The 144,179-nt window shown below is 39.1% G+C and overlaps 2 protein-coding genes, 1 long non-coding RNA gene and 1 pseudogene across 5 annotated transcripts; 2 read left to right on the top strand and 2 right to left on the bottom strand.

Annotated features, from left to right (window-relative positions):
• Positions 1-52,649: 52,649 nt before the first annotated feature.
• On the bottom strand, positions 52,650-54,766 carry LOC118705950 (annotated as a pseudogene).
• Positions 54,767-79,179: 24,413 nt separating this feature from the next.
• Positions 79,180-99,910, top strand: IFNGR1 (interferon gamma receptor 1). 3 transcript variants are annotated; one of them, XM_045572736.1, is made up of 7 exons: positions 79,180-79,396; positions 88,405-88,519; positions 89,927-90,090; positions 92,939-93,105; positions 95,301-95,499; positions 97,292-97,419; positions 98,837-99,910. In XM_045572736.1, the coding sequence occupies exons 1-7, from the start codon at positions 79,306-79,308 to the stop codon at positions 99,383-99,385; spliced, it is 1,413 nt and encodes a 470-aa protein (XP_045428692.1). In that variant the 5' UTR covers positions 79,180-79,305; the 3' UTR covers positions 99,386-99,910. The 3 variants fall into 3 exon arrangements, with proteins under 3 accessions (XP_045428692.1, XP_036270981.1, XP_036270982.1); XM_036415088.2 differs by having other exon boundaries at positions 79,181-79,396; positions 97,292-97,422; positions 98,840-99,910; XM_036415089.2 differs by lacking the exon at positions 79,180-79,396 and adding an exon at positions 87,756-87,966 and having other exon boundaries at positions 97,292-97,422; positions 98,840-99,910.
• LOC123651336 lies at positions 97,915-137,863 on the bottom strand. Its single transcript, XR_006739974.1, has 2 exons — positions 137,749-137,863; positions 97,915-98,246 (listed from the first exon to the last, which is right to left on the bottom strand). It is a non-coding gene; the product is annotated as an uncharacterized LOC123651336 (long non-coding RNA).
• IL22RA2 (interleukin 22 receptor subunit alpha 2) lies at positions 110,246-123,746 on the top strand. Its single transcript, XM_036415092.2, has 5 exons — positions 110,246-110,848; positions 113,968-114,118; positions 116,529-116,707; positions 122,300-122,469; positions 123,474-123,746. Exons 1-5 carry the CDS (start codon positions 110,788-110,790, stop codon positions 123,615-123,617), a joined length of 705 nt encoding a protein of 234 aa, XP_036270985.1. The 5' UTR covers positions 110,246-110,787; the 3' UTR covers positions 123,618-123,746.
• Positions 137,864-144,179: the final 6,316 nt, after the last annotated feature.

Here is a 144,179-nt window from a genome sequence, read left to right as displayed (position 1 = left end):
CTTGAAAAATAAAAACATGGTTTCCTGTGTTTATCAAATGGGTGTAGCCGCAGAAATACATGCCAAGAAAGGTCAATTATAATCCACTGTTAGCCATTGAATTTCCTCTTGCATTAGGAATTTAGAATGGGTCCAGATTCACTGCAAAGCTAGAAGGCCAGAGACAGTAGATGGTATGCATGCATTCGCAGGAGGTCCATGTTGAGTCGGGAATATTTTAAAGTTTTATCACCAAGTTTTTCTTGCCATATCCTCCCGGAAATGCAATCTGAGCTGTTTCTTATGAATGATATTTTAAAATTTTAACTAGAAGCAAATGAATCAAGTGGTGTGAGTGTTTTTCAATGTGACCAATTAAGTAATGTCCACATTACTGACATTATAGTAAACTTCAGTAGATTCTGATCAGAAAAATCTACATAGTCTTTAGCAGTGATGTCAGTTGTAGATCTTGCTTCCTAAGTGAAATAAGCAAATGATATCAGCAAGAATCCCTCTAGCAATGCCACAGGCGATTGTGCCTAGGTCCCACACAGATCCAGATACATAGATCCTGAACTTAAATGTCCACATGGAGACAACTCCAGGCCACTATTTCCCAATCCAGAAAAATTTGTTGTCAGGGCCTTGATTTCGAATGAAAGGAATGTTGTTTGTTTCAGAACCAAAGATTTCCGACAAGATGGAGCATGAGCTTTCTGAAAGGAGAGATCTTTTGTGTGTGTGTGTTTTTTCTCACAAACATGCTCAGACATAGCTTTCCTTTCAGCTAATTAAGCTGTTTTAAAGCAAACTGGTCAAACAGTGACATCCTAGTGGGGAGCCTTGGAGTCAATTGCATGATGTCGGAGGCAGGACACTTAAAGGGTGACTTCCGCTATTGTTTTCTCTGACTGAATATTTTCTACTTGGTCAATGCTGCCAGAGTGACCACATACAATTGGGAGAATTCAAAGCTACTGGCCTCAAGAGATGCCATTAAGAAGGCACCACAGAATAAGATTTCATGGTCAGAAGCCAAACTTACTCTCTCCTACCAAGTCCTGATGCTTACAATATTTTATATGTATGTTTTTTCCTGTCATTAGCATACTGTTAAAACAGCTAAATGGAATGAGAACACAGCCATGGAGGATTGTTATAAATAATTATTCTCATGTTAATGTAAAGTTCACAGGCTTTTTCATAAGAAAAAACAGCTGAGAAAAAAGTAATGTCTAGATTAATGATGGGTGTATGAAATACCTATAACAAAATTTCTCTTAGCCAAATACTCAGTAAGGGTGATGGACTATTTTCCCTGTCAGATATTTTTTAAACAATATATGACACTACTGTCAAAATGGACATAAATTTGGTCAAGATGGCACATGTTTTCACATGCTGAAGGAAAAAGGAAAACAAATTTTCTTTAAATAATTGCAAGGTGGTTGAAAATGGTTATAATTTGAATTTCACATATTAAATCCCAGCACATAAAATCCATTGGTAGTCTGAAAATTGGTCTTTTAAAATTCTGACAGTGCTAGAGGAGTTTTATACTTATTACTAGCAAATGATTTATTATTTCTTGTCAAGAATCATGATGTTGTTTTTTTTTAAACAACATGATTCTGAGCCTAATTACAGTAGCTTCCTATAGAAGTCAGGTGCCACCTGTTTAAATAGGAGACCTGGAACAAAATGACTTGAAGAAAATAGTTAAAAATAGAAGGAGAAATGATGACAGTAACTTTTCAACTTTTTCGGGAGAGATGTCATACTTAAGTCAATAACTGAATACTAACTATACATGAAAACGGAATTTCTTAATAATAAGAAAAGGGGAAATTAGAGGAAGATAAGTATCATATGATCACACTCATGTGGAATCTAATGAACAACATAAACTGATGAATAAAAAATAGACTCAGAGACATAGAAACATCCAACAGACTCTCAATCCTCAGAGGGAAGGCCAGGGAGGGGTGGAGAGGGAGAAAAAGATCAACCAATGAACTCATATGCATATATGTATAACCCATAGTCATAGACAATAGGGTGGTAAAGGCTTGGGGTGGGGGAGGGAGAGGGCTCTGGGGGATAAAGAGGGGACATAAGCAATACTTTCTACAATAAAGATTTATTTTAAAAAGGATGGGGGGAGATGACTACCAACACTTTATCCTATATAATAAAAGGCTAATATGCAAATCAACTGAATGGCAGAATGACCGGTCACTATGATGCACACTGACCACCAGGTGGCAGAAGCTCAACACAGGAGCTGCCCCCGGGGGTCAGTGTGCTCCCACAGAGGGAGTACCACTCAGCCAGAATCCAGACTCACAGCTGGTGAGCCGTGAATTCAGTGGCTTTTAACTAACTACTGACACAGGGAGCAGACTTACGCCTGCAGTCGGACATCCCCCAAGGGCTCCTAGACTGCAAGAGGGTGCAGGCAGTGCTGAGGGACCACCCCCTGCCCCGAGTGCATGAATTTTGTGCCCTGGGCCTCATATATATATATATATATATATATATATATATATATATACACATACATACACCATATTGTATAACATCCACTATTTGTGTACAATACAAACATCTTTTATGTGTAAAAAATGACTTGGTCCTATTTATACATCCATGCTGTGGAAAGATGTAAAGCAATGATGAGGCTGCTATGAAACCATCCTGAGGTACAGGAAAATGAAGGCTCTCAGTGGACATTATTTCCAGAGCCATGCACAGAGTTGAGGAAGCAACAATGGATGGTGAGGTATCCAACAACAAGCAATCTAGTCTTCCTCTCCCTGGGGCTAAAGGGACCAACAAGGATAAACCAGAGCCCATGAGAGCTGGGACTGTGCCAATGTGAATCATGAGGCACAGAGCACGAAGGAAAAGGGAGGAAACTCCCCCACTTTTCACCTTCCAAACCCCCATCTCCTGCTGGTGTCTCCCATTAACCAACCCAACAGAAGCCAACTAGCAGAAAAGCCTGGGAGAGAGTCTGCAGGGGCCAATCTTTCAGGACACACAGGAGCTCAGATAAAGGCAGAGGTGGAGGCCAAGGGGAGGGAGGACAAGCAGGGAATAACCTGACGCCTCCTTCCATTCCAACATGAGGGCATGGAAGCCCCTCTTCCTTAAATACGCAGATGCCATTTTGGAGAGGAGCATTTTTGGAAGGTCCTGAAATAGTATATATTTACTTCAAGAGACTAACCCACTTAAAGGAAGTGTTTAAATTCATGAAACACACTGAGTGTGAAAATATTGTTTATTTTTCTCTTTACCTATCAGGCCATTGAGATGAAAATTAGATAATAGGGTTTTTTTGTTTTGTTTTTTACTGAAGCTACATTTTCATTGCACAATATCCTAAAGTGTGAGGAGATCTGTGTGTCTTCTCTACTTTGTACCCTCTGCTGCCAAAAGGAACTGAGGCCCTTAAAGACAACACAGGGCAGAAATGTCCTGACAGAGACAGAAGAGAATACTTCAGACTCTGTGAGCAAGTGGATCTTAGTAATTGAGCGCTAAATTATTTGACATCTAAAATGGCAAGGGTACATTCTGTCCCACCCTTGATTTTTTGAAATAAAAATACAAATTTGTTTAAATAAATGAAATATTTTCTGAAACTAGATATGAATTTTCACAAGGGATCTTTTATAAAAGTGATATGCAGAAAAAATCTTCCAGCATATTTTCTGGAATAATAAAATGATGGGCAAGCATGTTATAAATTCTAGATGACTTCACAAATCCTAGCCTTTTGCTTCTGTCTCCTCTGAAATTTTTCACCTTTTATCCTTGCTCATGGCACATGCCAGTTTCTCGGTTTCTTCTGGACAAAATGATTATTTTTAGCAATGACCTCCAAGCCTTTTCTAGAGCATTCAGACCAGCTTGTCAGAATGTCCTGCTTCATGCACAGACGTGGCATCAGTTCTCACTGGCTTCTCCTTGGATATCTCAAACATCCAAAAGCAAGTTTATAGTTCTTTGTCTAACCCTTCCTCTCCAATATTGAATTATGCTGGTACAAAATTCTTTCACAAATATCATACCAAACTATTTGCAACCTGTCATGATCTTTAACCAAACTCCTTCATCATTTTACATGTATATTTTTTCTGTATATATCTGTTATATTTGTCAATGTCTCTTCTCCCCATGATATTGTAAATAAAAATATCTGTAAATAGAGTCTGCATTAATTTTCGTTCTATATTTCCCAGACAACAAAAGCTAGGCATTCAGGAGATGAACAAAACCATTATTAAAATGGAGAAGAATACAATACTAACAAATATATTTGGAGGAGAATATGTATCGATAGTTTCTTATTAAACAATATTTTTGAAATTCTAAGAAAAATGCCCAAATTTTAGCAATTTGCTTAAAGCATGATCTTGCTTGATGCTTTTCTCTCTTTTTTTTTAACCTAGCTTCCCAAATCTTAGTTACATATTGTGATGGCAATACCTTCCTCTTCCCCCACCACACACACACACACACACACACACACACACACACTCTCAAACCAACAGCTTTTCTGGAAAAGTCATCCTAAGCTAGTGGAATTGGGAACCTGACTTAAGTGAGCCGTTAGTGGCAAGCTTCATTATTTGGAGACTTCATGTTTAATGACATTTTGGTTTGTGGCAAGAACTTTGAAGGGGGACTCCCAGTAGCATTTCCTGGCCACTTGCTACTTTTCCTGTGTAGTTGCATGTTAAACATGATGACCTGCTGTATAGAAGCCATGTGTTGTCATAATGTAACATCATTAAACAAAGTGTTTAGAGCAGTTTCAGCTGAGCCAGAACATGAACAACAAAACCCGCCAATTACAGTGTCATTTTGTGTAGTTGTTAGGGTTTCAAATGTCTCCAACTTTTTCTGGTAGGCCATATTGAGCATGTCACAGAGAACATCTGAGATAACGATTTGCTAGGCAATGTGCAATTCTCGCTCCTTTTTTTAATATCGGAGAAGAAAGAGTTCTTTATAATAATTTGGCTCAAATGTCTACACACATTGCTCCAGCGTCTGTAGCAGCATGTGTTTCTAGGATTGTTCTGGAAGAGAAAATGCAGAAACAGCAGGGAGCAGAAGATAAACAGGCAATCCGTGACTCATTAAAACAAGCGTTGGTAGCCAACATTGTGGAGTGTGTGAAGACCCCAGATCCAACTCGCCTATAAACTTTTTGTACCAGCTGGACTTAGCATCTGTCAGAGTTTGGAAGGGGAGATAATCTGGTACAAATGATTTCAGTGTGTCGCATTTATTAACCTGCCACCTTACATAACTCTGCTGATTGGGAACTCGGGGAAATGTTTGAGCAATGACACAGCTTATTGGTGCAACTTGACAACCTCGGTAATAAAGATGCAAGTTGCTGCTTTAAAAAAAAATGCAAAGACTGCAGAGCAATTGGAAAATGATAATGAAGCAAAGTTAAAAAGCATCACAGTCTTGAGAAATGTACGTGCCAGAAGAATAATTGAAATTCAGTTTGGAGTTTGATCGTGTTCAATTCTTTACATCAATTAGGCAGGAAAAGTCTTTTATTTTTTAATAGTTGTCACATTAGCATTGTTAAGCGGCTCTGGTGTAAACAAATGCCAAATTGGGAGCATTATCGTGTCTTTTCCAGCTACTTACTGTTATAAATAAATGATTTAGCTCCTGTTGTTAAATCCCTGGCAATTGCTAAAAAAAAAAAAAAAAAAAAAAAAAGGCATTTTCTGTTTCTTTAGCATTTTCACAGTAGAACTGAAGGAAAAGTAGAGGGGTCGTTATATAAAGACCACATTTATTTTTGTCTTCAACAGCTTTGTTTTGGCTCACAGTTCACTGTGAGGACAAAGGATACTAACCAAGAGGTCAAACCATGTGAGGTAATATACACCCGTTTCATTTCTGAGCTTTAATTTGCTTCCCCTTTGCCTTAAAGTTTTCTTGGGATTATTTGGTCAAGGGGAGAAAACATCACAAAGCAATTTTCTTTTTCTTATCCAGCTCACATGCCAGTAATTTCAAATTAATGAGGATGTTTACTCTCTGGTCCAAAATTTGCACATATTAGCTTATAAAATATGGATAAGCCAGTTTCCTGTAACAAAATATAGCCCTGCCATTTAAAAATTACAAATTACAGAGACTCTGGAAAGAAACCAGCCGAAGGAATGCTTCACATTTTGCAATGGTTAGCCTATTATTTGTAGTTTTGAAACTTTATTGGTCCCCAAACTAATCTTTTCCTAGTATAAAAACATTAACATATGGTTTAACACAGCCCAGGGCTGGAAAGTCCATATCCCAAAAGCGCATTGTATGCAGGGTGACATTCACACTAAATATCATCCCTCAGGGTCTGTACTCCATTTTACCTGGGATTGGAGAGCCATGAAATCCCTGGAAAAGTTGTTCATGAGTCTGAACCAAATGGTGCACAGTGTACTGAGATGCTAACAGTGTATGCTTCTGCCAAAGGTTGAGGCTCAAATGTCTCTCTAAGTAACATTAAAAATCTGCTGCTTCATGCCTATGAATTTCAATATTTATAGCATTCAATAAAACGGTCCACTGTCAGAGAGAGATGTGCCACTGTGCACTCTCTGAGCAGATGGGCGGCAATATGGCACATTTACAGGGACCAGCTGTGAAGCACAGCAATGGATGCTGGTCAGAGGCAGGGTACAGGCCCCACATCTGGAATTCTAACCAACTGGCTTCTGTACCCGTTGTAAAGTTTCCTTCTGCAGGATACGCTCTGATTTAGAGCTGCTCACCAGTGTGCCTTAAACTGCATCAAGAGTCCTCATTAACACAAGAGACTGGAGGAAGGCTAGGGCCTGGAACTCCTCTGCTGGGCATCTGTTAAAGCCTGTGGATGGTACTCTCTAGCCCGTTATGGATGCACCCAGGGGAAGACTCTCTCCTGCCTGATGCAATGTTCTCTACGTAACTGGTTTTATACCAAAAAGAGGAGGTTTTATTATAAACAGGGCTACTTTCGACACACTCCCTTTTCTAAACAGTTCAGAAAAGACTCTTAGAGGAAGGACAATCCCTAAGATTTTAAAAATTTGGAAGAAATATACAATTTTTTTTTCAAGTCTAAAATGGAACATGGTCTTATTTTAGATAGCATGGGCTGAGTTCAAATGCATGGTTAGATATTTCTAAAATATATCAACCTCTTAGACTAGATATCTTTCTTGTGGCATCACTATTCAGATAATTAAAACAGTATAATTTTTGCAGAGTTTAAATCATCCAGCTGATTTGATAGAAAAGTAAATTACTTTATGTATTTCAAATATAAACAGGAAACAGTTTGTTATGTAAAAATACTCTTAAAAGAGTAACATTCTAGTTTTATTTTTAGTAAATATTTTCCTCTAGAGAAAATTCTACTCTGTCTTTCATTTTGTAAAATTCTTTTCCCCATATTTTCTAATTATTCACTTTAAAATTTATTTGTTCTAAAATGACCCCCATCTCTTGCAAATTTATTTGTTTATAGTTTCATACTACTGATGACTCATTTTCTGTAACAACCTTCCAACATCTATTTCTACTCCTTTCACCTCCAAGAGAAACATATTTTAAGCAAGTGAGTCAATACAACTAGTTACCAACTGGGTTAACTAACTTAGTCATGCAATTTAGAGATATTCAATAATCATCTATTTTAAAATTAAAAAAAAATGTAATTAGGCTATTTAGCCTCAATCTTTAAAAAGAAAAAAATTGGTTAGAACCGTCAAAGAAATTCTAAGGAATAGCTGATTTCCACTTAATTGCAAGCTAACAGGTTAAAAATACTTTGATTGATTGATTAATATTGATATTGATTGCATTGTATTGAGTGGATTAGTAACTAATGCATGACCGCAGACATATTAGCTAAAGCAATAATTGTTTACTTAAGAAAGTATCCATTCTGAATATACCCAGGTGGCATATACCCTAGAGGCTCAATAATCTATGAAGAGGGTGAATTGGTGCCCTGGCAGGTGTGGCTCAGTTGGTTGGGCATTGTCCTGTGCACCAAAAGGTTGCAGGTTAAATTTCTGGTCAGGGCACATACCTAGGTTTTGGGCTCAAACCCCAGTGTGGGGTGTGTAGGAGGCAGCCCATCCAAGCTATGTTCTCACATCGATGTTTCCCCCCCCCCCCTCTCCCTCTTCTTTCTTCTCTCTCTAAAACATCTTGGAAAAAGGGTGAGTGTGGGCTAGAGGGGGTCAATGGGAAAAATACAAAACAAAACAAAACACCAAAGGGGATAACTGTAAAAAATTCAGCAATAAAGATTTAAAAGATCTTTTTAAAAAGAGGGTGAAATGATGATAAGGAAATGAATCACACTGGGCACTTAGAATGTCAGTGATAAGAGATATGAAATTATTAAAAGATAAAGAGTGTTTTGGTAACAAAGAGTGAACCCAAGCTGGCAATCCAATAAAATATGTATGATCATATCAGTCTTAAAGAAATCAATGAGAGTGATTTTTTTTTCTTTTACTTTTCAACCATGTTTAAAATTTTCATGGCAGTTTAATATCTCAAAGGTATCGTGTACTTAATAGGTCATCCCAGCCGCTCTTTGTAACTAACTGTATGGTTTGTAAATATATTGTGAACAAAATGTGTAATACCTCTGAATAGAATTATAATCTTCCAACCAGGGAAATGCTGAAAATAAAGTGCATTAGAAAGCAAAGTGCAATTAACATGATACAAGCATTCCCAAGTGGCAATCTCTATCACAGCAGCCTCCACCCTGCCATTGTGACTGATACAAACTTTCCCAACACAAATAATCCCATCTCTGGGTGTCCACCAGGCGGGCAGAGTTCCAGCACCGTGTTGTCTGGCTCAACATGTGCTCGTCACGGATTGCTTCACGCACAACTTTTCCCATCTTGTGGAAGGGCTTCCGCTCCACTGCTCCTGACAAGAAACAAGTCTATTTATGTATCTCACTCTGGTTTTAAAATGCCAGAAAGGTCACTTTTCCTATAATATTTTTTAACAGTTACTCTAGGAAGGCAATTAAATAGGTGTAAAGAATGGCATAGATCCATAAGCTTGTATAAAAGCAATATTTAAATGTCTGGTGGAATGCTCTTTTCTCAGCTTAAAAAATGCATGACTATGACTGTGCAAATGCATGTGTGTGTGTGTGTGTGTGTGTGTGTGTGTAGAAACAATATAATAAAACTACAAAAATAGATGTATCTTGTTTAATAATTTTTAATTTATTTTTTACTCTGGCAAGCAATAAACGTTTAGAAAATCTCAAGAGGATTTTCTTTGTTAATGTCTGATTTAAGTGCCTAATCTCCACAAATATTGAAGGGGAAAAATTTAGAATAAACCTTTCAGGTTTAGGATTGGCATTAGTATAAATTCATGGTTTCAAAATATACTTTATGTGTATATTTATTTCTCCCCATAGAGACAGAAATAAATATGCACCGAAAGTATGTGTGTGCACATATTTGCATATTTACATGGTCCCTGACATCATCCACTGAGAGTGCCTCGGAGCCACTTGACAGCTCAATAGCAAGGTGCCTACTTAGCACCCTGAGCTTAGCTGTAATACCGTTCCCAAGAGCCTGGCTCCTTGCAGAGATCACTGATCCCAGGGAGGGGGCAAGGAAAATACCAGACAAGCCTGGAACATCGTCCTGTGTCAGAAAGTATGAAGCACTCAAAGAATTATAAGGGCATGTGAAAAGGGCACAGAGCCAACTTGATGGAACGTCCACTGGCCAAACTGGGGATGATGTAAGCATAAAAATGAATAACAATAGTAATGTATTGCATCTCATTGAATAAAATAGAACATCGTGACAACATATAGACATAAATAAATGAATACATTTGAAGCTTGACAAGGTACAAGATAATTATATTTTTTCAAAGTACCTCCCCACAAAATACTTATTCATAACAAAGGAGAAAAAGATTAATATTATAGTTTAGAAGACTGCCTAACATCACCCTAATCAAGCCATCATGAATCTCATCAGTGATGGAGCAAATTAACAGGAAGAACCATTGATTCTGATATTCTTATAAAATAGGTAAACTCAAATCTAATCTCGAGGAAATTTCAGACAAACCCAAGTGGGAGGACATTCTACAGATAAATGGCCTGTAATCTTCAAAAGTGACAAAGTCATGAAAAATGGAGGAAATACTGAGGAAATGTTCTGGTGTAATGGAGATTAGAGAGACATGATAATTACATACAAGATGTGATTCTAATCAGGTCTAGTTTACAAAGACATTTTTGAGGCAATAGTTGAAACTTGAAGGGGAACTTGAATGTATCATATTAACCATCTGATTTTCACAATTACTTTGCCTTTGTGTTGGGGGATGTTCTTGTTTGCAGAAAATTCATATTAAAATATTCAGAAGTGCCCTAATTGGTTTGGCTCAGTGGATAGAGTGTAGGCCTGCGGACTCAAGTGTCCCAGGTTCGATTCCAGTCAAGGGCATATACTTTGGTTTCTGGCACATTCCCAGTAGGGGGTGTGCAGGAGGCAGCTGATTGATGTTTCTTTCTCATCATGTTTCTAACTGTCTCTCCCTCTCCCTTCCTCTTTGTAAAAAATCAATGAAATATATATTTTAAAATAAAGTATTCAGAAGTGATGGGTCATTAGGTGTGTAATTTAAATGATTCGGGGTTAAAAAGTTATTTATTCTGGCCGAAACCGGTTTGTCACAGTGAATAGAGCATCGGCCTGTGGACTGAAAGGTCCCAGGTTCAATTCTGGTCAAGGGCATGTACCTTGGTTGCGGGCACATCCCCAGTAGGGGGTGTGCAGGAGGCAGCTGATGTTTCTCTCTCATCCCTGTTTCTAACTCTCTGTCCCTCTCCCTTGCTCTCTGTAAAAACTCAATAAAATATATTGAATATATTTTTTTAAAAGTTATTTATTCTGTATTTCCAACTTTTCTGTAAGTTATAGTTTTTGGATTGATTTGAGGTGAGACCCAGGCATCTCCATTTTTAAAAAAGCTCCCCAGGCCGAAACCGGTTTGTCACAGTGAATAGAGCATCGGTCTGTGGACTGAAAGATCCCAGGTTCAATTCTGGTCAAGGGCATGTACCTTGGTTGTGGGCACATCCCCCAGTAAGGGATGTGCAAGAGGCAGCTGATTGATGATTCTCTCTCATTGATGTTTCTAAGTCTCTATCCCTCTCTCTTACTCTCTGTAAAAAAATCAATAAAATATATTTAAAAAAATAAAAATAAATAAAAATAAAAAAGCTCCCCAGGTGTTTCTGATGTGCAACCAGAGTAGAGATCATTGGTCAGACTCTAGATTCTAGACAAACCCTCTCATTTTACAAAAAAAAAAAGTGAATAGAATTCAGCTGTCAAACTGAAGGTTGTGCAGCTGACAGGACAGGCTCCAGTGATCAGCTCTTCAGAGTCCTAGTTGGTTCATACATTCATTTATTGACATTATAGTCAAAGCACTTTACTGTTTTTTTGTTTTGTTTTTTTTGGGGGGGAGACCAGTAAAACATATGTGCTTATAATAATAATACCTTCTCTTGTATAACATTTTATTGCTTGTAAAATGTTGTAACATTTCTTTGGGTTGTCAAAGCAATTCACTTGAGTATTATTACCTTAGTTTTACAGACAAGGAAACCAAGGTTACAATGAGCAAGTAGGATCCTGTGTCAGGTCCGGGACTCAGGTCTGCTGACACCTAGGCCAAAACTTTTCTGTCACACTTTACTAGTTTAATAGAAGACACCAAATGTTAAATGTCAAATGAGTAATAAAGAGCCATAGACATTCTGGGAGCATACGAGAACTTGAGATCTCTCCAAGTACTAGGGGAGAATTCCATTAAGGAAGCAAGATATGAACTGCAAATTTTTTTTTTTTTTACTGCATGATTTTATTGATAAGAAATGTCTAGAAAAGGCAAACTCACAAACAGAAACCAGTTAAAACTTTGCCAAGTTCTGGAAGCAGGCGGGATGGTGAGTTACAGCTGGTGAGTACAGGATTTCATTTGGGGGAGAGAAAAATGTTCTGTGATTAGGTAGTGGTGAGAGCTGCACAATTTTGTGAACAGGCTAGACACCATCCACTCACCCACTTTTATTTCTTTTTTATTTATTTATTTTTTACAGTATTCTTTCATTTTATTTTATTTTATTTTTATTAAATTATTATCTGTGTACATATTTTACCATTGCCCCCCTCTCCAGAGTTTTGTGTCCATTGGTTGTACTTATATGCATGTATACAAGTCCTTTGGTTGATCTCTTATCTCCCCCAGATCTCCCTCCCCTCCCCGCTATAATTTGACAGTCTGCTTGTTGCTTTACTGTCTCTATATCTATCTTTTGGTTCATCAGTTTATAATGTTCTTTATTATCCATAAATGAGTGAGGTCATGTGGTGTTTCTCTTTCATTGACTGGCTTATTTCACTTTTAGGAGAAAAAGGAACCCTCGTGCACTGCTGGTGGGAATGCAGACTGGTGCAACCACTGTGGAGAACAGTGTGGAGTTTCCTCAAAAAACTGAAAATGGAACTCCCATTTGACCCAGTAATCCCACTCCTAGGATTATATTCCAAGAAACTAGAAACACCAATCAGAAAGGATATATGCACCCCTATGTTCATAGCAGCACAATCTACAATAGCTAGGATTTGGAAACAGCCTAGGTGCCCATCGGCAGATGATTGGATCAAAAAAACTATGGTATATCTACACAATGGAATACTATACTGCCATAAAAAAGAAGGAATTCTCATCATTTGCAGCAACCTAGATGGAATTGATGAGCTGCAAATTGAAGGTAGTTCGATAAGATCATTTAAGCAAAGAGAGAATGAAAGTCATTCTAGACAAGCAGGGTATATGAACAAGGGCAAGAAGGAAATAAAGGTTATTGTCTTGTGGAGATATTGAGTAAAGCAGTTTGGATGGAGGAAAGGGTTCACATCAGGGAAACATTTCTATCAGAGAGATTATGTGAGGATAGACTCAAGTACTTCAAGTAATCTGCAGCCTCTGAAGGGCAACCATAGCTGGCTGCATGTGGTGGGTTAGAAATTTTGATTAAAGTCCAAAGAAATAAATATTTTCTCTACTTAAAGTGCAACTAAGGGTCCCAGGTTTGATTCTGGTCAAGGGCATGTACCTTGGTTGTGGATACATCCGCAGTAGGAGATGTGCAGGAGGCAGCTGGTCAATGTTTCTCTGATTGATGTTTTTAACTCTCTATCTGTCTCCCTTCCTCTCTGTAAAAAAAAATCAATAAAATATATTAGAAAACTAAAAATAAATATAAAAATTAATTCACTGAAAAAATTGAATTCATGATGAAGTTATTGAATAAAAAGAATAGAAATGGAAAATGCAGCCATCAGAATGAATATTAGATAGGAGGGAAACAATCTGATCTATATGCCCCCAAATAGAAGCTTTTTCTTTTCTTTGCTGTCCTTTTATGTAAATAACTTCTTTATTTAATTTTCCTCTGAGTACAGTGACAGACTGGGATGTAACTTAAATCAATCAGCTGGTCAAAAAAGTCGTCTCCCAGGCCAAATCCTTTGAAAATGTACCATATGCGTTAATTCTCCAGAGCTCAGTTCAGAACCTACTGGTTAAAAATTATGTTAGACAGTATATTGGTTCTCTGCTCTCCCAAGTCTGTCAGAACCCATCCCTTGCTCTTATAAATTTGAGCTGGTGTCTGGTTTTGTTTGGAAAGAGAAATCAATAATATAACAAAACACACACACAGGGGAGATCCAACAAGGCCGTCATTAATGTGCTAAATTATTTCTAATATCTATCTCCCTCCTAACTCTATGACTGCACATGTTTTGTGTGGCAGTAAAGCTGTCTTTATCTGCTGAGCTGAAACAGGGTGGTGGGGGAGAGGGGACTCGAACATTTACATTTGACTTCTGCTAATAAAAATGAAACATTAAAATGCTATTTGGCAAGTTAGCAAAAGCCCAGAAGAGCAAAGCCTTATTCTTTTTTAGATGTAATTCTTTACAGAGCCTCCTTAAGAGTGCTCAGTAGGGTGTGACCATATTGCTCCCCGTGGTCATCATATGGTTTGCCCACGCAGACGCCGAATTGTTTTGTGGATGTGAAATATTGTATGTTACCCCGAGAGCGGTGGAGCCAGTGGAGCCAGGAACTGTTGTTGAGACTGACAGTTACATTGTGTTCCTGAATAGTGAAATGGCAGAATCAGAAACACAAATGGACCCAGACAGAATGTCCTGACCTTTAAGAAAAAGCCTGATTGGATATGGTGTAAGCTCGCCTTCATCTCTTTCCACAATCCATTACACCTTTCTCAGCCCACTTTCTCAGGGTAGGCGGCTCACAGAAGAGCTTCTCTTAGATTCTTTATGTGAAATTATTTATGGGCGGAAAAAAAAATCCAGGAGCACTGCAGTAAGTAGCCACGGTCCCCCCTATAACTTATTTTTGATTGTCATTTTATAGTAACATGGTTATTATAAAAACCAATATTAATAAAAAATAATGTTAGTTTCATTAATCCAATCATATTGGCATTTGTGACTGCACTTAATTAAAAAAAATGCAGACAGATGCCCAGATAAAGGAATAAATGTGTAATTAATGTTTCTGAACAAATGTCATGTAAATGTATTTAAATTCATAAATTACTGTTTGTAATCGCTGTTCACCATATTGCCAACTTCAAGTGATCTAAATATAAAGTAGAAAATGCACAAAAGAGTAGAAGTCATTAATTCCTCATTTCTCTCTAGAGATTTTTCTATTGACCAAGATTATAAAAATAATGGTTTTCTATATGAAAAAAAAATTCATTAATGCTCAACAAGTGTATGATATAATTATCTAAATAAAATATTGTACATATTTTAAGTTTATATTTCAAACTTAATTGTTTTCACTTTATGGATGAGACTATTAATTGTCACTCTTTAAAAAGACCATGCTGTTCAGGGTAAAGATAATATGTGATATTTATGAAATGCAATGACCTACACTTTCTGGTAAAACTCTATATGGTAAGTTAGGATGAGAATTTTAGAGGACAACTGAGATAATTAATATAACAAGGTAATAGTTTCAACTACATGTTTATTTCTGCATCTAGAGGTGGGTAATAAATGAAATTTTGACTGCTAGGAAAAGTTGAATTTTAATACCCAATAAAATAGTCTATATTCATGTTTACAGTAAAAAAAAAATAGCTGCTCTTTATTCTTGTTAAAGAATAGATTTATCCTTTACATTTTTTTTCTAATAATTTTCCCCTTAGAACAATCCTGTGGACATACAGCAGCTTTTTGAGCTGTCTCTTCCTCTCTCTTGTTCTTGTCCTGATTTCTAGGCTGCCCTTCTGCAAACAAAAATCTCCTCCATACACTAATATATTTGATTTCAAATGTTTCATATACATATACAGTACCACCAGATTTGTAACACAAGATTTAAAATATTTATAAGATTATATTACATTTAGTTGTATATTTAATCTACTTCAACAGATATGAATACTTAGCTTCTCATCATATTTATAACTCTGAACTTTGGCTCTAAAAGTCTGAAGATTGCACTGGTATTTCTTACATCTCTGTTATCCAAGAGGAAAACATCTTCTAACTCAATTAGCATGCTAAAGAATGGGTTTGGTTTTGTGCTCCATTAAAGTCAACTAAATAGATGCGCTGCATGTCTTTATTTCAAAAATAAAGCTGAACAATTAAATCCCATGTCTCTTTGCTCAGCTTTTGATTCCACACAAAGCTTTCCCACTTGCTGCCTTTGGATGTAATGTTAACAAAGTCAGTTAGCATCAAGAACTGCAGTAACAGGCATGGCAGAAGTCCTTGTTTTTGCTCAATCAGTCTGTGTTCAAACTATCAGTTTGATTTATTTGTCCGCATTGACCCTTATTCACCACTTAATTATCCTCGTATAATGTTTCAAGAGGCTCCTGACACACAGAGAAAGACAATTGCCGATGTCCTGTGAAACAACTGTTGACCTGATGGGCCCAAATGAAGACCATGGGTCGAAGGTTGTTTGCTTTTGGAAGAACCCACTTCTCATGCCGGAGAGCTGTGGCCAGAGCCACTCACTATGGGCACCAAAGGCTGTCGGGTCAAGCTGTTCACCAGGTTCTCAGAGTGTGTGCTGACCATCAGCACGGGATGTTCACCGCATTTTGCTCTCTCAGTCTCTCCAAATTCCCTGATAGGTTTGGGATAAGCGCGCGCGTGCACACACACACACACACACACACACACACACACACACATTACAAACACACCCTAAACTTCAATTTCAGCAATGTCCTTATAAGTATATGGTTACTGTTGTCATTGAAAATATATTTCTCACTTTATGTACGAGCAGGAGGGACTTCAGAATCACAGGTATTAAAATGAGAAATTGTATTCTGAACATTAAACTGTTTCATATTGGATTAGTCTCTAAGCTCCTGCTAACACATCAGATGAATTACTATTTTATTGGAAATCAAATGGGTATCTATCTTTTTCTTCTTGCCAGAAATCTCAAATTGAGTAATAAATTTAACTTGAAATTAAGAAAATTTATTCAGAGCTTTTGAAATCATAGCCACTACAATTTAAATATAAGTAAAATAAATGGTAGTGAAAACAGACAAGTATTAAAATGTATAGTAAAAAAAATAAAAAATATAATTTTATATTATGAAGAGATTTTCTATAAAATCTGAAACTCTAACAAGTTGAGCCCATATTTCATTTAGTTCCATCAGACTACTAGTACACATAAGTGGTCTCTACAACAGAATACCAACCTCAGTTTGCCATTTTAACTTTTCACACATTTTCCCCCTTTGTTTGGTTTGTTCTCCATCTTATTAAATTTTTGTCTCCACAGTTACCAATGTAAACTGACAGCATAACTCTTTTTCATAAATTAAAAATGTTCCTAAATGCTGTCTGAAGCTGATATTAGAAAATCGCAAGGATTCACAATCTGAGATGCCCTCCATTTGTTAGCAATTTTTATTCTTTCATAGTCTTGGCCTTTCTTTCTCTGTTATGGGTCTATGATAACAAATGCTACCACCAACATAGAAACAATATCATAAGAATTGGATAAATTACAGGCAGCGCCGAAACCGGTTTGGCTCAATGGATAGAGCGTTGGCTTGGGGACTGAAGGGATCCAAGTTCAATTTCGGTCAAGGGCATGTACCTTGGCATATCCCGAGTAGGGGGTGTGCAAGAGGCAGCTGGTCCATGACTTTCTCTCATCGATGTTTCTAGCTCTCTATCTCTCTCCCTTCCTCTCTGTACAAAATCAATAAAATATATTAAATTACAGGCAGCATTTTGAAAATCAAAAGCACCACATTGGTTAATGGGATTGTATGGATTTCAGGTGTACAAAAAAGAAAAAAGAAAAACACCAAATATTTCTAAAAGCTACTTGGTGAGACATGCTATGACTTTAACTAGTTCCCTGGGAGGCATTTTTAGAAGCCCCTGTAACCAATATGAAAACCACCAGAATGTAGCCTTGCACATCCTACAATCCTGACCCCTCGCTCCCTTAGCCCGAGGAAGTCTGAAATCCCAGCAGAGGAGGTCTGGTGGCTAGTGACCTTCTACCTGATTCAATACAGAGATGGTGCAGGTCAGGAGCCCCCGTGTGTCCAAGAGGTATGCATCTGCGTGGATGTACATTGGCAAAGACACATCAGCAACCTGCCACCCTGCACATCCACCCAGCTTTGACTATATGGATCCACTTTTTTTTAGTTCTTTTTTACATAAAAAGATTCTATGGAGTTTAAAGAGTTGTTTTTCTTTTACACCTCTGGATGTAGAAGCCTTCCAGCTATGGGATGACATACACCTGAGAATAAAATTATCATTAAAAAAAAAAAATATATATATATATATATATATATATATATATATATATATATTTTATTGAGTTTTTACAGAGAGGAAGGGAAAAGGACAGAGAGCTAGAAACATCGATGAGAGAGAAACATCGATCAGCTGCCTCCTATACACCTCCCACTAGGGATGTGCCCACAATCAAGTACATGCTTTTGACCAGAATCAAACCTGGGACCCCTCAGTCCACAGGCTGATGCTCTATCCACTGAGCCAAACCAGCCAGGGAAATTGTCATTTTTAAAGCGGAAAGAATGCAGAGACAAGGCGGGATGGGCAGAAAGAAAACCTCAGGTGGAAAACTTGGCCTCCATCTCATCCTTTGGACCATTCCCCACCCTTCCATGGGAACTGCCATTTGTGCTGAAAACACCATTCCACCTCTTCCTCTGGCCACAGACACAAGGGGCAGAGATCTCCTGAGGGTTCCTACCCAGGAAGAAGGCCAGTGGGAAGGAGAAGACACACACAGCAGAGGATTGCTCCAACATGGAATTCTGCTCACAGAAAGGCCACAGAGCTTTTCTCTCTGCTCTGGGCTTGGCCTCTAATGCCAAGAAAATTTTGTATTGTTTTCACTAAGAATCCTATATAATAAAGAGATAATATGCAAATTGACCCACCACTCCAACATACAATATGTCCACCCCCATGTGGACAAAAGATGGCAATTGTGGGCGATCAGGCCAGCAGGAGATGACAGTTAGAGGTGACTGGGCTGGCAGAGGAGGGCAGTTGGGGATGATCAGGCCTGCAGGGGAGGACAGTTAACTACCCACCCCAACCTGCAGGGGAGGGTAGTTAATGGGGACCAGGCCTGCAGGGGAGGATAGTTAGGGGTGACCAGGCCTGCAGGGGAGAACAGTTAGGGGGGACCCAGGCCAGCAGGGGAGGGCATTAGGGACAAAAGTAGGACATGAATATAAAAGTAACCAATGGGAGAAAGCATACCCAGGAACCACAGAAATAGGCACATGTTTTACCAAATATACTTAACTCCCATCAGCATAAACTTCCCAACTAATGGGATTAATGCTAATATGAACCTTACCAAGAAGATAAGAAATGAGATTCTGACAATAATTCTAAATTTATCAGCATATTGTGGGTTATTATAAATAGGATTAATACTTGATTAGATTTGTCTTTTGATGGAGTATAACTTCAACAAACTATGCATTGGCCCTCCTCAAGACAGTGGATAAATAACATTTGCATATATATATGTAATTTCTCTAATACTGGAATAAATACAGCACTGAAATAATGGGTGTTTGAATTACTTATGAGCTTTAAATTGTAAAATGTTACATTAAAATAAAATAGTAAAATTTTCTCATGTTGTTTTTCTTTTGGTTAAGAGTCTGAATCCCTTGCATTAAATTATTTGAATTCTGGGAATTTGTAATAAACTCAGCAACCAAAAAAGACCATGTATCACAGAAAATGATGCAGGAAAGATAAAGACATGGGGTTAAAATCATTCTAAATCTGTGTTGCTTAAAGTTTCTATATTTTGTTCAAATTTGTCCTTCCCCGTAAAACACAGATACTGAATCTGAGAAGATTGCACAAATAATATTCTACAAAGAACAAAGAATAAATTTAATGTATGGCTTAATGGTGTATCAAATAGCATATGAGCATTAGAAGTACATTTGTTAACGAACTGCACAATACAAGCACTGTGATTTTGCTCATTGAAAATAAACTACTTGTGGAGGAAAAACATAAAAACCCTTAATTTTCTTATTTTACACAAGTCTAATACAAAAACAGCATTTTGAGACCAAGTATTCAGTGGAGTCTCTAACGTTGACCCCAAAGTTCAAGGTGGCATTGTTCTGTCTGATTCTCTGTGTGATGGCAGAGGGGCTTATGTTTCCCAGAATCTTGAAAGAAAAATCAAGTTGTGATTTTTTCGTGGTAATCTCTGTAAGCAAAATTTCAAATATACTTTTAATAAAAATATATGAACATGTCCTATTTTCTGATTAGTATAGATAGATGAAAAACGATTGCTGTTGTTTTTATTTGGAAAATTTATGACTGCAAAGTCAGTATATATCAAAGAGTTTGGCCAAGACACACCAATAAAGCATTCACCTACTGGGGTATGTTAAAACAGGGCAAGATAAAAAGTAAAGTTATAATAGTTCATTTCTTCCCATCACAACAAAAAGGTTGATAAAGAACATACTTGATATCCAACAGAGCTCCCTGCTGGCTTCAGTTACCTGGGAGTTTGGAGCCTGTGGTTTGAATAATGTTTCCCCTACAATAGGAATGACAGCAGAAGTGTGGAGAGACTGATGGGGCTTCCTGCAGCCTCAGCTTTTAGAGTTCAAACTCATTCTTTATTCTCAAGTAGAATCTATAACAAATGTGTAAATAAGTAGTCACTGATCTTCTGATGTTTCTTTTTTGGTACTGGGAATGACATAACAGTTCACCCAGCAGAGATAAGCTAACTGCTTCAGATGACATTCCAGAATTATGTAAGTTTTCAAAAGAATTAGCAAAGAATAGTTTTTCATAATTTCACTTTAAAATATGTGCCTTTAAATAAGATTCATGGAGAAATAGGGTTTAGGCAGTTGGGCAAACTAAAGATGATAAAAATAACAAAATTTAGAATATTAATAGACTTAATATATATACATGAACTCTCATTTTAATGAGTATGTCTCCTCAATTCTAGAAAACATTTTGCAAAAAATAATAAATTTTTAATAAAAGAATTCAAATTTTAGTATGAAGTATAATTCCTAAACTAGCGTTCATATTATTAAAAGGAATCTAAATCAGTAACAAAGAGATATCTACTTGGTTCTCAGGTACTTGGCTATTAGTTATCTGTTTTTTAAATATGTATATCAATGAAAGACTTAGACAATACATTTTGTAATTGCATATATTATCGTCTAATTGTTTCTAAGCATTAAAATAAAAATTACAATATTTAATAATCATGCCAATTTTTGAAATCTACATATGTTTTTGTGATTTAGCAGCTACGTTTCAAGCAATTCCCAGAGGGAAATACTTTAACTTCTGATAAATTAAAGTTTAAGTTTCAGGGAGATGGAGACAAAGAAAATTCTGGCCTGAGTTAGAATGATGAGCTATAGAGCAGTTCTGAGTGACCACCAGAGGGCAGCATCCTCAAGTGGTTGAGGGTGGGGGAGAGGAAAGAGGAGCCTAAAACAGGTGTTTAGCTGCATTCTTTAGAACAGTGTTTTTCAACCTTTTTTGGGCAAAGGCACACTTGTTTCATGAAAAAAATCACGAGGCACACCACCATTAGAAAATGTTAAAAAAATTAACTCTGTGCCTATATTGACTATATATAAAGTAATTCTCTTGAATAGGAATAAAATAAACACAAAGAAAGTATTTTATAATTACTTTATTATGAAATATTAAGTATACAAAATAGTGAAAAATTATAAAATTCTTGTCTTGTCTGCACCTACGGCACACCAGGCAACATCTCGAGGCACATTAGTGTGCCGCGGAACAGCGGTTGAAAAACGCTGCTTTAGAACTTGAAAGCTTCATACTGTTTTTTAATTTTCCCAATTAAAACCCAGAAGTTTGAGAACAAGAATTTTTGTTCTCCAACTTTTAAAAAAGTGGAAGAAATTCCAAAGCAGAAATAACAATTTATAACACTTAACCATGTGCCCAATACCATTTTAAGTGCTTTACATATATTAACTTATTTCGTCTTCATAACAACCCTGTGATGTGCACACTGTTATTACTCCCAATCTTACAAGTAAGGAAACGGAGGCACAGGGAGCCTCAGTCACTTGCCCAAACCAAGTGGTGGAGCTGAAATTCAGATTAAATCTGCTGGTTCCAGGGTCCAGACATATGTTCTCTACTAGAACTGAGACCTCTCAATACACACTCTTCCACTAAATCATTAGGCCTGTCTGATAGGCTGAAAGTCAAATAGTAATTTATTTTTCAACCCATCTTCTTGAATGATACAATTACATTTCCCTCTTATTTTCCATAATAATAACAACTCATCTGTACTTTTAAAAAATGCATTATTTCCTTGAAATTCACACTATTACAGACAAATCTATCATATTAAGACTTGTCAGAGAAACCGGGTAGATGGAAGAAACTTGGGGAGGGAGAGGAAGGGAAATACCTGTGATATTCTCAATAATAAAGATTAAAAAAAAAAGACTTGTCAGAGAGAATAATGTCATTTTAAGTTTTGAATTTTCAGAAGGCAGAAACCTAGTCGTGCACAAAAATAAAGTCTAGAGTCTCAGCTAGCATTGGGCTAAAAATTGGTAAAAACCAATAGTTAAAATAAGGAGAAAATAAAGACTATCTTATAGAAAAGAGAAGTTGAAAATTAATATAAAATAAATCTGAACTGCCAAGTAAACCACTCATTTGACAATTTTAGAGAAGAAGGGGCAGAATTAATGACCCCTTCACAGAGTAGAGTCTTGAGATATAAGTAGGATGTTCCTCAAAGACAAAGCGATATAGAAGAACAGGATGTGCTGAGGCTTATGTCTGTGGAGGAAGGTGTAAGGGGAAGAGCAGCAAACATAAGGGACCAAGGTGTGTGAAGGGCCTGATATGAAAAAATCTTAGTAATGGACTCGACCTTTTGTTTGTAAGAAATGGAGAAAGTATAGGTTAAGCTCTAAAGCTGGATAAAAGTGTATAACCAGGGTGCAAGGTAAAGATCAACCTCTGACATGGTATTAAGCATTTGTATGAAAGACTGAATAATGAGTTCCTTTAGGGTCACAGATGCTGCCAGGTCAGGAAAGCAGGCTAACATTTACATACCTTGATGAATTGAAGAAGCAATATTTAAGAAGATGAAAGAGAAGACAAATGAAGAGAGAAAATGAGTAAGGACACTTAAAGAAGAGCTAACAGAAGTAGTGTCTCGGACCATGCATGCCATGGAATTTAAATAATGACAATCTGTTTGCCGGTCACTGTCCAGCAGTCTCAGACCAGCAGCATGATTTTAAGATGGCCCAGTTACCTCAAACTTTTTTGAACATAGGAATGTTCCCCTCAAGTAATTTGAATGCTACTGCCTTCTAGGAACCATGTGAGGTACTGGGTAATCAAAGATGTAAAACAGATGATTTCTACCATCAAGAAGTTCACAGTTGGCCCTGGCCTGGTGGCTCAGTTGGTTAGAACATCATCCCATACTCCAAAAGGCTGAGGGCTTGATTCCCAGTGAGGGTATATACCTAGGTTATGGATTCCATCCCAGTCATGGCATGTATGGGAGGCAACCAGTCAATTATTCTCTCTCACATCAATGTTTCACTCTCTCATTCAAATCATTAACACACACACACACACACACACACACACACACACACACACATATTCTCAGATTTTTAAAAAGTTCACACTTGTACTGGGACAGATTAAAGATAACAATACAACAAATCATTGCACTATGACTGAGACAATCTAATGAAGAGCTGTCTATGTAGTTATATGATTTAGAGAAATAAACTAGTCAATCAGAAGGATGTTATTATTATTATTCTCTGGAACTCTCAGTTCAAGGATGTTCTTTATTTCCTCTCCTCTTAATTCTATTTATCTCTCAAGACTCATTTCTCTGAAGAAGTCACTAATTCTTCCCTCATCCCAGCTCTTAAAAATCCTGAAGCTACTGGGTATTGTGTGATCCTGTTTGTGAGGTGGATAGTGTGGACAGTGAATTGGAGAGGAACATAGCTGTAGGCAGGTTACTCAGTGTTGGTAACTGTTTGCACTCTCTCTAGCTTTGCCAAATTCATCAATGGGCATAGTATACTTCCTTGCTCCAATGACTTTGAGCTTAGATAAGGGACTCACTTTGGCCAAAATAATCTTGAAGGTCATGATATACGCCACCTCCAAGCAGGAGCTTTAAATGAGAATGATATGGCTCTATCACCCTTGAGCTTGTACGACTAGTAAATCTCAAATGGGGGCTGCTCTTTCATTTGGTGCCACATCGGGAAGACACACGGAGCCCAACCAAAAAAACCAGCAAAAAAACTTAGCAAAACCCAGCCAACCTCAAGATCAAATTAAAGTCCTCATATAATGAGAGCAATAATTTTGGATTGCTTGTTGTTACAGTATTGTTGACTAATGAATCAGGTAAAAAGTTGTAATAATTCAGATAAGAAGTGACTGTGTCATAAATTATGGTGGTGATATTGAGGATGGGGGAAGTCAAGGGCTATATAGGAAGTAAAACCCAGAGGACCCTACTAATTAAATGGAGGTGAAAGTGAAAAAATAGAGGAGTGAATCATGATATACAAATATTTGGCTTAGCTACTGGGGAAGGGGAGCAAAGACATATGTTCAAAAACTAAAGGTGTTGGATTCTTTAATACATGCAAAGAAAATAATGGAGAATAAGTTAACATTAAAAAGTATTTTAATACATGTGCAGGATTGTAATTACTAAAGTGCCTATCATCCATCTCTATTAAGCATCTAACAAGTAGAAATAAGCTTAATTTGCATGAAAAGGGATTATTACAGTCAAGAATGACATTCTTGAGTGTAATAATCACAAAGATTGTTAAATATTAGAATTCATTATCCATGATATTCAAAGAATTTTCTTTTACAGAATATATTTAGTTCCAGATTAGACATGGAATTTTCAAATTAATTATGAGGGAAGGTATTTTCTAGGAGTGTGATTTTACACTATTCTTTCCTCTTCTTCAATGACTGACTGGGTTAATTTTATCTCCCTGGGCCTTCCCTTCATCATTTATAAAACAAGGAAATGGAACTAGATGGCTTTCAATACACCTCAAACCTTGGAAATAATAAAACAGACCCTGCCAGTCCCCACAGGGCATAAGGATAAATCCATAGCTTGGGTTATAAATGGTGTTATGGGAAAGATGCTTATATATCATGCCCTTTAATATTCTGACATTGCTATAGCGAGAATATATTCTTTTTAAAACACAGATATACTCCTTATAAAAACAGAAAAGAAAAATGAGCTAAGCCCTAGCTGCTTTTGCTCAATGGATAGAGTGTTAGCCTTCAAAAGGAAGGGTCATGAGTTCAATTCCAGTCAAGGGCAAGAACCTAGGTTGCAGGCTGGATTCCCGACCCTGGTCAGGGTGCATGTGGGAGGCAACCAATCGATGTGTCTCTCTCACATTGATGTTTCTCTCTGTCTGTCTCCCTACTCCCTTCCACTCTCTAAAAAAAAAAAAAAAAAAAAAAAAATTAATTAAAACATTAAAAAAAACTAGCTAAAATTATTTTTGACATAAAGTGTGCAAAAAAATGGTTGAAATGTAATTTCCTGTGACTTTTTTATATAAATATAAATTCCAAATATTTAACACCTGAATCTTTGCTCCATGTACCAAAATAATTAAACTTTACAGCTTGGCCTGAGTTGCTACACTTTGCTTTGGAGGAAATATTTGGCTAAGTAATATCTGCATGAGACTTTCAACCTAACTGAGCATAACACATAATATGTAATACCCATAATTCTTGGGTTTGGCAACTGAGTTGCTTTTACAGCTATTTGATTCTTAATAACTGGGTACATTTGATATCATTTAACTTTGTTAAATGAGATTTTGCTTACAAAAACTCCTGACATACATTAATTTATTTATATTTATTTATTTGTTTGTTTGTTTGTTTTAAAGGGTCCTTAGCATTTTTATGTCAGGGATGGTGTGGCGGTGCTATCCAGGTAGTTCTAAGTTTGATCCAATATAACTGGTATCAAAGATTACCAATCACTTTACAACATTTATTGGGTAGCAAGTCCTGCAAAGTCTGGTACTATATGATGCAGAAGGGAAGGAAATGGGTGTTAGAAAATAGCTTATGTCACAACAGACCCAAAGAGGAAGTTCAGGTTGCAAAATGAAAATAAAAAGGTCTCTGATCACAATGTTCTTCAAATTCTAAAAATGAATAAGAACATGCTGACTCTTAATCTACCAGCTAAAGATAAAGCAATGGGTAGTCTTAAAATGTAAAGGGGAGCTGGGTTAAAAAAACTTGCAATAGTGAATCCTGAAACAATTACTTACACTATCAACCTAGCATTTTTTATGCCCTCTTGGCTAATAAAAAGTTTTACAGAGGATTTCTCCTGGACTCAGAGTTAGTAGGAAACAATCTTTTTGAGCTAAAAATGTCCAGTATGCAATTGTTCATATAGGAACTTAATAAAAATGTATTCAATAATAAATTATTAGGTTAAAACCCCTCAAGTCTGCAAAGGAAAACTATTATAATTTTACCTATTGGTTCAACCTATCCAGTATGAAGTAATTACAGTAATGACTGATGTGTGTGTGTGCTAGGAATTCCACACTAGTATTTATTTGCAAGCAAAGTAACAATTTTTTAGTTAGAGGAGGGAAAAACATGTAATGGTTATTTCAATTCTTATTCTCTGGATTCTGATATGAATTACTGGTCTTAATGTATGCACTAATCATATAAATGCATAATAGCCCTAGCCAGTTTTTCTCAGCAGTTATAGCATCAGTCCATGGACTGTCACTTGTTCAATTCTGGTCAAGGGCACATACCTCAACTGCCAGTTCAATTCTGGTCAAGGACGCGTATCTCAGTTGCAGTCAGGGCATGTGAAGGAGGCAACCAATTGATGTGCTGTCTCTCCCCGTCCCTTCCACTCTCTCTGAAAATCAGTGGCGGGGGGGGGGGGGGGGGGGGGGAATCCTTTCCAAAAATCGGGACTTTTTTAAAACGCCACGGGACATGGGACAATTTATTAAAAATTGGGACTGTTCCACCAAAAGCAGGAAATCTGGTCACCTTAAGCTAGACCCACGTGACTAAATCTATTTGTGTGCATCACACTGGTATAGCCAGGGTCAATTTGCAGAAACTGAGTGATAATTTTGAAATTATAACTTTAAAAAGGCTGATGCTTGTCCAATACGCATGTTTCCTAGAGGAATTAGATCCACAGGCACCTTTGGCTGTATTACAGACAGACAGGAGCAAGGAGAGACTAACATTTGAGCATTTGTGTATCAGGACTTGATGCGTTAGCTGACTTAATCTTCATAACACTTTGAGAGAGAGGTTTTTATTACTTCTGTTTTTCACATGTGGAAACTGGTACACAGAGCATTTAGTAACATTTCAAATAACAATGAAATGCCATAGCTAAAATTTGAGCCCAGGTGTGCCTCATGCCAAAACCTATGGTCCTGACAGGTCCTACCCTCTCCCCTCTGTCTCCTGACAGCACAAATGTATGATGCTCAGCCACCAACATGAGGTGAGCTTGATCTAAATACAGCACCACAGAATCTTTTAATATTCCTCGCAATTATAGATTGTAATGTGGGACAAGAAAAGATATTCTTAGTGGAAATGGGCTTGGGCTGAGAGGTAATAGGTAGAGGAAAGAGAAGTGACAAGAGAGACTGGTGTTGTTGGACAGTCCATATGCGTCATACTCATGTGGAAGGAAGAGTGCAGTCTGAAGGACTGATGACATCATCATTCAGCTGAGAATCACAACCATCCTAGTTCAGTCAATTCTACTGAAGACTAGTTATCTAAAGTCTCTGAGCCACACTTGTGTGGTTGTAAAGTGGAGATAGTACTGACACTTACCATATTACAAAATATATTCCTTATCTGTTGCTGTTGAAGTGTAACAGAATATGCCACCTTCAAGTATTTCACTTTAGCATAAGGATTATTTTGAGCAGAAGGCAATTAAGAAACAAATGCAATAAAAGCTCTCTGTCTTCTTCCTATTTGCCTAAAAGCAGGATGTACATTTATAAAGATGACACCCATCTCTTCTCCTCTCTCTACAGGAAGAGCAGAATGAATCACTGGAGACAACTCTAGACCTTTCCTAGGCACCAGAGGAATCTAGGTAGCAAACCTAACTAACCTGTGTTTACCGTTATTTGCATATCCACAATTTCCTAGCAGTAAGGGAGAAAAAAATAAATTTCCCTCTAAATTCTTCTGGCTAATCTAATAATCAAATTGACATAGAGTAACAGGAGGAAAGTACCAAATTTATTATTTATGTACACATAAGGACTTGTATACATGCATATAAGTACAACCAATGGACATAAAACTCTAGGAAAGGAGGGTATGTATGGGAGGGAGGGAGGGGGGCAAAAAAAAGAAAATCAATAAAATATATTAAAAAAAAAAAAAGCAAACCAAAGACACATTTGGCAATTAGGGGATTATATTTCATTCTAGACTAAGCAGAGGTAGGTGTCTGGGGCCTCAAAAGGAAAGTAGGCAATTCATAAGTAGATAAGAAGGAGCAAAATTTGATAGACAAATTCTTGTCAGGCCACCCAAAAAGAATGGGACACAGAGGGAAGTCTAACAGACAGAAGTTGCTAGATTGTACCATATGCCACATTCAGTTCATATTATGTTAAAGTGATAGCTCCCTTCTTTTAAGCATGTCTTCCCCATCTAAATTCATTTAGGCAGGTGTGGGGAGAGTCAAAAGTTCTTTCTGAATCTTTTGTTTCTTTAAATAACCAGCTTAAAAGCAATATTCTAAAAAGCATATTTAAAGGTGGCAAAACTTTGTTCTCCCTCAGTGACGTTCTACATTCCATTACTTCTGCCTTATTTTGTTGGTAAGAGGCAAGTCAATAGATCCAGCCCACAGTGAAGAGGAGAGGATTCATAAAATGTGAATACCAGGAAGCAAGGATCATTGAGGGTCATCTTGGAAGTCTGCCTAGGCATCTGAGTGAGAAACTGATTAGGGTGATATGTTTAAAGGCACTTAGGAGTCCGGTAAGGTTAGGGCTGCCATTCAAATATGACATTTCCCCTACAGCTTAACTTTTCATAATGAGAATTAGATATAATTTCATTAATTAATTGCATTAATTTCATCCTATGCCTGTTGGTTAGAATGTAGTTTGATCAGGTTGTTGGCAGGGTGTCCCTGAGAAACTAGCTGTCTCCGATCACAGAGCTTCTTTGTTTGAGTGGCTAAAAGCTGGTTGGGGTAAGGGAACAACACTACAGTTTGCTTTAATCTTGTTTTTGTAAAAAAAAAAAAAAAAAAAAAGAAAAAAAAAGTTATGTCAGTTTGGAATTTTACCCCCAAAATGAGAGTAAATAATAATGATATAGAAATTCATTGATTTTTGTTCTGGTTTTAAGGTGCTATTCCTATCATTGCCTGTAACATTAGATTATTGTTTTCTAATTTTGATTAACCACTTTATTTTAGTTTGTTATAGTTAAATATGCATCAATAAAACTCTTAAAATTGAATTTTCTGCAGGAGAAATAAATGGACTTCTGAAGTTTTTTAGTTCCTAGCCTCCTTTTGCCCAACCACCCAATTGAAATCAATATTTTATCAAACATTTGTGAATACACAAAGCTTCTTTAACAACCAAGGACCACATTATAGCAGGAAATGGTTTTGATTTACACAATATGATTTGATGCTAATGGGTTAGCTCTTTTTTGGGATTCTCTCCCTCTGTAAGTCTTGACTTTCTTCAAGGTCCACCTCAAGACTTATCTCCTCTCATGACATCTCCCATTGCTCAAGCCAACACCAAGTTTTTCTGTATATGTAAAATTCTACTACACTTAGTGTTACTATCTTATAACAAGACTATTTTATATGATTTCTGTTTCATGAAGTCTTTTTCTTCCCCCTGTCTAAAAGATGCTTATAGCCCTAGCTGGTTTGGCTCAGTGGATAGAGTGTCAGTCTGCAGACTAAAGGGTCCTGGGTTCCTTTCTAGTCCAGGGCACATGCCTGGGTTGTGGGCTCAATCCCCAGAAGGAGGTGTGCAGGAGGCAGCGGATCAATGATAGTGTCTTGTCATCGATGTTCTCTCTCTCCCTCTCCCTTCCTCTCTGAAATCAATAAAAATGTATTTAAAAATAATCAAAACTAATAAAAGATGCTTATAAACTCCTTAAAGGCAGAAACTTTATCATTTGTGGGTTTGTCACATCTGCTTCTGGGAGCCCATTATTGACTGATGGAGCAAAAATGAAGAGAAAAGAATTTCAGACTAAATGTAAGAAGTTAGATATTTCCTAAATTCTACATTCAGCCCACACAAAAAAATCACTTCCCTTTCTAGTGTCAACATGTCAATATTTGCCCAGACCATATCCAACTTTGAGGACAAGGACTACTTTTTTCTCCACTTAGTTTTCTCTCCCCTTTACTTTGTGCCAACCTCTCCTCACTGTATCATTAAAAAGTCTATCAAAGTGGTTTGCAATAACCTGAGCTGTTCAAGAGTTTATGCCAAAGAGCCATTTACTAAAAGTGGTAGATCTAACATCAAGAGCACATTCTGGCTTGGCTGTCTGGAGCCTCTGCTTGAGAACTTCCTTTCTTTGCTAAGCAAAGAAGACCATCCATGATGCCTGGTGGTAGATCAACTTCCTACCATTGTCCCTGACTTCCCCTCCCAACAAAAACAAAACAAAAAACCAAAAAAAAAAAAAAAAACACCCCAAACATAAATATAAGAACAGAAAAAAAGAAGTGTGTTTCCTTTCTTTCAAGACAGGAAAACTGGAATTCTACCAGTTGGGGTCCATCTTCTGTAAACTGGGTAGATTAAGACAGTACTAAATACAGTTCAAGAAAATCCTGTCTCAGACTCTCTGGTCAAATGGTTCTATCCTACATGAGGAGCCTACAAGCCTCTACCCCTGCCTGGGCCAGGAGTGAGAGGCCTATGACTAACTGTGAAGGTAAATTAACTTTGTTTACTGGGCAGAATCAATCAATTCTAACACATTTTTATGTTATTTGGTGTTTTGCCAATATTAATTCCATCTGTAATACATCCTTTTCAAGACTCAAACAATCGTCTGTTTTATCTCATTTTCTTCTACAATTTGTGGGTTTTCATCTCTATTAGCTGAGTTTCCTGGGAATTGAGGAAGCTGAGAAATTGCATAAGCCAGAACAGTTGGCATAATGGGTCAGGGGACAGAGAGTGCAATCAAACAAACATGTATTGGTATTTTACTGTATGCAATGTTCTGTGTTAAGTTTTAGAAAGGTAAGTAAGATACAAGTTCGTCCCTCAAAGAACCCAGTCTGTGGGAATTACATGCATGCACACACAGTCAAAGTATGCCAGTCAGAGTATGCCAACTGATTCACTAGAGAGAGAAAGTAAGTGCTGAGAAAAAAGAAAAATTCATGCTGACTGAGAATATTAGAAACTTCCTGGGTAAATTAATATTGCAGATAGAATCTACAAGTTTTGATAGGCAAAAAGATGTAGTTGTTACATGGAAGAAAATTTGATCATTGGTAGATTGGTTTAAGATTAAAACATTATTTTGACTTTTCACACCATGAAGTTTCAGTATTGATAATAAATGTATCGCTGGGGTATTTCAACTTATATTTGTATGTATAGAACTATCAGGCATTCTGTTATATATAAGAGTTTCCATGACTTTTCTGTTCCTTCTATTAGTAACCTTTATGTAAATATTTGAGTTTGGATCAACATATGTGTTCACAAACCTTTATTCCTGATTCTACCGTAGTGAGTCTCACAGCCATAGATAGTTTAAACTGAAAGACTAGCAATTATGTAAGCTAAGGTCATCTGACATGCAAGTGAATGGTTAATTAGCAATAGAATTTATACTAGAATCCAAGTCTTCTAATATTTCTCTCAGGTGCCTTCCACAACTGCCCTGAGACTCAGCCCTGTGAAGGCTCTTGGGAGAAAGGGGCCTCTTGCTCCTCTTCTATTTTTGTTTTACATTTTGTTGGAGAGAAGAAGGAAGAGACAATGATGGGAAATTATAATTATCCCCTGGCCTCACAAACAGGCTCTTTTTCTTAGTAAGGAAGGTCACTCTTCCCAGGTAGCCAGGCAATTTAAGCTCACCTGGCAGGTCTTCCTAGGACACCACACTTCCATCTCCCCTTTGCTTCCCTCTGGTCCCACAACTGAACTTTCCTCTTTCCTTCTCCCACTCTTCCCTCACAGTTCTGGGGATAATTGGGCAGTGGAAGGGAGCCCACTAGCATGGAAAGTGCCTGAGGGCAGGATTTTGTCTATTTAGTTTGTTTCTGAGTAATGCTTGCACATAGTAGGTCCAGGCAAGAAAAAAAAAAAAAAGTGTGTGTGTTCAAGGGGGTGGGGGGGAGGTGGGACGGGGGAGAATTAAAATGAGATAGGAAGGATTCCAAATGGACTTGAGGGAGACTTTCTGCAATATAAAGACAAAATCAGAAAAAGTATGTGATTATGTTATTTTTAAAAGAGAAGATTGGCCTATATTCTTCCTAAAGTTGTAGTTCATATATTGGTTCATGATGAGTTGGAATTAATGAATCAAGCCAGTACACAGTCTGTATTTCACCAAGGAGAAAAGAATTGGGGCCAAACCCACCTTGGGTCACCCCCACCCAACTCCTGACACAGGCTCTAAAAACACAATAGCCATGTCTGACTCCCAGCAGCACCTCCAAGTATTGGGCCACTGGATGCAGAGGACACAAGGATTCATTGCAAATTCAAGTTTGTGTGCACCTCTGAGTAACAGACTTACTGAACAGGATTTTCTTTTTTACAGTGAGAAGAGAGCTTCAGTGTCATGACTTTCTTATATTCAACCTGAGTTTAGCCTCTTAAATGACCAACCCTTCAGTTTCTGAAAACATTTCATCAGTAGTAATATATCGATAATTTAAAGTTTGGCCTGCACTTGATGAGTATTCAAACGTGGCAAAGCTGGTGAAAATTTGTTTATCACGCCAGTTGCCTATGCCTCTGGTGGATAGATTGTACAGGACAAAAATGATGTTTTTTCTTTCCAGACACCTATATGGCAGCAATACTTTTACTGTGGAAGGAGGATGACAGCCTCCAATTTGAGTGAGCTTGGTGCCACGTTTCACTCAGAATCCCAGCTTGTTTGAAACAGGTCCAAATCCTTTCTTCTCTGTGTAAAGAAAGAAAACCAAACAACACTGTCTTAGCTGCTGTGTTTCAGGATGTTGAAGATTGAATAGAGTTGTAAGATGAGTAGGGAGAAAACCCAAAGACCATACTCACGTGTGTGCGTTTTATGAGAGGTGGTGTTTACCCGGGAGCAGTATTTATAACTCTGCATAATTTATAGCTTTTAAATCTAATGTTATAATGCAGATAAAGTTTTTTCTTCCAGAGTGATGAGCTCATGAATAAGCCTGAAAAGGATGTTAGGCTGGAGACAGTTGGGAAGAGGAGGCTGAGAATGAATTAGTGTTGCCTCGCTTTCTCCGGCAACTGTCACTGCAACCATGGGGTCAGTTCCCCGCTCAGCGTGAGGGCACAGCCATGTGTGACATGGCGCCGAACAATTCCCATCCGAGGCAACAGACCAGGAATGCTGCTGAGCCCACCACGCAACAAAAATGTATGAAATTGCATTAGCAGAAAAACAAGATTTCTGGGTCTTATCACAGAAAGGTACCCCCCCCCCCAGATGAATGCTCATCTCTTACTGAGCAACTGTCACCCTCTTTATTTCTACCTGAATGTGGCTTTTACAACTCATAATGAAGGGCAGGATCTTTATAATCCCATCAGGATGGAAGGTCTTTTTGGCGCCTGAATGCAGTTCACTTACAGGATGCGTAGGGCTGTTGTTTTCAGGAGTTAATTGGACTATGGTCCATTTGCATGTCCTGAACATGCATTTTCAGTCTACACAAGAACTCCATTTCATGGCTTTTCTAAAACACATTCTGGAAGGCTGGTGTCAATGAACCTTGTGAAACAAATACTACTTGAGTCACGATTTGAACTTGAAAGACACTTCACAGCAGAGGAAATAGCCAAAACCCAATCAGACATTCTCCAGATTAACATAAAATACTGTTTCCAAGAAAGAAATTACACAGTATAATAAATTGCAGAAGTCTATGCCTCTTCATTAAAACAAAAATGATCTAAAAGTTCTTCAGGAGTTCAAATTTAGAGTTTTTCACGGGAACCGTGTTTCACAGAAGCACTGGTGGACAATACGCTTTAGCTGTCACCATGGAGTTTTGGGAGAGTGGGGAGACTTAAGGGCTAATTTGTTTAAAATTCATGGCTGATTTTATGGGGAAACATTACCTATTTTATTCACAAGCTGTAAAGTTTCAAAGACTATAGATAGAAACATTAATGGATCCAAATCCTAGCTCTTCAGCATACTAAAAGAAGCCTAACCAGGAAAGTTATCAAATGATATGAAGTTGTATACAAACACATCTATCAATCTAAACAGATATTGGAGTTTTGTAGGCCCTACTCTTTCGATTGCTACCCACTTATACCAACAGGCTCAAGTCAGTCTTCCAGGTGGAATTAGCCTTATTTTCCCCACAAAGATTCTATAAGTTTTCAGTTGATCATTGTTCATATGAACACTAACTAGGCAAGTTAATGAGGCAAACCTAACCCTTCTCCCTCCCTTTCCTTCTCAGTAACTCTCAAACACCTGAAAACTATCCAATCCATGGATAATTTCACACAAAAAAGCAAACAAACAAAATCTTATAAGATGCATTAAAATGGAATATATAAAAATAAAATTTTAAAAATTTATTTTAAAATTATTGAGCCTTAATTAGATTAAAAGCATGTTGCTTTAAAAATAATTTACTTGTGTTCTTAATTTATTCACAACTCATTATGAATGTAATTAGTTATAAAAGCTTATAATTTAAACCTCTTGAAAATAAATCTTAAATATAGTGGCATGCATTTAAGTCCATAGTACAAATTTAAATTTCATAGTGTGAATTTAAAATCCATGGGAAGATTTTAAATATGGTTGATGGAGTTTTATTTTTGATCTTACCCATTGAATTTATTTTAATTAAAATTAGAATCCTATTTACTTACATCATATAGTTAGAGTATTTCTTTATCTAGTTATTTATATTTTAAAATAAATTTTATCTCACCACATCTCAATATGTTACTATTATTATGTGTATTATGTTGTATATAAAATATATGTTAATATATACTTGTAAACACTATCCAAAAGGAAAAGCACATAAAATTACCTATTAAATCTGATAATTATTAAAACTGTTTAGTGTAAAATGTAGCACCATTATGATTTATCTCTGAGATTAACAGTTCTGTGAAGTATCTCCAAATTAAACTTAAATTAATTGGCTCTGTGTCTTTGTGCAAATAATCACACGGTTTTGAACTATTGAAAAGATGACAAGTGCAGTGTGTGTGTATTTAAATTTTATTTTTAACACTAGTAAATTAACACAGATCTCAGTGTCCAAAACCCCAGTAACCAAAAGACTAAAAGTCCTTTCAGATAGTTTATCAGATATGTAAAAACTATATTTTACATCACAGAATATGCAGATATAGAAATATTTACATATTTTGAGTAAACAACAATAAATTTTCCTGACACTGTTTAAGATATAAAATATAATGAAAATGTGCATGAAAACATTTTTACTACAAGAAATTTAAGGATTAAATAATCAGAAGGATAAGAATCAAACTGTCATTTTTACATTGTTGAAGCATGCAGAAATCTGAATTCTGAAATTACATTCATGAATCATTCAAATTATTTTCATATAAATGCATCTAAAAGTAGTTTTATTTGTCATTTTATTAGACAACTCAATCTTACAAAGTTCAAGAAATAATTTACTAATATTTATGAATTATTATTTATGAATATCTGAATATAGTTCATTCCATTTTCTTCAAGTGCTCAGCAAATTTATTCTTCACTAACCCATAATCCGCCTCAGGAAAATATTAAGATAAGTATTTAACTTAAACCATACTAATGAATTTATTAAAGATTTTAGTGTAAACAATGAAACTAATATATTAGATGAAAAGAGATGTGTCTTTAAACTGATATGAGCCGAAACCAGTTTGGCTCAGTGGTAGAGCATCCGTCTGCGGACTGAAAGGTCCCAGGTTCGATTCCAGTCAGGGGCATGTACATTGGTTGCGGGCACGTCCCCAGTAGGGGGTGTGTAGGAGGCAGCTGGTCGATGTTTCTCTCTCATTGATGTTTCTAGCTCTCTATCCCTCTTCCTTCCTCTCTGTGAAAAATCAATAATATATATATATATATATATATATATATATATATAGTCATCTTTAAACTGATATGAAGGTACAAGAAGATTTTCTAAGATAAATGCAATAAAAAGAGTAAAGGAAAATGTTAAAATAATATTAAAACTTCTATGCATAAAAAAACAATAAACAAAATAAAAATTTTAATTGGGTAATAAATTTTAATAAATAATAATAAGACTAAAAATCACTAATACTCTAATAAAAAAACATGAATAGACAATCTCTGGTTGGAAAAACACTTATTGCAATGAATTTTTTTTAAATTACTGACCTCATTGCTAGAGAAACACAATAAAGCTATATCAAGATTCTATTTATGATCTTCACAATTGACAAAATATACTTTAAATGTTAATTCCCAATGTTCACTGTAACAGGTACTCACAATATATTATTTGTAAAATTGTAAGTTGATATTAATTTTAGGAAAGCAAACTGACAAGTATATCAAAAATATTCATAGTCCGTAAATCAGTAATTCTTCTTCTAAAGAAATAGTCATAGATAGGTTTACAAATGTATATGTATAGATGTTTGTTGTAGTGTTATTTATAACTACAAGCCAGCACACAAAATTATGCAGCCCTGCCTACCCACATGCACCTCGCCGTGCTGGCAACCCCCTGGTGACCAGTCTTTGGTCGTTATGGTGTCACAACCACTGGGTTTTTATTATATAGATAGTGAAACATTAACAGTAATCAAAAAGTCCAACAGTAGGTAAAATAGCAAAATAAATTCTAATTTATGAATCTGACAGAATATAATGCAGCCATTATAATGATGCTTCCACAGCATATTTAAAACCTTGTAAATTATTCATGATAAAGTGTTAAATTGAAATTTAATCCAAAACTTATATTTGTATTATTAAAATATATAAACATTTTAAAATGGAAATAAACCAAAATACTGGTAAGCTTAAGTATAACTTTTATTTTCTAAATGGCCTACAATAAAATATACTCCTTTTATAATTATAAAATTCCTTTAAAACTTTAAAAACATATAACAACTTTACACATTGATTTTATTGGGGTAACAGTCAAGGTAATATAGCTAGATCGATATAACAGATATAGATATAGCTATAAATATGCTATATAAATATAGACATAGCTATAAATATACACAAACACATCTATACTAATAAAAGAGTAAAATGCAAATTGACCATATCTTCAGGACACCCACCAGCCAATTAGGAGTGACTATGCAAATTAACCCAACAGAAATGGTGGGTTAATTTGCATATGCAGGCACCAAGCATTCCACCCCGCCTCAGCCGCTCCTGGCTTCTGGGCAGCTTGGAAAGGCGGAAAGGTGACTCTGGCCAGAGTGAAGGCAATGCCGGCAGCCAGGGGAAGAAAGGCCCATTCTTGCATGTATTTTCATGCGTTAGGCCTCTAGTATATCATAATATCACCATTAAAGTTACATTAAATATGTTTAAATAGCATTCACTCATGTGTTTACATTAATTTTCTGTTATAAGGACATTGCTTCCTCCCCTTGTATTACATGAGTTTTCATAAAACTTAACCTTAGTTTAATTCCCTACTAACTTCCTCACTACTGTTGATCTTTTTTGATTTTTAAAAATTAAGATGTAATTGACATGTGTATGTGTGTGTGTTTCCTTGAAATTCAAACATTTTGAACATATTATTCATAACTGAAGGCCTTGTGCATGAATTTGTGCATGGGAGGCGTCTTTCCACCTGGCTGGTGATCGGGGCCAATCAGGACCATCTTGCCCAGTGCCTGCGGGAGGTTGGCCAGCTTGGGAGGGACTGCAGAAGGGCTCAGGGTGTGTCCAGCCCCATCTCACCCAGTCCCGATCAGCCGGACCTCTAGCAGCAAGCTAACCTACTGGTTGGAGCATCTGCCCCCTGGTGGTCAGTGTGCATCATTCAGTTGACTGCTCGTTCAGATGCTTAGCATTTAGGCTTTTATATATATAGACAGATGGTTCACAAGCAAAACGTAGAATTTTAAGAACTAAACAACTTTAACACCAGCAGTTTTCTCACCCTACTACACTTGAAGTTTTAATGAAAAATAAAATAAACCAATCTTTTTCTAACATTCCGATTTAAACATGATGTCAAGCTATATTTAACATTACTTTTATCATCCCTTTTTTCAAAGAGAAAAAGGTGTTTCTTTTTATCTGCAGAATAAATATTAATCATAAGGAGTTAAATCTGAATGAAGCAGATTATTAAATCAAAAAGTTAATAAATAGTTTAACCTTCATATATAGTTTACCTCAATATAATATTCTTTGTAAAACATTATGTAAAACATAATGTAAAACATTCTTTGGAGAAGCCATTACCACTGAACATTTTGAATATTTTCTCCTCAGTAGCTCAAATTTTTAAATATTATTGAGTGACTGAATAATTTAGTGACTTTCAAATTTTGGTACCATTACTTATCTGATAGGAAATAGTCTCCCAGTGTTGATTTCAGAAGAGAAACTGAGTTTTAAACTTAAGCCATGAGAATTTGATACCTTTGCAAAAATATTAACTCTAGTAGAGTTATGCGTATTGTCTTTGAAGTAGAATAGGCTTGCTTATTGACTTTTTTGACAAGTATATTTTACATTTATCTTTTAACAAAAATAAATAACAGATATAAAACTTACTATTATTTTCCTGTTTTTAAGTCTGGGATCTAAGAGACTTAAATGACCAAAAAATAGGTTGCTAGGTTGCATTGACATCTGGTGGATTAAAACAGTTATTACAGGTTGGAGGTAACTCAATTTTTAGTTAGAACAATGTTAACTTTGAAAACATTTAAAGATCATCTCTAGTCTAATCCAGAAATTTTTCAGCTATGAAAACTGAGGCAAAGAGAAAGAAAATTGGCCAAATACTTCAAAACCTGTGAAAACACATGAAATAAATACAGTATTGGCCATAGTAAATACATATTCAATTTAAGAGGCAGAAAACAAATACTATAGAATATATATAGTTAAAAAATATATGATATTTCCCTGTTTTTGACAGGAATATGGGGTTTCAATACACTGCTCTGTGTATGTTTTGGGGGAAATGTTATATTATAAAAGGAAATGTAAAATTTATATTAAGTTTAAGTATATAAATATTGTATATTGCTGCTCCTATGATGAAGAACTTTGGTTTTCCAATTTACCTGAGTGTGAAGAGAGATGAGAAAGGAAGACAAATGAAGACTAACATTGTTTTTCCTCTAGTACACATATTCAAGCAGTTCTCTGAGACGAAGTAAGTTCTCTCTTACCTCTTAAGGAGGAAATAGCACTGAGTCAAAGGCTTTTCTTTCTCAAGCTCAGATACTTTGCTTCTCCAAATGAGTTCCTTCTTCAAAGACACTTGAACACAGCATTGCAGAAGAGAACAATCTTGCATGGGGTTTTGCAGACATTGGATCGCCCTTTCTGGATTACTGTTTCTTCTCCCTGGAATGCACATCCCAGATGCCTGTGCTGCACAGCCCCACTCTTACCCCAACCTGATTCATTGTTGGAAGGTCCTCCAAAGAGCCTTCCCTGCCTATGGCTGACCGACCTGTGTCCTCAGTTTCCTTGCACCAACATGGAAACTTCAATGTGTTTGTTTCTTTCCCTAGAATGTAAGCTACTTCCAGGCAGGTATCTAGCCTGTAACCATTTCTTTCTAGTGCCTATTAACTTCTGGCAAATAGGAGGAGCTCAATTAGTGCCTGACAAATACCTGAGTGCTCTGGTACTATCTCCCACAGGCCTTGCTTCCATGACCAAAAAAAATCCCTGTTATTAATTTCCTCTATTAACATTACATTTTGAAAGATTTTAATTGAAAGCCTGTATTTTTGAAGTAAATTAATTCCTTTGACCAATTTTGTTGATCAAAAGTGAATGCAGACTCTCTAAGGCTCCCAGCTTAGGAGTCCCATCTGGAATGTGTCCAGGAAATTCTTAGTGAAGCGCAGAGTTATTATCATGTGGCCTAAGGATCAGAACCAGCAAGTCATAGGTAAATTAATTAATAGGATTCTGGAAAGTGAAATAACTTGCATAATTTGCATTATTGTCATTTTTGTTTAAGTTTTTTAAATATCTTCATTGATATATGTCACATACCATAAATCTCAAAAGCATTTTTTTAATTTATCTATATACAGTAGATCCTCTGGTTACGTCGAAGATCTGTTCCTACAGCATGACAAAACGCAATCTTCACTGTAAGTCAGAACCCACCTACATAAGCACCTATGTCTCTCACATGGAGCACATACACAGCAGTAATGAAGTGAAACAGTAAAAAAAAAAAAAAAAATTAAATGAAAGATAACAATTTCCGACCTTTACTTGTGGTAAATAAATAATAAAAAACATAAAGCACATATGTACATACATTGAAATATGGAACTTTTTAAAAAAAAATAAATAAGCAAAATGTGTGCACTGGGCGGGGTATCCCCTCAGCCCAGCCTGTGCCCTCTCCCAGTCTGGAAGCTCTTGGGGGATGTCCATCTGACAGCGGGCAGTAGGACATCCTTAGTGCGTGGAGGCGGGCGACGCTTGCCAGCCTTGAGCCCGGCTCAGGCCTTTTGGCTGAGAGGTGCTCCCCTGTGGGAGTGCACTGACTACCAAGGGACAGCTTCTGCATTGAACGTCTGCCCCCTGATGGTCAGTGAGCATCACAGAGATTGGTCGTATGTCTGTTCGGTCAATTGCATATAGGTCAAGTCAGATGTAACCCGAGGACTTTGACCAGAACTACCAGTCGACCAGTCGCTATGACTGACCACCAGGGAGCAGACCAGCCCGGAAGCAGCCACTCACTCCCTCAGTAGTCCTGCAGGTCCAATCTCCAGAGATCAGGCCAGGCACTGATGGACCAGCACCGCCAGCAGGATCCCCACAGCACCACTGGCTTTTTAGAAGTCAGCCTTGGGCACTGTGGCCACTTCCCCTCCCTAGATACTCGGAAAGGAAGAAACATATAAAAGTCACCACCACGTAGCTCCTGACAACTGGCGCAAATGTCAGTAGGATGGATCCAGATTCCGAGCTGGCAAGGGCGTCCCACCACCACCACCACCTGGAGGGCTGATTGTATCCCCACACCTACACCCCCACCTCAGGGCCCTATCCATACATAAAGTAATTACATAATGTGTATGGTTCAATATTTTTAAATAAATTCATAGATTTGTGCAACCACCTTTACAATCTAACTTTAGAATATTTTCATCACCTAAAAAAGACAAACCCTAGAGTTATTAACACTCACTCTCCATTCTTCTCCACCTTGGCCCTAAGCACCCACTAATCTATTTTCTGTCTCTATAAATTTGCCTATTCTGGACATTTTATTTAAATGAAATCATACAATAAGTGCTCTTTTGTGACCAGCTTCTTTAATTTAGCATAATGTTTTCAAGGTGTACACAAGTTGTAGCATATTTAAGAAATCATTCATCAGAGAAAGACAAATTAAAACCACAATGAGATATCACCTTGTACCTGTCAGAATGGCTATCATCAATATCCACAAACAATAAACTTTGGGAAGGATGTGGAGAAAAGAGAACCCTAGTGCACTGTTGGTGGGAATGCAGATTGGTGCAGCCACTGTGGAAAGTACAATAGTATGGAGTTATCTCAAGAAATTAAAGATAGAACTGCCTTATGACCCAGCAACTCTACTTCTGGGAATTTATCTGAAGAATCCTGAAACACTAACTATAAAGAATATATGCACCGCCCTAGCAGGTTTTGCTCAGTGGATAGAGCATCAGCCTGTGGACTGAAGTGTCCCGGGTTCAATTCCAGTCGAGGGCACAGACCTGGGTTGTGGGCTTGGTCCCCAGTTTGTGTGTGTGTGTGTGTGTGTGTGTGTGTGTGTGTGTATATAAGGGGGCTATGTAGGAGGCAACTGATCAATGATTCTCTCTCATCATTAATGTTTCTGTCTCTCTCTTCCTCTCCTCTGATGTTTCTGTTTCTCTCTTCCTCTCCCTCTCTGAAATCAATAAAAAATACTTTTTTAAAAAGAATATATGCACCACTTCTGCTGGGAGGAAACTGCTCTCTAACTCTTGTCCTGATTCCAGAAAAGTTAGTCCCTCCCTGAATATCTCAGGTTTCTTTCAAGCTGCAGCCCCAGGGTTGAAGATTGAGAGATTAAGTCTAGTAAGTGTGTATGCCAGCCCTTTAACGGGAACTGCCTGGAACTCCAGCAGCCTCTGTGTCACTGAGCCCCAAACCCGCTGGCTTTTACAGCCAGAAGTGGGGACCTCCTTTCCCAGCACCAGAACCCTGGGCTGGGAGCCCTGGTGTGGGCCTGGGACCCCTTGTTCCTCAAGGAAACCTTCACAGCCAAGATATCTCTCCTGATTTTAAACCACCACACATGGGTGTGGGACCAGCCAATTCCCCAGTTCCACCTTGCATCTCTGTCCTTCCTTCCGGTCTCCAGGTGCTTCTTCTTTAATTCCCAAATTAGACTTCCGTAAAGCTGGATTTCAGGTGGTTCTGAATGATGGTTGTTCTATATTTTAGTTGTAAAATTCGATGTGGTGGTGGGAGTGTTTAAGTACATTTACCTATGTCATCATCTTGACCAGAAGCCTGCCCTTGCATTTTTATATGAATTTTTTGTTGTTGTTAACCCTTACCAGAGGTTATTTTTTCCACTGATTTTCAGAGTGGAAAGGAGGAGGAGAACTAGAAAGAAACATCTATGTGAGACAGTCACATCAATTGGCTGCTTCACACACACAAACCCCCAACTAGGGCCGGGGATCAAGCCTGCAACTAAGTAAGGTATGTGCCCTCACAAAATAGAACCTTCAGTCACGGGCCGTCATTCTAACCATTGAGCAAACTGGCTAGGGCTTATATGAACTTTAAAACCCAGGTATTTTGTTCTTCTGGAAACTTGTTACTTATATGTTATTTTTAGTTGTATCTTACAAGTTTTTAATTGTTTCCAGTCATGATTTTCTTTACATACATGTGTATATCCTAATACATATGAAGAGTTGGGTGGCGTCACGACCGAGCAGGCGACTGGTCACCATGAAGTGCATGGACCACCTCTTGGTCCCCCTCTTTCCGCACCCCCAAGTCGCTCACCAGGAGGGGGTGCAGGGGGCAGGCAGGACTGGGACTGTTGAGCGGTGGTAGTGGGCTGCTTCGCGGGGTGGCTGTGAGCCTAGCAGAGCAGTCACCCGGGCGTGCGCAGTGAGTTTCTCAAAGCAGTCACAGGGCTGGAGAGTTTCGCAGAGCGGTTGCAGGGTTGGGGGAGCCTCGAGGAGCAGTGGCGGGGTTGGGGGAGTTTTGAGGAACATCCAGAGGCGAGCTTCGTGGGGTGGCAGCAAGCTTCATGGAGCAGTCAAAGGGCGGGGGGAGCCTTGTGGAGCAGTCGAGGGGCCATGAGCATTGCAGAGTGTTCCAGGGCAGGGAGCTTCACATAGCATCTCAGGGTGGCAGAGACCATGTGACGGAGGCCGGCCAGGCCTAGGGACCCTAACTGTGCATGATTTTGTGCACGCTGAGCCTCTAGCATATCTATAATAATATAAGTTTAATATGCTAATTAGACCGGATGTCCTTTGGGATGCCCTTCCTTCCTCACAAAGCCACAGCAGGTGGGGGGCCAGAGCAAAGGCCCCTGGCAGCAGCAACAGCGGGCAGGGACTGGGGCCAAGGCCCTTGCACAAATTTCTTGCATCGTGCCTCTAGTATATATTGTATATATATTTTCCCCTCTATCTCTTTTTCTCTAAGATTAAAAAAGAAAAAAAGATCTCTCATGTAACTAATTAGGGTCTCAACAGTAACCATCTTATCATTTAAATTTTTAGTTTAAAACCTGTTAGTTCTAGATAGAAAGTTTTTTTTAGGGGGGAAGGGGAGGTCTCTGTGTGTGTGTCTTTTGCTACTGACTCTTCTTGTGTTCTCTTACTACTGTTTTATTTAATAACACCTTTACAGAGATATAATTTACATAACAGAAAATTTGTCCTGTTAAACTGTAAAATGGTTTTAAGTAAATTCACAGAATTATGCAACCATCTAATTTCAAGTGTCTAACTTCAGAATATTTTCATAACCACCAAAAGGAAGTTTGTGCCCATTAGTTCTTGACAATTTCTTGTTAAGTCTCTTTCTTACATCTTCTCTTTTCATTTTAGCATAACAGTCACTTTGCCTTGAACTATTTGTTTATTCCAAACTGAAGAGTATTTAGGTTACTTGCTATGATTCACCTTGTCTCTAGAGAAATCTTAAAACTTTTTCAGGGAAGTGGTCAATTATTTATGCAAAACGCTTTGCTGTTCATCATTTAAAACACAAGTCTTTCCTGTCTTTTAAGGTTGCAAAACTATACAGTAGCATTTAAATTTTATAAAGTGTTTGTGAGGAGGGTGAGGGCGGGAACAAAATATGCTTTGACTTCCTGGACCTGTAATCTTTCTGCCTCTTTTCTTTTTACATAAGAATTGCATTAATAAATGATTTGCAAAAGTACTGTGAGAAAAATTAGAAAAGAATTTAAGCAAAGTGTGTCTGTACTCAGTTCTGTATCAATTATGAATAAACTTCTTGCTCACCGCATTTAAAAACTAGGCCCTAGAAGTTTCCTGAGTTACGTCAATGGAAGCCTTGCCAAAACAATGAGTTCAATCTTGGAGACTAGCCCACTCTTTAATATGTTCAAAACCTTTAACTTTGAAACTCTTTATCATGTGGAAGCACAGAAGCAAAGCCTCACTTTCTGAAGGTAGGCAGGCCTGGGTTAGAATTCCACCTAGCAGCTGTGTTGTCTTAGACAACATGAGAAAACAGAACTGTAAAGACCTCAGCTTCCTCATCTCCATTTGTAACCTGACTTCTTCCAGACCTCACCCACTGGACAGGCAGGTCAGATCACATTAAAAAGGATGACACATACTTTCTTGGTAACTGTGGCCCGCAGCTTACGCAGGATTTAGACTTTCCTGTAAAGTTCATGTGCCCAGGTGTGTCTCACAGGTGCTTACTTGCAAACAAAAGAGCTCCACTCACACCAGGGAGGGCACTGCCCCTCCTCCACACTGCGCTGAGGCTCACATCAGCTCTTGGGCTCCCTGGGACTCAGAAAGGACCCTGCTGCTGCTTCTCCATTGAATACAGACAGAAGTTGAAGGTCGCAAGGCACTTGATATTATTCTGGGGCTTGATTCTCAACATCTCTACCCTAATCTGAGTTTCTATCTGGCACTAAGGGCAGGAAGTCTATGCAAACCATCTCTAGAGATGTGGGTTTCCAGCCCCAGGGTGCATGAATATCACTTGGTGAGTTGTTGAAAATGCAGCTCCTGACCCCTCCCCACTTCCCTCTCCCCCTCCCCCCTTTCAGGTCTCTGTGTGAACGTGTAGTGTTGAAGGTCCACAGGCCACCTGGAAAGCACCTGTCTGGGGTGTTGCTGGTTCAGATAGTGTCAGGCTGTGTGGTGCATCCACACGTTCTCCAAGTCATTTCTGCACCTCCCTTCTTACAGCAAGGTACTATCCACAATCCAGGTTAGCCTGGAAGGGTCAGTCTATAATCAGTAGCCCATGTGGCTCCAGCTCTCAGTTTATTCGCCACAATAAAAATGCATTCAAGTAGTGAGTAGTCTGAGGTGTAAGTGGACAGGGCCCTACATTATCATCTTAGTTCTCTTCACTTTTTCTCCTCCTTTATTCCCTAGACATTTCTATTCACTCTACTCATTTCTACTTAAATTCCCCATTAAATCTGCCCCTCCTTTCCATTCAGACAGCATTACCATTTGCCCAGACTATTAAAACCAACACTAGATTCTTCTCTCTGCCTCCAGTCCCTTCTTCACATTTGAAACCCTACCTCAAGACAGAGTGATCTCTCAGAAATGCAAATCTGACATCCCATTTCTCACCATTCGTTCTCCCCTCCCACCCCAACCCCCCATAGTACTGTATAAAAAACCCTAATATATTAAAATGATAAAACAGGAGCTACTCAGCTAAAGAAGAATCACGAGATGAGTTGGTGAGAAAAAGAGGAACATACCTCCATGCACCCACTTAGCCTTCCTGGATCTCCCCAACCTCTACCACCAGCTCTTGCTGCAACTCTGTGTAACCATGGAACCACTGGTCTCCATGGAACACAATTTGAAAACCACATCTCTAAAAGATAAATTCATAATTACCTACATGGCAAGAGAGGTCTTCAGTAACCTAACCCCCACTCACCTCTACAGCTTCATCTCCTCCCATTAACCCCTGAGAGATACCATACTCTATAACTAGGCTGACACTATGGTAGACACTAGTTACATGTAACTCTTTAAACTTCAATTACTTGAATTAGATCAAATTAAAAATGTGGCTGGTTGACAAATTAAGAATGTGGCTGGTTGACAGCAAGACTACATTTTTAATTTGATTTAATTCAAGTAATTTAAGTTTAAAGAGTTGCATTAGTCTTGCTGTCAACCAGCCACATCTAAAGTGCTCAAGAGCCACTGTGGCAGTGGCAGCCATGATGGGCATCCCAGATAGAGAACGTTTCCATCACAGCAGAAAGTCCTAAAGATACTAAACTAACAGCAGTTCCCCACACCCCACCATTTTCTCACAGCCCAGAGCCTGTGTACACGCTGTTCTCTCTCTCTGGCATCTTCACCTTTCTGTTTGGTAAGTTCCACACATTCCTCAAGATTCTGTCCAAAGAAGCCTCCCCTTAGAGGTCTTCCTTGCACTTTCCAAGTTTCTGTCTGATTTGGGAAAAACTGGAGCACCATTTCCTCTTGGATCCTTGGCACTCATTCTTTTACTATTGTACTTTCCACAGGGTTTTATAATTATTCGCTTGGTTGTACGTATTTTATATTAGACTGATATTTTAACTCATCTTTATAACAAAAGCAATACATTACCTATTAAGTTCATAAAGTAATTGATAAAGAATGGGAAATAATCAGACTGTTATATACATTTGGATGAAAAATAACAAAGGTCATGGGAATGGTGGATGTGGTGAGCAGCACGATGCCCACACCCAAAGATGTCCAATCCTAATGGTCAGAACCTATACCTTACATGGCAAAAGGGATGTGGCAGAGGTTGATAAAGTTAAGAACTTTAAAATAGGGAGATTATGGGTTATTTATGGGTTATTTAGGTGGGCCAGTGTAATCCTTAAAAGTGGAAGAGGGAGGCAGAAGAGAAGATTCTAATGTGAAAAGGATTCAACCTGTCTTTGAATAGGAGGAAGAAGGTCATGAGCCAAGGAATGTGAGTGGCCTCAAAAGTTGGAAAAGCATAAACAGAGTCTCCCCTAAAACCTCCCAGAAGGAACACAACCTGCTTTCCCCTTTCTTTAACTCACTGAGATCCATTTCAGACTGCTGACCTCCAGAACTGTACAACAATATTTTTGTGTTGTTAGGAGCTGCTGTGTTTGTAGTAATTGGTTAGAACACCAAAAGGAAACTAACACAGTAGAGTTAGGAAGGGAAGGGTGTTAGTTCAGAAGGAAAATATGCTCAGCTATGGGACTTCTAAGTGCTGGGCCCCTAGGATCCAGTGAAGGGTGAAGACCCAGTGCAGCAGAGCAGAGACATCATCATAGACCCCCAAGGTGGAGAGGATGTGTCTTAGGCTTAAACATGGTCCCCAAGGGCTGGTGAGCTGAGTACAGGCAGGAAGACAGATTCTCTTGGCCGGCCCACTGGTGCCAACTCCTAGTCTAGACTTCATCCTCTTTCAGAGAACAGAAAAGGACCAAATGCTTTTTTAAAGCCCACAAGTGTCTAGCACATTGCATGAATTAAACAAATATTTACAGTGTGACATGTGAAAGACACTGGATAGCTTCACCATCAGAGTGGACATTTTTTTGTGTAGCACAAAGTTGTATTATTATGATATCTACACATACAAATGGAGATCATCCTGTTCAGAGAAGCTGTAAATATAGACCACCTGTTTCCTAGTAAGAGTTTTAGTATGAATTGAACGTTTTCAGTGGTTTGATTTTTTTTTAGAGCATTCATCTAACAACTGCCTTTTTCCCCAAAACCATTCCTTTGGATGCAAAAATGGAAAACCTAGTCACAGTCTAGCAATGAGGCCAGAGCTGTAAAGGGTTAGGGGTGTCCTGACAGAAGTGAGGGCATGATAGTCACCATAGTCCCCTCTACCCTGGGAGAAAATTTCCAAAGAGAAGTTGATGATTAAACCATGCCTTAAAGGATAAGTAGGAGTCTTCTAGGTGAAGAAGGTGAGGCAGGGTTGTCTCTGGGAGTATGAAGGATATTCCCCAGTTACATTGTAGGTGTGGCTGATTCAGGAACCTGCAGCCATCCCACTCTGTACGGTAAGAATGCAAGTGAAGGGAGAGAGGTGGAGAGAGTGCTCGGGAAGGAAAGCCAGGAGAAGTCTGGGAGGGACCCTGCATTCCATCCTGCAATCAAGACCCCCTGAAGGGTTTCAAGAAAAGAAGCAACTGATTAAATTTGCAACTTAGAAAAGACACAGTGACAGTGATGCACCCAAGAGAAGGCTGGGTGGTAAGATGAGGCAATTCTGCCAGTGATACTGAAATTCACTGTAGGTGAGGAGAAGCCACATGCAAGGTGCAGCTAGATGGGGAAAAGCCTCAGAATCTGGTTATCAGGGAGAGCAAGGGAAAGGTTTCTGTCTGAATGACCGGAGAGTCAGGGTACCACTGAGACAGGAAAAGCTTGATTGTGGACATGTTGAGCCACAGGGTGCCACTGTGCCCTGGCAGAACCTCCAATTGACAGTCAGATAGCCTTGGATTAGAACTGCTGACTGGGGAGGCACTGATGAATAGGCATCACTGAAGCTATGCTCAGCATAATGACAGTCACCAGTCATTGCTTCTTCAATGCTAGGAATGGTGAGCCCTTCATACCCATTACTGAATTTAATCTTTACCACAGTCTGGTGGTGCAAATTACTATCACATTTTACAGCGGGAAACCTAAAGCTTAGACAAGGTAAGTAACTTAATTTACCCAAATCACAATGCTTACAAATGGTAGAGGTGGAACTCAAATATTTTTGAGTGATTACTTATATGTTGTGCAATTAAATCATAATGAAAAGATATAAGTACCTTGGAAATTCACAAAGTAAAATAAAATAAAGTTAAGTCCTGGAAATATAATGAACAGCATGGTAACTAAGAATTAATAATATCGATACTGTAGAGTATATTTGCAAGTTAGTTAGATCTTAAAAGTTCTCATCACAAGAAAAACAATTGTAACTATGTGTGATGACAGTTGTTAACTGGACTTATTGTGGTGATCATTTCACAACATATACCATTATTAAATCACTATGTTGTACACATGAAACTAATTTAATGTTATATATCAATTACATCTCAATTTCTAAAAACCTGACCTTGCACCTAATACAAATACCATTTTAGCTAATGGAGAGTAGAGTTTCAAAGGCAGACTTTGAAATATATCTTTCATGTCCAGCACAAAATCTTCTTTACTCCCCATAATTATGTGTAACCTCTAACCAGGCATTGTATTTCTTTTTCTCCCCCACCACACAGTATAGTACTTAAGTCAGAGGACCCTTCTCATGGGCCCTTATAGGTAGTCATAGTGCCAATCACAGAGCACCAACTAGGTACCAAATAAATATTTGTTCAGTATCTTCATTCATTCTTCAATAAATTGATATTAAATTGCCTCTATGCAGGGCACTGTGTGAGTCAGCAGGGGTACAACAACAGGCCAAATATGCAGGAACCCTTCCCTCGTGGAACATGCAGGTTACTACCGGCAGTTAGACATTAATCAAAATTTTACAGAAACAGAATAATTACATTTGTGATTTGTCCAAAGGCAAGGTGTGTGGAGCTATGAAAACCTAATAAGGGCATGTATCCAACCTGGGAGATCCAAGAAGATGTCAGTGAGAAAGTGATACTTTGAGCTGAGATCTGAAGAAGAATGGTGCTTAACCAAATGAGGCACCTGGGAAACCATACCAGGCAGCAGGGACAGCATATGCAAAGGTGCTGAGCCAGAATGGAAAAGGAAAGAAGGAATGATTGATGTCCTGTCCTAGAGCAGGTCGGCCTCTAGGGAAACTCAAGGCCTTGTTCTTTTTCACCTTCCATCACCACATCCCCACTCCTCCACATCATAATCAATATTAGTTGGTTACATTACTAATATAAATCCTTACATTAAACAGCATCCAAAGTTTTTTTCTTTTTATTGATTAAAGTGTTTTATATGTGTCCTTAGCCCCCATGGCTAATTAGACCGGACATCCTTCCAGAGGGAGCCTGGCGGAGGGAAGCTGCCCAGGTCCTGGGTGCCTGCCAGCCGCCGGAGAGAAGTGAGGGTCCTGGGTGCAGAGGCAAAGCCGGTGCCAGCAGCCATGGGAAGGAAGGCCTACTCTTGCATTAATTTTCATGCATCAAGCCTCTCATAGAGAATAAAACCATCCTCCTTCAGGATTTTTTAAAAATACATTTCATTGATTTTTTACAGAGAGGAAGGGAGAAAGATAGAGAATTAGAAACATTGATGAGAGAGAAACATCGACCAGCTGCCTCCTGCACACCCCCTACTGGGGATGTGCCCGCAACCAAGATACATGCCTTTGATTGGAATTGAACCTGGGACTCTTCAGTCCGCAGGCTGACGCTCTAACTACTGAGCCAAACCGGTTTCGGCAATCCTCCAGTTTTTCATAAATGAGCATCCAGTGTAAGAATTAGAGGTAAAGAGGACAAGAAATGTGTGTGTTCTGGTCTCTACAATAAGAAAGAATCACCAATCTAACAGCACTTCTCATTCTATTGTAAACAGAAGGAACAGCTGACAACAATGCAGAAACATGCTAGTTATTCTCAATACCCAGAAATTCCCATTTTAAAGCCATGATTTAGGTTATTCAACTCCTTGTAACAACAGAGAAATTTCTCAAATAGTCAGCACAAATACAGAACATTGTGCAACTTCCCTTCAACCAAACCACAGACAGTCTCAGCATAAACAGTCATGACATTAAAATGGAGCAAGTTAAAAGAATAGATTGAAAGTTGGGACTATGGAAAAAAAGGACAATTTTTTTTTTTAATGTAGCTTTATGTATTTTCTGGTAGAGTACTTCTTCCCATAAGTTACATAAATAATGAACAGTAGTTAATTAATGTTTATTGTGCACAAAACACTATACTACTTTATGTATTATCTCATATATTCTTCCAAAAATTCTATGGAAAAGAAATTATTATTATTATTATTATTATTATTATCACCTTATTATTATTATTACCCTCTTTTCGCAGGCAAGAAAAATAAGGCTTGAAGGATAGGTTGCATAGTTAATAAATGAACTGACCAAAAATAAAAATCAGATTTGTCTGATTCCAGAATCAGTGCTTCTCTTTATTTTCTCTTTTAGCAAATTCTCTTTCCCCTAATTATAGTTATTTTCAAAGAACAGGTCCAAAGCCCTTGCTCTTTCCACTATATATATTCTTTCATTTACTTTAACTGTTGCCTTTAAAAACATTCCTCTAAATTAGTACTTTAGAATCAGGACACTTCTTATCTGTAAAACTTAGCAGATTGGTGTGGTCTGACTTATCGCATACCATTCCTCTGTTTCCTTAAATTCTAGCTGAGGTGTCTATTCTAAATGTTTCACTCTCAACTCAACAGGAAATTGTGTAAATATAGACAAGCGTTTTTATTTTTAAATCTTTATTATTGAAAGTATTACATATGTCCTCTTTTCCCCCCCATAGGCAACTTCTAGCCCACCCCACCCCCAGACTCAGGCTTTCACTACACTATTGTCTATGTCTTTGGGTTATGCATATACTAGTATGCAAATAAGTTCTCTGGTTGATCTCATCCCACCCACCCCTACCTTCCCTCTGAGATTCAACAGTCTGTTCCATGTTTCCATGCCTCTGGATCTATTTTGTTCCTCAACTTATTTTGGTCATTAGATTCCACATATCACTTTACAATAGCTAAGATCTTGAAACAGCTAAGTCCCCAGTGGTAGATGAGTGGGTAAAAAAAGCTGTGGTACATTTAAACCAGGGGATATTATGCAGCAGTAAAAACAGAAGAATCTCTTACCCTTAGAGACAGCATGGAAGGGACCTGGAAAATATTATGCTAAGTGAAATAAGCCAGTCAGAGATGACAAGCATTTAATTTTTATTTTATGTTTTGGTCCTCAATTGTTTTTGTTTGTTTGTTTGTTTGTTTGTTTTTTTCTAGCATCAATTTATTTTCCCTAGAATTCGGATACCATAACTGCAGCAAGACAGTACTCAATACTATTCAAACCTCACTTAAGGTTCTTAAACTACCTCAACATTTGTAAATGTGAATTCACATTCCAGTAAAACTGGAAAACTAAAATTTGACATACCTACAAATTTACTCAATATTGATGTAACTACAAAATTTTATGTTAACACATGGCCTTTACAGAATTTGGCCTTTAGAAACTAGCTTACAAACGCAAGGTTACTCTTTGCTTACCTGTCCTAACCTATTTAGTGTTACATCAACAGACTCCCCCTTTCCCATAGCTTTTATCATGAAGAGACAGGTGATTCAGTGGAGGGAGGAAATTCCACAAAAAACCCTGACGTTCCCACCCAGGAAAAAAAAATGTTAACAGAGCTATCCAATTGTTAAGTTTTATCAGCAGATATAACACTGGAACTAGGTCATGGGCAATTCTGAAGCCTTTTACCTAAGTAGTACAACAGAAAGTTACAGTGTTGACCAAAAGAACACACAAGTTTCTCATTAAACTTTGTTATTTTAATGGGTCTCAAAATTCTGTGACAGTTTTTTGGTCATATTGTTTCCATTAAAAAGTTCTGATTTTAAAAACTAATAACTTAAAAACTGCCACACACACAAAAGAACCAAACGGCCCACAAAACATTCTCCTTTCCTTTTGAAGGTTTTACGATGCATTGTAATCATTAACCAGTCTTTTACTTAAATGGCCAATTGAGACAAACAGTTCTGAGACCATTCTTCCACCACTGATTAAGACTGGGGTGACAGCTGTTGGGAATATTATTCATTTAGCCTTCTGAGCTTTCTGGGAAGACTTGGTGACTTTGCCAGCTCCAGCTGCCTTCTTGTTCACTGCTTTGATGACACCCACAGCAACTGTCTGTCTCACGTCACGAACAGTGAAACAGCCCAGAGGCAGGTAGTCAGAGAAGCTCTCAACACACATGGGCTTGCCAGGAATCATATCAACGATGGCAGCATCACAAGATTTCAAAACCTTGGGGGCATCTTCCAGTTTTTTCCCCAGAATGGTGATCAATCTTCTTCTTCAGCTCAGCAAATCTGCAAGCAATGTGAGCTGTGTGACAATCCAGCACAGGTGCATATCCAGCATTGATCTGGCAAGGATGGCTCAGGATAATCACCTGAGCTGTGAAGCCAGCTGCTTCCATCGGTGGATCATTTTTGCTGTCACCAGCCACATTACCACGGCGAACACCTTTGACAGACACGTTCTTGACATTGAAGCCCACACTGTCCCCAGGAAGAGCTTCACTCAAAGCTTCATGGTGCATTTCAACAGACTTTACTTCAGTTGTAACATTGACTGGAGCAAAGGTGACCACCATGCCGGGCTTGAGAACACCAGTCTCCACTCTGCCCACAGGGATAGTACCAATACCACCAATTTTGTAGACATCCTGGAGGGGCAGACGCAGGGGCTTATCAGTTGGATGAGTTGGTGGCAGGATGCAATCCAGAGCTTCAAGCAGTGTGGTTCCACTGGCATTGCCATCTTTATGGGTGACCTTCTATTCCTTGAACCAAGGCATATTAGCACTTGGCTCTAGCATGTTGTCACCATTCCAACCAAAAATTGGCACAAATGCTACTGTGTCAGGGTTGTAGCCAATTTTCTTAATGTAGGTGCTGACTTATTTAACAATTTCCTGGTATCTTTTCCAGGGTGGCTCAGTGGAATCCATTTTGTTAACATCAACAATCAGCTGTTTCACACCCAGTGTGTAGACCAGAAGGCCATGCTCACGGGTCTGTCCATTCTTAGAGATGCCTGCTTCAAATTCACCAACACCAGTAGCAACAATCAGGACAGCACAGTTGGCCTGAGATGTGCCTGTAATCATTTTTTTTATGAAGTCTCTGTGCCCTGGGGCATCAATGATGATCACATAATACTTGCTGGTCTCGAATTTCCACAGGGAGATATCAATGGTGGTACCTTGCTCCCGTTCAGCTTTCAGTTTATCCAAGACCCAGGCATACTTGAAGGAGCTCTTCCCCATCTCAGCATCCTCCTTCTCAAATTTCTCGATGGTTCTTTTGTTGATCCCACCACATTTGTAGATGAGATGGCCGGTAGTGGTGGACTTGCCGGAATCTACGTGTACAATGACGACGATGTTGATGTGAGTCTTTTCCTTTCCCATCTTGGGTTTGAGTTAATGGTGGTTTTCATGACACCTGTGTTCTGGCAGCAAACCCATTGCAAAAAAAGCTGGTTGTTCTTTTAATCCTAGAAAAAAAACTACATTTAAATGATCCCTAACATCTAAAATGTATGGTTATGTGACTCTATATATAGGACTAAAAATCATCACATTATTCCCCAAACTTCTACTTCAGAATTTGCCTATGTCTCTGAATGGACAGTTGAGCAGAGGCATAAAGGAGCCATTTAGATTTCTAGGATGGAGTGAGTCAAGCAGAACAAACAGAATGTGAGGTTCAGCCTGACTGGCATGTTGAAGAAATTCTCAGAAGCCATTGTAGCTGGAGCCAAGTAAACAAGAGCAAGAGAAGATGAGGTCAGAGAAGGGCCGCTCATGGACGAGGGTCTGTGCTTAGAGTGGCCATGCACTTTGTTGACTGTTCTGAGGTGGGCACCTCGGAATTATTATGAGTTTTAACAAGGAGCTCTGCATTTCCATTTTGTACCAGGCCTTGCAAATCATATTTCTGGTCCTGGGTCAGAGCAGTAGCAAGACTTGATTTCTGTGGTGTGTTGTAGCCAATGAGCCTTGTAAGGAGTCTCTGAATGAGAAGCCACTGAAGGATTCTAAATGGAAGAATGACAAGTCTGACTGTTTTTCTTTTAAATCGCTGCTTTTAAGACAGATCTAAGAGGTCTAGGACAAAAACTGGGAGACCCAAAACAATCTAGTTTAGAGATTATAGTGATTCGGCCATGCTGATAGCAGTAAAGGCACGGAGAAATGGTCAGAATCTAGGCACATTTTGAAGGTAAAGCCAAAAGCATATGGTGATGGATACAATAAAAATGTCAGAGAAAGAGATAATTTTAGGGTTTGGGGTCTGAGCATTGGGAAGAAGAGAGGCAGATTAAAGGAGACTCCAGCCTGGGGTTGTGGAGACCAGGATTTTGGTTGTGCATACATTGAGCCTGAGATGTTTATTTATTTACTTTGTTTTAATAGGTGTGTGAGATTATATTTTATTGGAAAGCCTTAGTCTTTGGCCCAATTTAATCAGTGTTGGTATTTTTCAGTCTTTCTTCTTAAATTAAGAGACTTTGAATTAGTTCAGCAAATCAGATATGAGTAGCTAGGTAGATGTGCAAGTATGAGATTCAGATAAAAGGTTCAAGCTAGAGATATAAGTTTTCAGGGGTGGAGATAAGGAGAAACCAACAAAGGAGAATAAAGAGCAGGCAACGTTAAGAAGGAGACTCAAGAAGGTGTATCCTCAGGTTGAGAGAAAAAGAAGGGAGTGTCTAGTGCACATGTGTCAAACACAAGGCCCGCGGGCCAAATCCGTCCCGCCAGGCCTTGCAATGTGGCCCGAACCCCGCTGTCATCACTGCACTCTGCTGCGTTTCCATCACAATGACAGTTTATGACTGTTCAGTAAACCATTCGGCCCGCGATTTAGGCTGGATTTTAGATTTTGGCCCCTTCTCTGATTGAGTTTGACACCCCTAGTCTAGTGTGTCAAGAAACTTATGTCAACATTCCTGATAAGTCAAGTAAGATGTGCTGGAAAAGTAATCTACTGGCCAATGGAGTTTGCAAGAGGGAGATTTTGTAAAATGCTGTTTCACTTTACTATTGAGATCCTCTCCTATCATTTAAATGTAAGACTTCAAGCATATCAACTCCTTACTTACTCTCACATCAATACTTAGATTCCCCTTTTATTATATCTACTAAAGGCCTGGTTGCACAATATTTGTGCAATAGGCCCCTTGCTTCACTCCCAGCCGCCTGGGAGCTGGCAAGTCCCCTCTCCCAGGCCACCTGGAGCCAGCAAGCCTCACTTCTGTCTGGAGCACCACTGCAGTAGCTCCCTCTGCAGCCTTCCTTCCCCTCCTACCAGGCTTCACACCGCTCTGCGTGTGCATATGCAAATTAACCTCCATCTTTGTTGGGTTAATTTGCATACTCACTCTTATTGGCTGTGGGCATAGCGGAGTGATGGTTAATTTGCACATTTCTCTTTTATTAGGTAAGATCATTTCATTTTAAAAAATCATATCCAGGCTTTACCAATAGCACAACCTAATTTAGGCCACTGTTACTTCAGGACTGGATTGCTGGGTGCTCTGCTAAACTGTCCAATGGTTTCTAGTCTCCTCCTTAACAATCCATCCTGATTAGTCATCCTGGGGGAAAAATTGTTTTTCAGGGATTTCCCAGGCCCTGTGGCTTTCAGCAGAACATACCAATAAGAGGCTTCTCTCACCCACTTCCCCAGACCAGTGCACAAACATGCCCTCCTGATACCCATCTGAACCACAAAGGTCTGCCTGAACTCCACAGAAAAGAACAGTAATTAGAGCCAGCAGTTAGAATGATTAGGCCCCTCTATTTCTGGTGATTTGATGAACTAATTTTGTCTCTCTTAATTTAAGAATCATGGGAGATTGAAAAATACCAACACTGATTAAACTGGGCCAAGGACTGATGCTTTCTAATAAAATATAACCTCACACACCTATTAAAATAGTTAAAGTAAATAAATAAAAAACTATTCTTAAAAAACCTAAACCATCAAATACTGCACTGTCAAGGACAAGTTGCAGCTGGAACTTTCATTTACTGCTGGTGGGAACGCACTCTGAGAATTAGCTTGACAGTTTCTTCAAAATTTAAATATTTAGCATATGACTCAGGAGTCCCACTCCTAGTTACTTTCTCAAAAGACACTAAAACATATGTCCACACACCAAAACAAAACAAAACAAACAACAACTGTAAGCAAATAGTTATACAGTTTTCTTCATAACCACCCCGAACTGAAAATAACCCAAATGGCCATCAAACAGTGAACAGATAAATTGTTGTACATCCATAAGACTGAATCCAACAAAGGAATAAAAAGAATGAAGTCTTATGCATGCAGCAACCTGGATGAATTTCAAGTGCATATTGCTAAGTGAAAAAAGCCAGACAAATAGTACCAGGTAGGTGCTAAAAATACAGGGGGGAAACTTTGTAAAGCATGTGATTGTCTAACTACTATGCTGTATACCTGAAACCAATACAAAATAAAGTTATTGGCAGTAAAACAGCATGGGGTATTAGAGCAGTAAAGTCAGATGAGGCCGTGGTTCAGCAACCTAGGTACATTGGTTCTGGCTAAGAAAGAATTCAGAGTCAAGACTCAAACTATAGGGAAATTTATTTAGAAAGTCACAGAGGTAAAATGTTACTGTCATTAGGAAGTTATTGATGGGAGAGGAAGCACATGGGGAGACACTGTTGAACATGGTCAGCTGGGAAGCAAAAGCCTGTTTGCATCACCAGAAAGCTACAACTTCACACTGCCCCAGGGAACCACTGGTCCATTCCCAGCAGACCACTGGGGGTAAAGGAAAGAGCAAAGGTGGAGGTAATTGCATATGCAATAAAGTCAAAATGGTGCAGGGGAGGTGCTGGACCACAGATACTTGTCATTTTAACCTGGGAAAAAGATCTTTTGCTAGTGGGATAGATCCCAATGCAAGTGAAAATATTGGGAAGTTAATTGGCTATTTTGAAAATGCTCCTGGTTAAAACCAGAGGAGACAAAGCCCTCTATCTCTCTCTTGCTCGATGACCCTCACCCACCAGTGCCATCATGCATTCTCTCCTGCTGGTGGGCAGGTGGGTCTAGTGGGCTCTGGGGCTTGCAGACCACTGAGTCATATGAAGTGGAAACTCTGGACACTGGTTTTATTTTGGCCCTGCTGCAGACATGGTTGGATTTTTTTCCATGGCAGAATGGAGGGAGGTAGGACATTAGAAGCCCAGGGGCAGGGGCGGCCATCACCCATAAACCACCTTGTCACGTGGATTATTGAAATGCCTTTTTCTAGAGCCTGTTTCCCACTGACAACAGAAGAAGTGAACTGTAGAAGAATGGCCTCAGGAAACAAGTTACAGAGGCAAGAGAAGGGCCTTTGTAGCTTAGGATAAAGAGAGAGGCAAGGAAAGGAGCCTGGGGGAGGCGGGTAGGGAAAGGCACAAGTGTGCTCTATAGAGAGAGCCGAACACACTGGGTCTTCCCTCTTGAGGGTATTGCTCTGGAGGTCTCAGGGGGAGGATATAATATTCATCAGCTTTCCAGGAGTGTCCTTTTGAGATAAGCCAGAAAGCCAGGACAAGCAGAGTGGGGAAACAGACCAGACAGCTGTACAGCAGTTTGCAGCCATGTAGGTAATCACTGTGCCAAGCAGTTGCAGCCATCTAGTAAATCTTATCTTCCCTAAACCAGGGACACATAAGAGTAAATGGTTAGCACTTCTTCTCCCCAATCAGAGGGTAAATAGCTTAAATCACCCTATTCAAGGAAATTGACAACAGATATCCAATTGTTGCCATTTGCAGACCATACCCAAGGACAGATGAAATGAAGAGACTAAATCTCATTTTGGAACATCAGCATAAAGCTGATGAACAGTCTATTGAAATACTCTCCTAAAATCTCCCCTAAACACCCAGCTTTTAAAATTCTTCAAAACAAAAGTTCCAGCAAGTAGTCTCTGAGAGGGGAGGGTGGGGCGAGGATGAGCTCCCAACTCCACTGCGGAGCAGGGCAGAGTTATCCCTAGCCCTCACCCAACCAATCAGGGTTAGCCGAGGCAGTGACATCACCATCGACCGTAGTAAAACCCCTGGACTGGGCAAAATTCACTCTCTCTTCCGCCATGCTGCCTGCATGAGTGGGACAGAGCCCATGCCAGCATGGAAAAGGCTCTTTTGTTTATTGTAGGGGTGTCGAACTCAATCAGAGAAGGGGCCAAAATCTAAAATCCAGCCTAAATCGCGGGCCGAATGGTTTACTGAACAGTCATAAACTGTCATTGTGATGGAAACGCAGCAGAGTGCAGTGATGACAGCGGGGTGCGGGCCACATTGCAAGGCCTGGCGGGACGGATTTGGCCCGCGGGCCTTGTGTTTGACACATGTGGTTTATTGCATCGGACTCGGCTCCCTGGTGGTCCTTGGGGATCACGAAGTCTGGGCGTAACAGTCTCCTTCCCAGGAGCACACCCACGCAGCTCCCCTTTCGTTCCCCACAGGCATGCATCTCCTGAACTCTAAGGGACCCCACAAAGCTTCAACCAGGGTGGCAATGGGCAATGGCAGTTCATTCCAGGCAAACACCCGGAGCCTATCTCCAAAGCTCCCTTTTCTCTGACTTCTTTGTGAGCAGACCAGCTTGGGATCATTTCCCCAGTTCTTCTTGTTTCACTGTTCCTAGCTTTAATAAACGTCCTCTAAAATTCACCTCGACTCGTGTAGTGAAATTTTTCCTGCACAAAGTCAAGCACGCACACACTGCCAGCTGGCCCTGGGCAGACCCTTCAAGGGCCAAGTTCCCTTTCTGGTAATACTTTCAGAGTAGTGGTCTCTACTGATTGGTGGGCACCAGGACAGGTAGACATTAGCCAATGCAGCTGATCCTGAAGTCAGCTATGGAATTGTTTGCCTGGCTCTGCTGCTTTTCTGGGCCTGGATTTTAAACACAACTGAGGCCTAGATGTATCTGATGCAGTTAGAACCTCATTGCACTGAAGCTTAATGCTTAAGGGCTATTCTCTGTACCCCCTCCCCCGCTTGCAAAAGAGGAGAGGAAAATTCAGGGCAGATTCTGAACCATAGGACCAGAAATAGAAAAAGGTCAGGAGTCTCAACTGTCTGACCAGCCATATGCTAGTGGAGGAAAGGTTAGCCTGGAGGCAAGGTGCTTGTTTTCCCAGTTTTGTCCATTGTCTTACCCTGGTGACTTTCTGTACCTGGCCCATTGTCCTTGCTCTGCTCAGGTCTGTCTAAATGCTTAACACAAACTATAACTGAAAAACAACAGCAAAAGAAAACATTGTCCTGTGAATTTATTTCCTCAGTAGAGAATTTAATTCATTCCACTACAACAAGCAATATAGTTAAAAAGAAAAGTTTATACCTTAATACTAACTAGCCCTCCAGACTTTCACATATAATATTAAATAAACCCAAAAGCAGCTAAAGGCTGGCAAGAAAATGTTTGAGGATCAGACATATACTGATAAGAGTTATGCTATGAATGTGACTCATCTATGTGTGTCTATCTGGGGAAAAAGTCATGGCTTTTTCCTTCCTGGCAAGGAAGTAAGGATGCCTTTCATAACCCTTTTTGCAAATGGGTAAAATGCTGGAGGAGGAGGACAGCCAAACAAAAAAAGAAAGAAAAGAGACAAGTAAGGTCACATCTGAGTGTTAGAAAAGGTTTCTTGAAAAACTACTTATACAGAGTATTTAGTTAAGAATGTGGGGCTAAAAGAAAATTAATACTTTTCCTCCCACCTTCTAAGTTCTTCTGTCTGGGCTAATAACCAAATTAATACAGATTAATAGGAGAAAATCCAATTTTTAATACATGCTCATGAGGAATTCACATAAGCATGAAAATTCTAAGCAGTGAAGCGACATTGGGTACATATGACATTTTTGGACAAAGGAGAAAGGGGGGCAAGGTATTTGATTTCAGAAGTGAGAATGAGCAGTTTACAGGTAGTTGAGGAAGAGTAGAACATACATGGCAGGAAAATTCTTACTGGGCAACTTAGAAGCACTGGACATGGGGTAGCAAGCTTAGAGTCTTGCTAGGATGAATGTTCTTAAGGTGATTAAACCAAGGCTCCCTTTCTAAAACAGGTTTCTCTGTTTGAATCTCTTGGGTAGCAAAGGGGGGAGGGTCAAAGTTTCTTTCTAAGTCTCTGTTTCTTAATAAAAAATAGTAACATAAAAGGCAGATTCAAGGTGACAAAACTTTTAGTCCTTTAGAACATGGGATAGAATGTAAACTACAGTGTTTGGAAATAAAAATAAATTTTAACAAACAGTTGTTAAATTAGTAAGAAGTATGACCAGTGGGAAATATACTAGGAAGTATGTGCATCAAAAGGAAGAAGGAAAAATAAAAACTTGGGATCTACTTTCCTTTTTTCTTCTGCGTACTTGTTTTTACCATCAGGAAATGTTCATCATTCTCCTCCAAAGTCCCAGGATAAAGTCTTGGCTTCCTCAATCTTGAAACAATGACTAATCTACTTATCACAGCTCACCACTTTCCTCTTCCCACAGCCTTTTATAAAAAGTAGACCAATTTATTTGGCAACTTTTAAAGGTATGCTTTCTTTCAGAGGTCAGGGCTAAGGGGACTTTCCTAGAAAAAGACAGTAGTAGGAAGTTTGCAAAAGTGGAAAGTCCTGGATGCTTTTGGTCAAGAGCCCAGCCTTCAGGATAAAGCCAATTGAGTTGGGACTTTGGTAAGATTAGGTAATTCATCTACACCTGTTACCATTGAAAGGAACCAAAGTTTTGCCACCCTGAAGCTGCCTTTTATGGATATGGATTTTTAAGCTGTTTATTAAGAAACAAAAGACTCAAAGAACTTTTGATGCTTTCCCTTGGTACCTCAGAGATTCAGATGGAAAAGCCTACTCTAAGGAGATCTTAGAATATTTGTTACTGGTGAAGTGGGATATTCCTTTTCCCACTGAGTGCTGGGGGTGGTGTCCTTACAATATCTAGAAGAAAAGAATTTTCTGATACTCACACAGGAGGGTGAGTGATTTTTATTGTGGAATTACATCTCTGTGTTTCCAAATCCCATGTCCCTTAACCCAGTCCTGGAAGAAGTGTAGCTAGGGATTAAGTAGAGTTAGAAGCAAAGCCAGTGTCCAGAGTTTCTGTTCCACATTGCAGAGGGGTCCAGTTCAGTATCAGGTTAGTCCATTAGTCCATTGTGTGGGAGGTCCATATAGCTCTGAGCCATGCGGGTGAATGCAGGAACTAGAGCCAAGGAAGCCAGGAGTCAATCAGAGTGCAACAGGCCAAGAGCCCAGAGAGCCAAGAGAGGAAATTCCTTTGTTCAGGCAAAGATTCCAAATCTTCCCATGCTTACAGTGGCCACACCCATTCTGGCCAATGACCTCTGTTTCCAGGTGCGACTGACAGCAAGCACCTTTGCTAGGCTCTCCAACTTTACTAAGCATGCATCTATCTCCCCTCTGTTCAGTCCCTTCTCCCCAAGATCTGCAGGGAATGAATGGACTGGTGGCTCCCTGGGAAGTGTTAAGTTGTAGCTTCATGGTAAAGCTGCCCAAATGACAGGCCTATAATATTTAGCCTTCCCTTTGTTCCTTTATTGTTATTAACTAGGTTAATTACTATGGCATCAGGTTCACTAGCCTAATTTCACTTAAGTATGATAAATAGTGTGGCTTTAGGCAAAGGCCTGTTGATTAGATACTTTCTGGGTTCCATTGTTTCTGAGCTACCTAGCAAGAATTACCTGCTATGTTATCTTCTGCTCTTCCTCAGCTACCTGTAAGTCATTCTCACTTCTAAAATCTAACATCCCATTCACCCCCTTTTCTCCTTTGCCCAAAATGTCATATATACCCAATGTTGCACCCACTGTCTTTAGAATTTTCATGTCTTTGTGAATTCCCCATGTGCATGTATTAAAATTTAATTTCTCTTGCAATCTCGGTAATTTGATTGTTAGTCCAGCTAGAAGAACTTAGAAGGTGGGAGGAAAAGTATTAATTGTTTTAGTCCCCACACTACTTATATAAAATGATAATAACCAATAATGGTTCTATCTACAGTTTAGAACTGTGGGATTCCAATAATATCATGGCTATTTAAAAGTGCTTCCTGCTCTAACTGGTTTGGCTCGGTGGATAGAGCATCGGCCTTCCGACTCAAGGGTCCCAGGTTCGATTCCGGTCAAGGGCATGTACCTGGGTTACGGGCACATACCCAGTAGGGAGTGTGCAAGAGACAGCTGATCAATACTTTTCTCACATCAATGTTTCTAGCTCTCTATCCCTCTCCCTCCCTTTCTGTATAAAATCAATAAAATATATTTTAAAAAATAAAAAATTAAAAAATAAATAAAAGTGCTTCCTAAGCTGTAAAGCAAACAATATGTTTCTGTTTCTATTATTATATTAGTCAGTTAGTATTTAGGGATGGTGTATATGCTCAAGTCAACTGTAATGTGAAAGATTAAAGAAATATTAAATAGTTACTAGACCATGGACCCAGGTAAACATCTCCACTTTAGAATCAGGCTGTAAGAGATGTGGTTCTCTGCCTATAGTTGGAGCAGACTCATGGGTAAAAATCAGAAGCCATTCAGTGGTCTCCATAAGGAAGTAAAGTTGTTTGTCACCCCAAAATAGTCCTTCTGTGATACTGATTGTTTTTAAGCTGTTCATTTTAAGGAAAGAAACAACTCAGAATTTAAAAAATAATAATAAAAATTAAACACACCTTTGAACCTCCCTCCTTACTTGTCTAAAGAAATTCAGATAGAAAACCAGTTAGGGAGGCTAAAGGAAGGAAACTATCACCTTAAAATGAATTAAGTGTGGCAGACAGGGAAGAATCCAGCAGTCTGTTTGCTAGACTCCCTTCTGTGTCCTATTGTCTCTGAGTGGCCTACAAATAAATCATTCACCAAATGTTTGCTCCTTCTCACCTACCTGTGAATTGCTCCTTTCCCTTTGAAGTCTGTGCCCCCTGACTCTTCTGCTTAGCCCAGAATGGTATATGTATGTGCCTCAATTGCCAGATTTGTTTACAGGTCTTATATTTTTAGAGAATCCCTTTATGTACATATATAATAAATTTGGTTATTTTCTCAGAGTAATCTTTCTTGTCAATTTGATTAGACCAGCCAGAAGAACTTAGAAGGATAGAAGAAAAATTATTGTTCTGTTGTATTGTATCCCGAATCCCACAAAGGATACCTAAGAAGTCGAATTATGGAGTCATATGAAGGGCAATAGGGTCCAGATCTCGCAGCACTGAAAAGCTTGCCACATCTGGCTTATATTGGCAGAATATCACAAAGGTATCGATTATCTGGGGCCACCGAGGCAATTTAGAATAATTGTGCTGTCCAGATTCTGGGACCACTGAGTCAACCGGAATGCATTATCTGTAGCTACTGAGACAATTTAGGGTAATTGTGCTTCCATACCAGTGAGATCACAATCAATGGGTATTCAAACCACCATCAATGGAGTATTCAATTGATTGGGATAGCATACATAAGTTCAGAAAATCAAGATAACTTTACTATTGTTTTAGCAAGCAAATAATTACAGAAGCCAAACAGCAGGGTTAAAGTTAAGGTTAAAAACTGCAGTTTCTACCTGAGATGATTGCTACCATACTTCAGTTCCTCCTCTATAATGGATCCAGGTGGGAATGAATGTGGTGGCAAATGGCAAGCTGTTGCAGTACCAAAAAGAGCCTGAGACCAACACAATGACCACAGATATGTAGAGAAGATGGCAGAAATGAAGGACATCATTTTCTACTCCAGTAGATTTGAATGAGTTACGTGTGTCATTTGACTTTCTCTTAGCCACATTAAGTATAAAAAGGTAGCCCTGACCAGTTTGGCTCAGTGGATAGAGTGTTGGCCTGCAGACTCAAGGGCATGTGTGCAGGAGGCAGCTGATGAATGTTTCTCTTTCATCGATGTTTCTAATCTCTATCTCTCTCCCTTCCTCTCTGTAAAAAAATAATAAAACATATTTTTTAAAGTATAAAAAAGAATAAAGAAACAAGTTGTGGATGAAAGGGGCCACATGCTAACCTGACAAGCTCAGGGGAGGCCTGCTTGACGGTCTTGCAAACTCAGAGACCTAAAGTAATCATAGAGGATGGTCTGAAATTAAACTTTAACTAAACACAGTTACGGTGGGCAGTTACATCCTAGGCCAGTATCTTCACTGACAAGGTCAACATTTACCTTAACTGAGCCTTTTTGCATCTATGATAGCATACCCTTAAAATGTCTGGGTCACTTGTAACTACCCTTTTTCTGGAGCCCCTGTGACACAACCAAATGTGGTGGGCACCAGGACAAATGCCACAAATTCCTTCATTATCTTGTTAATTGTTCCTGCACCAACCTTAGTATGTGTCCATCATTTTATTTTTTATCCAATCCCAGGGGTTTCCTCTGCTTTGCTTTATCCCATTTTCTTACTCTATCACCAAAGAATTTCATGTAACCCACCTATATCCCTCCTTTGATTGCAATGTAAAAATACAAATGTAACCCGCCATTCTCCGAAGCATTATCTCAATTCATTGAGGTTCTGCTTCCTGGCATATGTCGAGAGTTTAACTCAAATAAACCCACAAAAATTATTTTCAGGTTTCAATGGTTGTTTGTTTTTTACGTTAACAAAGTGAAATTTAGATAGTGCATTTCACTTAACTCATTATTTTCAAAATATAATCATTCAGTATGTAAACAATATAAAAAAACAAATATTAGTGATGTGTTTTACTTTTTTTAAAACTAAGTCTTCCAGATTCAATGTGTATTTTGCACTCACAGCATATCTCTGGACAAGCCACATTAAAAATGTTTCATAGCCATATGTACCTAGTGGCATATAAAAACTTCCTTAGATGTTTTACTCTTTCTCATTTCCTAACCTCCAAATTGGACTGGGTTCACAGGTTTTTACATCCAAATTTTCATCTTTTAAGAAATAGATTGTATGCTCAGTCCGTTTTTTATTTTAACAAAGAAGAGTCTGTTCACATAAATTTGGACTAAAGCATTGTTTACAGTGAGTGTTCCAGCTAAAAACTATTATTAGACTTCAACCAACTCCCCAGCTCCTCTTCACTGCTGACACTTTCACACACATATTTTAAGCTCAGAAGTTGAAAAAGCAAATCTTTTGAAGTGATAATGAAGTAATGATTAGAATTTAACACCTTCTAAAAATGAAACTCATCACTATAGTTATGTAAACTTCTAGGCTCTAATTCAAAATCTCTCTCATTCCCCCCACCCCCCCAACCCCCCAGAAAATTAGCACAATTTTTGCCATCAGAATATTATTTCTGTTTTTGTGTCCATTTTCCTATATAGATAACTTATTTTTTTTTAAGACTCTTTATTTTCTTAGAGAGAGAGGAAGGGAGAACAAGAGAGAGAAACATCGATGTGAAACATCAATCAGTTGCCTCCCTACCAGGATTGAGCCCCAAACCCAGGCACATGCCCTGACCCAGAATCAGACAGACAACATTTCACTACATGGGATGATGCCCAACTAACTGAACCACACCAGCTATAGCTAGATAACTTAAGTTTAATACAATCACATTCAATAACCATTTTTATAATGAAATTCTGACTTGTTGAAAATTTTAAGGCAATAAACTCAGACTCTGTTCCCCATGAGGTTGAGCACAGCCAACAGTGGTTTAAGGATTGGGGGTGGGTGTGTTCTTCATCCTCACCCAGTCAGAAATGGGGCCCAAATCCTGCAAGGCAAGATCAGGACACTATTCACCTCCCTGGTTTCTCCTGTCTCAGATTTCAGTTTTTCTGTGGTATCACACCCAGAATATGTGTGAAAACAGACCTACACACAATTGTCTTCTTCCTGAAGCAAATGATATCAATATGCTTTTTGCTGAATATTTGCTTCTAGAGGTCATTGGGGCCAAGTTCAACTGATACCAGTTATAGAAATCTGGTTATTCATTAACAGGAAAAGAGTAAAGGGGAGACTATATTATATAGACATGTCATTCACACACTTTGCCGAGAAGTTACAGTTGACATTCTCCAAGTCTGTTCCTCACAGATCAGATTGCTGGGGAAGGAACTGGATGATAGATGCTTGCCCAGGAAGGTTAGGGTGACTTGGGAAGATGCTTACTTGTCAGTCACACCTGAGAACAAGTCAGAGGCCAGAACAGGCATGGCCACTCAAGCACGGGAAGATTTGATATTTAAGCTCCTGAACAAAGGGAATTTTCTCTCCTGCTCTTTGGGACTCCTGTTGCAGGGGACAAGCTCCCCTGCATTTGCCCACATGGTTCACCACCATGTGGGACCCACACTATGGACTGATGGAGTGAATATAGCCTAATGCCACTTTGGACTCAGCTCCATCATGGAATGGAAACTCTGGACACTGGTCCTGCTTTTAACTCTACTAAACTCCCAGCTATACCTTTTTTCAGGACTGGATTAAGGGACATTTGAAACCTGAGAAATATAATTCCACACCAATAAAAGCTACTCTTTATTCCATTTGAGTTTTATAATTTTTTTTCTAAATATATTGCAAACACCCCACTCCCACTAGTTAGGGAGGAATCTCAGTAACCCAATTGTTCGACAACACAACTTTCAGGTCTTTTCTTACTTTCAGGCTTTTCCTTACTATACCGGGCCTGCTTTTGGAACTTGGTTCTGTCTCAGGCCCTACCTTTCTTCAGCCTTCTCAGAGACAAGTACTCCCGAACTAAATAGGAAGACTCATGTCAAGAACGAACACCTGAGTAAGTGGGAAAATTTTATGAGCCCATGGATTGTATTATCCTGAGAAAGTGCTCAAAATCTATATATCTAGTATCCATCTTGACCAAAAAAAGAGAGCATCTTTTGCACTTTTGCAGAACAAATAGGATAGTTGTGATGGCTAACGTGATGATCAATTTGGTTGGGTCATGGTGCTCAGTTAGTCAAACATTTCTGTGAAGATGTATTTTGATGAGATTTACATTTAAATTGTCAGACTTTGAGAAAAGCAAATTGACCTGCATAATGTAGATGGGCCTAGAGTAAGGAGTCCTGTCCACTCTACCAAAACCCGCAACTGCTATGCAGCAGAGGAGGGCTGGAGTAGACATTACAAAAGACAACCATATGTTCAAAGCAGATCCTCACACTTTCCTAGGTTTGGTCAGAAAGAGCTAGCATCATAGTCTATTAATTGTGAAACACTAAACATGATAGTATAAGTAAGTATTCACCATGTAACAGAACCAGTAGAGTGGGGATGAGGGGGAGTAGGGCAGAGAAGTAGGGGGGGAGAGAGAGAGAGAGAGAGAGAGAGATTGGTTTTAAGAAATTGGCTCATGTGATTATAGATTCTGGCAAGTCTAAAATCTGTGGACAGCTGGCAGCCTGGAGACCCAAGGAAGAGTCCAAGTCCAAAGGCTCTTTGCTGATAGAAATCTATCTTGTAGTGGAAGTCAGTGATTGTTCTATAAAGATTCTCAGCTGATTGAATGACGCACCACTAATGGCCTGGCCCTGCTACCCATCATAGGTTCTTATCAGTCCCTTCGGGTGCAAGGACTCTATCAGCTGACACCTGATCTCCAACAGGCCTCACTCTGCTACTTATATGTGTCTTTGGCACCTGTTTAAGGAGCCTGAACATTTCATGACAGTCAGAAAGTCCCCAATATCCTGTGACCATCTAACAGTTGTTTCATCACTCTGAAAAGTTATAGTAAGTGGTTTTACTTTAACACCACCCTCCAGAAGCTCCACGTCAGCCCCACCAAATAATGAAAGTTAATGGCAGGAATGTCAAAATTGAGTGGTCAACGGTACAGAGTGTGTTGGGACTGAGGGTCAGAGGAAAGAGAATAAAACTGTAATCAAACGATGCTGAGAAAAGAGAAATTCTGGCTATGACTTCTTAAGCACTTTCTCTGTGCTAGGCACTGCATTATACATATTCACTGAATTCTCACATCTGTCCTATGAGATGAGTCTGACCATTATCCACATTTCACAGATGAGAAAAGTGAGGCACACAGAGGTATAATAATTTTTCAAAGTCCTAGAGCTATTAAATGATAGGGCTACCCACTTTTTAAAAATAAATATATATTTTATTTATTTATTTATTTACAGAGAGGAAGAGAGAGGGATAGAGAGCTAGAAACATTGATGAGAGAAAGAGACATCGATAAGCTGCCTCCTGCACACCTCCCACTGGGGATGTGCCTGCAACCAAGGCACATGCCCTTGACTGGAATTGAACCTGGGACCCCTCAATCCTCAGGCTGATGCCCTATCCACTGAGGCAAACCAGTTTCAGCAGGGCTATCCACTTTTTAAATGAACCCCTGTATTCTCTGGCAAAGAAACTAGGTATGTGCATAATTTGGAAAGGACATCCTTCCTAGAATTCCTCTGGAGACACATTGAGCAATTCTGCATCCCTGAACTCCAGGTGTTTTGTTGTTGTTGTTGTTGTTGTTGTTTTTGTTTTGTTTTTTCTGTGTTTCCATCATAGCCATTCTGTTTCTTTTGATCAATTTTTTAAAAAGATGATAATGTATTCACTTAGGTCATGATGAATTCGGTCCTCCCTCTTTTGGCCTAAGGGGTAGTGTTGGCTTCATTATATTTTTATCTTAATAAGCAAGTTTCTTTATAGATACAGGAAATAGATAAGTGAGGAGTAGGCAAATGGGTAAAAGAGTCATAGGTATAAACTTTTAGTTATAAGATGTACAACATGGTGGGGTATAATGTACAGCATGGTGGCTATCTATACTAATAAAAGGGTAAGCTGAAATCTGTTTGGCTCAGTGGATAGAGCATCAGCCTGTGGACTCAAGAGTCCCAGGTTTGATTCCAGTCAAGGGCATGTATCTTGGTTGCAGGCACATCCCCAGTAGGGGGTGTGCAGGAGGCAGCTGGTGGATGTTTCTCTCTCATCGGTGTTTCTAGCTCTCTATTCCTCTCTCTTTCTCTCTGTGGAAAATCAATAAAATATATTTTTTAAAATAAAAATAAGTAAATAAAAGGGTAATATGCTAATTAGATTGGATAGATCAGATGTCCTTCCAGACAAAACCATGGTGGTGGGGACTGAGGCAGAGGCAGTTAGGGGTGATCAGGGAGGCAGGCAGAGTGGTTAGGGGTGGTCAGGTCAACAGAGGAGAGCAGCTAGGAGCAATCTGGCTGGCAGAGGAGAGCAGGTAGGGGTGATCAGACCTGCAGGGGAACAGTTAGGGGCATCAGGCAGGCAGAAAGGCAGAGGTGATTAGAGATGATCAGGCAGGCAGGCAGAGGGGTTAGGGGTGACCAGGCAGGCAGGCAGGTGAGCAGTTAAAAGCTGGCAGCCCCACATTATGAGAGGGATGTCAGACTGCCAGCAGTAAGACATCCCCCAAGGGGTCCTGGATTGGAGAGGATGCAGTCCAGGCTGAGGGATCCCCCTTACCCCCCCCCCCCCATGCGTGAATTTCATGCATCGGGTCTCTAATCCTATATAATAAAAGGCTAATATGCAAATAGACCAAACAGTAGAATGACTGGTCACTATGATGCACACTGATCATCAGGGGGCAGATTCTCAATGCAGGAGCACTACTCATCCAGAAGCTTGGCTTGCAAGCACAGCAGCAGTGGTAGGAACCTCTCTTGTCTCTGTGGCAGCACTAAAAAGCAGTGAACCGAGCGGTAAGAAGCAAGGGGTCCTGGACTGCAAGAGGGCACAGGCTGAGCTGAGGGACCTCTCCCCCAAAGTGCATGAATTTCACGCACTGGGCCTCTAATAGTTAATAATTGTCTATTGCATATTTGAAAATTGCTAAGAGAGTAGTCCTTAAAAGTTCTATCAAAAGAAAAAAAAATTGCAACTCTGTATAGGAATGGATGCTAACTAAATTTATTGTGATGATCATTTCACAATATGTATAAATATTGAGTCATTATATATTCTAACCTGAAATTAATATAACCTTGTATGCGGTCTACTGCCAGAAGCTAACATGAATGACTGAGGAATGGGTGAGGTGGAGGTTCACAGTTTGTGAGTCTCTAAGTGCAAAAGCTATAAAAGGCAAAAATGGGGGAAATGCAAGCTGATGATGCTGACAGATTTGTTACTTGCAATCACTGAAATCTAAGGTGGTAAGCATTTTTTGTCAAATGTATAGTCATTTCATATTCGTCTATAGAAAAAGACATGCTGTTAACTTTTTTTTTTTTCTTCACCGCTATTTGGTGGTTGCTAGGAGAACAAAGTGATAATACAAACTGGTTTCAAGAATTTGTTCAAAGGTCTTCCCTCTCCTTTTGTAAATAATTTCCCGATTACTCTCCACCCTTTCAAACAGAACTGACCACTCCCTGCTCTCTTCTTACCAAAGCTGGCTCAACTTCTGTTACAAGACAAAGGTATATTGCTATTTTTAGTCAATTTCATAAATTTCTTCATAGAGGAAATGACAGCTTATTTTCTTTACATTGCTGTGATAAGGGTGATCTAGCAAATAATAATACACAGCTAATGTTTATATACTAACCTATCAGGGGATGGGGTTAAGCACTGCTCATAATGATCTCATTTAACCTTCACAATGACCCCATGTGGTATACATTATTCTATCTCCACTTTATAGGTAATGAAAGACAGGAACAGAGAAGTTAAGTAAATGCCCAAGACTATAATCAGCAGCGAAGGACACATTGAACCCAGTTTCAGAGTATTACAATAATACTGTCTCATAAAATGTCTGATGATGCACTTACTGAGTACAACAAAGACTGTCTTGCTCACTCCTAACCACTAGCTAGGATTCTGTGACAAGATTAAGACACAAATCCATATTATACATTTCCATGCAGGCAAGAATTTTCTCCACATAATTGGGAATAGAAAATTTCTGTACTTAGTCTGTTCAGGTTGAATACCACAGAATACCATAGAATACCATAGAATGGGTGGCTTATAAACAACAGAAATTTATTTCTCACAGTCTGGAGGTGGGGAAGTCCAAGATCAAGGCGCCAGCAGATTTGCTGTCTGGCGAGGGCCCACTTCCTGATTCACAGACAGCTGTTTTCTTCTTCTTCTTTTTTTGAGCATGAAAGGGAGGGAGAAACATTGATATGAGAGAGACGCATCAATTGGTTGCCTCTTGCACATACCCCAACTGGGACTGGAGATCTAGCATGCAACTGAGGTATGTGCCCTTGACCAGAATTGAACCCAAGACCCTTCAGTCTGCAGGCTGACACTCTATCCACTAAGCCAGACCAGCTAGGGCCAGCTGTCTTCTTCTCACATGGTGAAGGGACAAGGGGGCTCTCTAGGATCTCTTTTATAAGGGTTTTAATTCCATTCATGAGGGCTCCCACCTCTCAAAGGCTCCATCACCAAATACCATAACACTGACAGTTAGCATTTAACATATGAATTTTGGGAGACACAGACATTCAATCTATAGCAAGTAGTAAGAAATTATCATTTCATTTTGGTTTGATTTCTAGTCCGAAAAAAAATCCATCTTATTAATTCTTTATTCACACAAACTTAATATATTTCAACTCTTTTTAGAGGTCTGGATGGTAGCACATATACATTCCTCAACCAAAGTATTGATTATGATAGCTTGGTGGCTATCTAAAGGTTAACTTGTTTTTTAAAGCCACACTCTCACTCATTTATTTGTTCATTCGGTATATTTATTAAGTAGCAATTATGTGCTGGTCATTAGAGAGATTGCTCCCTCATGGAGAATCTGTTCAGATATGAGAGGCAGACTTTAAACAATGTGTAGAATGCCATCTGCGGTGTTCCAGAGAAGGTTAAAGCTAGCACAGGGCAAAGGGCAAAGGGCATGCCAGGTGTAGGGGAGCAAGAAGGGATGTCCTCACCTATGACATGTGACAGGAAGGTTAACTTTACTTACAGGATGATATGAGGTAGTTGTCCCAAACTCAAATGCCTACAGAACCAAGAATCAATTAAACAGTGTGTGTGGTGATCAAGACATTGTGCCAATGGTTCAACCTGGGAACTTTGGGCTATAGAAAAAAAACACTTTTATTTCTGTACAGTTAAATTTTCTGAGAAAATTTTACTGACACTTGGGATCTAAACAAAAAGACAACCATGGAAGTGAATTTATACATGATTATCTAATAATACAGAGAGATTTATCTCCCCAGAGCTTTGTGTTTTATTTTACAATAATATATTTTTATTGATTTCAGAGAGGAAAGGAGAGGGAGAGAAAGAGAGAAACATCAATGATGAGAGTGAATCATTGATCATCTGCCTTTTGCACCCTGCCATACTGGGGACTGAACCTGAAACCTGGGCATGTGCCCTGACCAGAAATTGAACTGTGACCTCCTGGTTCCTAGGTCAACACTCAACCACTGAGCCACTCAGGCCAGATTGTGTACGTTGTTGTTTTTATGTTAAGGAGCAATGACCCATACCCCCAACCCACCCCAGAACAATGAAGATATTTCCTGAAATGTCAAGCTGGATACTCTAGTCTTGTCTACCCTGTGGAGAAATTTATTTACAACCCAAAGGGCAAGAAACCGGGATCCTTTTCCTCTCCAATCTGTCTGCAGATTAAAGAACTGGGTACCGAAATGTTGACCAAAGATCAAGATGGAATGAATCCTTAAGCTGAAGCCTTGTGAACCAGAGCAGTTTCAGGTTCTCAAAGGAGGCCTGTGTGTATCTAAAAACCAGCAAGACGGCACTGGGCATCAGTGCAGTGAAGGAAAACACTTAGAGGAAGAGGAAGAAGCCCTGAAAGAGGAAGTGTGAGGTACTGAGGATAAATTGACTACTTCTTTACGTTGCTAGTTCTTTTTTTAGCAAGTTTATCTAGACCAGTGTCTTATGATGTTGAGAAGTGTTTTCTAAAAGAACAAGGTAGCTGTCCTCTATGGGACTGACCACACAGGGCCTGAGATTATTAGGTGTGCTCTTTTAGTTGCAAGGGACAAAGACACTCAGATTACCTTTGTGACAAGTGATTCTGATGAAGATGTGTGTGACAGTCAAAGAGGAAAGAGTCCCCAGTGAGCTGGTCCTCAGGGGGCCACAGGGAGGGAACATTGTTCCCGGTATACAAAGTGCTACCAAACCTCTGCCTACAGCTGCAGCTCCAAGACCTGGGCCTCTTGTTCTCTCCTCATCAGGGATCTTTGCTTATTATTCTAGTGTTCTACTTTCTGTCCCTGAGCTGGTTGTTTCTTCTTCTTTTTTTTATTTTGTTCCCCTTCCCCCCAGCTATCTTCCCTTCCATTATGGTTTATTTTCACTCTCTGAAAGAGTCTTTATTTAGGTTGTCCTGGCATTGATTGAGAAAAAAAATTTAAAATATATATCTTATTGATTTCAAAAAGGGAGAGGGAGAAAGAGAAAGAAACATCAATGATGAGAGAGAATAATTTATCAGCTGCCTCCTACATGCCTCCCACCGGGGTTCAAGCCTGCAATCTGGGCATGTGCCCTGACTAGAAATTGAACCATGACCTCCAGGTTTATAGTCACTGCTCAATTACTGAGCCAAACCAGCTGGGCAGAGTGAGAAAACTTTCAGCTCAATTAACAGAAAACCAAATTGGCTTTGACTAATAGGACTTTATTTTTTGTCCTATATAAGAGTCTAGAACAGTAGTCGGTAAACTCATTAGTCAACAGAGCCAAATATCAACAGTACGATTGAAATTTCTATTGAGAGCCAAAATTTTTAAACTTAAACTACATAAATAGGTACATTGTTATTCACTTAATTAGAATACCCCTAAGCTTGCCTTTGCTAAAAACTCAAGGGGCCCAAGAGCCGCATGTGGCTCTCGAGCCGCAGTTTGCCGACCATTGTGCTAGAGGTAGGTTGTTGCAGATATTGGTTCAACTGCTCAATGCTAATATTAGCACCTTGGTTGCAAGATGGCTGCTGCAGATCCAGGCAGCATGTGCCTACATTTAGGGCAGCAAGATTAGAAAAGGGGCAAGGCCAACACCCTCTCCTGTTGCATCTGTAGCATGAGTATGCACGCACACAGGAAGACGCCTGCTTCGGCTCATTGACGGGAACTGTGTCATATGACTATGCTTAACTGCTGTGATTATTGGGCAAGTGAGTATTGAGCTTTTAGAGTCTCTATAGTAGGAAGGTAGCAAGATAGAAGGACATTGAGAAAGGTTATTAGCAGTCAGCTAATGAAAAATGTCTGTCACTGTCACTAACTTGCATGTGGCATCTATCTTAGGTAGTGCTTATATATAAGCCATCTACTAGGAGATGTTTTGTAAAATATTAAGTATTTACTCAATATTAATGGAATGATAGGCACTTGTCTAGGTGCAGTTGTTCTCTTTGGTAATGCTTACCAATAATTTTAGTAGTTATATATTTGTGAATAATAAGTGCTATGGCAAAAACATAGCTAAGAAAGGGACAGTGTGGAGACATGGATAGTGTGAGAGGGCAGGAGAGAATTGGCTGTAAGTTACAGAATGTTAGAATTTAGTACTAAATGCCACAAACTTGCCTTGCTTTAAAGGCAAACTGGCAGACATTTCTGTTCTAGAGAAGAGGGGAAGGAATTGCTCAGCACCAGGAGACAAGTGTCCAGTTTTCACTGCACAACCAGTCTCTATTCTCTTTCAAATAGTTGGCCTATAAACTTCCTTTCTCTAGGCTGTGCTTAATGTAAACTTCAAACTTCTGAGCACCACTTCAGTTTGCACTTGGCCTTGGTATCATCCATCCCATATTGGTTCTCTTAGTTTTTAAAAACTCACCAGAGGATATAGTAGGACTAACATATACTTGGATATTCTTAGGCATTAGGCATTAGATTTTTACCAAGGAAAGGCACTGCCCATTTTACTTCTGTGTGGCTATATAAGATCTATACGTTGAATTTTTAAGTTTATTTTACTGATCATCCTCCTACCTGTCTTACTAACTTGTGACCCCGCTCCCCCAACCTGGCTTTATCTAGGCTAATTCTCCTTTATCTTTCACCTTATAATAAATTATAGCTGCCTTAAGAAACAATTTTCTTAAAACTTAGACTAGCTAAGTCTCTGTTTATGCTCCTGTAAATCCATTGCTCTCTTTGATAATGATTGCCATAATTTCAGTACTTATTTGTGTAATAGTTTGATTAATGCTTAGGTTTTTTGTTAGTTTTTTAAAAATTGATTTCAGAGAAGAAGGGAGAGGGACAGAGGGATAGAAACATCCATGATGAGAGAGAATCATGGATTGGCTGCTCGCAACCCAGGCATGTGCCCTTTACTGGAATCAAACCCAGGACTTCAGTCCATAGGCCAATGCTTTGTCCACTGAGCTAAGCCAGCTAAGGATGATTAATGCTGGCTTAATCCTGTAGTAGACTATAAGTGCTATGAGGGCAGGGGCCATATCTGCCTTGCTCAAGTCTATACCTCACTGTGCAGCAGTGCTGGACATACGCAGTGGCATTCAATAATATTAGTGAGCTAATCAATATATTCAGTCTACAAGTGACTAGCACAGTGCCTCAAAAGGCTAGTCCTCTATGGTAGACACTGATTGTGAAGCTCGGCCCAATCCCCCTTCAGGAATAGAAGACTTAGCCCCATCTGCTCCCTAGTCCTGGCAGAAACCCTCAATTCTCAGCATTCTTTGAAGAAGCCTCAGTTAAAGAAATGGACAGTCATTGGTTTGCATCCAGTTGAAGGCCCAGCCATTCATCTCAACTCAAGATACCTTTAAAAGGCCATCCCAGACCCAAGCCGTCTCTGAAGACTTTGTTGTTGCAATGGCTTTTCAGATCAGCTTCTCCCTCTGCTCACTTCCCTTTCACAGGGATTGATTCTAAGACCATACAAGAGCATGTCTTGCATGCTAATCTCCCTGTCAGATTCTACTTCCTGGGTAATGCAACCAGTGATGGCTATCACAGAATTGTTTACTGAACTGAACATTATGTTCTGTTCTATTCCATAGACTCCTAAACAGCAAAGATCAGTTCTTATTTATCTGTACATCTTTACGGTGACTAGAAGGTCCCTGTCCTATAGTGAGTGCTATGTCCACCCAAAATTTACATGTTGAAATTCTCACTCTTGAAGGTATGATATAAGGAGGTTGGGCCTTTGAGAGGTGCTTACGTCACAAGGGTAGATCCCTCATGAATGGGATTAGTGCCCTTATACAACAGGTTTCGGAGAGATCCCTACTTCTTCCACCATGTGAGGTTGCAAGAAGTCTGTTACCCAGAAGAGAGCCCTCAGTGGTCCACAATGGCACCCTCGCCTCAGACTTCCCATTTTCAGAACTGAGGGGGGGGAATAAGCCATGCCATAGTATTATAGCAGCCTGAATGTACTAAGGTAGTGTCATCATAAACACATCAAACAAAATACTCCCCAAAATGCAGACTAGATGGAGCTAAAGCACATGTGTCAAACACAAGGCCCGCGGGCCAAATCCGTCCCGCCAGGCCTTGCAATGTGGCCCGCACTGCGCTGTCATCACTGCACTCCGCGGCGTTTCCATCACAATGACAGTTTATGACTGTTCAGCAAACCATTCGGCCTGCGATTTAGGCTGGATTTTAGATTTTGGCCCCTTCTCTGATTGAGTTCGACACCCCTAAGCTAAAGCCATCCTATTCAAAGTGTGGCCTGAGAGCCAGTGGCATTGGCATTCCCTGAGTATCTCATTAGAAATATAACATCTCAAGCTCCAACCTGAACCAGACCTACTGAACTTGAATCTGCATTATAACAAGCCCCCCCCTCACCCTAGGTGATTCACCTGTACTTTGAAGTTGGAGACATACTGAGCGAAGGGATTTTATTCGTATAAATAATATGATCTAGCTAGTAATTCCTCTCAAGTTTGTACACTATTTTCATATGGTTTTCCTCTAAAACTTAGCTTAACTGTAGTGTAATCATGTATTCTTCCGGTCAACAAATACTTATTGAGTGCCAAAGGTTTCAGCCCTATGGGGTTTGAGAAAATAAACAACAATATGCATATTGCAGAATGTGGGATGAAAGTGCTAAGTGCCATGAAAATATAGGTCAAGATAAAAAGAAGGGAAGGTGGGCTGAAATTTCAAATTTTTGCATGATAAGCAGAGACTTGAAATAGGTAAGGTAATTAGCTTTATGGATACCCCATGTGGCTGTAGTGAGATGGGACAAGCAGATGTGAAAGCAGGTAGATCTCATGATGAGAGGCTATTTAATAAATTGATATTTGATACTTAATTGCTGAAAAAAGTAATACAAGCTATTTTCCCCTCAAGCACAGTGTATTTTCTTAGCCAATCCAAATCGATTGGGCTGTGGAAGTTTCCATAAAACATTTCACCAGCGACGCTTCAGATTCCTCAAATACAAATGTAGGGATTAGCGAGAGGGCACTTAAGGGCTGTTTTTGTTCTACACTCTTAAGTTACCAGATGCCTTGAGGGCCAGTCGAACAGGGGCAGTTGACAGTGACGTGTCTGGGTGGCGGCCTAACGAGGGCAAAGCTTTCAACCCCAGGATACTGAGAAAATAGGAAGTGGGCTCATGGGAGGTGGTGCCAAGCATAAAAAGAAACACAACAACCAACAGTAACCATTGCACCCAAGTTCCTCAGAAACCCCTGCACCCAGGTTGCGACTCCAGACTGTCCTGACCCTAACGCCTTGACACCTCGACATCATCATCGGCCTCTCCTTGCCTATTCGTCCCAATTCGGCTTCCCAGCCCTGGATCCAACCAGCCTCTCAGCTCACGGCCTGGCCCCGCCCAGCTCCCTAGCCACGCCCCTGACACGCCCCCAGGCCTGGCCCCGCCTCCCGATCTAATCTCGCACTGTCCACTCGCCGCCTCCCAGAGCTCCCGGCCGCGGGGGCGGAAGTGAGGCGAGGCCCGGGCAGCGGGGCCGGCGGGAGACACCGCAGCCGCTCGGGGCCGCTCCCCGTCCGCCCGCAGCAGCATGGCCCTCCTCCTCCTCCTCCTCGTCGCCCTCACCACGCAGGCCGCGAGCTGGGCGGAGAGCAGCGCTGCGGAGCCGGAGCCGTCCTCGGGTACTGCGGGTCGCGGCCGGGTGGCTGGCGGGTGGAGGCGGGAGGAGGGGAGGGAGGAGGCCGCGGCGGCCGGGAAGCCCCGCCGGGAGGGGCCTCGCCGCAGCCGCCCGGGGCGGCCGGTTCTCGGACGCTCTGGGCGTCGGGCCGCTGCGGGGGTGGGGGCGGCGGTGGGGAAGGCGACTCGGGTTTCTGCGGTTTGCACACCTCGGTTGGTTCCCTTTCTCTCACCACCTCCGCTGTTACCAAATAACAAAGCCCGCCTCCCTCTCACGTCCTGAGTTCTTCTCATTCATTTTTGACATGAAGTGAAGTTTCCCTGGCCTGCATTTGTAAACCGGCCACAGGTCCTGACTGTCTAACAGGGCACCCCCCCCTTGGTGCGGACCCCAAAGCCTCCGGAAGGGAGCGGAGTTGTTCTTTGCCTGGGAGGGGCGCCGGGTGGGCCCTGCTGCCAGATTGGCTCCCGGGAGGTCTCTACGCCGGGAGCCTTTGACTTCCGCCTGCTCCTTGGCATTTCCCGGGAAACGCGCCTGAGGAACGCCTTTTCCAGGGCTGGGTGTCATGGCCACTCGGAACGCGGATGCGATCGATCAAGCAGGCTTATCCTTCGTCTGCAAGGGGGATAACCTTCAATGATCGGGAACCCGTTAGTCTTGAGGGTCTCCTTCCTGTCCACAGCCAGCGCCGGCCTGGGAGGGGTCAGGGAAGCCCAGCCTCCCTCCCTCATCAGCCTTGGCAAAACTCGTGGTCTGGAAGCGTTTGTTCTGTGACTTCCTCCTCGAGCTCCCGTTAGGCTTGTGCTGCGTTCCTATCAGCTCTCCTCCTTAGGCTTGTTCTTTAAAAGTCAAGCAAACAAATACGTCATATTCGTTGGGACCGACCTTGTTGGGAATACAAAAAACAAAGGGGGAGGGGGGAGTTAGTTTCTGTTTTTTTCAAGGATCATGATTTTTGTAGCTAACAGGTATTAAGCGCTAGGCACTGTTGTCAAATTCTCATCACATTTTGATTTCACAGCAACCCCATAAAGCCGGCGCTCTAGGTATCTCCATTTATGGGTGAGAAATTGAGGCACAGAGCGGTCTGCCCAGTTTGTAGAGAGGCTGCTGAAACTCAGTGGGGAACCTGGCCATTGGGCTCCAGACTCCCAAGTTTTTTGTGTGTTTTTTTTTAATTAGTAATTTATTGGGCTGACAAAGGTTAATAAAGTTATATAGGTTTCAGATGTACAATTCTACAAAACATTATCTGTACTAGAGGCCCGTTGCACGAAGATTTGTGCAATAGCCCTTCCTTACCCTGGCTGCCAGCACCAGTTTCGCTGTGGCTGGAGCGGAGAAGCCAAGCCTCTTCATGCAAATTAACCCACCACCTTTGTTGGGTTAATTTGCATACCAACTCTTGATTGGCTGGTGGGTGCCATGGAGGTATGGTCATTTTTGCATATTTCTCTTTTATTAGTGTAGATTGTGTGTTCATTCCCACCAAGTTATGTGTCCTTCCATCACCATTTATCCTCCTCTATCTTCTCCCTCCCCCGTTTCCCTTTGGCGATCATCATATTGTCAAAGTATGTGGTATGTTTGTTGCTACTGCTGCTTTTGCTTAATCCCTTCACCTTCTTCACTCAACCCCCCCTCCCCAACCTCCTTCCTCTCTTGACAGCTTTGTTAGTTTATTTTGTTCATTAGATTCCATATATATTCTGCAAACTATCATTACTAGAGCAAGTTAGTCATACACAGAGGAAGCTGTAATACATTACAAGAAGAGCTTGAACTTACTGCTCTGGCTGCCGGAAAGCAACATGTGGTTACCTGGCTCTGACCAGGGAGTTAGGAAAGATGAGAAGATGACTCCAGAATTGGAACTGGAGATGCAGAGACAGTTGTGTGTGCAGAGTAAGACGCATGAAACAGCATGTTGAATTAGTGGACTATTAAGCATTTTATTTTAAAATATGTGTGTGAGGATACAAGAAGAGATAGGATGAGTGGAGAAGTAGGAACTAATTAATAAAGTGCTTTGGGATGGTTGTGTGTAACAGCAAAGGATAGACACACAGTTTTGCCCGACTTGGGCAAAAAGAGGAATTGATCATTTCCAAGCATCTAAGCTAGAGTTAAATAGAAAGGTGGGCCTCAGAAAGCTGGGCCAGAAAGTCAAACTGCCAAGACTCTCCATTTCTTAATTCTCAGTGTTGACCACTTTCCCTAGTTAGCAGGAATCATAGATGTCGACAGCTTTTCGGTTTTGACAGTTTGCAGCTTCCTCTAACCCCATGGTCAGCAACTGTGGCTCGAGAGCCACATGCGTCTCTTTGGCCCCTTGATTGTGGCTCTTCCACAAAATACCATGGCCTGGGTGAATCTATTGTATTTTGAAGAAGTGGCATTAGAAGAAGTTTAAGTTTAAAAATTTGGCTCTCAAAAGAAATTTCAATCGTTGTACTGTTGATATTTGGCTCTGTTGACTGAGTTTGCCGACCACTGCTCTAACCTAACTAAATCCCAAGGAAAGGCTTTGATTTACCCAGCTTGGGTCAGGTGCCAGCTCACATGGTAATTACATCATTTCAGGGGAGGGCAGTAGGGAAGTTCCCAGAAGAGAAGTACAGGTGCTGAACTAAGAAAATAATCTGCTCACTATATCTTGCTCAAGTCAGTGGGCAACCATTGATTTTTAAAAAAAATATATATGCTTTTATTGATTTTAGAGAGACAGGAAGGGAGAGAGAAAGAGAAACATTGATGAGAGAGAAACATCAACACTGATCAGCTGCCTCCTGCACGCCCCATACTGAGGATTGAGCCCAAAAACTGGGCTTGTGCCCTGACCAGGAATTGAACTGGTGACCAATGGTTCATGGGTCAACACTCAACCACTGAGCCACACCAGCCTGACAACAAGTATATTTAAAAATATTAAAATTTTTAGTTATATATGAGAAATTGTGTTGCCTTAAAAAAATAAAATAAAACTCATGCAGAATAGAAGAAACTTCAAATAGGCTCAAGCAGCTAACTTGCTCTTTTATCTTTTTTCCTTCTGTAGACTGAAATGTCCTTTTTTTATTTTTCAGTTCCTAAGTTATTTCTGAACAAAGAATGACTTAGTCAGAAGGGAATGAATCTTGAGAAATGGCTACAGTCAGTGACTAGGTGGGTCTCTTCTAGTTGGAATTCGTTGGCATGCCAAGCAAACCTAATTTCATCTAATTGATGAAATTGGGTAAATGGGCAAGAATAAAATCCAATTCAGAAAAGTGGATGGGCCCTCACGAGGTGGTGGTTTGAGTGAAAGATCTGGGGGATTTTAGTTAACTACAGGTTTAGTATATGCCACTATTCCATATGTCCATCTCTTTAAAAAAGAGAAGAAAATATTTCATTCATATCTGTTACATCACTTCTGGGCTCCGTGTTTTAAGACAGTGGTCGGCAAACTCATTAGTCAGCAGAGCCAAATATCAACAGTACAACGATTAAAATTTCTTTTGAGAGCCAAATTTTTTAAACTTAAACTATATAGGTAGGTACACTGTTATTAACTTAATTAGGGTACTCCTAAGCTGGCCTTTGCTAAAAAATCAAGGGGCAAAAAGCTGCAGTTTGCCAACCACTGTTTTAAAACACAGAGTGAGTGATAATACCAGAATAGGTCCCAAAGACAGACAGGAATAAAAGAGAAGACTGCAGGGATACTAGGGGTCTTGACCCAGCTGAGGAACTATTATTATTACATAAAAGGTAAAATAGACTTTACATATTTTAGGTGTCCTCATTCGAACCCTTAGTTCTGAAACTTCTGCAGATATAAGAAAATAATATAGAGATGTAATATACAACATGATTACTGTAGCTAACACTGCTAAATGGTATCCTACATAATAAAAGAGTAATATGCAAATTAACCATCACTCCGCTACACAAGCTAAGCCCACCAGCCACACCCCCAGCCCATCAGAAAAGTATGCAAATAAACCCAACCAAGATGGCTACAGCCACAGAGAGCAGGAGGGAGGCTTGGGTTTCCCGGGCAGCAGAGGAAGCCAAGCTTTCCTTCTGCCCTTGCAGCCTAAGCCTCCACTCAAAGTTACAAAGTTTCAATTATAGAAGGTAAACAAATCCAAACAAATGGTTGCCACCACAGAGCCAGCAGAAGGCTCAGTTGTAGAAGGTAAATAAATTCCAGATACCAGGGCCTCTGCTTGGGTGGTCAGGGGGCGTGGCTGGCCTGCAAACCACCACAGGCTCCTCGCTCAGGCTGATGTTTCTCTCTCTCCTATTCCTTCCTCTCTGAAATCAATTAAAAAACATGTTGTTGTTTAAATTGTGTTAGAGAATAGATCTCAAAAGTTCTCATCACAAGAATGATGAATGTTAATTAAACTTATTGTGGTTATCAGTTTGCAGCATAAGTCACGTTCTGCAGTATACTTTAAACTTGTGTGTCAGTTATATCCCAGTAAAACACAAGAAAAAAATAAAAAGAGAAAATGTTGGAAAACATTAAGAATAATCGCCATTTTATCAACATCAAAAAACCATTTAGGAGGAAAATTGTGGAGAAAATATATTCTAAAAAAGTGCAAAAGTCTTGATTTAATATTTTTCACTTGATTTGATATTTTTCAAAAAAGACCATCATATTTCTCATCATTTCTCAGTTTGCAGTGTAAGAAGAAATGCTTGTGAAAATAGCCATGGCCCTGCATCTTCAGTTGGAGAGGGTGTTCGATCTTTTATCTGAGAGTCGCTCATTCAGGAAAGGGTCTGGAGGCTTTAACATGGAGCATTTGTTTTTGAGTGGTGGTGTCAGGTGACTTCAAATCCACAAAAACAACTTACTGACTCCTGTATTCTCACTTTTTTTTTTCTGCTCAGTTTGTCCTTCCCATAGAGAGGTAGGTAAGCAGATTGTGGGATGGTGTCTACAGAGTATGGAGCTCTGTTCTGCCACAGATGTACACGTCTTCTAGACCAGTGGTCGCCAACTTTTCGGACCTCACGAACCACCGGTTGGCGACCACTGTTGTTAAAATTAGTGCAGAACTCCTGTGGCTGTCCCTCTTTGAGTAGAGGCAACAGGTGCTTTGGGCAGTTATGGGATGCAGCACTGGTAATAGCTAGCCCATACTTCTGTCACCATTCGTACAGCATGAATCAGATATCTGTGGCTGTCCACTTACCCCTCCACCCTACCTTCCCAGAAATGAACAGTCCCCAGAACTGTACTGGCTGCTGTATTTTGGTCTTTGGTGACAACCTCATTGTCCCATCTAGTGGCACTACTTCATTACTTGTTGACTTGTTGATGTGGTCTTCATTAGTATTTTCCATCCCCTCCCTTGCTCTTTTTTCATATTTGACTCTGTTAGTTTATGACAAGGAAACACTTGACTCTAAACAGAACTCTCCCCTCCACCCCCTACCCCTGTTGTAATTGAGTGTTATGAAAATCTGATTCTTCTCTCCTGTGTTTGGTTTGGTTAAATCTTCAGCTGCTAGTTTCTAGAGAAATTCTGGAAAGAACTCCTCTAAAATATCTAGATTACCCCAAAACCGGTTTGGCTCAGTGGTAGAGCGTCGGTCTGCGGACTGAAAGATCCCAGGTTCGATTCTGGTCAGGGGCATGTACGTTGGTTGCGGGCACATCCCCGGTAGGGGGTGTGCAAGAGGCAGCTGATCGTTGTTTCTCTCTCATCGACGTTTCTGGCTCTCTATCTTTCTCCCTTCCTCTGTAAAAAAATCAATAAAATATTTAAAATATAAATAAATAAAAAACATAAAATATCTAGATTACTCTGGGTAGTGTGCACATATGCACCAAATAACTCTGAATCCATATCCGAAAATAACATCAGTTATAGAAATTGTCTATCTGGGCATTTTGAAGAGATGGGGAAATCTGTAAGACTATCTTATTTCATGTGATCTGGTAGGATCTTTCCTTAACCTCTATGAATAATACTCTCTTGCTATATATACATGTTGTTTTATTTACATAAGATAAATTTATTATGAATTGAAGTTTGTTGTAAGCCTTAATTATTTCAATCAGAATATATAAAAATTTTAACTTTAGGCTACAAAATTCTGAGTTTTAATGAGAAAATTTATGTCTACTATGTGATTTTAGCAGAGGACAAAGGCAGGTTTCTAATAACCACATGGTATCTCTTCTCGTATCATTAAAACCACAAGTTATATCCTTTTGTGTAAATATTTAACAGTTTCTCCTTTATTAGTAATTTCTGTCTGCTATAATCCATTGAAACCTCTTCCTCCTGCCACCTGTTTTGATTACTTTGAAAGCTATGATTTTAAGACCTTGTCCTACTCTAACCATGTCCAGGTTTTACTTAAATTATGAGAATCACAGTTTGATTCAGATTAAAAACTAACATTTCAAAAATAATGTTGTTTGTATTTTTTTTAATTATTTTTATTTTTAAATATATTTTATTGATTTTTTACAGAGAGGAAGAGAGAGGGATAGACAGAAACATCGATGAGAGAGAAACATCGATCAGCTGCCTCTTGCACACCCCCTACTGGGAATATGCCTACAACCAAGGTACATGCCCTTGCTGGAATCGAACCTGGGACCTTTCAGTCCTCAGGCTGATGCTCTATCCACTGAGCCAAACCGGTTTCGGCAGTTTTATTTTTATTTTTAATGTTTTCATTGATATTTAGAGAAAGAAAGAGGGAGAGAGAGATAGAAACATCAATATGAGAGGAACATTGATCAGCTGCCTCCTGCAGGCCTCATACTGGGGATAGAACCCACAACCCGAGTATGTACCCTGACTGGAAATTGATCCAGCAACCTTGACAATGTTCAAACAACTAAGCCACACCAGCTAGACTTTTTGTGATTTTATATGATTCAGTAACCTCTTTAATATATTGTAAATAGAGTTTATTTGATATTCTAGTATATAGATTGATTTCTATATGTCTTTTCTTTTCAAACCAAGAAATTTCAGATTGAGTATATACAGTTAAAAAGTCCTTCTCATTGGGAGTAGTATTTTAGCAGGGGCTTGAAAGGAAGGGAAAAACCTGATACCTGCCATTATTGGAAACTGCAGGAAGGTAGATCCTTGTTATGTAGTGGCAGAAAGCTTAAAGCTTGGCTACACTATGAAAGTGATCCACATGACCTAACTAAGGAGGTTTCTAAGCAAAGTATTGAAGGTGCGGTGTAGTTTCTTTTAGTAAATGCAAAACTAGAGAGAGTAATCAAGAGGAAAAGACTGCTAAACAAAAAGAAACAAGAACCTGGTGGTTTGAAAATTTTATGCCTCTGGAGACGCAAAAGATGCTAAAATTAAGAATGGCTATTGAAGGAAGTTCAGATTCATTATGAGTTTTCTTAGCACCAGGTATCTCTCTGATATGGTTGCAAAATTATGTTCATATGTGTGATTGTTATTTGATGTTCACATCGAATTGAACCCAGAGTTGTACCTTTTATTTCTGCCTCAATCCTAGATTGTAAACTATTTAAAACGAGTCTATTTCAGAAAGTCGAAGAATCCTATTAAGGGAGCCTCAGTCTACCCTGCTCTATGCTATAGAGTAGGTGTCTCCTTCAACGGAAAGTAAATATAGTGTGTGAAAATAACACCTCACTTGACAAATGAGGAAATCTGAAATAACTAGGTAGTAGTACAGCAGGAAAGAACCCAGATTTCTTTTTTCTTTTTTTTTCTTTTTATTGTTTATATTGCTTTCAGAGAGGAAGGGAGAGGGAAAGAGAGACAAAAACATTAATGGTGAAAGAGAACCACTGATTGGCTGTCTCTTGCACACCCTCTTCTAAAGATTGAGCCTGCAACCCATGACCAGGAATTTAACTGTGCCCTCCTGGTTCATAGGTCCACGCTCAACCACTGAGCCTGCCAGACGGGCGAACCCAAATTTCTTAATGTCCAACCCAAGGAATTTTTTTTTAGAGTGGTCTGCTTGTATAAACCTGAGTGATCATCATTATCATCTAAGGTGCTTTAAAAAGTATAATTGTAGCTCTGAGAATTTTTGAAGAGGGCTATGTTAAGTTATGTTAGGAAGCCACTGAACCTTGGCCACATTACCATTCATTTGTTTTTTAATTGTATGAGTAAATCATGTTTAATAGACTTTTCCAATTGGGATTATATTGCTAATTATTTTTAATACCTTCATCATTATTCATAAAGAAGAGAAAAAAGGGAGGGGAAACAAGAGGGCGAGAGAGGGGAGAGAATGGAGGGTGTATGTATGTGTGTTGTGTGTTTAATTTTCCAAGGGATGGTGGATGACAGCCTTTTATACTGACCAGGGGAAAAATGACTACTTTTAATAACTAGATCGCAGTTTTGGTTATGTCTGATGAGAAGATGTAAAAGTGACGTCATGTGGCTCATATCTTATCAACAGAAGTTTTATGAAATGATTTAAAAGAGCAAAGGCAAGAAGAAATATTGGGTTTGTTTTGTAAAAAACCTTACACACTACAGAGAGCAAACTGTTGATGAAATTGGACTGATCAATGGCATCTGTTCTTGTGCTATAGAAAAGGTACTAAAGATGTGCAATAGTGCTGGGTGTAGAGTTGAGACCTGGTGTGGTGGTATTTTAGAGTGAAATTCACCATCTCTGGTGTAGCCAGTTCTTTTCTAGATATAGAATACAATCTGTAGTATATATAGAAAATTCCATTAAATGAATTGAGGATTATTATTTCAACAGGCAGTGTATTTATTTTAAAAACCCCTGAAACATAGGAATTTATTGCTTCTATTATATCTACATTTCCCTTATATCACAATGTTGCTTCAATAATTTAAAATGAATCAGATCTCTTCTATACATTTTACAATGAAATTATTTTTAGAAATCTAATTTAAATAATTTTATTATTCTGATGAATATTTGGTTAACATGGCTTCTTATAAGATTTTATAATGTTAATTAATTTCTTACTTTTGTCCATATTACTTTTTCAATGTCTTACAGTGCCTATACCAACCAATCTTACAATAGAGGCCTATAACTTCAATCCTATCCTATATTGGAATTACCCAATCATGGCACAGAAGCCTGTTTTTATTGTACAGGTAAAAATCTATGGGTGAGTGTTACTCTTTTATCCTTTTTACTCTTGTTTTGTCTATGTCCTTGCATATTTCATAACTGTGTTCCCTCCCATTATCCTTCCTTCTGTTGTGGCAAAACTTCCTGAACTGCTTGTAGAATTCCAGAGTGCTAACGTTCAAATTAATTCTTATCAGAAAACTTCCTGCCTCTTAGTTCTTCTGTCAGAATTGAAGTAGACAAGTATCACTAAGTTCCCAGATTTCTTTTTACCTTTTCAAAAATTTTTCATTTATGTTATTTTTCTTAAATGTATTTTTATTAATTTTAGAGAGGAAAGGAGAGGGAAAGAGAAATAGAAACATCAAAGATGAGAGAGAATAATTGATTGGCTTCCTCAGTGGGGGTTGAATCCCAACCCGGCATGCACCCTGACTGGGAATCAAACCATGATCTCCTGGTTCATAGGCTGACACCCAACCACTGAGCAACACCAGCCAAGCTTAATTTATTTTTTAAATCCTCACCTGAGAACATGCTTAGAGAGAGGAAGGGGCTGTTGGGGGTGGGGGGAGTAGAGAAACATTAATGTGAGAGAGAAACATTGATCAGATGCCTTCTGCATGTGCCCTGACTAGGGATCGAACCTGCAACCCAGGTTATGTGCCCTGATTTCAAATCGAACAGGTAACCTTTTGGTATATAGGACAAAACTTAACTAACTGAGCCACTCCAGCCAGGCTGACTTCACAGATTTAAGGCACGATAATAAATAAAGCTTTCCATTCTCTATTAAAAATAATAACATCTTACTTTCTATAGTGTACATGTATTATTCAGTAAAAGAAAAATTTCAGAAAACTTTTTACAGGTGTTAGTCTTTGTAATGGTTTGATTCTGTAAGTGAGTAATGGTCATATTAATGGAAACAAGTTGTATAAAGACCAGATTTTTAAAAATTGCATATGGAATATGATTTGTACAGAGCTTGTAATTTGAATTGAGCCTCTTTATTATAAAGGAAATTATAGAACTTTTGACTAAAGAGTAAGGGCTTTCTTCCTACTTTGTCTAGCTTCTTCATCCTATTATTTTTTTCTTTTTTTAAAAAGAATAGTTTGATTTTTTTTAGAGAGAGGAAGGGAGAAGAGAGAAACATCGATGTGACAGCATAACATCAGTTGGCTGCCTCCTGCACGCTCCCTATTGGGAATCGAGCCTGCAATCCTGGCATGTGCCCTGACTGGGAATTGAACCAGCAACCTCTTGGTGCACAGAACAATGCCCAACCAACTGAGCCACATCGTCCAGGGCCATCGTATTCTTATTTAGCTCTTTCTACCAGCTCCATGTTGTGAATGAAATCAAAGCAAAGCCATAGATGGTTCAGGTTTATATACTAATAAAAGTTACCTTTGTGTTTTTTTATTCCTCTTTATTTTAGGGAGGATGAATGGTTTGATGCCTGCAATACGTCTCATCATCACTGTAACATCATTTTCTTGATTAAGAATCCAGAATATTCTCTCTGGACCAGAGTTAAAGCTAGGCTTGGTCAAGAAGAATCAGCCTATGCAGTGTCAGGAGAATTTATTTTGTGCCGTCAAGGTGAGCAGAACAATTTTAAATTTGAGAGTATTTATATGTATCATTTGAGATTTTAAATTTGAGTGTATTTAAATATGTATTTGCTTTTATTAGCAGTTGTTAAAAGTTATTACAGTGCCCAAAAAACATTTAGAGCAATTTAGGGAATTCGTGTCTTCCTCTTCTCCCAAGTCTCATAAAATAGGGCAAAGGTGCCCATCTCTTTGCCCCTACTAAACTATTATATTTCCATTCTATTTCAATATGTGGATTAGTGCTGTCCAATTAGAATCTGCACTGCCCTGCCCCTTCCTGTCTTGGTCATCCCTTTATAAGTTACATTCACTGAGGACTTTGGCAGCTTCTTTATCTTACTTGTCTACCTTAAGTCCTCAAGGTTGTGGGAATTTTAATACCAACTTCATACTTTAAAAAAAAATACCAGCTGAAACCGGTTTGGCTCAATGGATAGAGCGTCGGCTTGGGAACTGAAGGGTCCCGGGTTCGATTCCGGTCAAGGGCATATACCTTGGTTGTGGGCATATCCCCAGTAGGGGGTGTGCAAAAGGCAGCTGATCGATGACTCTCTCTCATCGATGTTTCTAACTCTCTCTATCTCTCTCTCCCTTCCTCTATGTACAAAATCAATAAAATATATTTAAAAAAAAACAAAACAAAAAAAACCAGAATTCTGGAATCTCTTTAACCCCAGTTATTTTCAGCTCTTCATGCTTCCAGCATCCTGTTGCCATAGTTTACCCAATCTTTACTATCACTTTCAGCTCCAGAATCTTCAGTGCCAGTTCCTTTTTTGACTAAAGTCCTCCCTTATACCTTCACTTCTGGTTAAACAAAGTCTTTAGTCACCTGACTGCTCCCTATGCTTCCAGTCCGTCAGTGCCTTGCCTTCCAACTTTACTTCCTTACTGTTCAGCTTCATGCTTCATTACCTCAACCACCGCCTCCTTCTGCTCCTACTTTCTGGATTGTGCCTACTTGTTCTCTTCCACAACCCATTCTCTACTTGCCCTTAAAATAGTTTTATTCCCCAGAGATCATGATTTTTTTTTTTCCATCCACAACTATACCCTCTGTATGTCAGATTTTTCCCAGAAGACTTATCAAAGGCATACTTTATGCCAGAAAATATGGTAGGCCCAGAGAATACATGGGTGAGTAACAATAGATCTGCCTGGCACACAGTAGGAATACAATAAATATGTGAAAAATAGTTAAATGGTTCACCAATGAAGTCCCCAACATCGAAGACACATCATAAAAATTTCTGGAATGAATGAATATCTAGTTCTGACTTTCACAATTAAAATTGAATATATTCAGCAGATTTTTATAGAGCTTTCATGCAAGATATCCATAGTGTGTAGATAAAAAGTTACTGCAAAGGTTTAAAGATAACTAACATGCCTCTTTTAAATCATGTTTTTAGAAAACCATTTTTAAAAATATGTCTGTTGATTTTAGAGAGAAGAAGGGACAGGGGGAGAGAGATAGAAACATCATTGATGAGAGAGAATCATTGATTGGCTGCCTCTTGTACTCTCCCCGAATGGGCATTGAGCCTGAAACCTGAGCATGTGCCCTGACCAGGAATTGAACAGTGACCTCCAGGTTCATAGGTCAACTCTCAACCACTGAGTCACACTGGCCAGGTGAAAACAGTTGGGGTTTTTTTTGTTTTGTTTTTAATCTACAGAACCAAAGGTAAAGAAAAAATAACTTCTATTATATCAAGGTTTGTTTGTTTGTTTGTTTTTTTAACCAGGATTCATGACCACCTATTTTTCTTTAGGACTTGAAATGAATTTAAATTGTTAAAGAGGAGTTTAGATAAGAATACTTCTTGACTGAGAAGATATAAACATTTCTTTATTAAGTACACTTAGAATCTTCTAGATCAGCGGTTCTCAACCTGTGGGTCGCAACCCCTTTGGGGGTCGAACAACCCTTTCACAGGGATTGCCTAAGACCATCGGAAAACCCAGATATTTACATTATGATTCATTAACAGTAACAAAATTACAGTTATGAAGTAGCAACAAAAATAATTTTATGGTTGGGGGTCACCACAATATGAGGAACTGTATTAAAGGGTCGCAGCGTTAGCAAGGTTGAGAACCACTGTTCTATATTTTTTTGGAATGGTTTAAATGTGGCTCTGCTTTAGAATAGCAAAAAGAGTAGGTGGTTTGATTTTGGTAATTTTATACAGTCCTATATAATAAAAGGGTAATATGCAAATAGATTAAACAGCAGAATCAAACAACCATCAAAGCTTAGTATGCTAATGATATGCTAAGGCTGCTCAACCGCTGCTATGACATGCGTTGACCACCAGGGAGAAGATGCTCTGACTGGTAGGTTAGCTTGCTGCTGGAGTCCAGCCGATTGGACTGAGCGAGATGGGCCAGACATGCTCTGGAACCCTTCCATGGTCCCTCCCTGGACTGATCATGCACCGGTGGGGTCCCTCAGCCATGCTTGTGCCCTCTTGCAATCCAGAACTCCTCAGGGGATGTCATAGAGCCTTTTCAGCTTGATCCTGCAGGCTACTCCCTTGGGAGGGCTCCAAAAAGCAGGACTCATAGCTGGCAAATGCTGCTATGGCAGCACAAGCCTCTCCTGATCGGGACTGATTGGGCACAAGCCCTCAGCAGGCACAGTGGGGCTGGGATGATTGGGAGCAGCAGGTAGGAGTTGCAGGTGGCATTGTACTGTGGGTTTTGGCCCAATCCCAGCAGGCCACCCAGAAGGACCCCACCCTGCACAAATTCATGCACTGCGCCTCTAGTGTACTATAAAGTTCCAGGGCCAACTAATTGTACTTCTTTTTTACCTTCCCCCCACCCAGGGAAAGTTGGACCACCTAAACTTAATATCAGTCACAAGGAAGACCAACTCATTATTAAAATATTTCATCCTTTAATTGTTGTAAATGGAAAAGAGCTAGGAGTCATTTTTGGAGAAGATACTTGTTATACCAACTACCAAGTGTATGAGAGAATAAATGAAGGACTGGTATGTCTTTCTTGTTCATCTTTTTCAAATTGGAGAATTTCTGTCACTAACAAGTTTTTTCCTATGCTGTGTAAGAAAGTAGAATGCTTACCCTAGCCGGTTTGGCTCAGAGGTTAGAATGTCAGCCCATGGACTAAATGGTCTCAGGCTTGATTCTGGTCAAGGGCATGTATCTGGTTTGCAGCCTAGGTCTTGGCCCCAGTTGGGGTGGGTGTGGGGGGCAACTAATTGATGTGTCTCTCTCACATCAATGTTTCTCTCTCTGTGTGTCTCCCCCTCCCTTCCACTCTTTCTCTAAAATCATGAATATTCAGCCAAGACTTACCGATCTTAGGTAACAGAATAGCCCTAATATAAGATATTAACCTGTATATTTTCATTCCTTCACTGGTAACATGAGAATAAATTTAATCTTTTCTTCCTCATTGGTAGTAATGTAAAATTACACAAAACTATATTGGAGTCATTGTTTATAAGAGAAAAAGCTAACAGTAGTACTGTGTGGATATAATTACATTCTAGGTCTGGTTTGCAGATCACGAATTATTCTATTCCATCCAGTTGTCACAGAGCACTGTGACATTCCTTTGTTTAACAATATTTGTCAAGCATGTGCTCTGTGCCTTCTAGGCACCAGGAGAAAGCAGTGAACAGTACAAAGAAAACTCAAATGATCAGTACCATAGAGAAAAAAGCAGGGAAGAGGGTTGGGTGGGGTATGGGTGCTAGTGACTTTCAGTAGGGTGGTTTGAGCAGACCTCACCTGCTGGACCAGCTGTTACTACAACCAGGGCTGGAGGAAATGAGGAGTGAGCTCCATGGATCATGATGGGGAGAATGTTTCAGCCAGAGTGTGGCCAAAGGCCACCGGGCATATGAAGGGAGCAGCAAGACTGCAGAGTATGGAAGCAGATGAGGTTAGAGAGGTCCCTGGGTCACATTTCTTGCAGTGTTTCCCAAAGTGTGGTACGCGTACCCCCAGGTGTATGGGAAGAGTTTGGTGAGGGTACACGTTGCACCGGAGTTTGGTGGGGATATGCACTGCACCATGCTTAGCTGCGCCTAATTCTACGTTCTCATAAGTACGAAGGGTACTCAGCGTTATGAAAATTTTAGAAGGGGTACACATATGTCAAAAGTTTGGGAAACAGGAATTTTTTTTGTTTTGTTTTTCTAAGTGAGATATTACACATCTGGAAAAGTTTAAACAGAAGAGTAACATCTGATTTAGATTTTAAAACATTTTGGTTGCTAGCAGAGTTGTTTCTAGAACAGTATTACTTCACTGCTTAAAACTCTTTAACAAATCCCCATCAGCTACAGAATAATGCCTAAATTCTCTTTCCTGGCATGGCCTACAAGGTCTTCATGAATTGGCCTCTTACATTTTTTCCAGCACCCCATCTCCCCATTCCTTCCAACCTTATTTTCATTCATGCTTTGGTGAACCGCTTGCTGTTCTCAATTCCTATAAATAATATGCTCTTTCATAGAATTTTCTTCATCTTTCTCCTTTGGCAAATTTTTACTCATTCTTCAGTATTCAACTGGCATATCATATCCCCTTTGAATTATTTTCTGATACAGTAGACGCTTTCCTCTTCTGTGGTCTAGTTACTCCTATTTCCTTATATTGAATAGATGTCCTCTTGCAGTACTCGTTACATTTCTTACATTTCATTCTTATCTCTTGTCTATACCCTACAGTAAGTTATTTGAGGTCAGCACCACTCTATGGCCCTTGAGTTTTCAGGCCCTAGCACAGGTGATCCACGCACTTTGACTGGTGGAGTGAATTATAAACTCCCAGAGATTGCTTCAGTCCCTTCTACATATTACTACCAAGAGATCCTGCAGCTTTTGCATAAAATCTCTATTATTCTTCCTATAAAATGCTTTTATCTCTCACCAGCTAAGTTTCTAGCATTACAGAAATAGGACTAATAAACCATTCCTATTTGTGTTTTTAAATTTCTAACCCCTATAAAGAACATTTTGATGGCTACATTATGCTCTGTTGAAGTAACAAACTGACTTATTATCTGATATGAACACTCTTTTTAGTCATGTACAACATTCATCACATATATGCTTTCTCCAGGTGTTTTGCCAGTGTAAATATGATGATTGAGGTTTTTTTTTTGGCAGATTAAAAAGAGCCATGAATTTTCACTGTGTTTTGTTTTCTCATATAGATTATAGAGAGAATTTTAAAAGAGAATGAAGATGATTGTGACGAGACTCAGTGCAATTTTAGTATTCCAGTGTCCTCACAGAATTTTAAGTACTGTATTTCAGCAGAAGGAATCTCACCTTTAATGTCCCTAAAAACTGAAATGTCCGAAGAACATTGTATTACCATTTCTGATAGTAAGAATAGTAAGAGCATAAAAGGTAAGTTCTTGTCATTTTTTCTTAAATATAAAGAGTGATAACATAGGGTAATATAAAAAAGGAGAATTTTCAATTTCAATAATCTCTGCTCTTTTAAAAATAGTTCTATGCCTCAGAGAAGTTCAAAATTACATATAAGGCCACTCCTCAGGTCTTAAAAGATATGAAACAATCAGGTTGGAAAGCCATGTGAAAACCTTTTCATACAAAAAAAATAAATAAAAACACATAAAACTGTGTACAAATGTCTGCATTTCAGGATTATGTATAATAATATAAATCAGTTTATTACTTCAATACAGCAAGATTATATTCAAGATATGTATTCATGTATGTATGTTCATATATGTTCATCTGAGGACAGAAAGTTTAAAAACTGAATAGGAAGAATATTAATTGATTAAAGTTTTGTGACATGTGAACTGTACAAGCACTGGAAATTAATATTAAAAAATAAGTATAGATTGACTTAAATGGATTAACATTTTAAAATAATTATTTTTATTTTATCATCTTTTCCTGACCAATGAGGAAAGTAAAAAGAGGAAAAGCTCAAAAGAAACAGAGGGGGGGGGGGGGATGAGAGAGAGAGAGAGAGAGAGAGAGAGAGAGAGAGAGAGAGAAAAGAATCCGAATAACCTAGATTTACTAAAAAAAAAAAAAAAAAAAAAAAAACAAAAAAAGATGCCTAATTATAAACTGTGGCTCATAGCATCTTCCCTGCTTGCCTGTCCAATGCTTCTGAGCCCAGTGCTGGTTTTGTTATGTACTAGTAGCTCATTTTACCTTTTACTATTGTAATAATTTAATTGTTTTCATATCCTGTAACAGGTGTGACACAAGCATTCATTTAGTAGTAACTTCCAGAATTACTATTCCAAAGAAGTAACTTTAGAATAGAAATTAAAGGTAATGAAATGCCCTTGAAAGAAGCCAAATTCCACAATGATATGTAAAGTACTGTTAATTAGGAACAGAGGACTGTGGGAAAAAGTACTGAAGATTGCACTGTGAAAATAAAAAGCAGCATTAGAGAAAAATCACACCAGTGACGATATATGTATGTGTTCTGAAACAAAAGTCAAGGAGACTTTATTCCTTTGCAACTTTCCCGTATCTGTGTGCGCGCACATGCACGTGCGTGGTTGTGCATCTTTATAAGTATTTGCAATCTTGAAATATAAAATGTAACAAAATTCTATGGAATAGGATTGTATTATTTAAATAATATTCTTTAAGTTCTTCTTTTGCCTCTTTAACTGAGAGAAAAGCGTAGCTCTATAAACTTCCTATAATTTGGGGTTGTAAGGAAATTGTTAGGAAAAAGCTATTTTAGCCACATTATGTCATAACAAGATAGTTGTAAAAAGTTAAGAATTGTAAGCTGGGAAGAATATGTTGCTATCTAGGAAGAACATAATTTTTTACTCACCTCTCCTGACTTTGGTATCAGGTAACACTCTGATCGTATTACCTGATGTAATCTATATAAATAATAATTCAGCCCTGGCCAGTATAGCTCAGTTATTTGAGTATCATCCCATGCACTTAGAGGTTGCTGGTTCAATTCATGGTCGGCCCCATGCCTGGAGTTATAGACTCAATCCCCAGGAGGGAGCTTGCAAAAGGCAACCAATCTATGCTTTTTCACATAGATGTTACTCTCACTCTTCATCTCTCTCTCAAAGCAATAAAAACATTTTTAAAAAAGAATAGTTCAAAGACATTATAACTATTTGATTATAGCAGTGTTCCATCTTAATTCTAATTTGTGGTTTTTCTTTTCTTTCAGATTCTATTTGGATTCCAGTTGGTGCTGCTCTTTTACTCTTTGTAATACTTATCCTGGTAGTTGTATGTTGGAACTTGAAGAAGATAAATCCTTTTAAGAATGAAAGAATCCCATTACCCAAGTCCTTGGTAACATATTTAAATATACTCCTTTAATTATATACACTAAAATGTTGATTTGAACCTTTTTGATACTTTCTAAAACTTTAAAAAGTAGAATGATGTTCAGCAGCAAGTCACCTACCATAAATCACTCAGACCTACCACATATCCAAAACCACATATTTTTCACTACACACTAGGTGCCTTTTTTATGCATGAGGCAAAAGTACAGTTAGACAAGTCTGTTAAGGAGCTTAAAGTCTAACGGGAGAAAAAGACAAGTATTCAGTGGGTGTACTGTGTGACAGGTTTAAAAGTAGAGGTTTATATACGTGTCAAAGAGGACTTAGTTTAGAGGCAGTGAAGCCTGCGCAGTCATGAGGGACAGATCGGAGTTTATCCAGTACTAAGGGACCATATGTGCTAAAGTCCAGCATCAAGAAACTATGGCTTTTGAAAATACAGGAACCCTTCACTGTGGTTGGAATGCAGAAGGAAAGATGTCCAAGAGTGAGACTAAACTAGAAGTTTGACATTATAATATCTAACATTTAAAATTCTTTGTATGATGAAAACATTTAAAGGCTAATAATTACAATTTTTGAATCACGTATGATAGGAATAACATCTGTGATATGCCAAGGGCACATTTAAATTCATTATGAATACATTACATTTAAGTAAAATGGATAAGAACTATGAACATGTAGTAGACAATTCACATATTATAGTCCTCATTCGTTCTATTAATTAAGCACAAAACAATTTCACAGTATGCCATTTTATACCCACTAGAGAAGAAAAAATAAACTTGAATATCCAGGAGTAGCACTAGTAAAACTGGTCATATAGCCCTAGTGGGAAGCTAAGCATACAATGAGTACAAAGTGTCATAGTTCCATAAACGTGCCCCACCCTTGAACTTAGTCATTCCATCTTTTTATTTCTAAAGTAACACATGTAACATTATTTATTTCAACATGTTCTATCAATAGTAAAAATTGTTAACACTGCTAACATCTACTATTAGAGAAATTTATTTAATCATTGGTATGAAGAACTTATATGAGCCAATGAAAATTATAATTATGAAGGAAAATGGTAAAATTATTTTATAAAGTAGCTGTACTCCCATTACAAATTTAACATTCATATGTATTAAAAGTAATGCCCCCAAAACAGCTATTTTATATATGCGTGTATATTATATATATATATAATAAAATATATTGGTAAGATATTAACTTAAAAATTTGTTTCTAATCTTGACATAGTATGTTTTCATTAAAAATAAAGAAAGTGCAACCACTAGATTTTATTATACTATTCTAAATATGCCATTTAGTGGTATATTTAATTGTCCATTAGCCTTAGACCATTTTTTGAGGAAGCTTCTTAAGTTTAATAATTAGTTGTTTTTAATCATTGATTTCTCTACCCTTAGATGTCTGTGGTAAAAAATGCGTCTTTAGAGGCAAAATCTGAATCGAAATATGTATCACCCATCATCTATGAGCCAATTGTCCCTGAAAATGAGAAAGTGATCTGGGAAGAGCAGTTGTCTCCAGCAACAATTTCAAGTATGCAGACTGAGGATGATCCAGGAATAGCAAAGCACGGAGATCTTCCTAAGGAAACACACGTGGGGACCACTGAAGAAAACACTCCTGATGTGGACCCTGGTAGCCCTTCGACCCTAGTAAGGAGCAGGGATTCTGTCCATTCAGGCAGTAACCGGTCTGAACCCTGCATCGTTGCTTTAAATGCTTATCACACCAGAAATGGTTCTGATAGTGACCTTGTGGAATCCAACAGCTGCTTATCTGACTCCGAATCTCCTCCAAGTAGCAAAACTGAAATGATGACCGGAGAACCAGAGCCCATAATGCCGAGAAACACTACTACCTCCTTTGGTTACGATAAGCCCCATGTGCTAGTGGATGTGCCTATGGATGAAGGTGGTAAAGAGTCCCTGATTGGTTACAGAGATTGACAAAGAGTACCTGATTGGTTATAGCAGATTCCAAAGAGTTTCCATAATGTGCCAACTTGGAAGGATCTGCTTATCCTGAGCAGTTTTTCTGCCTTGATTTCATGAAAAGATCATGATTTCAGAAATGATGTCTTTTTTTATATTAACCAAATGGAATGCCTTGGTTTAGGTAACGGTGTAAAGAGCCTGGCACTGTCACATTTGGTCTGAAAACTGCAAAGACTGAAAAAACAAACTGTGTCTCCCTTCTTAGGGGACACAGTTACTGCACATGAACTTCTCCATTTACATGGGCTCTGAATACTCTCCATTAATCCTGCTTCCTGTGAAGTAAGTGATTCCCAGGGTCCTTTTTTTTTTTATATATATATATAAGTTTCTGTAAAAGATATTTTTAAATGTTTACTTCCAAAAGCTTTTCAAAATTGCATTTAAAATTGAATTTATACCAATAGAATTAATAAAGAGTATGTATTTTATAGAATGCTGCATTTAGAGATTTTTAAATAAAGAATTTTTAATTCATTTTTGTATTCATTTATTCAAGCACTTTGGCAGTTAACTAGAATATTTTTATTCACTTGCTTATTTTTATGAATTAATGCTATAGAATTATTTTTAAATTATTTATAACTAATCTTTAAAATAGTTCTAAAACTAGTCTTATTCTTAAAAAAACAAACAAACAAAAAAAAAAAACAGTCCTTTTATGCCTATATTTCAGTATTTATTACCCAGTGTGCAGAACACTGTTCCAAGCTTTTTGGGGATGGGGTGGGGCAGAAGCAGAAAGATTTCTAGAGCATGTGGACTGGTGAACCATAAAGATGGTGGTCAAAGTCATGGGAATGGGTAAGGGAGCCCTCAGAAGCATCAGGTGTGAAGAGAATTCCCAGTGAGAGGCAAACCAAGAATTAGTTAATAGCTATATATATTACACAAGGAATTTGTGGGAATATTAAGGGTAGAAATTTTATATATATTTTTAAATATAATTTACATGAATAGATTAACAGATTATGGAAAACTTTTTCTTCTCACTTAAAAGTGTAAATTAAAATGAGGTGCTATTTTTGTCTTCCTTGACAGCAGCTGCATCATTCCAATCTCTCTTGTCACAAGGCATTCTTCCCTGTGTGTCTCTGTGTCCAAATCTCTCTCTCTCTCTGTAAAGATACCAATCAGATTAGGTCACACTAACCCTGAATGATCTAATCTTAATTTGATTAGATCTGCAAAAACTTGATTTTCAATTAAGATTACATTCATTGGTACTAGTTGCTCTAATAGTATTAAATCATCCCACTTTTCTGTGCTGATTTCAAATGTCACATCATATGCCAAATTCTCAGTACTATATCACACTCTTTTAATTATTATAGTTTTATACTGGGATATACTTTAACTTTTGAGGCTCTCCATTTCAAGCAATATACCTAATAAATAAATTTGTCAAAAGATGGTGACAGTGGGTAAATCACTTAGCCTCATAAGAGTTGCATTAAACTTCCTCTATCTTTTGGCTCTAGGAGAAAGTTATCCCTAACAAAGGGATCCTCTTCCTGACAATCCTGTTTATTAAATATTTTCCCTAAATTATTACTGGTTACCAAATATTGGAGTTATTGCACCATCATTCCATGCCAAGGTAAATTGTCTAAGATTACTGGCTGTGACACACTTAAGATACTGTTTTTTAATGAATGAATTAGATAATAAACTCCAACTTTGTAGGGTGATTAGTTAGCCTCATCTATGAGGTGCCATACTTGCTGTATAAACTTTCCCTTTCTGTGCCACTATGTTCTGGATCTTTGACTCTTGGCCACTTTCTATGGGAACTACCAATCGGGAATGAATGAACAAATATATATTAAACTTTAAAAAAATACTCCATCTCATTTCATCTTTACAACTTATGAAGAGGAATTATTCCCATTTAGACGAGGAAACCATGAGTCAGCAAGTTAAGTGACTTGCTCAATGACTAGTGGAATGAAGATTTTGCCTCATCATTTTTTTTCCAGTAAATCTCGGCTGCCTGCTGGTGGTAATTTGCATCTTTGCTGGTAAAGAGATCTTAGAGAATGTACTGAGGTAAAAGATATAGAAGTAGAAATATTTTAGAGATAGTTAAAAAACAAAGGAGATGGGGTGGGAAGTAATCAGATAGAGCACATGTGTCAAACACAAGGCCCGCGGGCCAAATCCGTCCCACCAGGCCTTGCAATGTGGCCCGCACCGCGCTGTCATCACTGCACTCCGCTGCGTTTCCATCACAATGACAGTTTATGACTGTTCAGTAAACCATTCGGCCCGTGATTTAGGCTGGATTTTAGATTTTGGCCCCTTCTCTGATTGAGTTCGACACCCCTAAGATAGAGGAATATAAAGCCAGTGATAGCAATCTGATGTTATCCCTGCCCACAGGAGATAGAAGAATTGCTGGACTGCACTGAGTTCCCATTGTAGATTAATGCTTAGGTTTGGGAGATCCTTTGATATCGGAGTTCTTGTCCCAGCATTACAAGGGGTTTTCAGCAATCTGGAGAAAGGAGCTGCGTGTAGATTCAAGAAGGAGTCCAAAGACAAAAGATAGTTTTGAAAGGCATTAGGGGTCAAAGGAGTTTCAGCCAAAGGAGGTAAAGACTTCCCCTTGGCTCAGGACCCAGTGCTTTTTATTAACACAAACTGTCCTAAGGCAAGGTGGAAATAATACACTTCAAAGGGTAGGGTACAGAAGCATTGTCAGATTGGGGAATAGCATATAGCTGTTCAGTTGTTTGGCCAACAGGAGGCAATAACATGCAGCTTAAGATGCCCTGAGTTGTCTGGCAGCAAATGATGATCCTATTCAGGTTTGGGAGAGATGCTTTTTCTGCCGTTGCAACAGGTAAACTACATATGTGGCTCAGCCCTTGTTGAGCCCCCAAGCGTCCCCAACCTTTAGATGAAGCTCTTGAAATTATGACATGCTGGAACTGGTTCCCAGCACTTTGATATTCTCTAGAATGCTCTAAAACCGGGGAGCTGAGGAGTAAACAAGGCTAACATTTATTGAGTCCTTACTACCATGTTTCCCCGAAAATAAGACCTAGCACATGGAAAGATAAGACATCCCCTGAAAATAAGACCTAGCGCAACTTTTGGAGAAAAAATTAATATAAGACATTCTTATTTTCAGGGAAACAGGGTATGTGTAGGCATTATGCTAAGAGCTTCACTTGTGCTACCTCATGGCTAAAACTCCATATTGCCTGTTTTTTATAAGTGAAGAAACTAAGACCTGTAGGTGAAGAGTAACATCCATCATGTCACACATCTGGTCAGTGCAAAGCCACGTTTTTCAAAATCAGGGATGTGATTGGGGATTGCCAGAAACTGGAAGAAGAGGGAATCTAGAGCACCACTGAGTAGGTTGGCTTGGCCTCTTTCTCCTGCTGGTAAGAGATCAAGAAGAGCATGTCTCACAAAGAAGTGGGGAGAAGCATGTGAGCCTGAGCAATAAGACTTCACTGAAACTAGCACCCGAATGTAAAAACCATAGTTGGAGAAGGGGTGCTTTAAATTTAAAACCTCAAAGATGGATCAATTCGAAATGATTATGAGGTCTAAGAAATCTCTTCTTTCAGTCAATGTGTATTCAGCACCTAGTAACAACCAAGCCCACACTGGTGGTCCTGATTCCAAATATGTGTAGTCCAGTGGTTGACTAAGAGTAGGGGCTCTGAAGTCAGACCCTGAGTTAGAACCCCAACTTTGCTTCTCACCAAATGATCTGAATTCTGTTACTTTTCTTCAGTTTACTATGAAGCAAGGATAGTAATACGGTAGGACTTTACTTATAATATGATTATGAGATAATCTCATAGAGCCCTTAACACAATATTTGGCCAGTGGAAGCACTTAATAAAAAAATCAATTACCATAAGTGTGGGAAGGAAACAACAAATCATCAATTTCTTAATTCAAAACTGACAAATGTAAGGAAGGAAAAGCAGGGGTTGGAGCTGGAGCATAACAAGGGGACCTAATTGAGATTGGGAATCAGGTCAGCCTCCCCAGGAAGTGGCATTTAAGTATAAATTAAATGGTGGCTGCAGAGAGAGTGAGTTGGGAAGAACTTCCAAACCTAAGGAACAATAAATGTAGGATCCTGAGCTGCAAATTTTTTTCATATCTTAATGTACATAAGGATATTACTTTCATTTCATTTCTTTCTCTCCCATATCAAACTGTCCTTTCATCCTCATAGTTCAGGGGAGTATTGCTGCTTACAGGCAAAAGATAAATGGCTTTGTTCTGCACTGACCCATAATAAGGAACAACCTAAACAGATGTTACAGCTTCCAGTTTATGTTCCCAACCCATACTGCCCCTCTGCAATATTAAGGCAGAGTCCCTACTTTTGGGAATATAGGATTTTTTTAAATTGAAATATAACTGGCATAGCACATTATGTTTCTGGTGTACAATATAATGATTCGATGTTTGTATATATTGCAAAATGATCACCACAATAAGTCACTTAACACCCATCACCTCATGTAGTAGCAACTTTATTTTGTCTTGTGATGAGAACATGTTTGATCTACTCTCTTAGCAACTTTCAAATATATGATACATATTATTAACTCTAGTCACCACTTCTCTGAATATATAGCATGTTTTAACTTTGACATCCTGGCAACTACCTCCAGAAATAGCCTTTGATGAAGCTGGAAATACACTCTAATGAGTTACTATGGTGGTTACATAAAGTGATACAATAAAATAAGACTCCCCAAAAAAGTCATTACTTTAAAAAGCAAAAGGTTTCTCTTACTCTCAGTTTCATGAGGATTTTAAAATTTTGCTTAGAAGAGTGCAAAATTTTGCACTGATATGATATTGTCTGGCCAGGTTTATCTTGGTTCATGAACAAATTAATACTAATCTATCACTCTGCCTGCCCTTCAACTCCCAAAAAGCAAAGCTGTAAGAGAGGGGATTTCCACATGATGCATGGTTGCGTGAGTCAGCACCTTTTCCTTCTCTGGAAAGCATGAAAAAGCAAGATGAGAATTAAAATTAAAACTCTTTTCCACTTGGAAATTTTATTTTTAAAAGTCTTTTTTAAAAACACTTGGATCAGAAAAGGTAATCTAAACAGCAAATTGTTGAAGAAAAAAATAAGGAAAATATCTCACTTCAGAGTTAAAGGGGAAGCCCATAGTACACATTTCAGAGTAAATTTCTAGTGTAGATACTTGTATTAATATAAGACAAATAATAAAACAAGTAAAATAAACATCTGACTCAAGAGTTCTAAAAATAAACAACAAATCCAATAAAGACAGAAAGAAAAGGTAAAAGAAGATCTGAATGAGACAAAATTTTAAAAGTAGAGTATGTAACCAATTATAAAATCTGATTCCTTGAATAAAATGAAAAAATAAATAACTTACTAAAAAGTAAGAAAACAAGGGAGATATGTCGTTACTAGAAATGGGAAATTATAAAAGGGAAACCGCAGAAGCAGGGGAAATTGAATACCTTGTAAGGGAATAACTTGCTCAATTCTGCAAATCAATTTAAAAGCATGAATGAAATGCACACTCTTCTAAAGACAATATATTTTGTAGAAACTGAACTGGAAGAGACGGAAAATCTAAAGTCTAATGATCACAGGAGAATTAGAATTAGAAAACTGCCAAAGAAATGCTCTGCCCATATAGTCCTAGAAAAGCACCTAGGAGATAGATGTCTTAGGGAAGCAGTTAATTCCCAGGTCACACAGATTAACTCGTCTACCTGAACAGTTGGCAGTGGTGCTACACAATGTTGCATAAGCCAGTGTTGCCCGTGTGTGTTTGACGGAGCCCTACTGACCTCACAGATCAGAGAATCTCATCAGAACAACATCCCAGACCATAAATAAATCAGAGAAGCATCTTCTTGTTCTTTTAGCTTAAATCTTATAAATTCATACCCACTGCTAATATCGTATTCCTTTTCATCAATTCACCAGCTATGCATTAAGTGCTTATTATGTGCCTGGCACCATCCTAACTAAAGCAGTGAACAGAGGCAGGGGAAATGGGAAGGAGGCTGCAATCACAAATCAGAAAAGAGAGGATGGTGGTGAGGACCCAAGTGGTTGCAGTGGAGGGGAGGGGTTGGAAACTGGTTGAATCAGATTATGCCATAAAAATCTTTCTAAAGTCGAAATAATATACAGGCATATGCTAGTGTGGAGGCACAATGATTACTCATTCAATAGGGTTTTTAAGATCAGTGAAAGATCCTGGTCAAGGACAATCAAAACAATATTAAGAGCATCTTTTATCCATAACAATATGACTGATGAGAACTTTCTCTCCTCTTCAATCTTATTGATAAAAGATGCTGTTAATATTGTTTTAATGAAGCCCTAAGTCCTATGGATAAAAGATGCTCTTAATATTGTCCTAATAAAGCCCTAAGTCCTATGAATGGAGATTTAAAATAATATATTACTGTTTATAGTTCAAAAATCAATTAAAATTAAACTTGATCGGGTTGATCATTGTGCTTATTGCCTGCTTTGACAATGAGATTCCTTTTTTTTAATTCAAGTTCATAAACTATTTTGAAATGCATGACAATTTTTTCCAGAATGCAGAACTGCTTAAAGGTCATAAGTATTACTCCAAAGAGTTACTGAGGGTCCAGCAGAAAAGAAAGAGGAAATAGTTTCCCAGTTATTGATGCTATAGGCATATGGTTGTCTATTGGTCAGAGGGGGAGAAGGGTGGTGTTTAAGTTGTGATTCATTATAGAATTTTAAAAAGCTCTGTACTACTGACCAAATTGCATAACAAGGAGAAGGGCCTGGAGCAGAAACCTAGTAGTCCAGAAGACCAGTTTTATAAACACTTTTCTGAAGGTGAATAAGAAACATGTGGCCTTTCACTACCAAGACCTGGCTAACGAAAATGATGTTGGCTCCATGAGGACTGGCTTTGCCATCTTGCTTATTACTGTATGCCTGGCACAGTGCCTGGCATACAGCACATCCTCAGTAAACATTAACTAAAGCAATACATGGCTGAATCTTCTTTGACATCATTCTATCACTTTATGGAATAAATATTACAAATGAAAAACAATGCATAGTGATTTTATAATAGGTATCAGCCAGACCTGAATTCACCCCTCACTTTGTCATTACATGGGCTATAGAGCCTGGTCAGTTTCTCTTAGCCTTTATATTTCAGTTTATTTATATGTAACATCAAGGTAATAATAACAACCTCCTGGGCTTGTTCTGAGGATTATCTAAGATAATGCATGGAAAGAAATTAACCCAGGGCTTCATAATTATTAGCTTACCATTGACACTAAAATGGCATTAAAAGTACCAAAAGCAGCTTTATAAAATGGCATTTTTATAAACTTCTAAATATTTTTTCTTTTGTTATGAAAATTTTCAAAGATAATATTATCCTATATAATAAAGAGGTAATATGCAAATTGACTGTCTCTCCAACACACAAGATGGCTGCCACAAGATGGCTGGCAGGGGAGGGAAGTTGTGGGCGATAAAGCCATCAGAGAAGGGCAGTTGTGAGCAATCAGGCCTGCAGGGGAGAGTAGTTGGGAGGGACCAGGCCTGAAGGGGAGGGCAGTTAGGTTTGATGTGGCCAGTAGAGGAGGGTAGTTGGGCGTGACCAGGCCTTCAGGGGAAAGCAGTTAGGGGCAACCAGGCTGGTAGGGTATGGCAGTTAGGGATGACTGGGCCAGCAGGGTAGGGCAGTTGGGGGGGACCAGGCCAGTAGGAGAGGGCAGTTAGGGAGAACCAGGCCTAAGGGGAGGGCAGTTGGGGCGACCAGGCCAGTAGGGGAGGGCAGTTAGGGACAATTGGGCTGGCAGGGCATCAGTTAGGCGGGGATCAGGCTGGCAGGCAAAAGTGGTTAGGGGCAATCAGGCAGGCAGGTGAGCAGTTGGGAGCTAGCAGTCCTAGATTGTAAGAGGGATCAGGCCTAAACAGGCAGTCAGACATCCCTCTAGGGGCCCAAGATCAAAGAGGGTGCAGGCTGGGCTGAGGGACACACACACACACACACACACACACACACACACACACCCTGCACAATTTCATACACATACATACACAAATACAGTAGAGAGCATAATGAAATTCCATGTACTCAATACCTAGTTTCAAGAGTTATCAGCTCAAAGCCCACTTCTGAAACCCCTTGGATTATTTTGAAGCAAATCCCAGGCATCATTCATGTTACCTGTAATACTTCAATATGCATCTCTAAAAGTAATAACAAAAAGTTATAACCAAAATCCCATATCACACTTAAAAATAATTAATAATGAACCACTAATTAGATGAATTACTGGCCTGCTGGAAGCCACAAGGAGAAAAGAGGAAGAGAATAAAGTCTGTCCAAGGCCAAGGTTTAGGCAAGTTCTCTCCAGACCCAACACAATGGAGGAATTCAATCTCACTGTCAAGGTGAACTCTTCCTACTAAGTTGGGGAGGGGAGAGGGGAAGGGGGTTGGGAAGGGGGAGTGGCAGAGGGGGACAGCTAGGGAATGAGTTTGAAGCCAGCATTTCATGGCTGGACAAAAGAAGAGCAGGGGTCCCTGATTTTCTTTAATGTTTTTACTTCCCAAAGCAAATGTCATTTCACTTGAAATAATTCTGTAAAATTATTCTGCTTCCAAATTGTTAGAGTTTTAGAATTTAATTTTCTCTTTTCATCTACTTTGAGGCATTGTTGTCCGTGTTGGCTTTTAATGCAAGTATGATATCACACAGAGAGCTCACTAAATGCTCACAGAACTGGTTAGGTTTCTGAAATTTAACATAGCACCAAAGTTCACATATTTGAGAGAATCAGGTTTTAGTATAGTCTATGCTTTCTTCCCTTGCCCTCCTAATTTCCCTTTATTTGTTCTACAAAGTCAGTAATCTAGCAGAAACCCCAATTTCATTCTCTGCTGCTCTGCTTTTTAAACTTTGAATTCATATATTTTTCTTTTATTCTTAACTGGAATTTGGAGCAATTTGATTGCTTCAAAACAAGAGATATTGGTGTTGAAGATATTGAACATTTGCCAAAACTGGGTTGGCTCAGTGGATAGAACATCAGCCTGCAGACTGAAAGATCTTAGGTCCGATTCCCGTCAAGGGCACATACCTTGGTTGTGGGCACATCCCAATGGGAGGTGTGCAGGAGGCAGCTGACCGATGTTTCTCTCTCACTGATGTTTCTAACTCTCTACCCCTCCCCCTTCCTCTCTGTAAAAAATTAATAAAATATATTTTAAAAATAGATATTGAACATCAATAGTATAAATCCAGCTCCGCCAGTGTGGCTCAGTAGATTGAGCATCTTCCCACAAACCAAAAGGTCACCAGTTCAATTCCAGGTCAGAGCACATGCCCAGGTTTCAGGCTCTATCCCCAGTAGAGGTGTTTAGGAGGCAGTCAATCGATGTTTCTCACATCGATGTTTCTATCTCTCCCTTTCTCTCTCTAAAAAATATCAATAAAAACATATTTAAAAAAAAATAGTGCAAACTCAGATAATCATCCCTCCTTTAAATACTAACATTTTTTTTGCAAAGTCTAGAGTTCAGAGAATAATGTCAGCAAGTGAGTGAAGAATGATGCTGAGAAGGCTAGAGGACAAGAAGCACCAAGAAGGTGCAAAGGAATGAACTTAATATGTGATGCAAGTTCCCCTGTTGGAGAGCTAAGTTAACTTATAAGTAATAGAAATTTAACTTGGAGGAGAAGGAGATAAGGAATGTAGATTCAAAAGTCTGACAGTTTGGAAGCACTGGAAAACCCGGTGTTGTTACTCTAATCAGTAACAATGTTATCTTTACACTAGAGGCCTGGTGCATGGATTTGTGCATTAGTGGGGTCCAGCCGGCCCCCATCCCCGATCAGGGTTGGGGCGCTGTGATTGTGGCTGGACTGGCTTGGGGAGTGTGGGATGCAGGAGGTCAGTTGACCCTGCCCCTGATCAGGATGGAGGGGACCTATCGGGGCCGACCATGGGAAGGGACCGCAGGTTGTTGAGGGGACTTATCGGAGCCCTGATCTGGCCAGTTGGCTGCTGCAGTGTGCATCATAGCGACTGGTCATTCTGGTCACTTGGCTTTTATGGATGATAGATAGATAGGTAGGTAGATAGATAGATAGATAGATAGATAGATAGATGATAGATAGATACTACAGTGTCTGCTTTCTCTGTTAGAAATTGGCTTTGGAAAAGTAGGGGCTATGGCCTTGCTTCTGAGAACAATGCTTAGCACATAACAGTGCAGTAAATACATGTTAAATTATTGAATGAATGAAAGAATGAATGAATGAATGAGTACTGCTCAGAGGCCTTCTCTGTTACTTACTAAACAAACCATTTTACTAAGAACTTGAAAGAGACTACATAAAAGGAAAAAAGCCAGAATATATTTCCTCTTTTAAGCTTCTTTAAAAAAAAAAAATCTTTGCCTTTTTTTGTGCTTTAATGTACAGTTTTAGAGTCTCTAAAAACATGTGATAAAAAATGTTTGGGTAAAAAAGGTGATATAAAGAACCACGGGCAAGGAGCAGATAATCTAGTTCAATCAAATTTCCAAAAAGATATGTAAAGATCTAACGTAGCTCAAAATGATCTTTCCACATTCATTCTTTTAAAGGCTCATTTGGTTTGACTTACACAGAAATCACTCAAAATCTTTATCGGATTCTGGGAACTGAGGGTGGGAATAGAAAGGAACAGGCATAACTTGAGTGGGGATCAGACTAAGGAGTACACAGCAGGGAGCGCTGCAGGGTGCCAGAAGGTGTGGAGGGTATGAGATGTACCAAGAAGTTTACTCAGAGAACTTCCAAAAAGGGAGAAAAAGGAAAAACAATCAGAGCCCTCACCTGCTTTGAACCACTGCCAAGGCTCTGATAGCTATAACTGCCAAGCACATCACTCAAAATCACACCCACTATGAGCTTCTCTGCCTCCAGGGCTCAAGCTCCCTTAAGATTTCATGAGTTGCTCCATTCACTCACCTGCGAGCACCTTGCACAATTCCTGCCCTACCCTGCCCTCCAGTCTGCCAATCCTCAGGGATTTCTCCCCCCCACCCCCCTTCACAGTTAAGGAAGCCTCAATTCCTACAAAAGTGAGCTTCCACCTCAAAGTGACTTACAGCAAATGTTTTCTTGAAGCAATTCTTTACTTGCATAATTTCCCTAATAAAATGCATTCAAAAGTGAAATTTGGTTTTGCTTCAAGGAACCTCGGTTAAACACAGAGGAGGATGCTCTGCATGAAGATTCTAATTTCCTCTTCTGATCAGAGCAGTGCTCTCATTCAGGGGATCACTGGTTGCCTGACCCGTCACACTCGCAAGCATGATGCCTAAACATTGTTTTCTAGGCTTCCTCATCACTCTCTTCCCAACTGGTGCTGCAGGTAAGCGCTTCATTTCTTTTTAATTGCTCACAGTTTTGTCATCTGCGTGTGCTCAAGGGATTGTTAGACATAGCATTGCTACTTTTCTGGGCTTTGCAAAATTTCCAGCTTCCTTCTGTCTTGAAATAATCAGAACAGACGTGGGGTCAGTTTTTATCTGCAACCTGAATAACTAACTCCACGTGGACTTATTGAGTAGCTACTCTAGTGGGTGCAAAATTCATACAGGACCAACGTACATCCACCTCTGTCTCCTTAGCATTTCTTTTGCCTTCAGAGGACATGACAGCTTAGTGGGTAGAAACAGTCTCCTAAACCAGACTGTCTGAGTCTGGATTTCAGCTCTGCCATTGACTCTTTAGGAAAACTTGGGCAATTGACTTAACGTTCGCGTGCCTCAATGTCTTCATCTGCAGAAATGGAATTGTACATATTATGAGGATTAAATGAATTAATATATGCCAAGTGTTTGGAGCAATGCCGGGCACAGAATAGAGACAGTAAAGAACATGTGCTAATTTGCTCTTAGTATTCACAGAGAACTCTTCTAGAGCAGAGACCATCATCACTTCAACATACCACTGAGCAAGGCCATTGGGACTCCCAGTTAACAGATGGGTACCTCTCAATGTGAGTGACTCAAGTAAGTTTCCAGAAACTGTACAGTTGCCCAGTGATTATATAAAAACAGTTCAAGCCTCTACCTCCCAGAATTGTGTGCAGTTGTGCAGACTGTGCCTTTGGTCCTTGGTAAAGCCAAGGACTAGCTTAGCAAAGCATGGCAGGAATTCAGTGCTACCCAAATGATCCTGGCTCTGCATCTTACCAGGTCTGTAACCTTGAGCAAGATAGGCAACTTTTTTGAGTCTCAGCTTCGCTATTGTAAATATAGTAATAAAAATACCTGCTTTATCTGGTGATTTGGGAATGAAATAAGATATAAAGCTTTGAGCACCGTGCCTGAAACATGTTTCATGTTCATAGACACTCATGCTCAATGAATGTCAGCTGGGAGGAGGAGCAGGAGGAAGGATATCTCTAGCCTGTAGTTTTGTTTTCTCCATTAGCTCTTCTCTCCCGAGGCTCTGTACTTGGTTTTCCGTGGCAACAGGCAGGCTCTGGAGTTTGCTGCTGCACAAGTTCCTTCTGCCCGACAAGGCTTAGTTTTTCAGTCTGAGAGAGGAAGATGACAACAGTCCATTTCTCATAGAAAAGCCGGGCAGAGTAAATGAGTTAATGTAGATAAAAGCCCCTCGGTGTCTGGTACAGAGTGATTTGCTATTATTTTGATGATTGTCTTACAAAAATTAAGAGAAGAAATCTGTAGACAGATAAGGGACACAGAATCATTTATCTTCAGGGAGCAGATCAACTCCAGGCAAGGGCTTCAGGAATTTGTGCCTGTCATCTGCCAAAAACTCAGGGGAGTCTTATGTATTAAATATGAGTGATTATGTACCATCTTAGTGAGCAAAATTAATGGAGGCAATAGACTCTTTCCAAGTACACACCACCATTTGATACACTAAAGGAGGTAAAAAAATAAAAAATAAAAAATAAAAAAAACACTCTCGCCCCCCCATCCCCCGAAATAAGAATATTAACACTATTTGGGTGGTAAAAATAAACAAACATTAGAAAATAAACATCTGGAATGTTCAGAGCTCAGATTATGGGTTTAAGGTTATTTGCTTCCACCTCAATGATACTTGAGCAAAGACTCGAGATATGTGGAGTATTTCAGCAAAAGGGAAGAACCTTCAGTCAGGACCTAGCCCTTTTCAGAAACCTTGAACCTGCTCAGGAGGTGAAGCTTTACCTTTGCCCGTCTTAGGTTTCCTTAACAAAAGGGAAGATTAACAAGAGAAAAACAGCTTATTAATGCATACAGAGCACATCACAAATGAGAAACCTAAACAAAGAGTAACTCAAAATGGTGGGTCAGAATTCTAGCTTATGTAGCATCTTAAGCAAAAAAATACATTTGTAGAGACAGGACAGGACAAATGAAAGCAATTTTAGGCTTCCAAGGGTGGGAAACTATGAAAAAGTAAATATATGAGAGGAAACTAATGGAGTGAGATTTGTTGGCAGATTCTTCTGGTGCCATCTCTGGGTGGGTAAGAGTCAGTCTTTGTAAAAGAAGAATTTATGTACTGGCTTTAATCAGAAAACGGGGGTGAGGGGTGGGGGTGGTGGTCATGCCTGTATTGCTTACTTGCCTTCAGCTTAAAATAAGTTTTTTATGTCAAAAGAGGCATATTTTGGGCAACACATTCTGGTTTTCTTCAGGCTCTAGAATAAAGTATTGTCAAAGGTCTCTTGCCTCCATGGGACTAAGTACAGGTGAGACTGTATCACCCTGTCAAATGACCTGAGGTGGAAAGTACTTTGCCAGGGCAAAATCATCCTTTCCTGCCATGATTGCTGTTGAGAGCCTTCGCAGGGGCACTAGGCCCTTGGCAGGGTCTTGGGCAGTCTCCCTTCATAGCCTGGGACAGCTTTTCTGAGCACTGATGCTTGGGTACTTGAAGCCAGGATGCAGGCAGATCAGTGCAGACATTCAGCAGTGGGAAGCAAAGCCAGCCTACCTGGAATATGGGTAGGTCCTCTGGGAGAGTTGGAAGACACTGAGATAGGACCCAGAGATTGAGCAAAAACCTGAGAAAGGAAGAACTGAGTGCTGGGCTGAGATCCCAGAGTCAAAATTGATCCAAGGCAAATGTTCTATCAGAGCAGCCGTAATATAGGGCTCCTATGAGGTGGGAGAGTAGTCTTGGCATGGGTCTTTCATCTCAGTCATTCCACTCCATGACCATCAGAGGAAGGGACTAAGGACAGTATTTTTCCACTGCTCTTTACTTCCTCTACTGTTTGGGAAGGGGATGGGAGGATATCCCGTAGGTGCTGATAGTCGGAAACACAATTGTCCTGAAACTTCAGCATGCATACAAATCATCACATCGAAGATTCAAAATGTTGATTTCTGGGCTCCACTCCCATCATCTGCACTGACAGCAACTTCTTTAGCGAATCCCAACTCAGGTATCACATTGAAAACTACGTTAACAATGGTGCTCATATTAATGTTCAGTGTTTTCCCTTCTCTATTATTTTAGAAACTCACCCAGCCCCTGAGTCTCTGAAGCCTCAGAGAGTGCATTTTCAGTCCCGGAACTTCTACAACATTTTGCACTGGCAGCCTGAGAGGGCTTCTGGCAGCAGCAGCAGCAGCAGCAGCAGCAGCATCTACTTTGTACAATACAAAATGTAAGTAATTTGAGTTTCCTCCAACTGATAGACCTGGCCACCGGGAGAACATTTTCTAAAATGCAATGGAATGTCAGAATCTGAGCATTTTTTTCCAGTTTCAGAGAGACTGAGAAAAAAAGCAGAGATAAGGGACAGGACTGTCTTCTCTCCCCTGAAGGCCACCTGGTGACACAAAGTGCATGATGTGGTGCAAAATGCTGGGGGCATATGTCATCCTGTGAAAAACTAGCACCGCAACCTTGCAGGCTCAGCCTTTGGCGTCACTGCAGTCTGGCACATAGTGGGCGCTCAAATAACTGTCCAGCGCGTGTTCAAAACAGCTTGCTTTGCACACAGCAGACACGTCAACAAGTTGACACAATCAGTACTGAAAAGGAAGTTGTGGGACACATGGAGGTCAGTGTGTAAAATATATCTTCAATGTAAATGTCATTTTTTTAGAATGTGTTTACTATTCTAGAAAATGCATTTCGAAATTAATGACTCCTGTAAGCATGAACATGAACTGGAACATGCTGCTGCGTGTTCCTCTCATGTGAGCTTCAAGCTAGTTCTGCGGGATCACTGCCAAACCTCAGATAGGATCATCTCCTTTTCTGGACCGAGGCCTGGAACAGAGGGTTTCTGATTTGCAAATGGCAGGTTTTCCTCACTCAAGCATTTCCTGGGGTATTTTTGAGGCTCTTTCCTCTCTTTCATAGTTTGCAGTGCTGACAGCATGAGACAGGAAAGAGGACCGTTTATTTTGAAGGTTTTCCATCATACATTTAGAAACCAGGTGTAGCTCTAGACCAAAATAACAATTTTTTATTCCATAAATTCATCATGTCTCTCCAGCATTGAGTAGGTCCAAGGTCCAAGGTTTCTATTCATCAACCTCTCACTAACTTCAGAAGGAATATTTCTAGAATTTTATCAGTTCGTAATTAGTGCAGCTTTTCTTACACTTAGGTAAAATTTACAAAGCTTTACCATAAAGATTTCTCCATTTCAAAAACAGATGTGTGCATAGCTGGAGATGCTTCCAGCATGTAGGGAGGTGGGCGGAGTGTCCCTTCTTGTCCTTCCTCCCTAGGCAGCATAAACAGGTCCAGAGTGGGCCTATTTGTGGTATAATCCAAAAGGTGGATTAGGAGTTGTTTTATCATGATACCAATGAAGGTTAAACTTTAAGGCAACACAGAAGAATTTTACATTTGTAATTTTTTTTCTTAATGAAGGCTCCCACATGTGTGTAAAATTCAGACTACCTGGGTCCCTTCTTAGCTCTGGTATTATCACCAGCACAATGCAGATTTGTATTTTTGAAATCATTCATTTTGGTTCTATCCAGTTCACATGGGTCTATAATTAATATTTGGGTTAGGACAAAAAATAAGGTATCCCATTAATAGAGGCCAGTCATTATAGCTAAATTCAGCGAGCAAAGACAATTTCTCATCATTAAATAACAATTAAAAAACATTAAATTGTGCTTAAACTATCTTGTTGGTTCTTTTTTTGTGGTATCTTCTGATATACTGAAACTGCTATCATATAGTTTACAAAGTAAAGATATGAGCAATATTCCGATGGCTGGAAAGTCATAGATTTCAAGTCATTCAACAAATACCTTGAAGCCTTTCTCTTGGCCTCTAATTCCTGTTCTGCACCCACCGTTATCTGGTTCCATTTTCTCTGATTTGTGATGGTAACGATGTAAGCATTATTCTTCCCCTTAGCTGTTACACCATCCCCTAGCTTCAGGATGAATCAGCCTCTCTGTCTCTGCCTCGATACCTTTTTAACAGTTTTAATGAATGCCCCTCTCTCTTTTCCAGCTCCTCACTTAGCACTCAGTACAATCCCCACTCTATTTCCAATAAAGAAATTGATCATATATGTTGGGTAAGCATCACCTGAGATTAAAAAGTAGTAGCAACTTCTCAGAATCAGCCACATTACTCAATAGCAAGCTGATGAGAAGCAAAGAAAACCACAGAGTTGAATCCTCAGAAGCATTAAGGATGTGGAGAGCCAGTTCTCAAAAATAAAAGTTGGTCCACAAACCAGAAGAAAAACTTCACAAAGTATTAAAAAAACAAAAAAAAAAAAAAAAACCAACACACACATTCACAAAAACACAGAGACAAAAATACAAAAAACAAACAACAACAAAAAAACACCACACAAGCCCTATGCTAGTGATACAAAAGGTGTTGGGTTTGAGTTTATCTTTCATCAAGAGAACACTTTGGTTGACCAAGAAGAAATCTTCTTAAGAATACTTAAGAGTAGCGATAGCTTTCGCAACAGTACTGATACTGGAGGGCAATTTTCAACCAGTCTAACATATTAATAGACCGAGAAAACTGCAGATTCCTTCAACAGAAAGAAGACACTCAAACTTGTCTTTTCCCTTTTATAGCTATGGACAGATACAATGGAAAAATAAAGAGGACTGTTGGGGTATTCAAGAATTATTTTGTGACCTTACCAACGAAACTTCAGATGTTCGGGAGGCTTATTATGCAAGGGTGAGGACGGCTGTGGCTGGGACCCACTCAGCCTGGACCATGACACGGCGGTTCATTCCCTGGTGGGAAAGTGAGTTTCTTTGCATTTGCTTTTCCTGCCCTTGAATAGCCTTTCTAGAGTGTGTCTAGTTGCGAGGCTCTGTGCTTTTCAGAGGTCCACACCATCATCTCACTTGATTAAATTACTCAGAGCAACGCCAGAAGATGTCTGTGCCTACCCTCACTTCACAGCCCAGGAAATGAAGGCACAGAGGTTTCAGTAGTTGCCCAGCCCATCTAACCAGATCAGGATTCAAATTCTTCTGCATCTGACTGCAGAGTTGACACTCTGTCCCTCTGCCAGACTGTTACCTCCTAGGTAAAAATAAAAATAAAAATAAAAATAAAAATAAAAATAAAAATAAAAATTATTTTAGACAGCAGAAAGGAGTTGTACCACCTAAGACCACTCCTAAATAATGGGGATTAAATTCCTGAAAATACTCATTTGAAGAATTTCAGTTGAGGAAATTAAGACTTTTGTTACCTCCTGAAGGGGAGCCCAAAAGTTCGTTCTTTTATCCATATCTCCATGATGTATATTCCTTTTCTAATTTTAATCATAATCCCAGAATAATATTATAATCAAAGATGTAAATTATGAAATAAATCATTACCAACAGACCGAATATAAAAGAGTAGACAAAAGGGAAAGGAAAAAGAGTGTTTAATGCATATGTACAAAGATTTGCATAACAAAACAAGAAAGAAAATGTGTTACATATTATAGTCCTCAAAATTGCAACTAGTCATGAAGCTGTAGTTAATATTTTTAATTTCCTCTCTTATTATCAATTCAATGCTCACTTTCTTTCCAGCCAGCAACTCAGCTCTTCAGTCATGAGGAGTTTGAGTTCTTTTGGTCTTTCTTGTTTAAACTGGACATAATCTTACATTAGTTTTTAATCACAGAATAGAGAGTTCTAGGAGGCACCTCAAGGGATATCAGGCATACTTCTCCCTGACCCCAATGTATCTATAACAATTCCATTTCCTCTTGATAATCAGAACCAATTGTCCCAGACAACACATGGACCTAATTTTTGCCTTGTTGGTTAAATGGCACCAAGAGCTTCAAACAGTTAGGAGGCAGCCTTAACTTTCAAGTATTAGAAACTATTGTTATTAGCCAGAATGATTAAGAATCAAGTGTATGGGAAACAACCATTTCATGAATCAGTTGCTATGAGAATTGCTTCTCCCACCACCACCACGTCTTGTATCTTAAACCAGTGAATTCTGTCTATGGGGAAAACAGCGCCATATATTGGTCACAAGATTAGAGCAAATATGAATTCCTACACAACTTCCCAAGGAGTTGTCTCCCAAACTGAGTTTTCAATTATCCACTTTACTTCCTATAAAGGCCCATTGCTGAGATAGAATATATGGTAAGGCTTCACTTCTTCCATATTAACTTAGTAGTTCTGTCATGAGCAATGGAGTGTGGGGTACCATGCTCATGCATAAGACAGTCCTTATTACATCCATGGTAGGGGATAACCAGGGGGACTGCTGATAACTACATTCTATTCCAATGCCACTTGCCCCCTCCCCATGGAAAGAGATAAAAATATCTACTATATAAAATGAACCATGTACTAGGGTTGGTTAATCTTACTAGGAATTTGGACACTCAGTAGTGTCAGTCTAGCCTTGGCAAGAAGAAGTCCATATTGTTGAGTCTATAGCCTCCATCCATTTCACACAACCATTTTATTCATAAGCCTACTAAGCAAGTATGGGACACTAGGGAAGTGGGCCTTCCCTGCCTCCATCTAGATTTTCAAAGCAGCTTTATTAAGATACAATTCACACCCCTCATAATGTGTACAATTCATTTTTTTTTGTATATTCACAAATATGTATAACCATCATCCACACTCAATTTTAGAACATTTTCACCACCTCAAAAAGAAATTCCATACACATTGGCTATCACCATTCTATCCCTTTACCTCTCCAGCTTTTTAGCCCTACACAACCACTAATCTACTTCTGTCTCTACAAAGTACCTTGTTCTTGGCATTTCATATGAATGGAATGATTTAATATGTGGTCTTTGGTGACTGGCCACTTTCAGTAAGTATAATGTTTTCAAGGTTCCTCTTATTGCATCATATTTTAGTACTTCCTGTCTTTTGTGACAGAATTACATTTTAGAATATGGATAAACTGCGTCTTGTTTATCCATTTCTTAACTGATGAACATTTGAGTTGTTTTCACCTTTTGGCCATTATGAATAGTGCTCCTATAGGAATTTGTATAGAAGTTTTCGTATAGACATATGGTTTTATTTCTTGGTGGCACATACCATAGGAATAGAATTGCTGGGTCACATAGTAACTCTATGTTTAATCATTTGAGGAACTGCCAGACTGTTTTCCAAAGCAGCTGTACCATTTTACATTCTCATCAGCAGGGTATGAGGTCCTCATTTATCCACATTCTCAGAAACACTTGCCTGACTTTTTTATTACAAAACATGAGGTGAATGTGGAGAAATCAAAGCTCAAAAGTTCAAAATTTCATGGGATATTTTGAAAATGCATAGCACAAGTAAATGTGACATGTGTTTTATCCAAAATTCATAGAGGTCCAACGAGCCAGTGAATGTTTCTTAGTAATAGGGGGAGCAAAGGAAATGTCTCTAACAAACTGCAGAGGAAATTTAATTACAACATTTAATTATAGTGCCTAGTACTTTAACCAACCAAATGTAATCAGTATCATGTGATCAATTTAGTGAACCAACAGGATATCCTGTGACAGGATCAATGACTGTAGATTATTTGTGACAGAGAGCCAGGATGACAATGAAAGCCAAGTGAGCCCAGCTGGTATGACTTATTGGTCAGGGCACATGCCCAGGTTGTGGGCTTGATCCCCAGTAGGGAGCATGCTGGACATAGCCTATCAATGATTCTTTTATATCATTAATGTTTCTATCTCTCTCTTCCTCTCCTTTCTTCTCTGAAATCAATAAAAAGAAAATATTTTAGTAAAATGAAAGTAAGCCAAGTGAAAGGAAATTTTTCTGATACTTTCTAATTATTGGACAAAGGAAGGAACTATATGTTAAAGGCTGGGTTGATTGGCTCCAGAACAGTTACCATACTATAATGAATCATACAATGGTCACCACCTGAGTGCATTTACAATTATCTCTTTTATTATTTAACTAATGGCCTGGTGCATGAAATTTGTGCGCATTAAAAGGGAATTAATTAGAGGAACTATTTTAATGTTGCTATTTGCCCTTTCTCTATAATAGAAGTGTCAGAGATGAAAGAAAATTAGTAAAATGTATATGAAAATCTTCCTCCTGTCAGAGTCTGGGGCATGCCACAGGACCCAGAGTCAAGTTCCTGCCCACCAATGTGTGCCTAGAAATCACACAAGACCTAGACCCAGCCAGTCCCACCCCCATCAAGCCCTGCATGATTTGCTGCCTCCTGCATGCCCCTTACTGGGGATCAATCCCACAACCTGGGCATGAGCCCTTAACTAGGCATGTGAGCCTGGGATCCTTCAATACGCAAACCAAAGCTCTATCCACTGAGCCAAACCAGCTAGAACCAAGGTGTATTTTTGATGCATGAATCTCTGCTGTTTCCCCTGGGATACAACAGTACTTTTGATTTTTGATTTTGTTCAAAGGAATCCCATTGGCTTCCATTTGACCTTTCATTCCATAATAACTTTCATGCCACAGCTCAGAAAACCAAAATGGGCATTGATCCTGTCAGTTGGCATGTATATCTTATTGAATCTGCTTTTATTACCTGACAGCTACAAGAACACACGATGCATTCTGAGTCCCCAAGGATTACTATCAACTCAGGATCAGGGTCCATCATTGGCCAAATGGTCTGTACTTATCTTTCTCCAGTTTTCAGTTACCCTAGGGAAGGATAAAAGAAGATGTATCTTAAAACTTGCAGCATTATTACCTCACTTGCCTAATATCTAACTGGTGCTATGTCCCATTAGAGCCAAACTAATTGGATCATGGCCAAAATGCAAATGTTTAGAAAAAGGTATAGTTTTCCAATTCAACTAGTAGGAGTGGAATGAGAATTAAGCAAACCAATCCATGGTATCCAGCACATCTTTTCTTGGAATAACATGAAATTCAAGCCCAATCCACTGCACCAATAATTCCCTATAAAAGAACAGACTCAGGAAAGCCTTGACATCAAAGAAGAGAAACAATGAAAGTTGTATGTTTCCATTTTGATTCAGTTAGGAATCAAGAATTTCCCAAGTTCAAAAAGATCTGAGATTCAAGTATTTTCAGCTTTCATGTTTCAGAAAACATCAACTTGAGGTTGTACCAGGTTACAGAGCCTAATACTTAAACCAGAGTTCAAAAGTACTAGTGATGAAGGAAATAACTAATAAATAGGACTATACTAAAATTACAATGTATAATTTTAACACTGCCCCCACCAGATTGAAGGGTTGTACTCAGGCATGTGGGGTGCATGCTTTCATGCTGTTTCCTCAAAATTCTCACTCTGCCATCTGCATGATGCAACTGGAAATGTGATTCATCCGGCCACATGACTTTTTTCCAATGCTCAACTGTCCAATACTTGTGTTCCTGTGCAAATTGGAGACGTTTTATCTTGGTAACTGCAGACAGCAAAGGTGTTCAAACAGGTCTTTGGCTTCCATATCCCATACAATGCAGTATACGGCTAATTTGCATACAAATGTCAGGTGGTCATAATAATCTGGCCACTCAGTATATATATATACTGAGTGGCCAGATTATATAAAATTATGGGCTGAAATAGATAGATAGAAAGATAGATAGATAGATAGATAGATAGATAGATAGATATAGATATATATTGATATATATTTCAGCCCATAATTTATATGGGCTGAAATATATATCAGCCCAGGCACACAAAAAAGTTTATATGATATGATTCTGAAAATTAATGTATATGTAAATAGAAGTCAGGACAATAGTGGCTATCTTCTGAGGTTAAATACTTGGAGGGAACATAGAGGCAGTTTTTGAGTGCTAGTAATGCCCTATTTCTTGATCTGAGTGATAGCTGACAATTTGTAGATCCATATCCTCATGATTTATTTTTTGTCTTTATCTATTTTATAGGTCAATAAAAAGTTAATTTAAAATTACAAAATTCAAACCAAATCAACATAAAGAATGTATCAACTTTTAAACTTGAACTCACAATAAAAGCACAAAGATGGACAAAAGCAAATTTGGAACCAACAAACACTGACCCATTCAGCACTTCAAATATTGTAATATTAAAAGCAGCTAAAATAAGTTAAATGATATAACAAAGGGAATAAAAACATAATCAACAAACAAAACTTTAGGCTTCATTTTTCTAAAAAATCACTGCATATGGAAATGATTGATAGATATACTCTTATAGCTGAAACAGTCTACTAGTCTTTGAAAAAAAAATACCTTCAAAGCTTTTTCTGATATTTATATTTTAGGTATCAGCAATATCTCTTCATAATGATTTTTGGCAGGTCTCTAAGTTTAATAATTATTTATTATGCATAATGTAACCATGTGGAATATTACATTTTTTAATGATTTATCAAAATCTCCTATTCTTTCTCCAGCAAAAATAGGTCCTCCAAGCATGAATATAACCCAAGTCAATGGATCCTTGTTGGTGATTCTCCATCCTCCAAAGATACCATATAGAAACCAAAAAGGAAAAAATGTATCAATGGAAAATTACTATGAGATAGTATACCGAGTCTTTATAATTAATAATTCACTAGATAAGGTAAGTTCAAATGAATAGATAATTCTGGTATTTTTTTCTTTTGTTCATTTGACTCACATTTTAGTCAAAAAATATGTCTTCTCTCTTGCTATTCTATTCCTTTTCATTTTTCCCGAGATTTTTTTTTTTTTAGTTCCTTCTCACCTTCACCCTTATTGATGAGGAATTAGTGCGTGGCATTAAATTAAGAATCCATGTATATTCATGTGTGTTTGCATCTTTTCAGTCACTCAGCTTGTCTTCAGTTGATCTTCCCTGCACATCTAAAGATTGGTATTAACAATATTTACTTCCATTTGACAGCCACAATATTCATTTTTATGGACTTTCCACATCTTGTTTTTAAGTGGCTTTTAAGCCAGAGCATTATATATTTGTGTCATTTTACTATGATATTTTAATTCATTGTCAGTGCCTTTATTTGGATATGGTGGTTAATTGAATTCCCCCCCCCCTTTTTTTGGAGGGAGGGGTGGCCATCTAAGACAGGGTTCTGTAAGTTCTAAGGACAGAACCCATCCAAACTGGTTCAAGTAGAAAGTAGGTTAGTGGAGGGGAGGAGTTTAATTGGGAAATAACAAGCAATCTTAGGGACAGCCAGAAGCAAGTGTAAAGTGCTGCTCAGCTTTGTAATGGCTAGGAAGGAGAAACGTAGAAGCAAGTCTTCAAGAACACTACTCTGCCTCTCTGTGGTCACATGTTGCATGTCTACAGCTGTCTCCAAACCTACTCAATTCTCATTGCACACTTCAAATTCCTGACAAAGAGACTGACCACTGGGCCAGTCAATCAGCAGCCCTCATGTAGTACCTACATAGTCACTTGACCTGCCTCTGTATTAGGCTGTGTTCCAGGACTCTGGAGCAGGAGGCTGTGACCGGGAAGAAACCCCACAGCCCACCTACTACTGTGACCAGGAACAACTTATCAATTGTATCAAAAATAGAGCAAACCAGTGACTTACTGAAAACCATTTAACATCTCTTCTTTTCCCTTGTATATAGGAACAAAAGGTGTATGAAGGAACTCACAGGGTGGTTGAAATTGAAGCAGTAACGCCTCATACTGGTTACTGTGTAGTGGCTGAATTATATCAGCCCATGCTAGACAGAAGAAGTCAGAGAAGTGAAGAGGGATGTGTGAAATGACCTTGAAGTGGTATGGTGTGCTCTGCAACATGGAAATCAAAAGCTCTCTGGGAATGGGATGGCTCATGCTTGAAGTATCTCACTGAAAATTGTTTTTATTCTTCTTAAAGCAATGTCACACTTTTGGGACTTCTTTGTTTTTCCATTATTTCTTCCCTTATATTTCATTTGTAAACTGAATTTAAGCAGCATATTCACTTCCAACATATTAGAATTTAAAGAAGGGCTCTCTGAAATTAGAGCTTTTCTTCTGAATGTAAAATCCCTAACAACAACCTCCACTGTTCTGAAAAATATTGGGTCGGCAGCTAAGTAATTGCGGGTTTCACACATATATGGCTTCAGTTGAATTTTTAGGTTTGCAGACGTAGTACAAATGTAAAACACATTTTGTTATTTGATAGTTGGCTATTCAGCTGTTAATCAGTAAAAAAAGTTTTTTGATCTGTTTTGTAGTTTTTGTTTGGCGTTGGTTGAAAAATGGAAAATCAAAAGGAACATTTTTGTCATATTTTGCTTTTTTATTTCCACAAAGGGAAAAACGTATCCCAAGCTCATAAAAAGTTATGTGCTATTTATGGTGACGAAGCCTTAAAAGAACGGCAGTGTCAAAATTGGTTTGCCAAATTTCGTTCTGGTGATTTTTCACTCAAAGATGAAAAACGCTCTGGTCGTCCAGTTGAAGTTGATGACGCCCTAATCAAAGCAATAATCAATTCGGACTGTCACAGTACAACACGTGAGATTGCAGAGAAGCTTCATGTATCACATACATGCATTGAAAATCACTTAAAACAACTTGGCTATGTTCAAAAACTCGATACATGGGTTCCTCACGAACTGAAAGAATCACAGTTAACGCAACGCATTAGCAGCTGCGATTTGCTAAAGAAACATAATGAAAATGATCCATTTTTAAAACGACTGATAACTGGCGATGAAAAATGGGTTGTTTACAACAATATCAAGCGGAAAAGATCGTGGAGCAGGCCAGGTGAACCAACTCAAACAACATCAAAAGCTGATATTCATCAAAAGAAGGTTTTGTTATCAGTTTGGTGGGATTACAAAGGAATTGTCTACTTTGAACTCTTACCACCCAACCAAACGATCAATTCTGATGTCTACATTGAACAACTAACGAAATTAAACAATGCAGTTAAAGAAAAGTGGCCCGAATTGACAAATCGAAAAGGTGTTGTATTCCATCATGACAATGCAAGGCCACACACATCTTTGGTCATTCGGCAAAAATTAATGGAGCTTGGTTGGGATGTTTTGCCACATCCACCATATAGTCCTGACCTTGCACCATCTGATTACTTTTTGTTTCGATCTTTACAAAACTCCTTGAATGGTAAAAATTTCAATAATGATGATGATGTCAAATCGTACCTGATTCAGTTTTTTGCTAATAAAAACCAGAAGTTTTTTGAACGTGGGATTATGATGCTGCCTGAAAGATGGCAAAAGGTCATTGATCAAAATGGGCAATACATTACAGAATAAAGTTATTTAGTTCCATAAAAAAATTGTCTTTGATTTTCTTTTTAAAATCCGCAATTACTTAGCTGCCGACCCAATATAAGAACCAAGGAATAGTAGGCATTTAAAAAACTGTTCTTAAATTAATTTTTTGACAAATAGCGTTATAGACAAGCAATCCTGAAGCAATCTCTTTCACTTTCTATTGAAACAATTTGAGATAAATGTGCCAACTTTTATATGATTGAACATTTCATATGAATGAATATTTTCCCATATATTTCTATTTTATATAAATACTAGAGGCCTTGGGGGCAGGGGGTCCCCTCAGCCTGGCCTGTACCCTTTTGTAGTCTGGGAGGCCTTGGGGGATGTCCAGCAGTTGAACATTCTTAGAGGCTCCCACCACTGCTGCTGTGCTCACCAGCCACCAGCCTGGCCTCTGGCTGAGCGGCAGTGCCCCTGTGGGAGCACTCTGACCACCAGGGGACAGCTCTGCATTGAGCATCCGTGCCCCCCTCTCCTCCCCACTGGTGATCAGTATGAGTCATAGCAACTGGTCCCTCAGCCATTCAGTCAATTTGCATATTACCCTTTTATTATATAGGATATTTTTGCAAACATAGATTATTCTATATAAATTATTTCCACTTAATGAACCATTTTTTAAATCTATGTAAATAAGTGTAGTACTTACAAAGAACCGCAAGATCTCTGGAGGAATATCTATTATAGATTAAGATTATCCACAATACCATCTAAATACTGAAGGAAGTCTACTCAATACAATTTTTTCTCATTTAGCACATACTTATATTAAGGTCTTCTTTTCTGTTATTACTGTGTTTCTTAATGTTGCTTTAGAAGAATTCAACCTTATTCTCAAAATCATGTATAATATATTTTAGCAACAAAATAAAAAAGAAATCTTAACTCCAATTGATACCACACTCACCACTCTACCTTCCCGATGAAGGGTCTCTTGCCAGTTGCACATTTGGAAATTCTATGTACAAGGACCTTGTGAATAACAGTTTGACTGGAAACATGGGATGGCGGAGGACCAGGTGGAGATGTTGGCTTGAAGCTGAGAGCACTCAGTGGGTGATAGGTTTACCTGGGAGAGGGTCTGGTGTTGGCAGAGACCAAAGGCCAGCTAAAGCTCCCAACAGTCCCTAGCAGCTCACTGTCCCCCAGTAAAGGTATGCAGCCTACGACTCAGTGTAATCAACAGGAAGCTGCCTTTTTCATTTTGGGCTTTATCTTATATATCTGTTTAAGGTTGTCTTTCTTGTGAGAAGGTATATTTTGGAGAACATTTGCACTATTCCTCATGAAAATTGGTCCAAAGTGTGACAAAAATACATTCAGTGCTTCTGGTCACATACAGTTATACACAATAGTAAATGGATTAAAAATTATTCAAAAATGTATGGAGGGAGAGAACAAGAGACACAACAAGAGCTAGAGAATTGGTTCGATTGCTTTGCCCTATGGTCAGAAAAATTCTTTTACCCTACGTTTTTGAATTATGCTTTTTCCTCCTTATCTTTTTTGCCCTCTGTGAGGAGTAAGGATTGCATGTGGCCAAGAGCATTTAAGTTTGTGAAATTCAGCAGTTCTGAAGCAACATTTAAAAATAGTTATGGTTGCCTCATGAAAGTTAATAGATAGCACCAAGTTTTGAGATTTATTTGTTTTGCTTCCATGCTTAGGAAAGTCACTTAGGCACACTTAGGCAAGAGGGAAATACTTTGTTTAAAAAAAAAAAAAAAAAAAGAATTGTTAGATTCTTCTTTGCTTTAAGCATATGCGATCATCCTATTTCAATAAATCTTTTAATTTTTCGCTTTGCAATTTGACATATTTGTTATTTGGTTTGTTTAAAAGAAGGGTAAAATTGGCAAGTCTCCCAAATTAAATTAGACTTCTTAGACACACCATAGTCCCAGCCAGAAGGAGCAGAACCCCAAGCTTTCAGTGATCTTGTTCTATGATCGAATTGCAATTACACTGTTATAGTTTCTCAGGCCAAAAGCTTTGGGGCCATCTCCACCTCCATCTTTTTCCTCACATCATATATTCAATCCATCAACAAATTCTACTGGATCGAGTTTCAAAATATGAGACATTTCTCACAGCTACCTTATTCCCAGCCAACATCATTTCTCATCTGGAAAATGGTTATGGCAACCTTACAGGTCTCCCGGCCCTGCCCTTGCCTCCTTCTAATCTAGTCTCAGCAGGGTAGCCAAGGCAATCCCTTTGAACACAAATCAGATCGACACTCCTGTGCTCCGAGCTTTCCATCTCATAAGGATAGAAATCCAAATCTTTATTGTGGTCTCCAAGGCACTGCATAATCTCATCCCTTTGACCTAATCTCTCAGCCCTCATTCCCTAACCCTGGTCTGCTCACGTTACTCCAGCACACCGGCCCCTATGCTTGGCTCTCAAATATAAATTCTCTGGCCTCTGGGCCTTTGTACTGGCTGCTTTCCAGAAAGTTGTGCCCCTAGATCTCCTAGGCTCATTTTAAATTTGATTTAAAATTGCAAACTAGCAGAAACCGGTTTGGTTCAATGGATAGAATGTCGGTCTAGGGGCTGAAGAGTCCCAGGTTCGATTCTGGTCAAGGGCATGTACATTGATTGCGTGCACATCCCTGGTAGGGGCTGTGCAGGAGGCAGCTGGTGGATGATTCTCTCTCAATGATGTTTCTAGCTATCTATTCCTCTCCCTTCCTCTCTGTGAAAAATCAATAAAATATATTTTTAAAAAAACAAAACTGCAAACTATCCCCTGCAACTCTCTCTATTCCTCATTTTTCTCCATAGCACTTAACCACCTGACACATTAGTTTACTTGCTTATCTTGTTTATCATTTATCTTCCCTCTTCCGCTAGAATGTAAAGGGCAGATCTGTCCTTTCTTCCTCCCTCCTCCCCGCCCCCCCCCCACAGTTCTTCCCTCATTATCTAGAACAGTACCAGTGCATGGCAGACACTCAACATTTATTGTATAAATTGGTGAATCAAGAGGACGGGGGAGGGATGAGTGAGGAGGACTGGATGGGATGTTTTCCCTATTATTTTGCACAACCTGCTGCGCTATCTTCCTCCGCAGGTGAGTATGGAGATGCAGAGATGGAGTTAAGTGGATATCAGGTCTCGGACAATTCTGACACCATAGCAGAGAGCTACTCCAGACTAACTGCTTCTTCCTCCAACTGAGTCTCACTTTCTAGGCATCATTTGTTTTCCTTGCTGCTGGTCAAGTCCAGAAGTCCTGTCTCAGATTTTCTTTAAAAGTGGGGAGGGACTGAAATTGGGAATGTGAAAAGGATATACCCACATGGATGAGAAGGGATGTTAGAGTGTTCTCAAGACAGGGTTGAGGTAGATAAAAGAAGCCATGAGAAACTAGGATGCCTTTTCCGCAGGTGAACCCCCTTCATTTAGGCTTGGATGAGGGTCTGACAGAGTGGGCTACAGAAAGAAACAAACTTCCATTGGGCTTCTGGATTTGCCAAGCATTTACACATTGAGGGTGCCTCTATGATAGTGATGAGAAAAGAGGAAAAATTCCAATGGACACACAAGGTTTAAAGCTTCTTCAGTGGCAAATGATAAGGAAATTTGGGAAGTGGTTAAACACCGAAGGATAACACTCGGCTACCAGTAAGGCATTAACTCCCGAGAGCTTAACATCCTCCCCCCCCCCCCCCCACACACACACACACACAGACTGTAGCTACTGCCAACTGCTCAGAACAAGACTCTCCCAGGTGAGGGGCCTTCTTTGCCATTCTCACAGGTATTTGATACTCTCCCGGGTTGCCCTTTCACCTGTCTTTTGAGAAGCCAGACTAGAATTCAGCCTGATCACAAGGAACAAGCATGAGATTGGGTGAAGAGACGGTTCTTTTTCCAGGCACGTCCCTCAGCAGGTCCAGGCTTCAGTCTGTCCGAGATTTACACTTGCACAGACATTATTTCTTCAACTTGCCCCCTAAGTAGTCATGATTATCACTTATTCTATTAGATGAGCCTCGGAGAGGTAGTGATTTGTCGAGGTTGGAAACCACATCTTTCTAATGGCACAGCTTAAGCACATTATCAGACCCTCCAGAAATCCCTCTGGGTTTTTGTACATATGGATGTCCCTCGGTCCCTTCATGAAATTCCTTTCATAAATATTCGTTTTGCCTTGTTGAATTCCGGGATTTCTTTTTCTCTTTAATGTCACTCAAGACATTGAAGGGCAAGTGTTGATATTTGAAATAAGACAACATAAGGGCAGACAAATCTGAGGACAGCTAGGCAGATGGTAGGTGGCTACTGCTTTCAAGGACAAATAGGAGCAGTGTCCAACAATATGTATGTGTCCTGCATGGATGGGAGGTCCCTATTCACTGGAAGATCCCTTAACTCCATGCATTTATTGGCAAATATTCATTAGCTGGTAAGTTGTACCTCCAAGTTGCTTTGAAAGCTAGTGTCAATTATTTCTATGGTATCCTGATTTTCAAGCAAAAAATTCAGGAATGCATTTTGTAACTGAATCCCCAATGTTTTCAAGGTAAACAACAACAACAACACAGCATCAGCAAAAAACAGAAAGAAAAAACAAAACAAACAAACAAACAAAACCTGATAAGTTGAAATCTGATTTAGGATGAGCTCTAGACAAGCTTTTTAAAATTATCAGCATTTTTAAATTTTTCCATCACATAATAGGGTACCCTTTACTTCTGTGCCATTTGCCCAGAGACATAAGTGAACTTAGAGAATAGAACAAAGAATTTTCTTTTGTTTATTTTATTCTGTAGACTGAGACCATGTTCCCTGGAAACAAAAGTAGGCCTTTGAGTCTAAATAATGACAAAACTCACTACACAGCCAAGTGCTCCATGTTTCCCAGAATGAGCCACTAAAATTGATCTCTACAGCATAGGGGAAGTCCAATGACAAGGACCTTGACCCCAAATGCCCCTAAGTGGACTTTTTTTCTTTTAAGATAAGACCTCAGTTCCTGTTAGCATTTCTTCAACAACAGCTAGTCTCTTTACCCATAGCTCCTGGGCCCAATGTGGGCAGGGGCTAGTCCACTGGGTATTCCTCCCCCTTCTTAGGAGCCTTGGGCCTTCCTCCTTTCTGACCTCCAGACGGTTACAGAAAGCAGTCATTTATGGTTGACTAATACTCACATGAATCAGACTATTTGCATTTGGGGCTTTTTAAAAAAGCTGTAATAGATTAACCTCGAATGAATTGCTTTCCCATGAGTTAAACACACTCCAGAAACATTGTGCAACTGGCAATATATATTTTAAACAGAAAGGCCTTCTACCCTGCCCCCAAAATCATACTGTGTCCAAGGCCAATGATCAGGGACATGGGTCTGTCTCATCTAGGAAGTCTAGGAAGGTGGGAGATGAGATAGTATGGCAGCTAATGTGGCCTCTGCACCACTTATTCTTTCCTCACACTAACCCCTCATTTCACCCACCAAGCCTGGGATTCCCATATGACAGCCCCCCAGAGCTCTGCTCACCATCTCTTTTCTCTGTCCTCTTGTCACTTTATCGGAGGGGATCTCCATCTCCCCAACACACACACATGCACAGCACAATCATCTGATGGGATCTGACTCAGCCAGGTCAGTCAGAGTTCTTTTCAAATATTGATACTAAGAGTAGAAAAAAGAAATCTGCTCTCTCTTCTGGGATTATAAGGACCAACTAAGCTTGGAGCTACACCAGCCAATATTCCCACCAGCTAGAGAAAGCCCATCAGAGGAGGAAGTCAACACAAAGGAAAGGAAAGAAGAGATGGGAAAAGACAGATGTCTGCTGGTAAAACTAGCCTAGCTTCCCAACTTCCATGTTAAGTGAGCAAGTAATTTGCCTTCCTCCTTATTTTATTTTGACTGGACTCTTATCACTTTCAACCAACAGATCCTTGACTAATAAAATAGAATAAAAAGTGGGTAGCATGAATTGTGTGCAGTTTTAACAAAAGTAAACTTTTTGTACTTGCTATAACCTCTAAATATCGAGAATAACATTGCTAGAAAGTCTTTGTATCTACAGATAACACAATTAATGCAGTTTGAGCTCAGAAAACCCCTACAGAAATGTGTTTGTGATTCTGGTCAGGGCTTTATCAGAGATGTTGTTAGCCAAGGCCTTATGCGTTCAGAAAATTCTCGTCTTAGCTACATCCCTTGGTTCAATTCACAGCTATACTGGTACTAATACATGTGGAATTTTATTTGTACTCAGTTTTACAACAACAAATCGATATTCTTCAGAAATCATAAAGCTGTATGAATACTATAATCAAAGAGCCAATATCTTCTTCTTGTTCAATTAACATATTATTCAAGGTAGGGAAGTCCTTTTAGAATGCTCTAAGTTCAGGCACAAGTATTTGCTGACATCTTTATATATACCCAGGCAGTTCTAGTGGCTCTATTCCATAAACCCCATCTACAGTACCTTTAGAATTTGTTTCAAATGCTTAGAGTGCCCCCGCTCTCTGCCATTATTAAAGGCTACATGCCCAAACTGAAACTGGTTTGGCTCAATGGATAGAGCGTCAGCCTGCGGACTGAAAGGTCCGGGGTTCAATTCCGGTCAAGAGCATGTACCTTGGTTACGGGCACACCCCCAGTAGGGAATGCGCAAGAGGCAGCTGATCAATGACTCTCTCTCATCGATGTTTCTAACTCTCTATCCCGCTCTCTTCCTCTCTGTAATAAAACATATTTAAAAATAATAATAATAAAGGCTCCGAGCATGTCATCTCCACTGTTTTGAGAAGGGGCATTTGTATTTCTGGCTAAATTCCAGCCAGTACCTGACTTCACAGCTATCCTCCATCTTTGCATGAAAAACAATATTTTTCATTGTTTAAAATTAATCTGTCATTTCTTGCTTTCTCAAACTAACTTTAGCAAAGAGAAATGTTTCCAGAACTGCTTGTCAACTCCTCATCAGCAAAACAGCCTCCAAGTTCATTTTGTTCTTGTTTTTGCTGTTGCAGCTATACCCCAGGGCATAAATCTTGGACCATTACTAGTTTTGCAACAGTGGCAAGAACGGAGCTGTGGAGGCAAGACACTGATGGTCTGCCACCTCCACAAGCTGGAACCTACTGCCATTATTAAGTATTCTGGTGGTTCAAGTTCATTATTAAAAGTGATAAATCATTTTCTGATAAGAAATACGTAGTTAAGATCATTATTCTTGCCTTTAATAAACCTATAAAAAGAAAAGTGAACTCATGTTGGTCTGAAAAGAAAAAAACACACGGATGTACTATTTGAGATCTGAACCTAGTTTTTTATCAGCTCCACCCTGAATGGGCACAAATTCCTTCCCTTCCTGCAATTAAGTGGAAAAAAAACAACAATCTAATAGAAAAACAACCCAAGGAATTTCCTTCAATATCACAATGGCTTCTCCACATGGACACACTGCCAAGTATTTGTGGACAAATTGAATTACCTACCTTCTGCAGATGTGTTATGCTTTCAGGATGCTTCCTATTGGAATGCCCATCTTATGTTTGAGGAATCCCCCAGTTTATGAAATAGTAGCAGGTGCCCTCTCTCTAAACCTCCCTTGCAACTAAGGGGTAAGTACTGAGGCTCTGCCAATCTGATATCCTACCCCAGACTTTGAACTGCCAGCTTCGTCATAAGTGAGCAGTCTTGCCTAATCCATTCTGGCCAGGGTGCTGGCAAGGTGGTATAGAGACAGGAGTGGCTGTGGTTTTGAGAGGCAGTATTCAATGTTTGGCCTTATCACTTTAAGAGATGTGAGCTGTAGTGGCTATGCTTAGTGGCAGCACAAGAGTCGTTAATGGACCAGTCTGTGACTCAAATGGACACTGTTCCTAGATTTACAGCCTGAAGTCTGGTTTTCTTTCCTGCCCCACCCCCAACCCCCTGGAGAGCCTGTGAGCTATCCAAACTTCATTTATTATTTCTTTTAAAATTGTTATAACATACAGAAAAGTACACAAGTCTCACAAATATAGATCAATGCTTTTTTAACATGTGTATTCTGTATGCATGCCAGATCAAGATACAGAGTAGTTCCAACATGCTGAACACTTCTTTGTAGAATCCTCCCTTTTAGTATTGCCCAAGGGTAATTATAATCCTGATTTCTATCCCAGAGACAAGCGTTTCTGTTTTTGAACTTCGTGTAAATTAAATCATACATCATGTAGCTTTCTGTGCCTGGCTTCTTTCCTTTAATGTTAGGTCTATGTGGTGGCATGTATCAGTTATTCGTTTTTAAAAATTAGCATGTAGATTTCCATTGTATATTTATATTATGATTTATCTATTCAATTTATGGACATTGGGTTGCTTCCAGTTTGGGGCTTTCACAAATAAAGTTTATATAAACTTCTTTATGTTTGCTTTTGGTAGAAATACTCATGGATTTCTGTTGACTATATGCCCAGGAGTAGATATATTTAGCTTTAGTAGATATTAACAAATTCATTTTAAAAATAATTGTTTCAGCTTGCATTTCTATCAATAATGTAAGAGAATTCTAGTTGTTTTACATCCTTATAATTATTTGGTATTGTTGTTATTTTTCAATTTTTAGCCATACTGGTAGCTGTATAGTCATATTTCATTGTAGTGTGTGCATATGTGTATGTGTGTGCATGTGTGTGTGTATGAGTGCGTGTGTGTGTCTTTAAGTGAGAATGTATTAAGATTTAACTCATTAATGAAGGAGCCAAAAGAATGGTAAAACTTATACAAAGAATTATAGGAGCATGAGAAGTATTTAGAGTCATTGAAAGAAAAAATGTTAATTTAGATAAAATGTGATAATGTCCTACAGGTCTATAAAACTATAACTTTCAGGGTTATCTTTTCCATTGGAAATAATTTTTTTTATCTCTACAGGAAAAAATATCATTTGCCTTACTCTAGAGAGAATAATTTACTTCATTCAATTTTCTAGAAGTTAACGACTATCTGAAGTTCTAAAATATCCTAATGAACAGCAATTAGTGCATCAAGAATGAAGCCTGCTTGACAATGAAAAGACTTGCAGTTCACTGTTCCTCAGCATGTATATATATAAAAGCCTAAGCAACCATTACAACCAACCAACCAGAATGACTGGAACAACCAGTCGACCAGTGGCTATGATGCACACTAACCACCAGGAGGCAGACACTCTATGCAGGAGCTTCCCTCTGGTGGTCAGTGTGCTCCCACAGCCAACCTCCCTGAGCCCCTCCCCCTAGCTGGCCGCCCCCCACCTCCCCATAGGCCTCGATCTCCAGCCATGCCAAGGGATCCCACCTGTGCATAATTGTGTGCACCAGGCCTCTAGTTTATTAGATAAATTGGAAAGCTGACAAGTTTCAGTTTGCCCAAAACAAGATAAGGCTTTCTAGCTAATCCAGGCCACAAGACAAGCAGCTCGACTAACTGGCTATTATGACCCAGATAAGCAATTTCTTGCATTTTTGTGGACAAAGCTGAAAACTAACAAAAAGCAGTAAGGAAAGGTAAAGAAGAAAAAAGTAAATTAATAAAATAAATATATATGCATATTTATGTATAATAAATACATATGCGTATGTTTATTTTTTACATTTTCTTTCTTTTCTATTCCTTTCCTCGTCACTTTTTATAGGTTAAAAAAATGTTGGTAATTGTAATTTTTCAACTTTATCAGCTTTGATGACACAGAAGGCAAAACCCAGAAAAAGATTCCACATTCATCTTTCTGAAATTGGAGATGAGACTCTAGTAGATAATTATGATTTCCCTCCTCTAATAACCATTCCATGTTCTCTTTGTTTTTATCTTCTGAAATTGTTGAGGATAAATAACAGGTGATTGACCAGACTCCCAGTAGCTGTTCTTTAACATTTACCACTGAGCATGGAAGTATTGGGAGAAACCTCAGAGAATGTCTTGGGTATCAGATATATTAACCCATGATTGCATTGTAAAGAGCAATTATATTTGTTCTTGAAGGCCAGAATCATTTACTTCAGGCAACCAGTTAGCCCATTTGAGAGGCTCACACTGTAGCATGAGGAACCTAAATTTCTAGACAGCAGTTTCAGTTTCCAATCTGTGTAAGCCATTGGAGTGGGGTCCCTTTTCCTCAGAGTGGAACACAATCCCCAGCTAATAAGACAAGTCCATGTTTGTGCCACATAGTCTATTTGACTTGATCTCCCAGCCACCGAATGAGAGAATGGGGAGCCATTGTGTTCCCTCTCCCAGGGATATCCTTCCTCCCTTTTCACTTTGCTGGCTTCCTGCCTGCAGGTTTCAGCTTAATGCCATCTCCTCAAAAGGCCTTCTCCCATTATCCCATCTAGAATAAGCCTCCCACCCCTATATTATTATGTGTCACAAGACTTTATTTATTCCTCATTTTTTACTATTTTGTTTGTTTACATTATTTTCAATTCTCCTCAACCTCCTCTAGATTTAGCAGTACCACAAGCAAGGACCCTCTATCTTGGTCTTTGCTGATTCCTCATGACCTAGAACTGGCACATAAATGGCGTTCATTATACATGAGTTAAAGCATTGCGATTGAACTACCTAATGATTTTTTTAAAAGCAAAAGGTATCATCAGATTTTAGTTTTAGAGAAATCATGCTGGCCATCACATGAGCAATACATGAGAGGAGGCAACATTTGATAAGAGACCACGATGGAAGTCTACAACAAGCCTGGATAATAGAACACAGTCAGGATCTCTGGGTTTGGGAGTTTCCAATCACAGATCGGTGTTCTCTTGGACCATCAAGCCATGAGGCAAGAGGGACAGAATCAAGACTGGACCCAAACATTTTCTTATAGTACAAATAAACTATAGGACCTCTGGAATCAACAGATAAGATGACCCACTCTTAGAACATGTGACCGCCCAGCCTCTTACCTAGACACAACAGTTTTTCTGAATGTGCTCATGAGCAGCTGTCGATTCAGTAAGAATGACGATTATTAGACACAGCTTGAAAGCACAAGCTTCCTCTGACTGAGGCTGACCTGGCTACTGCCAGTCAGAGTTCCCTTGAGCAACAGCAGCAGGCGACCTGTACACACATCTTGGAGGGGGCAGTGATTTGTCCCCCATGGAGTTTCTTATCTCTCTCCTCCCTCCACATCTCAATTTAGGTTTTCTCTCCTCCCCATCATGCTTCTGTCTGGCCCAGCATCTGTGGATGTACTAAATGTCTTATTCACCACCATATTTTACCACACAACACTGTTCTGACGGAAGAACTCTTTTTACAGGGAAAGGAGTAGAGTAAATATAGCCAAGTGTCTACTTGACATCTCTTTTGGGATATCAAGTAGATATACCCCCAAAAATATCAGGATGGGTCTGGAACACCCCATTTTTGTTATAAAACATCAGGGTCAGAGCTAGAAGAATGTAGTGGAAGGCAGCAGGGTTACCTACTGCCAAGTTATGCCTATTTGAGAATAACTTCAAACAAAGCTCTGAAGGGAGAAGATGGTATAAACAAGCACACAAAAGATAGCTGTAATAAAGATAAAGATTATTTTCATTTTGCTTGACATTTAAATGTAGGCAAATGTTGACATTCATGGAGTTTTTCTTTTATTACTATATGTTTCAAGATATATACATATGTATTTGTTTCTATCTTCATAAACAGGAAAGGGTGAATAAAAACATGTGAGTGAGCCAAACAGTTCTAGAGAAGCAGGAACTGTACCAAGAATAGGAAGGTCTGATCAGCTCTGCTGATTTCGCAACAGTCAGGGCGGTGAGGGGCCTGGCAGTCATTAGCACAATAATTACCCAGGGAGATCCATTATAGAGAGGCTTCCAAAAGGATAAACTCACCAAATGTTCTAAAGAGGAATGCTACCCAAATTCAATCCCTCTTTTCTAAGAAGGGAAAACTACTAATGACAGTAATTTTAATAACATAGTTATTAAATACTTATATTTTTTAAATGCCAGTAGGCAATGTCTATATAACAAAATGGACAACTCCTGTCACAAAACTTGAAGGCTACAAAATTTGAAAAGTGTGTCAAAAACTGAGACTATGCCTGAGAGGCAGGGATCTGAGAGTTTCATGATGAAACAAGTGAAAATGATTTTTATGAAGTGGTCTCGGCCTATGATCAACAGTTAGATTTGAATTGTCTTGGACTATGCAATCCAAGAACTTTGTGTTCTGCTCAAGAACATTCATCATCCTTAGCAGTGGCTTTTGTGCCAGAAAAAATTTATTCTGGGGATTTTTTCCAATTGATAATTAATTTATGAAAACTGCAAATTCAAATTCATTGAGTTGTTTTTTTAATTCAACTCAAAAGCTTCATTACTGTGTTTATAATCTGAAAACTTTTAACAACCATGTTTAAAAGGACTTTTATAATTTAATTGAATTATTTTAAATATTTATGAATTTAATATATTCCCTATTATCTTTGAGTACTTCAACTGTACAATAAACAATTATCAAGAGCTGTAAAAGGCCTAGTATTTTATCCTCCTCAGAAGCTGGTAAGTTAGCCTGTAAAAGTTTCTTAGACCTTAGCAGAAGACAAGAGACTCCTAGGTGAGAGACAAAGGCCTTTAATACTCACAGCAATAGCAGCAGCAGGGTACCATCATTTTGCACTGGTTCATTGTTCAATAAGTCTGGTTAAGACCCAAACATAGTGTGATAATTAAATTTCATGTGGTGTGCTGGATGGGATCCAAAAACAGAAAACAGGACATTAGGTAAAAAGTAATTAAGACTAAAAAATCTGAATAAAGTACTTCAGTTAATAAAAATCTAAATAAAGTACTTCAGTTAATAATAATGTATTGCTATAGGTTCATTAATTGTGACAAGTATACCCTACTAATGTAAGATGTCAATAATAGATGAAACTAGGTATGAAATATAGGAAAATCTCTGTACTATGTTCAAAAAATTTTTGGTAAATTTATAACTACTTTCATATATAAAGTATTTTTTAAGTTGAGTAAATGAAAAAATGTTAAATAAATGATAGTACATGTAGCTGAATACTGAAAACATTGGGAAAACTGTAGTCAATGACTGAAATTTGGAATACTGGTTTTGAGTATAACGAGGGCCATCTGAACTCTCTGCTGAGCACTCATTCTTCCCCGCCCGTGCGAGGGGAAGACTTGTGATCAAACCACAGCAACACCACCCTGTAGATTACAATTTCAGATGATCCTTATGCAGCACTAATTAGAAGTGTCTTTCATCAACCACCCTGAGAATAAGCACAGTCTAACCACCAAAAGCAGAGCTGAAACTTCTCTGGAGGAAATTGGGATTTCTTGGTGTCTGGGCTCTCAGGGGATTTCCTTGGTGAGGAGTCACTATTAACACCCAGGCTCTGGTTTACCACAGGGTTATGGCTCTTCAGAAGCCTGTGTCTTTTAGCAGTCCCCTTAGCACACTTGAGCCTTTAGCTACACAGACAAGACCCCTCACTGTGGAAGAAGGGAAGCAGAATTGAGGACCATACCTGCTGATGCCCCAACCTCAAAGGCCCCTTACCATCTGGCTTCCACCCTGCTCCCAGTCATCTAGGGATTATAGCACTTGTCCCTTCCTAACTTCAAATCCAAGATCCCAAAGTGGGAGAAGAGAGGGCCAATATTCCTCACCTATAAATGAAGGACGACAAGGAAGAGTAGGTGTATATTAGTGGTCTGGGTCTTTATATGAGAATCATCTGGAGGGCTTGTTACAACACAGGTCACTGGTCCACCACTTGAGTTCTCGTGCCATATGGGAACAATAATTTACATGTGAAATAAGTTCCCGATATATTGATGCTACTGGTTGGAGAGACACACTTTGAGAACCACTGATTTAAAAGACCTCGAGGGCATCTTACTGCTTTCATATTTATTAAATCTCAGGTGATCATAAGAATTACCTAAGAATTTGGTTAAATATACAGATAAGCAGGCCCCACCCGAAGAATCAGACTCCACTGACTCAGAATCAAAAGGAGGGCACTTCAGGTTATTCTCATGATCAGAGGAGTTTGGAAAACTTTATTACATCAAAACTTAGTGTACTATCAATAAATATGGTCTCAGGTTGGAACAGGACATGGTGGGGAAATCATGGGCATTGATGGGTAGCATGGAAGCCCTAGGAGAAATGAATAAAGCTGAAGGAGGGGGTGTGAAGGATCATCAGGGTCACAGTCTTGTCTTGACCCTTGCCCACTACATGCAAAGCATTGTAAAAATCATCTCAATCGCATTGCATGCTCTTTTTCCCCCCAGAGGGTCAGAGAGTTTATTAGAGAAGCTTACACCTACACACATCTTAAACCTACACACATCTTTGTTTTAACACTACTCATTTACATGCATAACCTCATTTAATTTTGCACAAAAGCCTATGAGAGAGCTACCTCATTGCCTCCATTTAAGAATTGATGAAGGTTATATAAATTGTCCAGGAAATGACAGACCTGGATTTGGCCCATGTCTGCTCCCCTCTGACTCACTCTAACCCATGCTATCTGCTTCCACTGATGTCCCGTTGGAGGCTCTTAGAGAATGAGACTGCTTCTTCCTTTACATGAAAGGGCTTTCAACCCATTTCTCAGGGCCTGCATGTCTCTGGGGGGTTTTTCTTTCCCCAGTTAAAGAGCCCCAATTCCCTCCTCATTTCTTCATGTACTTTTTTGGATGGTAAGGCTTCTTTTATGATTGAGGGCTGGCGTAAACCCTTAAAGGGGATCTCAGCAAAATTAGCATTACCCACAAAGCCAATTTCTCACCTCCATTCTGTGGCCGCCTAGAATGGAATTTAGAAGTGGGGGTAATTTGTCCAAGATCACACAGTTAGAAACACGAGCAGCAATAACACCAAGAGTAAAAGTCCTCATAGGCTCTTCCTGCAGCTAAAGGGAGTCTGTTAGGGGGATATAAACTCTTACTCCTCCGGGTATATAGGAACTTAAGTCATTCCTTTTAGCCTGAGGATTAATTCAGCAGGAATACGTAAAAGGTTTCCAAATTACTCCCTAAAGACCCAGTCTCTTTGCAGTAGGGACTCTGAAACCAGGGTGAGAAGAGACACATGATTAGGTCACTTCCTAAGTAAGACCAGGTGGCCTGTGTTTAAATCCTCTGTTGATTATGTCTCAGGCTCACTTTCACTGCCTCAGTAACATCCCAAATCCTTTTTTGTTATAAACTGTTTAATAACTTAATCAATAAAGAAATTTTAAAATAAATAAAAAATTTAAAAAGAATAAATAAAAGAAAAATAGTTTAGCATGCTCCTTTACACATCAATACTATCGAGGGAGGGCAGGAGGTCAAAGGGAAATAATAGAAGATCAAAAAATGTTTATTCATTTATGGTTTTGAATGTGCTTGGTTTACCCAAATACATATCAACATATCAGTGGAAAGGCCTTTATTAATTTTCACATCCTCTCTTACATGTATAGCATTCAGGGGCAAAGCTGGTCTGATAAGTAACGAGAGCTGTGGTTGTCAAACTGCAACTTGAGAGCCACACACAGCTCTTTGGCCCCTTGAGTGTGGTTCTTCCACAATATACCACAGCCTGGGCGAGTCCATTTTGAATAAGTGGCGTTAGAAGTTTAAGTTTAAAACATTTGGCTCTCAAAATAAATGTCAATTGTTGTACTGTTGATATTTGGCTCTGTTGACTGAGTTTGTAGACCACTGAACTAGAGTATATGGCTTCTAAAGCTTGTAATGGCCAACAAGACCATATGTCCAGATTTTCCTGAAGAATTTACTACTACCCCAACTTCCTATGCAGTCCTCACCCCCATTGTCTCTCAGAAGTATCCTCGTTTGGATGATAAATTGTGTTACATATGTAAAATAGATAAATTACTTACAGCTCTAATATTCCATATGTCCATAGATATATAATCATAGTCATTTATTTTTGTTTGATATCTTATACATTAAAAGTTATTTCTATAAAGTAAGTTGGGGGTTATTACCCCAGTGTGCACTTTTTTGGTTTTTTTAAATATATTTTATTGATTTTGTACAGAGAAGAAGGGAGAGAGATAGAGTTAGAAACATCGATGAGAGAGAGTCATCGATCAGCTGCCTCTTGCACACCCCCTACTGGGGATGTGCCCGCAACTAAGGTACATGCCCTTGACCGGAATCGAACCCGGGATCCCTCAGTCCCCAAGCCGACGCTCTATCCATTGAGCCAAATCAGTCTCGGCCCCAGTGTGCAGTTTTGGAAACACAGGCTCAGAAAGGCAAAGTGACATGACCAATATCACAAAGCACTGGAGGCAGAATAATAACCTCTTCTAAACTATAGCCCAATGGGTTTCTTACAAAATAGTATTATTTGAAGGTAAGTGGTCCTTCTCTTTAAACTATATTATCTACATGTCCCAGAAAACAAAATTTTGTTATTAAAATGTTTATTTCTTTTATTTTTTTTAATTTATTGATTAAGGTGTTACATACGTGTCCTTATTCCCCCATTCTTTTAATCTTTTAATGTCAGTGATACGAGTTCCTTTTAGAATAAAAATATTATAAGCCTCTATCAAATAATACATTAGAGAAGTTAAACAAAGGGGTAGTAGAAAGCTGGGCCTAGTCCAGTAGATAATGAAGGGCAGGCCATAAAATGGTAACAAAAGGAAAGACCAGTGAATAGGGAGATGGGCCCTCTCCAAGGTTTTTTGTTAAGGGGAGTTGTACAGTGAGGAGGGCACCATAATTCCACCTCTCAGTTTTACCTGTGTGGTTCCCCTGCCATGCTAGCTTGTTCAAAACAAACAGAAACTAATATTAATTCTGGCTGAAAGCAAACTGAAAAATTAAAATTAAAAAAAAAAAAAGGAAAGTGAGGCTTTAATTTTGGCCTCCATTCTGCTCTTAGACAAATTAAGGGGCAAAAAGAAACCTCTTCCTATAGAAAGATCCCAGCCAGTGATGGCATCCCAAGATGCCCCATTTAGAAGAGCATTTTCAAAATGCCACCATCCAATAAAGAAGCTTATTCAAGCTTGGCCAGCATAAATCAGTGGTTGAACATTGACCAGCAGGTCACAGTTTGATTCTTGGTCAGGGTATATGCCCCAGTTGTCGGGTCAATCTCAAGTGGGGGGCATGCAGGAGGCGACTGATCAATGATTCTCTCTCATCATTGATGTTTTTATCTCTCTCCCTCTCCTTCTCTGAAATAAAAAAAATATTTTTTAAAAAAATAAATTTATTCAGAATGAGACCAATAATCTTCCTGGAGGTATTGCTCTCTTTCTTCTCTGAAAGGCAGGATTCTGGGCCATGTCATTGTCTCTCGTGGTGACACCCCTTCTTTCCCACAACAATGGGTGGGGCTTGCTCAATTAAACAAGAAACTCAAGGAGAAGGCCGTTCGAAAATTGGAGAGAGTGGCAGCTAGAGAGCAGATGCTCCTGCCTTATAAATTAGTAGGAGATTATGCATGGACAGCTGTACCATATAAATGCCCGGTTTTTATACCACACCATGACCCACTGTGTTTATCATATGGTCCAGCATCTGGTCAATTCTGTCCCCAACTTCCATATATCTATTCAAATCAAGCATTGGCTGGAGATTTATTTATGTATACGATTCAATCTCAATCAGAATCCCCTCCTGAGGTCTCAACTTGCAGTATGGCAGAGAAAAACCCAGCAAGTCCTTTGAGTTGCAACTGTTAAGTTTCTCATTCCCTTGGAAGAGCCTTTTATTTTCACAAGACATAGGAGGTAAGTAGTGGCCAAATGGGAATACACACACACACACACACACACACACACACAGCAAGAGAGAGACAGAGAGAGAGAGAGAGAGAGAGAGAGAGAGAGAGAGAGAGAGAGAGAGAGAGAGAGAGAGAGAAATCTCAAAGTCTTTATATACCAAGAGAACCAGATACCTGTACTCTAGAATAAAGTAGAGGTAATGTTTTATATGCTTTGATTAATTAAGATAAAAAGAAAAGAGATTCCCTGTGTATTAAAAATCTTGGACGAAGATACATAAAAGTTTTCTAAGTTTCTTTCCTTTGTAAAAGCATCTTTTCCAAAAAGAAAATCCATTAATTGATTGTTTGTCTTTGGATATTTTGCTTTAGATGTCTTTGCTCGTTTCTTTTCCATGAGACCCAAGTTATGTGGGCCCTTCTTTGAGATACAGTCAAAAGAATACTCTGATCTTCCTCTCACCACACATCAAAACAAATTTTAGATTGATCAAAGAATTAACTTGTAAAAACTCAAACCAAAAAGAAACTTGGGAGAAAATGCTTTACCAATTTTTTTCTGATCTCTGGGTGGTGAAAAGTTTTAGATTATAAAAGCAATGGATGAAGTTGTAATAGAAAAAGACTGATAGATTTTACCCCATAAAATTTAAAATGACATCCCTTTGACCATATTGCAGACTTAGTCTTCAAATTTAGCATAAACTGAATTAAAAACCAAAAAGGCAAGGTGTAATTTTTTTTTGCAGCAGATAATGAACAGAATTAATAACCTTAATAGATGAAAGAGCTCTTAGGGATCAACAAGAAAAATACCAAAGCAATTGATAAATAGGAAAAAGACAACAAATAAGCAGTTCTCAAAAGAGGAAATACAAATCGTCAGTAAATTGTTTTATTGTTCAACTCATTTGTAAAGTTAAAATCTTAAATTAAAACAAAGCACCATTCTATATCATCAACTAGAAAAAGACTAAATTGTACTACCAACAATGGGATGAGATCAACAAATCAGGACAACCAATTTGGCTTTAAAATGTTTGTATCTCTTTAATCAGTAATTGTTTTTCTGGGTCTCTGTGCTAAATGTGAAAATTTCAAAACACAAATATAAACTCAGGCATAGTGAGATTTGCTGTAGCAATAGCAAAAGAAAGGGTGAAAACACTTCAAATGCTCCTCAACTATAGAGATATGGTAAAGTATATTAGGTTGTGTTTATTAGGCTAATATATTTGCATTAAAGTGGTTCTTACAATAATTTTTAATGCATTAGAA

The sequence above is a fragment of the Pipistrellus kuhlii genome, unplaced genomic scaffold (assembly GCF_014108245.1).
Source record: "Pipistrellus kuhlii isolate mPipKuh1 unplaced genomic scaffold, mPipKuh1.p scaffold_m20_p_5, whole genome shotgun sequence".
NCBI lineage: Eukaryota > Metazoa > Chordata > Mammalia > Chiroptera > Vespertilionidae > Pipistrellus > Pipistrellus kuhlii.
This window is presented reverse-complemented; position numbering and strand designations above follow the sequence as displayed.

Excerpts from the sequence above, each read along its gene's own strand:
- IFNGR1 (XM_045572736.1), top strand. The coding sequence starts at position 79,306 with ATGGCCCTCCTCCTCCTCCTCCTCGTCGCCCTCACCACGCAGGCCGCG. Across the intron at positions 88,520-89,926 it reads GTACAGGTAAAAATCTATGG|GGAGGATGAATGGTTTGATG; the intron begins GTGAGTGTTACT and ends TCTTTATTTTAG. Across the intron at positions 95,500-97,291 it reads GAATAGTAAGAGCATAAAAG|ATTCTATTTGGATTCCAGTT; the intron begins GTAAGTTCTTGT and ends CTTTTCTTTCAG.
- IL22RA2 (XM_036415092.2), top strand. The coding sequence starts at position 110,788 with ATGATGCCTAAACATTGTTTTCTAGGCTTCCTCATCACTCTCTTCCCA. Across the intron at positions 114,119-116,528 it reads TACTTTGTACAATACAAAAT|CTATGGACAGATACAATGGA; the intron begins GTAAGTAATTTG and ends TCCCTTTTATAG. Across the intron at positions 116,708-122,299 it reads GTTCATTCCCTGGTGGGAAA|CAAAAATAGGTCCTCCAAGC; the intron begins GTGAGTTTCTTT and ends TTCTTTCTCCAG.